Below are 133,300 nucleotides of genomic sequence, written 5' to 3'. Positions count from 1 at the left end.
TATATTTATATGTATAATTATTATTTTAGATAATATAATATATCAAATATATAGGATTAAATTGCTTGAATCAAAGAAAAAGTATTAAATCATAATTATAGCATTATTAAAATAGTTGTTTTGGAATTAAACATTTTGTATGTGAATATTAGTTATTATTAACTTCCATAAATAACTTATTGACTAAAATATACAATGAGTTATTAATTTAAAAAGGTAGCTGTTATATAAGACTTTAAGAGTATAACAAATTCTTAGTTATATTATATACTACCAGTTATTCATAATAATATAATATAATAGATAAAGAAAAGTAATAGAAGAATTTATGAGTGCATATTACGTAAAAATAAATAATATATTTACAACATATATAACTTTTGAAATTAATAGATTTGCAAAACATTTTTTTTTTATTTGCTCTGCCATTAAAAGAATGTAAGGCTAAGATGTTGTCAGTGAACAAATATCCCATGATTCTTTTGACCATGACTTTGATACTTTTTCCGCCAAGCCCAGCTAACTGTTTAGTCTAAAATGTAATAAACAAAAAAAAATAAAGTTTAATGTCATAAAATATTAAACCTTCCATATAGTACTATAAGTATGTATATTATTATAATACAGTAATTATATCTATAGTAAAAATATATTTACATGTTACCTAAGTTAAGGACCTACTAAAATAATGTAGAATAGGAATAATAAGATATTAATTACCATTTAATAATTTGAATTTGATAAAAAATATATAGATTTAATGTAATATGTATTTAATGTTACTAAGTCAAATCATTTTATTCTTTAGTAAAAACTTTTAATTTTAACCTTTAAAATCATTCAATAAATAAAAGCTATACATATTTCTGTAACACAGAAGTCAACTAACGCAAGTCCATTTTTTCAAATATTGAGTCAGTTCTATTGTTGGAATATTCTTTCTGTGATCTGTTTAATTGTATTTTAACGTAAGTCCAATTAACAATAAATTTATAGATAGTAAGAAGTATACTAACTTAAGTCCTAAACTATGATAGAAGTATAGAAACGTATGTCTAGAGTGATACATAAGAAACATAAAGCGAAATAATATTTTTGAAATATACAATTGTAAGTGCATTGCAATACAAACATTTTTGTATTGTCTCTCCAGTAAAAATGTCATTTTTGTGACTTGCGTTACATGACTTCTGTGGTACAGATTTATTTGACGAGTATTTAATTACATAAAAATGATTTATCATAATTAAAACTAGGCATGAATGCATAATGAAAATATGTTTCACAATAGGTATATAGTTGTTATACGTTTTGTTAACATTAAAATACATTTGTAATCGATTTAGTCTAAATAATTGAGCTTGAAACAATGTTTCAAAAACCATTAATTTAAGAAAAAAATTGTCTATATTTTATGAAGTCTAATTATAAATGAAATTACTTACCAATGATGCATGGTATTTCTTATCTTTTCTTCTATATTGTCTAATGTATCTTCTTCATCAATTGGTAATAAGCAGTCCAAATTAGAATATTATTCTAATGTAAGATCATTAGATTCTTCAACATTATAATTGTGTGAAATCTGCCTTTTGACAACCAATGTCAATTTTTCATTGATGTTTCTAATGCTGTGTTTCAATACTAAAAGATTGTATAAAATGAGTTCCTTAAATTGATCTTCTGAAATTATATATTATACATCATAATTAAAACATTTAAAAATAAAACATTAGAAGGTTAATATTTTTACATACCTGAAGAATTTTTTAATTTATTTGGTTTTGGAGGCGTTTTTTGTTTATTTTCTAATACTGCAACATAAGAAAATAGAATAAGTAAGTAACATAATCCTAGTAAATTGTAATCATTGAACAGTAATAAATTTTTATATTATATTTTTAGGTATATTTCTACTTTACGGGACACCTTTTTTTTTGCAATTTTTATTATTGAAACTTAAGTAGTTAAGTACGCTGAAAACGATGGTGAAGTCAGAATTTGGCGCTCAGACATAGTTACGAAGTTATAGCACTTCAAAGTTAGTAGATAGTATGTTAAATAACTTTATAAATTACCAAATTTTCATTGGACTATCTTGGCCGGGTCTTACTGTGTATACGTTGCCATGCTTTATAACTAGGGTTTGGTATCGGGTTCAATAAAATAATTTTTTGCATTTTTTCCCATTGTATAAATAGTACCTAATAATTAATAAATGTCATTATTTTATTATTTTTGGTTTTTAGGGCTGTACGATTATTATTTTATATTATTAGATTATTAGTACTGTGTTATTTTCATTATTATTATTATTATTATTAATTATCTACACTCCGGGCGGATTAGAACGTACCCGACAGGCGTACCAATCGATTATTTGCATAGGTGTTAAATTAATTAAAAAATTCAAACAAAGTTATCATAATATTTTATTTGACGAGTCTAAGTTGCCACAATGCCACCGAAGCTGCTTGTCGTTCCTGCCGTTGTCGTCAAATCGTTCCCGTCGTCATTACCATCGCTATCTTCACTCTCGTCATTCAATTCATCGTATTCCTCGTCCACGTGTTCGTCACCGCTGTCAATGCTGTCGCCGCTATTGTCACCGCCACCTTCATTGCTATCGTGACCAACGTGTTCGGTGTTATTTATGTTATAAACTAAACCTGTGTGTTTTAGAAATTCAGCTGTCGGGTCCAATTTATGCGCCCGACAGTGTTTCGTAAACATATACTTGGCCAAGTATCCCGCATAAAATGTTTTTTACGACAGTAATTTGACATGGAGGCTTTTGAATGCCTCCATGAACTCTCAATTGTATTAGAATGGACGCCTGTCTCCGGGTCTTTGAAATGGAGACTATGGTTAACCGTCATATGCACATAGCCTTCGTTATTTAAGGTATTGTAAGCCTAAATATTAATTATTTAATATTTTATTAATTATTTATCATTATTAAATTTATAATTAAAATTGTAGGTATAAAATATACTACTTTCCAACAATCTGAAATTATGGTTGTCCCAGGCTTTATCCATTCTTTTATAATGGCCAGTAGGGTTGTGGCGTTACGGTTTTCAACGGGTACCATAAAACAGTTGCCGGTCTTCCTCTCATAACCTCCAAAAACCCATTGCCCTTCAACCCTATGGCCCCGGTGGTGTTTTTCTGTCGTCCAAACTTCAATTCATCGATTTCTACCGTGTGCCCATACCCGCCTAGCTTCACCTTACGTACCACCATAGCATCGTATGTGACTTCACGGCAAAATGATGACCAATCAGTAAGTGTTTGGTGGGCAAGTCGTAATTGCAGTTTCATTAATGGGAATGAGGCATTCATCGTCCAAAAATTAACAAAACTACATATTTCCAAAAGGCTGAGATGGGACTTGTAGAAAAATGTATTTTGTCTGAGTAACATGCTATAAATATTAATAGTTTAAGTTTTATTTTTGTTTTTAATTGTAGTTGTTTATTTAGTTTGTATCATTAATTTTTAGTTATTATTTTTATATTTACCTATAGTTGCAATTTTTTTTCGCTTTTTTACTTCCTATTTTTTCCTGACAAATCCACTTGTAATTATAATTTTTCGACAGATCTTTGGTCAATTTTATGTCATGCCCTCGGATACATTTCATTTCGGTTGGCAATGTACCAAAACTTTGTAATTTGTTGATCAAATCTAACCCATCGTCTAATTTTGACCACTCTATCAAATCGAACAAATTTATTTGTTTTTCCATTGTAAATACTATATACAGGCCCGGATTAAGGCGTAAACAGTGTAGGCTTCAGCCTACACAACCACGGATTTAGAGGCACGGGCACTACATACTATCCTTATTTTTTTTTTTTTAAACTAGAAAAATTGTACAATCTGTAAAATAATTATTGACAATAAGCACAATACTATCCTGATGTTATTTTTATTTAAATAATATCGGAAATTTGAAATAGTAATAATCAATGCGTTTTGTCGTGCGGTCTTCTAAACCTCGTTTTATTTTTAGATTGTTATTTTTCCGTAGAACCGGTCGCACACCGATAACGTATGTAGAGCCGCAGACGGCAGACAATGCCAGTGCGTTTACTTATTTATATTCGTATACACGCGTCACGTGCATCGAAAATTTGTCCGTTTGATCGTACGTATGTTTTGTTAATACTATTGTAACTTGTAAATTTAAATTATAAAGGTTTTACTTTAGTGCGAGTAGTGCGTTATGTATGGTTTAGTGTTCAATATTTATGTAAAAATGGATCAGAAACGACATATTAGTGGAGCACAAGAGAGAAAGCGTGCAATTGATAAAAAAGAAAAAAAAGTGATTTTACTTAGTAAAATACCTAGGTTAAAAATTTAGAAATAGTTATGCGAATGTATCTTAGTACAGCAGTTTCAAACTGCTCCGGCGAAAGAGCTTTTTCTGTACTTAAAAGAGTAAAATCCTACTTGAGGTCAACCATGAAGGAGGAAAGACTGAATGCATTAGCAATATTTAGCATTGAAGCAGAATTGGTTGAAAAAATAGATTTTAATGATACTATTAACACATTTGCCCATCAAAAAGCAAGAAAAAGAAAAGTATAAAATAATGGTTTGTTACTTTTTGTAATATGATTATTTTAAATTTTTATATATCTAAAATATATTTTGTTTAATTTTAATTTTATGTTTTTACTTGTTTTCACATAGGTATTATATACATGTACATATTGATGTGGCTAATAAACCTAAAATAAAGTTTTATTATTTATTCAAGTATCGAGTAGAGAAATGTGTACAATATTTTTTTTTAATTGGGGGCACCAAATTTTTTACAGCCTATGGGCACTATAGATCTTAATCCGGGCCTGACTATATAATATATAATATTGTAATATTGACGCGTACGAATACAAAAACACAATGGATAATATTATTTAAGTAATATTTAAAGCTTGAATTTGTCATTTAATCTTATTGATGTTTATCTGTAACAATTAGAGTAGACCTCATAAAATGTATAATAATATATTTATTTGTAAATTTTTTTTTTTGGTTTCTGGATCTAATCAATTGTTTATGTTTCACCACTATTAATGTACCTGTTTATGAACCACTTGCTTTATTTTGTGTAATTGTACCTATTGACTATTGGGTATTTTAGATGGTGTAACTAATAGGTAAGTATACATCTGTTATATAGCACTACTATATATGTCAAACAATAGGTTAGGTCATCCGTTAGGGTACCCGTTAAGTTAGCTTAGGTCTACACTTATCTAACTCCTTCCCCCCAGACCCCGAAGGGGTCTCCCCCCTCCCACCTAGGCGGACTATTTTCTGCTCCGGGGGGTTTGGGGGCCGAGCCCCCAACCGAGAGGTCCGTAGGACCTCGAGTTCGGCGACCGGAGCCGGCAGGCGTAGGGAGCAATCACATGTTTTTATTTGCAAAAAATGCAAAAAAAGTTGGTCCTGGCCAAGGTTCAAACCGCTGATCCCTTGATAACTTTTGCTTCAAAGTTACCACTGCGCAACAGTTCAATACGAAAATTGTAACACAAAATGGGTATTTAAGGATTATAGTTAAACAGAAAACTACAATTAGCTATAACTTCAAAAGTAAGTACGAGCGCAAAATTCTGATTTCACCATCATTTTTTTCGTCAAAAATATGACTAAGTTCCCCCAAAAAATGACCAAAAAAAGGGGTGTCCCGTAAAGTTCCTCATATTATTTATATATACTAACAATGGTATTTAGTCATCTTAATAAGAGGTGCTGATTTAATTTTTTTCTCTGTGTTTTGAGTGTAATTTAAAATATTTTTAATTTTTTATATGATAGAAAAATTGCATTTTAATAGAACTAATTATTAGGTATACATACGTGATTGAAAAGTTTCAGGAGATGGATATACTTTTCTAGGAGATTCAGATAAATTTCTCTTTTTGTTTTTTTCTGCTCTTGCCAAATTATTAGGAGAAAGTACAAAATGTTTATTTCTTCTATAAGGTGACACATTTTTCACCATGCAGAAATTATCATCAACTGTAAACGAAAATATAATTAAAATTTTTTTTTGTGAAACAGTTTGGACAACTATAATGAAATTATTCAAGTAACTAATATTCTACAAGTATATTACATAATTCCCCCAAAAACATGATTAGAATAAAATAGTATTATATATATAATATATTATAGGTAGGTACATACTAGATTCAAAAACTGGAGTTTTTGATGGTGATTTGACTAATGTTTGTGTATTTTTTGATGGAGTAATGAGCATATCATCAACACAAGCTGTAAAAAAATATGAGTCATTAGAAATGAATATAGAGAACATAAAATTAAATATACTATATTAATAAATCATTGAAAACTTACATTTCTTAGACAGAGAATTAATGTTATTTGTACTGGAATTATTATCACCTACAATAAAGATTTTTATCAATTTTGAAGTACAATACATTTTAGGTAGGTATAGTTATTATAATTATATATATTTACTTACCAGAATCATAAGCTGGTAATTCATAATTATTGTCATCGCTATCAGTTTCAATGTCTACAAAAATAAAATAAAAATAATACACATTTTATAAACATAAGTTAATAATTGTATAAAGTACTATTAATAATAAATTTTTTTTCCAATATTAATTAAATTATTAAAGAAGGTATACTATACATAATATAATCATCTTACCTGATTTGTCAGCGCCATATCCCGTTTTTTTGTTATTACTGCAATTATTACCAGATTTTGATTTTTTTCCATTATTTGTATTTTTGATTTTAGAATAATTGTCATCTTCAGTAGATGATAAATCCGAAGTGATCAATTATTTTTTGCATTTCGTTCTAGCAACAAGAAACGATTCTAAAATGTATATCAAAATAATTATAGGTTATATTATTATACAATGTAGTTATTATTTTGTAAAAAAAATATAAGCTTACAAATATTTGTAGACAATGCCCTAGCTTTGAACCACTCGAACTCTCTAGTATTTGGTATACATTGGTTTTTAATAAAACGTTTCACATGGGTCTTAGGCCAAGCACATGTATCATCTTTAAACCATGTGCTAGGTGCTACCTCTACTCCATTATCTTTAAAGAAGTGAATAACCGACCACGTCATATTGAATATTGTAAACAAAAGTAAATGTCAATCAAACGATTATATTAAAATTAAATGCATTGAATTCCAAATTACCGACATCAGTACGCACTATTATAACAATTAACAATGTGAGTACACGAATAACAATTTATAGAGTAGGTACGTGATAATATTGAACCGTGATTCACTGGCGTCGATTATCGAAGCGAGTTAAGAAAACACGTTGAGCAATAAGCCGTTAAGGTTTAACAACAAAATGTTCTATGACGCCATGACACCCATGACAGAAAAGTGAAAACTATTAAAGTAAACAAGCCGAGTAGCCGACCTCGAGTCCCGTACCACGCCTATATGGCAGTACCGTTTACGAATACGGGTAAACAAGGTTATAACATCAAGTCGGTTACTAGCTCGTTTCCTAGGTTTAGACTTCAGATCATAGGTAAACGTTAACACAATCAGCAGCTGATCAGCGTCTTTGATGTTGTTTAACGTTCCGTTTCCCGGGTTCGGGTTTTCGTGATTAGATCAGTACCAGATACCTACAACTTATTAGGTACCTATAATATTATTTAATACAATAATATAAAATTTAATATTAATATTGTGTCGTTGTAATACGTTTACCAACACAGATAATATAATATATGTATATAATATTATATATATATATATTATGTGCTTACCAAAGTCCCAAATGGCAAATAGACGATATTAAATAATAACAACTCTTGAGATTGGTAAACTTGTAACTTTTAATGAAGTATACTCAATAGTCAGTATCTGCTTCAATATGAATGGTTTGAATAGGGAGTTAATTTATTTTTATGAATCAGACATAGAATAAGCTAACATTTATTCGTATATTTCATAGGTACATATTGAAATATAATTACTAATATCCCACATAACATGCCAACTTTTAATTAACTTTAAATTAATGTCGTTATTTAAATGTTTATAGTTAAATGAATGTTAAGTTTTGATTGAGTAGTGATAGTTTTAAGATGAAATAAAGCTCGCATAAATCTTATTTGGACCAAAAAAATAGATCGAATGAACACTTTATCTACAATGTTGGTTGAGTGTCATAAAATAAATATTTATTTAACCTGTTAAAACCATTTCTTCAAGATTTATTTGACCTCGATATGATTATTTCTTAATTGGTATTGGATATTAATTGAACTTTGTATAATTGAATAAATATTATGTTAATTGAACCTTAATATATTTTATATTCTAGCTTAACTCAACCATTAAATATAGATTAAATGACATACATTTAATGTTTGTTTACCTTTAATTGAATGGTATAAATAGTTCAATCAGAATTATTATTACAAGTTTTATTTATATAATGAGGTTATAGCCTTATAGGTAGATATAGAGAAGACTTAACTAGAGGTAAATAATGATAATTGCAAAATTAATTAAAATACTATATTTATCATATAACAAATGAAAAAGTGAATATTATCCACAGTTTATTAGAACAAGCAAAGTAAATAATAAAAAAATTGCCTATGATACAAATCATGTGATTATATTAAATATTATATTATATTATCGTATTATATTATATAATATTAAAAAAACTTGCAAAATATTAAAATGTAAAATAAACAAAATAAAAGTGTATCATATAACTTTATAACCATAAAAAAATATATGAAACCACATTATATTTAAACAAATATTATAAGTATAAAAATTAAATAGAATGTAATTCACTGGTTATGTAAATGATTATTAATACTATTAAATTATCATAATGTAACAAATGGAAAAGTGAATAACATCTACAATTGATTAAAACAATAGCAAAGTAAATAATAAAAAAATTGCAAGAAATACAAATCTTGTGATTATACAATATTAAAAAAATTTTATACTTAGCATAGTTATTAATATAAAAAAGATTTAACGTTTATGTTATACATTTGTTAAGTAATTAATCTTTCAAATAGGTATAGTGTATATTATGATTGTTATTTATAACGTTTACCTAATACCTATTGTTTTTAAAATTTCATTTAAAATTATAATATCAGTATTAATAAGTATACAGAAATTATTATTAAGAAATTCTGTACACTATAATAATATATTTAGGATTATTATAAAAATTATTTTCCTGCCTTATCTTTAATTTTAAAGGAGTTTGAATAAGAACGTACTTAATAACCTGTTCAATTTCATTAGCTGCGTTATCAGCATTGTCAAATTTTTTGATTGTAAGGACACAATCTAAAAAAGGTGGATAAGTGGATGTCGCTCTGCTGTACAGTAGGTTACAAGTGGGTCACTGTAATGGATGGTGTTAAATTTGAATTCAATGATATAATATCATTGTATAAGAAAAACGATTCTGAGCGAAAACGGTCAGTCAGCCTATGATTTTACCAAGTATATTTGATGATTTTATTGTGAATAAAGTAATTTATGTATAACCTATTTACGTGGAGCCTTGTTTTAAATTTTCAATCCTTAGCCATAAAAGTTAAAAATATATACATTTTTAACCACAAAATAATTAATAAATTATAAATTTGATAAATGTTGTCAAAATTTGAACTTAAAATGCTAATAAAAAAAAATTGTGCCTATGTATTTTTAATATTTATCAACTGCTATTAGAACGATATATCAGGAGCCTTATATTAAATTTTCACGCTTTTTTACCCAACAAATAAAAATTTATTGATATTTATAGAAAAAAAAACTAAAAAAATTGAAAACTGACAATGTCCGTAAACAGCTCAAAAAGAGTCAAAATATTTTCAAAATTGTATGGTGTATAGAAAATGCTAATATAAACCTTCAGTGAAATTTTCAATTATCTACAGTCATTCGTTTTTTAATTACAATAAAATAAGAAAATTGTTACATGAGAAATCGAGTAAATATCAAATGTTGTAAAAATATAAATTTCAGACGCTCATAAAAATTTAATTTAAGTTTCTTCTAGACATTTTTTTTTTTTGATAAAGGTAGACAAACTTATGAGTAATCTTATATTAAATTTTCAAATCTTAGATTTAAAAAGAAAAATTTTTATGAATTCTCATCAAAATAATTTGCTATTTTTCGTGATTTTTCCGTATTTTGTCAAAATATGAACTTTAAATGCTTATAATTAAAAACTGTGACTAAGGATTTTTAATTTTTTTCATCTGCCTTTGAAACAATAATCTAGGAGCCTTCTATTAAATTTTCAAGCTTTTTTAATCAACAGATAAAATTTTATTGATATTTATAGAAAAAAAAACTAAAAAAATTGAAAACTGACAATGGCCGTAAACAGCTCAAAAAGAGTCAAAATATTTTGTAAATTTTATGGTGTATAGAAAATGCTAATATAAACATTCAGTCAAAATTTCATGTCCCTACAGTCATTTGTTTTAGAGTTACACCAAAAACCAAAATCGATTTTCTCGAAAACAGATTTTGCATAAAAATTCCCGTTTTTCCTTAATTTTTCTTTTGTTTTTCACGTCGCTTGTGAAAACTACTGGGAAATTTTTACTTTTGACCACCCAAAGTACAAACTAGATTCACTTTCCTATCAGAAAAGTTACTATTGAAGAAAATCCAAGCACTTTTACTGTCCTAAAAGGTGATGACAGACACAAAAATAAGAAAATAAAATAAAAAAAAAAATAAAAAAAAAAACACACATCATTGTAGAATCAATACATTTATCGCTTCGCTCAGAATCTAAAATTAAAATTCTAAAAATTAATTAATTAATACAAAATCAAAATAACTATATTGTTATTTAAGTTTAACTTACCAAAAATAATTTTATTTAGAAGCAATTTCTCGTCGTTTTTTGTTACCACGACCACTATATATGAAAATTCACATAATATTTCTGGTATAAATAATATAGCCATTATTATTTTTGCCATATTTTTTATTGACTTTCCTCCCACAGATGATAAACGTTTAATCTATGACAATAAAAATATATAACTTATTTAATAACAGTTCATACACGTATGAAATTCAAAAAAAAAATTTGGAAAAAAATTTAGAAAAAACTATTCAAAATATTGAGTTCATTAAAGAATGATTATTCATGGGGCACCAAGTTATCAATTTTCAAGTCAATACAAAAAATTTAACGTTTGAATACACATTACATAGTACAAACTAAAATGCCCAGAAACTTAAACAGAAAAAACTATTCAAAATATTTAGTTCATTAAAGAATTATTCAAAGGGTAACAGACTGTCAATGTTTAAAAAATTTGGCTAGAGTTAAAATCATAAAAAAAAAATGAAGAGAGGTGTTGGCGCCCGCAGGCAAATCAATTTTAGAAAACAAAAAAAAATTTTTCAAAAAAATTTAGAAAAAACTATTCAAAATATTTAATTCATTAAAGAATGATTATTCATGGGGCACCAAGTTATCAATTTTCAAGTCAATACAAAATATTCAACTAGAGTTACAGTACTAAAAAAAAAAAAATTGAAGGGTGGTGTTGGCGCCCGCAGGCAAATCGATTTTAGAAAACAAAAAAAAAATATAGAAAAAACTATTCAAAATATTTAGTTCATTGAAGAATGATTATTCATGGGGCACCAAGTTATCAATTTTCAAGTCAATACAAAATATTCAACTAGAGTTACAGTACTAAAAAAAAAAAAATTGATGGGAGGGGTTGGCGCCCGAAGGCAAATAGAATTTACTGTATGAATCCTCATTACAAATTACAAACTAAAATGCCCAGACTCTTAAACAGAAAAAACTATTTAAAATATTTAGTTCATTATAGAATTCTTCAAAGGGTACCAGATTGACAATGTTTAAATAATTTGGCTAGAGTTGAAAACATAAAAAAAAAATTGAAGGGAGGTTTTGGCGCCCGCAGGCAAATAGATTTTACTGTATGAATACTCATTACAAAGTACAAACTAACATGCCCAGAGTCTTAAACAGAAAAAACTATTCAAAATATTTAGTTCATTAAAGAATGATTATTCATGGGGCACCAAGTTATCAATTTTCAAGTCAATACAAAATAATCAACTAGAGTTACAGTACTAAAAAAAAAAATTGAAGGGAGGGGTTGGCGCCCGCAGGCAAATAGATTTTAGAAAACAAAAAAAAATTTGGAAAAAAATTTAGAAAAAACTATTCAAAATATTAGGTTCATTAAAGAATGATTATTCACGGGGCACCAAGTTATCAATTCTCAAGTCAATACAAAATATTTAACTAGAGTTACAGTACTAAAAAAAAAAAATTGAAGGGAGGGGTTGGCGCCCGCAGGCAAATAGATTTTAGAAAACAAAAAAAAAATTTTGAAAAAAATTTACAGTAGAAATACACACATTACGAAGTTCAAACTAAATTGTCCTAACCAAATCTTAAACAGAAAAAACTATTCAAAATATTGAGTTCATTAAAGAATTATTCAAAGGGTACCAGATTGTCAATGTTTAAAAAATTTGGCTAGAGTTAAAATCATAAAAAAAAAATTGAAGGGAGGTGTTGGCGCCCGCAGGCAAATCGATTTTAGAAAACAAAAAAAAAATTTGCAAAAAAATTTAGAAAAAACTATTCCAAATATTAGGTTCATTAAAGAATGATTATTCATGGGGCACCAAGTTATCAATTCTCAAGTCAATACAAAATATTTAACTAGAGTTACAGTACTTAAAAAAAAAATTGAAGGGAGGGGTTGGCGCCCGCAGGCAAATAGATTTTAGAAAACAAAAAAAAAATTTTGAAAAAAATTTACAGTAGAAATACACACATTACGAAGTTCAAACTAAATTGTCCTAACCAAATCTTAAACAGAAAAAACTATTCAAAATATTGAGTTCATTAAAGAATTATTCAAAGGGTACCAGATTGTCAATGTTTAAAAAATTTGGCTAGAGTTAAAATCATAAAAAAAAAATTGAAGGGAGGTGTTGGCGCCCGCAGGCAAATCGATTTTAGAAAACAAAAAAAAAAATTGCAAAAAAATTTAACTAGGAATACACATTACAAAGTACAAACTAAAATGGCCAGAATCTTAAACAGAAAAACTATTCAAAATATTTAGTTCATTAAAGAATGATTCAAAGGGTAACAGACTGTCAATGTTTAAAAAATTTGGCTAGAGTTAAAATCATAAAAAAAAAATTGAAGGGAGGTGTTGGCGCCCGCAGGCAAATCGATTTTAGAAAACAAAAAAAAAATTTGCAAAAAAATTTAGAAAAAACTATTCCAAATATTAGGTTCATTAAAGAATGATTATTCATGGGGCATCAAGTTATCAATTCTCAAGTCAATACAAAATATTTAACTAGAGTTACAGTACTAAAAAAAAAAATTGAAGGGAGGGGTTGGCGCCCGCAGGCAAATAGATTTTAGAAAACAAAAAAAAAATTTTGAAAAAAATTTACAGTAGAAATACACACATTACGAAGTTCGAACTAAATTGTCCTAACCAAATCTTAAACAGAAAAAACTATTCAAAATATTGAGTTCATTAAAGAATTATTCAAAGGGTACCAGATTGTCAATGTTTAAAAAATTTGGCTAGAGTTAAAATCATAAAAAAAAAAATTGAAGGGAGGTGTTGGCGCCCGCAGGCAAATAGAATTTACTGTATGAATCCTCATTACAAATTACAAACTAAAATGCCCAGACTCTTAAACAGAAAAAACTATTTAAAATATTTAGTTCATTATAGAATTCTTCAAAGGGTACCAGATTGACAATGTTTAAATAATTTGGCTAGAGTTGAAAACATAAAAAAAAAATTGAAGGGAGGTTTTGGCGCCCGCAGGCAAATAGATTTTACTGTATGAATACTCATTACAAAGTACAAACTAACATGCCCAGAATCTTAAACAGAAAAAACTATTCAAAATATTTAGTTCATTAAAGAATGATTATTCATGGGGCACCAAGTTATCAATTTTCAAGTCAATACAAAATAATCAACTAGAGTTACAGTACTAAAAAAAAAAAATTGAAGGGAGGGGTTGGCGCCCGCAGGCAAATAGATTTTAGAAAACAAAAAAAAAATTTGGAAAAAAATTTAGAAAAAACTATTCAAAATATTAGGTTCATTAAAGAATGATTATTCACGGGGCACCAAGTTATCAATTCTCAAGTCAATACAAAATATTTAATTAGAGTTACAGTACTAAAAAAAAAAAATTGAAGGGAGGGGTCGGCGCCCGCAGGCAAATAGATTTTAGAAAACAAAAAAAAAATTTTGAAAAAAATTTACAGTAGAAATACACACATTACGAAGTTCAAACTAAATTGTCCTAACCAAATCTTAAACAGAAAAAAACTATTCAAAATATTGAGTTCATTAAAGAATTATTCAAAGTGTACCAGATTGTCAATGTTTAAAAAATTTGGCTAGAGTTAAAATCATAAAAAAAAAATTGAAGGGAGGTGTTGGCGCCCGCAGGCAAATCGATTTTAGAAAACAAAAAAAAAATTTGCAAAAAAATTTAGAAAAAACTATTCCAAATATTAGGTTCATTAAAGAATGATTATTCATGGGGCACCAAGTTATCAATTCTCAAGTCAATACAAAATATTTAACTAGAGTTACAGTACTAAAAAAAAAAATTGAAGGGAGGGGTTGGCGCCCGCAGGCAAATAGATTTTAGAAAACAAAAAAAAAATTTTGAAAAAAATTTACAGTAGAAATACACACATTACGAAGTTCAAACTAAATTGTCCTAACCAAATCTTAAACAGAAAAAACTATTCAAAATATTGAGTTCATTAAAGAATTATTCAAAGGGTACCAGATTGTCAATGTTTAAAAAATTTGGCTAGAGTTAAAATCATAAAAAAAAAATTGAAGGGAGGTGTTGGCGCCCGCAGGCAAATCGATTTTAGAAAACAAAAAAAAAAATTGCAAAAAAATTTAACTAGGAATACACATTACAAAGTACAAACTAAAATGGCCAGAATCTTAAACAGAAAAACTATTCAAAATATTTAGTTCATTAAAGAATGATTCAAAGGGTAACAGACTGTCAATGTTTAAAAAATTTGGCTAGAGTTAAAATCATAAAAAAAAAATTGAAGGGAGGTGTTGGCGCCCGCAGGCAAATCGATTTTAGAAAACAAAAAAAAAATTTGCAAAAAAATTTAGAAAAAACTATTCCAAATATTAGGTTCATTAAAGAATGATTATTCATGGGGCATCAAGTTATCAATTCTCAAGTCAATACAAAATATTTAACTAGAGTTACAGTACTAAAAAAAAAAATTGAAGGGAGGGGTTGGCGCCCGCAGGCAAATAGATTTTAGAAAACAAAAAAAAAATTTTGAAAAAAATTTACAGTAGAAATACACACATTACGAAGTTCGAACTAAATTGTCCTAACCAAATCTTAAACAGAAAAAACTATTCAAAATATTGAGTTCATTAAAGAATTATTCAAAGGGTACCAGATTGTCAATGTTTAAAAAATTTGGCTAGAGTTAAAATCATAAAAAAAAAAATTGAAGGGAGGTGTTGGCGCCCGCAGGCAAATAGAATTTACTGTATGAATCCTCATTACAAATTACAAACTAAAATGCCCAGACTCTTAAACAGAAAAAACTATTTAAAATATTTAGTTCATTATAGAATTCTTCAAAGGGTACCAGATTGACAATGTTTAAATAATTTGGCTAGAGTTGAAAACATAAAAAAAAAATTGAAGGGAGGTTTTGGCGCCCGCAGGCAAATAGATTTTACTGTATGAATACTCATTACAAAGTACAAACTAACATGCCCAGAATCTTAAACAGAAAAAACTATTCAAAATATTTAGTTCATTAAAGAATGATTATTCATGGGGCACCAAGTTATCAATTTTCAAGTCAATACAAAATAATCAACTAGAGTTACAGTACTAAAAAAAAAAAATTGAAGGGAGGGGTTGGCGCCCGCAGGCAAATAGATTTTAGAAAACAAAAAAAAAATTTGGAAAAAAATTTAGAAAAAACTATTCAAAATATTAGGTTCATTAAAGAATGATTATTCACGGGGCACCAAGTTATCAATTCTCAAGTCAATACAAAATATTTAATTAGAGTTACAGTACTAAAAAAAAAAAATTGAAGGGAGGGGTCGGCGCCCGCAGGCAAATAGATTTTAGAAAACAAAAAAAAAATTTTGAAAAAAATTTACAGTAGAAATACACACATTACGAAGTTCAAACTAAATTGTCCTAACCAAATCTTAAACAGAAAAAAACTATTCAAAATATTGAGTTCATTAAAGAATTATTCAAAGTGTACCAGATTGTCAATGTTTAAAAAATTTGGCTAGAGTTAAAATCATAAAAAAAAAATTGAAGGGAGGTGTTGGCGCCCGCAGGCAAATCGATTTTAGAAAACAAAAAAAAAATTTGCAAAAAAATTTAGAAAAAACTATTCCAAATATTAGGTTCATTAAAGAATGATTATTCATGGGGCACCAAGTTATCAATTCTCAAGTCAATACAAAATATTTAACTAGAGTTACAGTACTAAAAAAAAAAATTGAAGGGAGGGGTTGGCGCCCGCAGGCAAATAGATTTTAGAAAACAAAAAAAAAATTTTGAAAAAAATTTACAGTAGAAATACACACATTACGAAGTTCAAACTAAATTGTCCTAACCAAATCTTAAACAGAAAAAACTATTCAAAATATTGAGTTCATTAAAGAATTATTCAAAGGGTACCAGATTGTCAATGTTTAAAAAATTTGGCTAGAGTTAAAATCATAAAAAAAAAAATTGAAGGGAGGGGTTGGCGCCCGCAGGCAAATAGAATTTACTGTATGAATCCTCATTACAAATTACAAACTAAAATGCCCAGACTCTTAAACAGAAAAAACTATTTAAAATATTTAGTTCATTATAGAATTCTTCAAAGGGTACCAGATAGACAATGTTTAAATAATTTGGCTAGAGTTGAAAACATAAAAAAAAAATTGAAGGGAGGTTTTGGCGCCCGCAGGCTAATAGATTTTACTGTATGAATACTCATTACAAAGTACAAACTAACATGCCCAGAATCTTAAACAGAAAAAACTATTCAAAATATTTAGTTCATTAAAGAATGATTATTCATAGGGCACCAAGTTATCAATTTTCAAGTTAATACAAAATATTCAACTAGAGTTACATTACTAAAAAAAAAAATTGAAGGGAGGTGTTGGCGCCCGCAGGCAAATCGATTTTAGAAAACAAAAAAAAAATTTGCAAAAAAATTTAACTAGGAATACACATTACAAAGTACAAACTAAAATGGCCAGAATCTTAAACAGAAAAACTATTCAAAATATTTAGTTCATTAAAGAATGATTATTCATAGGGCACCAAGTTATCAATTTTCAAGTTAATACAAAATATTCAACTAGAGTTACATTACTAAAAAAAAAAATTGAAGGGAGGGGTTGGCGCCCGCAGGCAAATAGATTTTAGAAAACAAAAAAAAAATTTTGAAAAAAATTTACAGTTGAAATACACACATTACGAAGTTCAAACTAAATTGTCCTAACCAAATCTTAAACAGAAAAAACTATTCAAAATATTGAGTTCATTAAAGAATTATTCAAAGGGTACCAGATTGTCAATAATTAAAAAATTTGGCTAGAGTTAAAATCATAAAAAAAAAATTGAAGGGAGGTGTTGGCGCCCGCAGGCAAATCGATTTTAGAAAACAAAAAAAAAATTTGCAAAAAAATTTAGAAAAAACTATTCCAAATATTAGGTTCATTAAAAAATGATTATTCATGGGGCACCAAGTTATCAATTCTCAAGTCAATACAAAATATTTAACTAGAGTTACAGTACTAAAAAAAAAAAATTGAAGAGAGGGGTTGGCACCCGCAGGCAAATAGATTTTAGAAAACAAAAAAAAAATTTGGAAAAAAATTTACAGTAGAAACACACATTACGAAATTCAAACTAAATTGTCCTAACCAAATCTTAAACAGAAAAAACTATTCAAAATATTTAGTTCATTAAAGAATTATTCAAAGGGTACCAGATTGTCAATGTTTAAAAAATTTGGCTAGAGTTAAAATCATAAAAAAAAAATTGAAGGGAGGTGTTGGCGCCCGCAGGCAAATCAATTCTAGAAAACAGAAAAAAAATTTGGAAAAAATTTGACTGTAGGAACACGCTTTAGGAGTACATGGGTACTCAGCGTACTCCCAGGTATAGCCGGTTAATCTTGAAAAATATTTATACAAAAAAAATCTACTAAGAGTTCAATGAATTGAATAAAAAATTGTTTGAGAAATCTGTGTGAAATAACACTTAAACAAAAGAATACACTGGAAGCTAAATACTGCAATACATATTAACTACAATCCAAAAACTAGTTATTGTTTACATTATAATAATACGAACAGTTATTATGATCAGAGGTGTATCACCGTAATATATGTATTAGAAAATGTATAAAAACGAATGTAATTTATAAAGGATGCAAAAAAATTAATTCAGAAAAAGGTCCTGCACGAACTCTATTATGTGATTGTAATTTATGAAGGACACAAAATAATGTTTAATTTAAAATAATATTGTGTTTGGCTGGCCTGGATATCTGTTTTAGTCTTTGTAAATATGTGCGGAAAAAAATTAGATATAGTACAATGTAAAAAAATGTGGAAAGAAAACCCTGAGAATTCTTTGACAGTAGGATAATAAAACACAAAACTATATATTAAATTAAAACTATTGATTTTATACATTTTCTATTTACAAAAGCTCATAAGTATTGAAAACCTTCTAAAATCCTAAAAAAATTATATTTTGTGGGCAAATCGATTTTAGAAAACAAAAAATATTTTCAAAAAAATTTAGAAAAAACTATTCAAAATATTTAGTTTAATAAAGAAGGATTTTTCATAGAGCACCAGGTTGCCAATGTTTAAAAAATGTTACAATTTCATTACTTAAAGATAAACTCATAAAAAAAAATTGAAAAGAAGATGTGGTTGCCAGTAGACAAATGCATTTTAGAAAGCAAAAAAAAATTTAAAAAAAATATTATTGTAGGAATACACATTACAAAGTCTATACAAAAAATTCAACTAGTCACATAACAAAAAAAAATTGAAAGAGGGTGTTGGTGCCCGCAGGCAAAAGCATTTTAGAAAACGAAAAAAAAAATTGAAATTAAAAACTTCAAACTAAAATGTCCAGAATCATAAACAGAAAAAAACCATTCAAAATATTTAGTTCATTGATGATGGATTATTATTCAAAGTGCACCAGGTTATCAATGTTCAAAAAGTATATACAAAAAATTCAACTAGAGATACATAACAAAAATAAAAATTGAAAGAGGGTGTTGGCGCCCGCAGGCAAATGCGTTTTAGAAAACAAAAAAAAAATTTTTTTTAAATATTATTGTAGGAATACATATTACAAAGTCTATTCAAAAAATTCAACTAGTCACATGACTAAAAAAAAAAATTGAAGGAGGGTGTTGGCACCCGCAGGCAAAAGCATTTTAGAAAACAAAAAAAAATTTAAAAAAAAATATTATTGTAGGAATACACATTACAAAGCCTATACAAAAAATTCAACTAGTCACATAACTAAAAAAAAATTGAAGTAGGGTGTTTGCGCCCGCAGGCAAAAGCGGTTTAGAAAACAAAAAAAAATTTTAAAAAAAATATTATTGTAGGAATACATATTACAAAGTCTATACAAAAAATTCAACTAGTCACATAACAAAAAAAAAAATTGAAGGTGGGTGTAGGCGCCCGCAGGCAAAAGCATTTTAGAAAACAAAAAAAAAATTTGGAAAAAAATTTAGAAAAAACTATTCAAAATATTAAGTTCATTAAAGAATGATTATTCATGGGGCACCAAGTTATCAATTTTCAAGTCAATACAAAAAATTTAACGTATGAATACACATTACATAGTACAAACTAAAATGCCCAGAATCTTAAACAGAAAAAACTATTCAAAATATTTAGTTCATTAAAGAATTACTCAAAGGGTACCAGATTTTCAATGTTTAAAAAATTTGGCTAGAGTTAAAATCATAAAAAAAAAATTGAAGGGAGGTGTTGGCGCCCGCAGGCAAATCAATTTTGGAAAACAAAAAATAAATTTGAAAAAAATTTAGAAAAAACTATTCAAAATATTTAGTTCATTAAAGAATGATTATTCATGGGGCACCAAGTTATCAATTTTCAAGTCAACACAAAATATTCAACTAGAGTTACAGTACTAAAAAAAAAATTGAAGGGAGGTGTTGGCGCCCGCAAGCAAAACGATTTTAGAAAACAAAATTAAATTTGGAAAAAAAATTATATAAAACTATTCAAAATATTTAGTTCATTAAAGAATTATTATTCATGGGGCACCATGTTATCAATTTTCAAGTCAATACAAAATATTCAACTAGAGTTACAGCACTAAAAAAAAAATTCAATTCAAATTCAAATTAATCTTGAAAAATTTTTATACAAAAAAAATCTACTAGAGTTCAATGAATTGAATAAAAAATTGTTTGAGAAATCTGTGTGAAATAACACTTAAACAAAAGAATACACTGGAAGCTAAATACTGCAATACATATTAACTACAATCCAAAAACTAGTTATTGTTTACATTATAATAATACGAACAGTTATTATGATCAGAGGTGTATCACTGTAATATATGTATTAGAAAATGTATAAAAACGAATGTAATTTATTTATAAAGGATGCAAAAAAATTAATCAGAAAAAGGTCCTGCACGGACTCTATTATGTGATTGTAATTTATGAAGGACATAAAATAATGTTTAATTTAAAATAATATTGTGTTTGGCTGGGTCTACAGTCAATATTAAATAACAAACTCATAAGTATTGAAAACCTTATAAAATCCTAAAAAAATTATATTTTGTTATATTTTAAAATACATTTTATAATTTGTTGTGTTAAAAAAATCATTATTGAATGTTGGCTGTATTTAAGTTTTTAATAACTATACTGGTACAACTCTAGCTGACAGTCTTTAAGACCGTGTTAAAAACTATAATAATTAGTTAACGTCTAATTTACTGTCCTATCCTAACCTAACCTAACATAACCAAATTAATAATATTTAAATATTTTCTTTCATTGTTATGTTTACAATATCGAATACCTTTATAGTTAGTAGGAAAAGATCATCGCAAAGCTCTCGACTAGTGATTGTAGTCGTCTATCATCACCATAGCTTCAACTAATCTTAGGTTTACCAATCTAGCTTCTTATGACTAATTACATTAGGACTCTTTGAATAAAAAGTTCCTGAGTTGCAGGTTGCCGAACTTATAAGTGATTGACTATCAAGTTGATCCTTAGATTGTTGACACCTTAGTTCCCCTCGAAGACCGCTGGTAAGACTATTATGTCCTATCCATTATGTTATATCTATATTATCTATGATGGAGCCATACCCAGCTCACTCGTGTAAACAATTTGAAGCACATAAAAGCGATTAACGCGTCTCTATTAATGATAATATGAAATCCCAGACCTGTCCCCCATACTCTGATATTAAGAGCCCAGCCCACCTTCATATTCTCTATGCAAAAAGTAAATTTAAGACAAATTTGTAAATCAATGCACAGTCTCTCTATTGTACTAATATTTGTGATTTCATTAATTTTCAGTATTTTGTATAATTAGATTGGGAAAACATAAGACAATATCATTTACAAGACTGTGACTAACACAATCATACTTTGATAAAAGTATATGATATAAGTACCTTCTATATTTGAATTCTTCGTTTTTTTCCCGGTACTTTATTGGTGGACGGCACTTTAACAACGGTCCCTCGATCTACTAAGGCAACCTTGAGGCATTTCCTTTTAGGAAATTAATTAAATTCTCAAACATAACTCTTAATTCAAGAGTTTGTAACTAATATAATATATGTTATGATATTTATGGACGACACTTGCACCATGGCCCCTCGATATAGTAATGTGGCGACCCGGCACATCTCTTTTAGATAAATGATTAAATACTTAATCAAGTCTTCCAATTTACTAAACTATGTTTTGTAGATAATTTGAAGAAAAATTTAAAATTGAAGAGAGACTGTGTGAATTAACAAAATTTGTGGTATGAAATGTTTATTTGAACACCTGTTATAATGTATTATATTGAACTTAAGTTAATTTTTTATAATGTACTATAGTAAACATTTGAACGTTAATTACAATATACGTATATTATACATATATTTCAAGTATGATTTTTTTTAGTTTTTTTTTTTGATAGTTACCTACTTACTACAATTTATTTTATTACAGTTGGCTTTTATGATTTGTTTGAACTCTTAGTACGTATTTTTTTGGGGAGATCCCTATTATTACAACACCGTTACCAATATGCGTTTTTTTCTGGTTAGTTAATATAATTACATGTTTTCATGATTTCTTCGTATTTATGCTTATTTTCTTAAAATGTTTTTATATTTTCGGTTCATCCGTTACCTACCTACCAAGTGTGTAAATAAAGAATTTTTTTTGTAAACCAATTTGAATTATTATTTATTAATTTAAAAAAATTTTAATAAAAACGTTTTCATTCAGTATTTTTTTGAATATTTTATTATTTTTAATATTTTTGAATATTTCAGTGCATATATTTGCCTGTTTTTAGTGCATACATGCAGGCAAATATTTAACACTTAAGAGGATGTCAGATTTTTAGCGCACCATTTATTTCTCTCTCCGACCCACGCACAATCATTTTAGTGTTTTCTTAATCGTACATTTGGTATGCTACGCGTGGGTCAAAGATGGAAAACAAATAGTGCGCTGACATCCCCACCAGCAACACGAGTGAGCTGGGTATGGCTCCATCATAGATAATAGAGATATGGATAGGACATAATATCAGCGGTCTTCGTCCTTCGAGGGGAACAATTGAGGCCAAATAAAGTATACTCATATCGAGTATCGACTATCAATATAAAGGAGCCTCAATTGCCTTCCCCTCCGGGAACGCGGCCTCAAATGTATTTAACATAGGCGTGGACTATCCATGGTGTCAACAATTAGAGGATCAACTTGATAATCAAACACTTAAGTTCGGCAACCTCAGGATCTTTTTATTCAAAGTGTCCTAATGAGTCATAAGAAGGTTAGTTAGGTAAACCTATGGTTAGTTGCAAGCTAGTGGTCTTTGCAATTCAAGATCTTATCCTACGTATTCGGCATTGTTAACATAACTATAGTTATATTCTACCTTTACACTTTTTCTTCCCCCGTCTCTCACAGCTATATACAGGTTCAGCCACTCTCATTCCACACCTCCATATGATCGGTATTCTGTCTATCCATCTCTTCTTCAGTCTTCTCGCCCCTCATTTCCCACCTAAATTAACTAACTTCTATAGCCACTCTCACTATCTCTTATCATACAGTGGCCGAACCACCTAAACCTATTCTCTCTTGTTTTCACTACAATATGTACACTAACCTACACTACCCTTAATTATTTAATTTCTTATTCTATCCTCTTTTGTACCTTAACACCTTACTTATTATTCTCGTATCTGCTACCCTCACTCCACTTACCTACCCTAACCTTACATTTATTTTTCATCTTTCCCTTTCATACACCAAACATTCTGAAATCCTGTTGACCCATTTCCTTATCTTCGCCATATTACACACTACCTAATTCCTATTCACCCAGTCTCTAGTTACCTACAAGTCATCGTACTTGATTATCGGTGAAAATATTTAAATATCATTGAGCGAATTCCCTACTCGAAAGAATTGCTTAAAAAAATATCATACCTCACCAATTTTCTAATTTTGAACACGACTTTATTGATAGCCCGAATAGTGTTATACCAGTATGTTACAATACAAATATTGAAAATTTTCGGGCAATACATCCCCTGATCAATTAACTATAATAAAAAAAAAACCTACTGAGAAATATGAAAATACATACCCCGTGACGGAATCGAAATCTGCTACGAAACTTAGTCTTCAAAACACTGAAACGTTCACACATTTCAATCTGCTTATGATATATTATTCCCAGTTTGAAAATGTTCACTGACGAATACCATTTCTGAAATAACACGCATCTTATGCAGTAAAATGTTCTACAATATTCTAATGACCTAGTTACAGTCTACAGATATTATATAAACCTACCAATAAATACCTAATATTAATTTGTATTACACAGAGTTTGTATTTTTAAATGTTGTATTCAAGGATTTATTAGTTTTATTTTTATACCTAACAAAAATTACATTTATTCACAGGTCAGTTATCAACTAAAACTCGACTACGAGTAAGACAGCGTTTGGATTGTTTGGACTGGCGTATAATTTATTATTATTATACATTGCGCCTTTGGTAGGCAGTAGTAAACGTATATGCTTCTACGTTACTTAGTTAACAGAATTTCCGCGACAATAAATATTTAATTCAAGTCTAAGAAGTAAATGTAAGACCAAAATAATATAAAAACAAACTTATGCATAAACATCGACTCTTCCAGTGAACCTAGCTGTACTGCAGCACACGCTGTCGTCGAAGAAACAGCTATCTTCATCCGTCTACATATCGCTCCATCTCCATCTCTTTCTACATCTCGCTAATTGAAACTTATCTAGTATACAATACTAGTACCTTTATGATCTGTGATATATTCTGGTGTTCGATGAAAAAGATTGAAATAAGATAAAAATACATATTTTTTTGGTTTTGAATATGAAAGCTGTGAGATGATCGATATGAATTTTGTGAGAATTCTAGAGGTACTAGAAAACTGAGACGAGTGTGTTGAATGAAATAAATTAAAAAATTGATTAACACAACAATCGGTTAAAAATTAATTTAATTCAAATAATGAGATAACCTTATTAGATCATTTAAATTGTCCAGAACAAGCCCCCAGTTGTTGGTCGCATGCCAATTTTAACCATATACTAGACCACAAGTTTATAGACATTCTATAATGTATTCTCCTGCCGGTGACACTGTTGGGGAAAATATAATTTTAGTAATTAAATTACGATACGAATTATAAATTACGTAGGTACTTGTCCAATACTTGACTACCAGAATTAAAATTAAAGAATGTGATATACCTAGGTAACCTATCGATAGATTCTAAAACAGAAACTTAACCTAGGCACAAATAATATCACAATATCAAATAGTGAAATGTGAAAATTTGAAGAAAATTTCCTATAGGTATATCCTGTAAAACCCCCAAAATAAAACGTACGTTTGAGGTGTTCTCTATAGGTATGATCTGCTATGTACTTACAAATCATATTAAATAACATTAATCATTATGTATTTTCTTATTTTATTAGGTAGGTATAAAAACCTACCTTCCTACTTATAAAAGTATTGCCTGATCATTGATTTCAAATTTTAAAAAGGTGGATAAGTGGATGTCACTCTGCTGTACGGTAGGTTACAAGTGGGTCACTGTAATGGATGGTGTTAAATTTGAATTCAATGATATAATATCATTGTATAAGAAAAACGATTCTGAGCGAAAACGGTCAGTCACACAGAGTAGGAGGACAAAACTTACGTAATTATTTATTCTTCCGGCGAAACGCGTTCCCTTCGAGTGTATAATAATGTCTAGTGTCAGAGCTGTGCATCTCCGCCAAGGAAAATGCAGCGCGCGTCTTCATATCTCCGATCCAAAAGTTCAGTCTGGAAGTATTGAGATTAATGACATTTATAAAAATAGGCACCTAGTTTAATAACCAGAATGGAACGAAATATGTGAGTACGTATTGGAATCGCTGTTCGTCTCAGACGATTGTCATTTGCCATAGATTATTTATAATTATAACCTCACCGTTCTAATCATAGAAAATATATATATGGTCCTAACCGATGGATGATGGATATTTTTACATTATCTTCAAAAAAACATTTATTTGTTTCTACTAGACGCAAATGCGGTAAATTGAATTCAACTTTATAATATAGATAACGGTTTTTTTTACTTGGTAACCATTCATTTATTACTTGGTTTATTAAAAAATTCTAATTGATATAAAATAGTAATTGAATAAAAATAGTTTTATTGATCCCAATATTTAAAAATAATGTTTCGAATAAAATAATAAAAAAAATTTAAGAAATACCTATTAATTAATATGTATTACCTAAATAACAAAATAACTAAATAAATTCGTAGCTTAATAAAATGTCCAGAAAAATTAAAAGTCCAATTTAAACGAATATAAAATATAATTTAGATAGGTGTATAGGTAGTGAATAAGTTATATTTTGAGTTTCATTATAGGACATCAGTCAATCAGATGCTATTTAATATTTTAAAATAAAAAACTTCGACAGTAATTCCATATTGGCAAGTGTTGTTTCCTATAACTGAAGACCGAAGTTATAGTATCGAGCATAATCGGTACGTAAAAAAATATAAATATAATTTAAAAAAATTACCTTTATTTAATTGTATTTAATTTTTTTTTAATAAGTTTTTATAATATTGACTTCAACCCATATAAATGTTCTAATTTCATTTTTCAATTCGTTGATAATATATGAAACGAATTCTTTGCTTGGAAAGCAATGTTTAGAAAATTCAGAAAATGCAGTTTATATTTAAATCCGTGGCCTAATTATAAATAATAATTTCTGATGCATTGATGCTGAAGAGTGAGAGAGGTGCACTATCAGCCGAACCGAAATCTAACATCTTAAACACTTAATATAAACAATTTTTCACACACGCGTCATGGTATGAAAATAAAAAATATTTATAATTAATATTTATACCGATTTTCTACCGATTTATCCCGATCTTCTATATTAATAATAATTATAAATATATAGCAATAACAAATCATTTTTGAGTAGCGGCCAACCGGGAAAGTTCCCAGTATTCCGCCGGCCCAGTCCGCTCCTGGTTCATATTGTAACCGAAAAATCTAAATAATCTATTATAAACACAGTTACTTTTTACAGATATTATAAGTTAAAATTTGGACGAAATTACATATTAAAACCAAAAATAACGATTTTAGTTATTTTGTTGTAATTTAAAAATAGTAAGTATACGCGGATTTATGAAACTTTTAGAGTATATTATTACAATTTATAGACACGATGACACTTTCAAATGTTATTATTTGGGCAAAAATGACTTTAACCTACTATTGTAGGTGCTAATGTCTAATAGTAAAATAAATTACTTTAATCTCAATATTATTTATTAGTTAACGATGTCTTAGCTCAAAATCGTTTTTCGTTTGTTCGTTTTGTATTTTAATAATTTATACATAGATATATTATTATTACTAATAATTATAGTAGGTGTGTTTGTTTTATTTCATTAATTAATTTAATACTATACCAATAAATTATATATTAATTAATAATTTTTGAAACATTGTGTTCGAAAAAATAAAAATAAATGTGATTTTAATTAGTCTTGTAATGTACCTACCTATATGTAAAAAATAAATAAATATAATAATAACTATTGAACTTTTAGGGACATAATAGGTAACACATTCGTGTATGTAGTATTACACTATTTATATAGGTATATTTATATACCTATACAAGTATATGAGTAGGTATGTTATTCATAAGTGCGCACACGTCAGGTTAAGCAGTTGACCATTCCGTGAATATTACTTTTATGTGTGCATGGTTATACGGCCCTAATCCCTATGATATAGAATATAGATATTAGGTGAACAATAGAAGTTAAGTATGTGACACTAAATTAATAGTTACCTATAACTTATAATAACGTTTATTTGGAAAAAAAAATTACCAGTTATTAATTAAAATTGTATCTTATGACTATTATCAGTTATAAGCTATAACATATATTTCTATAAATTAAACCAGAACATATATATATATTTATATATATTGAGTACCCTATAAAGGTATGCACCTATTAATTATAATTATTCTACGAACAGGGACTGGAAAAACGACGACGACGTTTATATCTCGCGTATTTTATACATTTCTAGTCCGGAACTAAAATATGCGCCTACAACACTTGGATAGCACATTTTTCGTAACATTAAATATTTGTTTTAAGTCTTAAAAGTAAATTTAAGCCCCAAAAGAATATAAAAACAAACTTACTTTAATTATCGACTCCTTCGGCGGAATCCGTGACGTGTGTGAATTGCGACGCCCATGAGGAAACGCTCCAGAATACAGCCAGAACTTAGAATATCTTCTTTGCTTATTGAAATTTTAGAATTTTTAGTCGAATGTGTCTTCTGCAACGACTCTGAGATTTGCCATAGATAAATAAATAAATGATAGATAATATTATACTAGGTACCTACATCAATATGATGAATCCACGGATATAATATAATGCAACTTTTTGTATCAAAGAGTTCTGTGTTAAGGAACAATTTGTTCATTGAAATTTGATATGACAATAAACCAAAATAGTTTATAATTTTGATTATAATAATATGATATGGGTATTATTTAAATTATTATTTTCGTTTATCAATTTAATTATTGATTAAGGTGGTGAATAGATATCAGAAGCACAATAATATTTTTTTAAGAGCATATTGTATTTTATGAATTATTAAATAAAAATGTGATTACTGGATTTTAGAGGTACAGTAAATTCATCAAATACTATAATACCAACTAGATTTCTAAAACTCCGAGTCCATAATTCTAGATTCTGAGCGGATCGATGACTGTATTAATTTTACAATGATGTGTTCTTTATTTTTTAATATTTTTAATTATTTTTTCTTGGTGGTATGTGTAAACGATAAGTATTCGTAATAAAGATTCAATTTTCATATATAATATTATTTTATAGGCACTCAGTATATGTAATCATATGTTTATTTTTAGTTTAGTTTAGTTGTAGGTATTTAGTAAATAATAATAGGTATACGAAATTGTTTTTTCGAATAGCAATTTATTGTTTGTATTAGTACCTACACCATAATAGGGAACTAAAATTTTGTAAATGATGTACAAATGTATTTTTGGTGTTTTAAGGCTGCTGTAAGATCAATTTATGAGAATCCTTGCATTAAATTGTTAGGATTATTTGATATTATTTGATATGAATAATTATTTTATTACATATAGGTAAGTCGATCAGAAACCATATTTACACTGAATGTTAATAGTAAAAAGCTATTAAAATATCTATTATTTGTATTTATTTGTTAATAATAATTAAGACTTAAATATTAGCAGTAATCTTGTTCCTTTCACAAAATGTTTTTTAATTATTTTTAATTTAATTTACATTTATTTTATACGTTTGGCATTTATCCCAAAGTTATCTCTGAATAATAATTCAATGATTCAATTTAATAGTTACATTATAATATGGATTATAAAAACTACAGTTTCCTGCTTCTACTACAACATTGTTTTATGTTTTTAATTTTTTAAATTCAGTCTGCACCTTGTGTCGGTGATTTTACACGTAATATAATAAAATTGATACTAGTGATGAGTAGGTACCTGATTGTTTAATCAAATTATTTACACGATTTCAATAAAAAAATATCTATGAAGTATAAACATCCGCATTTCTATTAACTATAAATTCATAATTGTATGAGCTATACATGTTACATATATTTTTCGAAAAAATTATTTAAAAAAACAAGAATAATTCCTATTTTACGCCTAATTTAAGTCTAAAAAGTAAATGTAAAATAGTAGGTAATAATATGAAAACAAACTTACTCGTAAACATCTACTCTTCCGGTGAAACGTAGCTAGAGTGCCGCCATCGCCGAAGAAACAGCCATCTTCATCCATCTCCATCTAATCATCTCACTCCGATGAACTGAAACTTGAAATTATCGAAATACTTTATGAAAATAACCTGATCATAATGAAATTTGCGAGTTTTATTAAAACTTACATTATAATATGTACGGTTTAACAAACTGTCTGTTTATATTAGTGGCTTATTGTTTTTTTGTTCACTGAAATCAAAATATACAATATATTATATTTATAATACAATAGTATTTGCTGAAATTATTAGAATTGTTAACCGTCGCCGACGAATTTCGACAATTGACGATTGCCATAGATATTATAAAATATATTGTTTATTATGATAAATCCATAGAACTTATATATTATAGTATTATCTAATACTATTAGTATTATCAGTACCTATACGGTATATTGATAAATCGTATGTTCTTTTACAGAAATCTTTGTCATCTGCAATGCACCTATTCTGGTTTTCTATTTCAATTATAGTTCGCATGCCAAATTTAACTATACAAACTGGTCCAGGCGCGCGGACTGGCTGGGATGCTGGGATGCTACAGCATCCCTTGCCCTAAAATATATTTGCCTAATATTATTTATTATATATTTAAAGACTCTAGACACCTAATGAACAACAGATTGTTACCAACTTACGATTACTAGTAATCTATAATATTGTACAACTTTGATTGAAAGTTTTTTGTAACTTGGTACTTATTTACGTGTTTAACGTATATTCAATATTTTTTCAAAACAAAATAAAATATATTAATATTTTATAAATAATCTACATGTATTGAATTCGCCCCAACAATTTATGTTATTTGTCATTTAAATTGTGTAGTATCCCGTGCCCTATTTTACCAGTCCGCGCCTGAACTGGTCCGTTAGTTTATAGACATTCTAATACATTCTCCCGGCAGTGTCAATAGACACAGTGTTTGAGAAGTTATATTTTTTTGGTACCTAATTAATTTACAATATGAATTCAGAATTATTATAAGTTACCTATGTAGGTACTTGTCCAAAACTCTACTACCGGGAAGCCATTGGTATTTATGGTACAGCCTTACGAAGTTCACGATTTTCGGTGTTTTACGCACCCGTACAACGCTTAAAGTTTACCGAGCTTAAGTATAACAAATTAATTTTTTTTTTAATCTAGGTAAATCAACGTTTTAAAATTGATGATGCAAAAATAATTCTGACACCCACCCATGGTGGATTTACATAACAAGTCGAGGGATGTTTTTGATTTTAATTGTTCGAGCAAGCGCAGTGTGCGAGTGACTACACCGGATATTATATGAAAATACCAAAAAGTTCAATTAGCTATAATATAACTTAAAAATAAGATTGACCGCCAAATTCAGACTCTCTGTCGTTTTCAGTTAAGAACTAATGATTTTCGGCAATTAATTTTTGAAATATCGTTCATAATTCGTTGTAACTTGTAATTTATATACCTATTTTAAAAATATTATTCGTGGGTAATTGAAACGTCTAAAATGTATTATATTATATACAAATATGATAATAAACAAATAATAATAACTCAACTTAACCGGCTACGGTATTAATAATATTTAATAATATCAATATAAGTATAGTATACAATATCCTAGGCTGTCAAATCGTCCCCACTTGGAATCGTTTTTCGTATACAATGATATTATATCATTGAATTCAAATGTAACACTATCCATAACAGTCACCCACTTGTACCCTACTGTTCAGCAGAGTCACTTCCAAATTTTTTTTTTTTTTAATTGACCTCCCTTCTTATTTAAATTCTGACAAACGAGTTTTGGTTAAGTATATACGGCCCTGTCTACGGCCAGTAAAACAATTAGGATTCTCGGGACACGGACAAAGTCAATGTATTGGACCCTGAGGTATATGTATACAATATTTGTTTATAGGTTACCTATACAAAAATAAATAATGATGGTGATTTTTTTTTTAAAAACCTAAAAAATTGTATGTGAAGGCCCACTGACCAGTGTATTGTTATTAAAATATAACTACACTTTTAGTGTTCTTTTTTTTATTATAAATATTAATTAAAGCTTTCTACACATATAAGTAACTCAATAACAATAAAACAATAAAACACTATAAAAATATAATTTTAAAGATAAATATAGGTATTATTATGGATAAATAGGGGCCCCTTGTTCTTCGACAACAAATTAGATAGCATGATAAATTATAAAAATAGATATTTTTATTTAATATATTTTATTTGATTTAAACATTAGATTACAATGCAATTATTTAAAAATTTAAAGTAGATGCTGTGCGCCGTCGGGGCCCCTTGAGCCAACGATGAGCAGCCCTCTACAGGGGCATTGCCCCGGCTGCCCCTGCGGTTGTTGCGGCACTGTTATGACTGGTAATTCAGTTATTGATATTATAATATATATTTATACTATTTGAAGAAAAAGAGCATATAACTAGAGCAGTAAAGCAATATATTATATATTACTATAGTTTAAGGATTATTAAGAGAATATTTTTGGATTTTATAGAACATATTAGAATCATATTTTAAACCTAATAATCCATTATTTACTTATAATTAACTTATATTATTGTAATATAATATAAAAACATGAATAACATTTTGTTAGATAGTTTATTTAAATATTATAATTTTTCAACTTACATTCGCCAACGACCATACCACGTTGAATACACCAGTTCTCGTCCGATCACTGAAGTTAAGCAACGTCGGGCGTAGTTAGTACTTGGATGGGTGACCGCTTGGGAACACTACGTGCCGTTGACTTTTTTGCTTTTTTTATAAACTTTATTTCTTTATTTATTAAAAGAAAAAAATTTAAGTAAAATTTGTCGATTTCAGTTCATACAAATGATTTAAACTTACGTGCCATTCACTCCAAATTCCCTTAGTCCCTACATCCTTGTTTTGTCAATATAAATAATGTCCATCGCGTTTACAATCATTAACAATTCATAACTTTCTTAATTTAATTTTATTTAGTTCGCCAAAGCATTCTAGCCAATTAATATACCTACTTTCACTAATTATACCTACTTGTCTTATTCTGTACTGAAACGTAATCATATAGAATATAATATGCCTGTTATTATTGATTAATGTATTATGTATTAATTGTATACCTTACGCACCTTTACAAGTCATTATATTATTTTTTTGTTATCGCTATGAACGTTTTGTATGTCAAAATAAATGCCATTCGATTTTATGTATCAATACTCAATTTAGTCGTCGTTTGCCTTTGCTCTTTGCATATGCAGTGAAATCTCGATAACTCGAATCGATGACAGGCACAAAAAAAAATTTAAAAAATTAAAAAACACACATTGTAAAATCAATACATTCATCGCTTCGCTCAGAATCTAAAATAGAATCTATTTTAAATATATAGACAAAAATAATTTAACCACAAGTTAAATTAAACGCTTACTTTTGAATATTATTATTTTAATTTAACACCAATATTTAAATAAGTTTAAACACTGATAATTTTTATGAGGCATAAAAATTAATTTTAGACTGATTGGACTTTATTTTGTGGTCTGTCGTCATATTTCGGAGCAGTAAAAATACTAAGATTTTCAACTTTAATATCTTTTCTAGTTGGTAGTTTGTAGTGTCAAAAAGTAACATATTCTCCGTACATGTTTTAATAGTTTTAATTAATAAGTAACCAAGTTTTCGACAAAATCTATTCTCTTATTTTTTTTAAATTAAAAAACCAATAACCGTATATCTTGAACTGTTCACCAAAATATGTTTATATTAGCAATTTCTATGCATGGAATAATTTTCAAAATATTTTAACTCTTTTTGAGAACTTTAGAAATTTTAAATTTTCGAATTTTTTTGTTGTTTTTTCAATAATTGTTGATAAAAAACTTTTGCTTTGTTAAAAACATTGAACATTTAATACAAAGTGTAACATTAGTTCTTATTACTGGAAGAAAAAAAAGTTGAGGGTTCCTCATATGTTTTTTGTGAGTGTTTTAAGTTTTTTACAATTATTGTTCATATTTTTTAAAATTAAGTTCATAATTCATATTCAATGGTATTATTTAATTAATTGGTCATTACAATAAAACAAACATTGACACTGACTATTACAGACACCATGTCATGTTTTGAATTTATTAAAGCTATTATTTTTGTAAAATAGAAAAATAAGATAAAACAAACTGATAATTTAGTTTTTAGATTCTGAGTGGAACAATGAATGTACTTATTGATTTTAAAATGATGTGTTTTTTTTAAATTTTTTTTTGTCTATGTACACAATAAGTAGTCAAAATAATGCTTCGATTTTCAACTTCAGTATCTTGTTCGATTAGAAAGTGAATATTGTTGGTGGTTAAGCATTTAAAGTTCAAAAATATTGACAAAATAATGAAAAATCACGAAAATTAGCAAATTATTTTGAGTTAAGAAAAAACTTAGAATATTTTTTCGGTTATTTTGTTGAGATTGTATAATATTATTCGTGGGTACTTGAAACTTCTAAAGTATACTAATATATTAAATCTATGATAGTATCACGGTTTTTTGTTGATGTATAACGCGTTATAAGTACCTAATGGATATTGTGATATGATAAATTTGGAATTTATTACAGGTCAATTATTTTTTTTAATACTATAGATAAGTACCTATATAATATGTCTTAAACCTAGACTGACATACCGGCTCCGCTCAGAATCATTTTTCTTACACAATGATATTATATCATTGAATTCAAATTTAATCCCATCCATTATACAGTGATCCACTTGTAACCTACTGTACAGCAGAGCGACATCCACTAGCACACCTTTTTTATTATTAATACTTCAATGTTGTACTAAATGACAAAAAAAATGCATGTATAAATAATTTTTTTTGTTAGGTAATTTGTTCAAGGTTTATTCGGTAATTACCAATTACAAATGTAAAGACTATCTAAATGATCTTTAATCTTAATGATATCTTACAAAATAATAAATAACTACCTAAACATATTTGGCAGTATTTGTGTATTATTTATTATTTATGTAAAAGGTTCATAATAATAATAATAATAATACTGCTGTATGCATAATACATAATATTAGTATTGGAAACATTCATAAACACAACATATTTGGAAAAATAATAATATTTTATTTGGTTAGATACTAAGTGTAAAATGTTTAAGTATATATTATACATTTATACGTTTGTCTATTAGATTTAATAAAGATTTATAAAAATATAGAATAAATATATTGAGTATTAATGTACAAAACTACAAAAGTATATGAGAACATAAAAATTAATTGACACTATTGGCTTCAGCCAAATTACCAAAACACCAACTAATACTTCATATTCGACTTCATATTATAAATTAACACACAAAATTGTGTTTCTATAAAAAAAAATATCTATGCATAATTAATTTTAAGATAAAAAAAAATCCTTAAAATTACATAATATAAATAAAATCACAAAATTCGAACTAGGATCAGACATACTGTACTAAATAAAATCACATAAATAAAAAAAAAATTGAAGGCGGGTGTTGGCGCCCGCAGGCAAATGCAGTTTAGAAAACAAAAAAAAATTTTTTAAAAAATATTATTGTAGGAATACACATTACAAAGTCTATACAAAAAATTCAACTAGTCACATGACTAAAAAAAAAAACTGAAGGAGGGTGTTGGCACCCGCAGGCAAAAGCATTTTAGAAAACCAAAAAAAATTGAAATTAAAAACTTCAAACTAAAATGTCCAGAATCATAAGCAGAAAAAAACCATTCAAAATATTTAGTTTGATGATGGATTATTATTCAAAGTGCACCAGGTTATCAATGTTCAAAAAGTATATACGAAAAATTCAACTAGAGTTACATAACGAAAATAAAAATTGAAAGAGGGTGTTGGCGCCCGCAGGCAAATGCATTTTAGAAAACCAAAAAAAAATTTAAAAAAAGGTGGATAAGTGGATGTTGCTCTGCTGTACAGTAGGTTACAAGTGGGTCACTGTAATGGATGGTGTTAAATTTGAATTCAATGATATAATATCATTGTATAAGAAAAACGATTCTGAGCGAAAACGGTCAGTCACCCTATGATATTACCAAGTATATTTGATGATATTATTGTGAATAAAGTAATTTATATATAACCTATTAACGTAGAGCCTTGTTTTAAATTTTCAATCCCTAGCCATAAAAGTTAAACATTTTATAAATTTTTAACCACAAAATAATTAATAAATTATAAATTTGATAAATGTTGTCAAAATTTGAACTTTAAATGTTTATAAAAAAAAATTGTGCATATGTATTTTTAATATTTTTCAACTGCTTTTAAAACGATATATCAGGAGTCTAATATTAAATTTTCACGCTTTTTTACCCAACAAATAAAAATTTATTGATATTTATAGAAAAAAAAACTAAAAAAATTGAAAACTGACAATGTCCGTAAACAGTTCAAAAAGAGTCAAAATATTTTCAACATTTTATGGTGTATAGAAAATGCTAATATAAACATTCAGTGAAATTTTCAAGTATCTACAGTCATTCGTTTTTTAATTACAATAAAATAAGAAAATCGTTACATGAGAAATCGAGTAAATATTAAATGTTGTAAAAATATAAATTTCAGACGCTCATAAAAATTTAATTTAAGTTTCTTCTAGACATTTTTTTTTTGATAAAGGTAGACAAACTTATGAGTAATCTTATATTACATTTTCAAATCTTAGATTTAAAAAGTAAAATTTTTATGAATTCTCATCAAAATAATTTGGTATTTTTCGTGATTATTCCATATTTTGTCAAAATTTGAACTTTAAATGCTTATAATTAAAAACTGTGACTAAGGATTTTTAATTTTTTTCATCTGCCTTTAAAACAATAACCTAGGAGCCTTCTATTAAATTTTCAAGCTTTTTTACTCAACAGATAAAATTTTATTGATATTTATAGAAAAAAAAACTAAAAAAATTGAAAACTGACAATGGCCATAAACAGCTCAAAAAGAGTCAAAATATTTTGTAAATTTTATGGTGTATAGAAAATGCTAATATAAACATTCAGTCAAAATGTCATGTCCCTACGGTCATTTGTTTTAGAGTTACACCAAAAACCAAAATCGATTTTCTCGAAAACAGATTTTGCGTAAAAATTCCCGTTTTTCCTTAATTTTTCTTTTGTTTTTCACGTCGCTTGTGAAAACTACTGGGAAATTTTAACTTTTGACCCCCCAAAGTACCAACTAGATTCACTTTCCTATCAGAAAAGTTACTATTGAAGAAAATCCAAGCACTTTTACTGTCCTAAAAGGTGATGACAGACACAAAAATAAAAAAAAAAATAAAAAAAAAAATAAAAAAAAAAACACACATCATTGTAGAATCAATACATTCATCGCTTCGCTCAGAATCTAAAAAATATTATTGTAGGAATACATATTACAAAGTCTATACAAAAAATTCAACTAGTCACATAACAAAAAAAAAAATTGAAGGTGGGTGTGGGCGCCCGCAGGCAAATAGATTTTAGAAAACAAAAAAAAAATTTGCAAAAAAATTTAGAAAAAACTATTCAAAATATTAGGATCATTAAAGAATGATTATTCATGGGGCACCAAGTTATCAATTTCAAGTCAATACAAAAAATTTAACGTATGAATACACATTACATAGTACAAACTAAAATGCCCAGAATCTTAAACAGAAAAAACTATTCAAAATATTTAGTTCATTAAAGAATTATTCAAAAGGTAACAGACTGTCAATGTTTAAAAAATTTGGCTAGAGTTAAAATCATAAAAAAAAAATGAAGGGAGGTGTTGGTGCCCGCGGGCAAATCGATTTTAGAAAACAAAAAATATTTTCAAAAAAATTTAGAAAAAACTATTCAAAATATTAAGTTCAATAAAGAAGGATTTTTCATAGAGCACCAGGTTGCCAATGTTTAAAAAATGTATACAATTTCATTACTTAAAGATAAACTCATAAAAATAAATTGAAAAGAAGATGTGGTTGCCAGTAGACAAATGCATTTTAGAAAGCAAAAAAAAATTTAAAAAAAATATTTTTGTAGGAATACACATTACAAAGTCTATACAAAAAATTCAACTAGTCACATAACAAAAAAAAATTGAAAGAGGGTGTTGGTGCCCGCAGGCAAAAGCATTTTAGAAAACGAAAAAAAATTGAAATTAAAAACTTCAAACTAAAATGTCCAGAATCATAAACAGAAAAAAACCATTCAAAATATTTAGTTCATTGATGATGGATTATTATTCAAAGTGCACCAGGTTATCAATGTTCAAAAAGTATATACAAAAAATTCAACTAGAGATACATAACAAAAATAAAAATTGAAAGAGGGTGTTGGCGCCCGCAGGCAAATGCGTTTTAGAAAACAAAAAAAAAATTTTTTAAAAATATTATTGTAGGAATACATATTACAAAGTCTATTCAAAAAATTCAACTAGTCACATGACTAAAAAAAAAAATTGAAGGAGGGTGTTGGCACCCGCAGGCAAAAGCATTTTAGAAAACAAAAAAAAATTTAAAAAAAAATATTATTGTAGGAATACACATTACAAAGTCTATACAAAAAATTCAACTAGTCACATAACTAAAAAAAAATTGAAGGAGGGTGTTGGCGCCCGCAGGCAAAAGCGGTTTAGAAAACAAAAAAAAATTTAAAAAAAAATATTATTGTAGGAATACATATTACAAAGTCTATACAAAAAATTCAACTAGTCACATAACAAAAAAAAAAATTGAAGGTGGGTGTGGGCGCCCGCAGGCAAAAGCATTTTAGAAAACAAAAAAAAAATTTGGAAAAAAATTTAGAAAAAACTATTCAAAATATTAAGTTCATTAAAGAATGATTATTCATGGGGCACCAAGTTATCAATTTTCAAGTCAATACAAAAAATTTAACGTATGAATACACATTACATAGTACAAACTAAAATGCCCAGAATCTTAAACAGAAAAAACTATTCAAAATATTTAGTTCATTAAAGAATTACTCAAAGGGTACCAGATTTTCAATGTTTAAAAAATTTGGCTAGAGTTAAAATCATAAAAAAAAAATTGAAGGGAGGTGTTGGCGCCCGCAGGCAAATCAATTTTGGAAAACAAAAAATAAATTTGAAAAAAATTTAGAAAAAACTATTCAAAATATTTAGTTCATTAAAGAATGATTATTCATGGGGCACCAAGTTATCAATTTTCAAGTCAACACAAAATATTCAACTAGAGTTACAGTACTAAAAAAAAAATTGAAGGGAGGTGTTGGCGCCCGCAAGCAAAACGATTTTAGAAAACAAAATTAAATTAGGAAAAAAAATTAGAAAAAACTATTCAAAATATTTAGTTCATTAAAGAATGATTATTCATGGGGCACCAAGTTATCAATTTTCAAGTCAATACAAAATATTCAACTAGAGTTACGGTACTAAAAAAAAAATTCAATTCAAATTCAAATTAATCTTGAAAAATTTTTATACAAAAAAAATCTACTAGAGTTCAATGAATTGAATAAAAAATTGTTTGAGAAATCTGTGTGAAATAACACTTAAACAAAAGAATACACTGGAAGCTAAATACTGCAATACATGTTAACTACAATCCAAAAACTAGTTATTGTTTACATTATAATAATACGAACAGTTATTATGATCAGAGGTGTATCACCGTAATATATGTATTAGAAAATGTATAAAAACGAATGTAATTTATTTATAAAGGATGCAAAAAAATTAATCAGAAAAAGGTCCTGCACGGACTCTATTATGTGATTGTAATTTATGAAGGACATAAAATAATGTTTAATTTAAAATAATATTGTGTTTGGCTGGGTCTACAGTCAATATTAAATAACAAACTCATAAGTATTGAAAACCTTATAAAATCCTAAAAAAATTATATTTTGTTATATTTTAAAATACATTTTATAATTTGTTGTGTTAAAAAAATCATTATTGAATGTTGGCTGTATTTAAGAAAATCCAAGCACTTTTACTGTCCTAAAAGGTGATGACAGACACAAAAATAAGAAAATAAAATAAAAAAAAAAATAAAAAAAAAAACACACATCATTGTAGAATCAATACATTCATCGCTTCGCTCAGAATCTAAAATTAAAATTCTAAAAATTAATTAATTAATACAAAATCAAAATAACTATATTGTTATTTAAGTTTAACTTACCAAAAATAATTTTATTTAGAAGCAATTTCTCGTCGTTTTTTGTTACCACGACCACTATATATGAAAATTCACATAATATTTCTGGTATAAATAATATAGCCATTATTATTTTTGCCATATTTTTTATTGACTTTCCTCCCACAGATGATAAACGTTTAATCTATGACAATAAAAATATATAACTTATTTAATAACAGTTCATAGACGTATGAAATTCAAAAAAAAAATTTGGAAAAAAATTTAGAAAAAACTATTCAAAATATTGAGTTCATTAAAGAATGATTATTCATGGGGCACCAAGTTATCAATTTTCAAGTCAATACAAAAAATTTAACGTTTGAATACACATTACATAGTACAAACTAAAATGCCCAGAAACTTAAACAGAAAAAACTATTCAAAATATTTAGTTCATTAAAGAATTATTCAAAGGGTAACAGACTGTCAATGTTTAAAAAATTTGGCTAGAGTTAAAATCATAAAAAAAAAATGAAGAGAGGTGTTGGCGCCCGCAGGCAAATCAATTTTAGAAAACAAAAAAAAATTTAGAAAAAAAATTTAGAAAAAACTATTCAAAATATTTAATTCATTAAAGAATGATTATTCATGGGGCACCAAGTTATCAATTTTCAAGTCAATACAAAATATTCAACTAGAGTTACAGTACTAAAAAAAAAAAAATTGAAGGGTGGTGTTGGCGCCCGCAGGCAAATCGATTTTAGAAAACAAAAAAAAAATATAGAAAAAACTATTCAAAATATTTAGTTCATTGAAGAATGATTATTCATGGGGCACCAAGTTATCAATTTTCAAGTCAATACAAAATATTCAACTAGAGTTACAGTACTAAAAAAAAAAAATTGATGGGAGGGGTTGGCGCCCGCAGGCAAATAGAATTTACTGTATGAATCCTCATTACAAATTACAAACTAAAATGCCCAGACTCTTAAACAGAAAAAACTATTTAAAATATTTAGTTCATTATAGAATTCTTCAAAGGGTACCAGATTGACAATGTTTAAATAATTTGGCTAGAGTTGAAAACATAAAAAAAAAATTGAAGGGAGGTTTTGGCGCCCGCAGGCAAATAGATTTTACTGTATGAATACTCATTACAAAGTACAAACTAACATGCCCAGAATCTTAAACAGAAAAAACTATTCAAAATATTTAGTTCATTAAAGAATGATTATTCATGGGGCACCAAGTTATCAATTTTCAAGTCAATACAAAATAATCAACTAGAGTTACAGTACTAAAAAAAAAAAATTGAAGGGAGGGGTTGGCGCCCGCAGGCAAATAGATTTTAGAAAACAAAAAAAAAATTTGGAAAAAAATTTAGAAAAAACTATTCAAAATATTAGGTTCATTAAAGAATGATTATTCACGGGGCACCAAGTTATCAATTCTCAAGTCAATACAAAATATTTAATTAGAGTTACAGTACTAAAAAAAAAAAATTGAAGGGAGGGGTTTGCGCCCGCAGGCAAATAGATTTTAGAAAACAAAAAAAAAATTTTGAAAAAAATTTACAGTAGAAATACACACATTACGAAGTTCAAACTAAATTGTCCTAACCAAATCTTAAACAGAAAAAACTATTCAAAATATTGAGTTCATTAAAGAATTATTCAAAGGGTACCAGATTGTCAATGTTTAAAAAATTTGGTTAGAGTTAAAATCATAAAAAAAAAATTGAAGGGAGGTGTTGGCGCCCGCAGGCAAATCGATTTTAGAAAACAAAAAAAAAATTTGCAAAAAAATTTAACTAGGAATACACATTACAAAGTACAAACTAAAATGGCCAGAATCTTAAACAGAAAAACTATTCAAAATATTTAGTTCATTAAAGAATGATTTTTCATAGGGCACCAAGTTATCAATTTTCAAGTTAATACAAAATATTCAACTAGAGTTACATTACTAAAAAAAAAAATTGAAGGGAGGGGTTGGTGCCCGCAGGCAAATAGATTTTAGAAAACAAAAAAAAAATTTTGAAAAAAATTTACAGTAGAAATACACACATTACGAAGTTCAAACTAAATTGTCCTAACCAAATCTTAAACAGAAATAACTATTCAAAATATTGAGTTCATTAAAGAATTATTCAAAGGGTACCAGATTGTCAATAATTAAAAAATTTGGCTAGAGTTAAAATCATAAAAAAAAAATTGAAGGGAGGTGTTGGCGCCCGCAGGCAAATCGATTTTAGAAAACAAAAAAAAAATTTGCAAAAAAATTTAGAAAAAACTATTCAAAATATTAGGTTCATTAAAGAATGATTATTCATGGGGCACCAAGTTATCAATTCTCAAGTCAATACAAAATATTTAACTAGAGTTACAGTACTAAAAAAAAAAAATTGAAGGGAGGGGTTGGCGCCCGCAGGCAAATAGATTTTAGAAAACAAAAAAAAAATTTTGAAAAAAATTTACAGTAGAAACACACATTACGAAGTTCAAACTAAATTGTCCTAACCAAATCTTAAACAGAAAAAACTATTCAAAATATTTAGTTCATTAAAGAATTATTCAAAGGGTAACAGACTGTCAATGTTTAAAAAATTTGGCTAGAGTTAAAATCATAAAAAAAAAATTGAAGGGAGGTGTTGGCGCCCGCAGGCAAATCGATTTTAGAAAACAAAAAAAAAATTTGCAAAAAAATTTAGAAAAAACTATTCCAAATATTAGGTTCATTAAAGAATGATTATTCATGGGGCACCAAGTTATCAATTCTCAAGTCAATACAAAATATTTAACTAGAGTTACAGTACTAAAAAAAAAAATTGAAGGGAGGGGTTGGCGCCCGCAGGCAAATAGATTTTAGAAAACAAAAAAAAAATTTTGAAAAAAATTTACAGTAGAAATACACACATTACGAAGTTCAAACTAAATTGTCCTAACCAAATCTTAAACAGAAAAAACTATTCAAAATATTGAGTTCATTAAAGAATTATTCAAAGGGTACCAGATTGTCAATGTTTAAAAAATTTGGCTAGAGTTAAAATCATAAAAAAAAAATTGAAGGGAGGTGTTGGCGCCCGCAGGCAAATCGATTTTAGAAAACAAAAAAAAAAATTGCAAAAAAATTTAACTAGGAATACACATTACAAAGTACAAACTAAAATGGCCAGAATCTTAAACAGAAAAACTATTCAAAATATTTAGTTCATTAAAGAATGATTATTCATAGGGCACCAAGTTATCAATTTTCAAGTTAATACAAAATATTCAACTAGAGTTACATTACTAAAAAAAAAAATTGAAGGGAGGGGTTGGCGCCCGCAGGCAAATAGATTTTAGAAAACAAAAAAAAAATTTGCAAAAAAATTTAGAAAAAACTATTCAAAATATTAGGATCATTAAAGAATGATTATTCATGGGGCACCAAGTTATCAATTTCAAGTCAATACAAAAAATTTAACGTATGAATACACATTACATAGTACAAACTAAAATGCCCAGAATCTTAAACAGAAAAAACTATTCAAAATATTTAGTTCATTAAAGAATTATTCAAAAGGTAACAGACTGTCAATGTTTAAAAAATTTGGCTAGAGTTAAAATCATAAAAAAAAAATGAAGGGAGGTGTTGGTGCCCGCGGGCAAATCGATTTTAGAAAACAAAAAATATTTTCAAAAAAATTTAGAAAAAACTATTCAAAATATTAAGTTCAATAAAGAAGGATTTTTCATAGAGCACCAGGTTGCCAATGTTTAAAAAATGTATACAATTTCATTACTTAAAGATAAACTCATAAAAATAAATTGAAAAGAAGATGTGGTTGCCAGTAGACAAATGCATTTTAGAAAGCAAAAAAAAATTTAAAAAAAATATTATTGTAGGAATACACATTACAAAGTCTATACAAAAAATTCAACTAGTCACATAACAAAAAAAAATTGAAAGAGGGTGTTGGTGCCCGCAGGCAAAAGCATTTTAGAAAACGAAAAAAAATTGAAATTAAAAACTTCAAACTAAAATGTCCAGAATCATAAACAGAAAAAAACCATTCAAAATATTTAGTTCATTGATGATGGATTATTATTCAAAGTGCACCAGGTTATCAATGTTCAAAAAGTATATACAAAAAATTCAACTAGAGATACATAACAAAAATAAAAATTGAAAGAGGGTGTTGGCGCCCGCAGGCAAATGCGTTTTAGAAAACAAAAAAAAAATTTTTTAAAAATATTATTGTAGGAATACATATTACAAAGTCTATTCAAAAAATTCAACTAGTCACATGACTAAAAAAAAAAATTGAAGGAGGGTGTTGGCACCCGCAGGCAAAAGCATTTTAGAAAACAAAAAAAAATTTAAAAAAAAATATTATTGTAGGAATACACATTACAAAGTCTATACAAAAAATTCAACTAGTCACATAACAAAAAAAAAAATTGAAGGTGGGTGTGGGCGCCCGCAGGCAAAAGCATTTTAGAAAACAAAAAAAAAATTTGGAAAAAAATTTAGAAAAAACTATTCAAAATATTAAGTTCATTAAATAATGATTATTCATGGGGCACCAAGTTATCAATTTTCAAGTCAATACAAAAAATTTAACGTATGAATACACATTACATAGTACAAACTAAAATGCCCAGAATCTTAAACAGAAAAAACTATTCAAAATATTTAGTTCATTAAAGAATTACTCAAAGGGTACCAGATTTTCAATGTTTAAAAAATTTGGCTAGAGTTAAAATCATAAAAAAAAAATTGAAGAGAGGTGTTGGCGCCCGCAGGCAAATCAATTTTGGAAAACAAAAAATAAATTTGAAAAAAATTTAGAAAAAACTATTCAAAATATTTAGTTCATTAAAGAATGATTATTCATGGGGCACCAAGTTATCAATTCTCAAGTCAATACAAAATATTTAACTAGAGTTACAGTACTAAAAAAAAAAATTGAAGGGAGGGGTTGGCGCCCGCAGGCAAATAGATTTTAGAAAACAAAAAAAAAATTTTGAAAAAAATTTACAATAGAAACACACATTACGAAGTTCAAACTAAATTGTCCTAACCAAATCTTAAACAGAAAAAACTATTCAAAATATTGAGTTCATTAAAGAATTATTCAAAGGGTACCAGACCAGATTGTCAATGTTTAAAAAATTTGGCTAGAGTTAAAATCATAAAAAAAAAATTGAAGGGAGGTGTTGGCGCCCGCAGGCAAATCGATTTTAGAAAACAAAAAAAAAATTTGCAAAAAAATTTAGAAAAAACTATTCAAAATATTAGGTTCATTAAAGAATGATTATCCATGGGGCACCAAGTTATCAATTCTCAAGTCAATACAAAATATTTAACTAGAGTTACAGTACTAAAAAAAAAATTGAAGGGAGGGGTTGACGCCCGCAGGCAAATAGATTTTAGAAAACAAAAAAAAAATTTTGAAAAAAATTTACAGTAGAAACACACGTTACGAAGTTCAAACTAAATTGTCCTAACCAAATCTTAAACAGAAAAAACTATTCAAAATATTGAGTTCATTAAAGAATTTTTCAAAGGGTACCTGATTGTCAATGTTTAAAAAATTTGGCAAGAGTTAAAATCATAAAAAAAAAATTGAAGGGAGGTGTTGGCGCCCGCAGGCAAATCAATTCTAGAAAACAGAAAAAAAATTTGGAAAAAATTTGACTGTAGGAACACGCATTAGGAGTACACGGGTACTCAGCGTACTCCCAGGTATAGCCGGTTAATCTTGAAAAATATTTATACAAAAAAATCTACTAGAGTTCAATGAATTGAATAAAAAATTGTTTGAGAAATCTGTGTGAAATAACACTTAAACAAAAGAATACACTGGAAGCTAAATACTGCAATACATATTAACTACAATCCAAAAACTAGTTATTGTTTACATTATAATAATACGAACAGTTATTATGATCAGAGGTGTATCACCGTAATATATGTATTAGAAAATGTATAAAAACGAATGTAATTTATTTATAAAGGATGCAAAAAAATTAATCAGAAAAAGGTCCTGCACGGACTCTATTATGTGATTGTAATTTATGAAGGACATAAAATAATGTTTAATTTAAAATAATATTGTGTTTGGCTGGGTCTACAGTCAATATTAAATAACAAACTCATAAGTATTGAAAACCTTATAAAATCCTAAAAAAATTATATTTTGTTATATTTTAAAATACATTTTATAATTTGTTGTGTTAAAAAAATCATTATTTAATGTTGGCTGTATTTAAGTTTTTAATAACTATACTGGTACAACTCTAGCTGACAGTCTTTAAGACCGTGTTAAAAACTATAATAATTAGTTAACGTCTAATTTACTGTCCTATCCTAACCTAACCTAACATAACCAAATTAATAATATTTAAATATTTTCTTTCATTGTTATGTTTACAATATCGAATACCTTTATAGTTAGTAGGAAAAGATCATCGCAAAGCTCTCGACTAGTGATTGTAGTCGTCTATCATCACCATAGCTTCAACTAATCTTAGGTTTACCAATCTAGCTTCTTATGACTAATTACATTAGGACTCTTTGAATAAAAAGTTCCTGAGTTGCAGGTTGCCGAACTTATAAGTGATTGACTATCAAGTTGATCCTTAGATTGTTGACACCTTAGTTCCCCTCGAAGACCGCTGGTAAGACTATTATGTCCTATCCATTATGTTATATCTATATTATCTATGATGGAGCCATACCCAGCTCACTCGTGTAAACAATTTGAAGCACATAAAAGCGATTAACGCGTCTCTATTAATGATAATATGAAATCCCAGACCTGTCCCCCATACTCTGATATTAAGAGCCCAGCCCACCTTCATATTCTCTATGCAAAAAGTAAATTTAAGACAAATTTGTAAATCAATGCACAGTCTCTCTATTGTACTAATATTTGTGATTTCATTAATTTTCAGTATTTTGTATAATTAGATTGGGAAAACATAAGACAATATCATTTACAAGACTGTGACTAACACAATCATACTTTGATAAAAGTATATGATATAAGTACCTTCTATATTTGAATTCTTCGTTTTTTTCCCGGTACTTTATTGGTGGACGGCACTTTAACAACGGTCCCTCGATCTACTAAGGCAACCTTGAGGCATTTCCTTTTAGGAAATTAATTAAATTCTCAAACATAACTCTTAATTCAAGAGTTTGTAACTAATATAATATATGTTATGATATTTATGGACGACACTTGCACCATGGCCCCTCGATATAGTAATGTGGCGACCCGGCACATCTCTTTTAGATAAATGATTAAATACTTAATCAAGTCTTCCAATTTACTAAACTATGTTTTGTAGATAATTTGAAGAAAAATTTAAAATTGAAGAGAGACTGTGTGAATTAACAAAATTTGTGGTATGAAATGTTTATTTGAACACCTGTTATAATGTATTATATTGAACTTAAGTTAATTTTTTATAATGTACTATAGTAAACATTTGAACGTTAATTACAATATACGTATATTATACATATATTTCAAGTATGATTTTTTTTAGTTTTTTTTTTTGATAGTTACCTACTTACTACAATTTATTTTATTACAGTTGGCTTTTATGATTTGTTTGAACTCTTAGTACGTATTTTTTTGGGGAGATCCCTATTATTACAACACCGTTACCAATATGCGTTTTTTTCTGGTTAGTTAATATAATTACATGTTTTCATGATTTCTTCGTATTTATGCTTATTTTCTTAAAATGTTTTTATATTTTCGGTTCATCCGTTACCTACCTACCAAGTGTGTAAATAAAGAATTTTTTTTGTAAACCAATTTGAATTATTATTTATTAATTTAAAAAAATTTTAATAAAAACGTTTTCATTCAGTATTTTTTTGAATATTTTATTATTTTTAATATTTTTGAATATTTCAGTGCATATATTTGCCTGTTTTTAGTGCATACATGCAGGCAAATATTTAACACTTAAGAGGATGTCAGATTTTTAGCGCACCATTTATTTCTCTCTCCGACCCACGCACAATCATTTTAGTGTTTTCTTAATCGTACATTTGGTATGCTACGCGTGGGTCAAAGATGGAAAACAAATAGTGCGCTGACATCCCCACCAGCAACACGAGTGAGCTGGGTATGGCTCCATCATAGATAATAGAGATATGGATAGGACATAATATCAGCGGTCTTCGTCCTTCGAGGGGAACAATTGAGGCCAAATAAAGTATACTCATATCGAGTATCGACTATCAATATAAAGGAGCCTCAATTGCCTTCCCCTCCGGGAACGCGGCCTCAAATGTATTTAACATAGGCGTGGACTATCCATGGTGTCAACAATTAGAGGATCAACTTGATAATCAAACACTTAAGTTCGGCAACCTCAGGATCTTTTTATTCAAAGTGTCCTAATGAGTCATAAGAAGGTTAGTTAGGTAAACCTATGGTTAGTTGCAAGCTAGTGGTCTTTGCAATTCAAGATCTTATCCTACGTATTCGGCATTGTTAACATAACTATAGTTATATTCTACCTTTACACTTTTTCTTCCCCCGTCTCTCACAGCTATATACAGGTTCAGCCACTCTCATTCCACACCTCCATATGATCGGTATTCTGTCTATCCATCTCTTCTTCAGTCTTCTCGCCCCTCATTTCCCACCTAAATTAACTAACTTCTATAGCCACTCTCACTATCTCTTATCATACAGTGGCCGAACCACCTAAACCTATTCTCTCTTGTTTTCACTACAATATGTACACTAACCTACACTACCCTTAATTATTTAATTTCTTATTCTATCCTCTTTTGTACCTTAACACCTTACTTATTATTCTCGTATCTGCTACCCTCACTCCACTTACCTACCCTAACCTTACATTTCTTTTTCATCTTTCCCTTTCATACACCAAACATTCTGAAATCCTGTTGACCCATTTCCTTATCTTCGCCATATTACACACTACCTAATTCCTATTCACCCAGTCTCTAGTTACCTACAAGTCATCGTACTTGATTATCGGTGAAAATATTTAAATATCATTGAGCGAATTCCCTACTCGAAAGAATTGCTTAAAAAAATATCATACCTCACCAATTTTCTAATTTTGAACACGACTTTATTGATAGCCCGAATAGTGTTATACCAGTATGTTACAATACAAATATTGAAAATTTTCGGGCAATACATCCCCTGATCAATTAACTATAATAAAAAAAAAACCTACTGAGAAATATGAAAATACATACCCCGTGACGGAATCGAAATCTGCTACGAAACTTAGTCTTCAAAACACTGAAACGTTCACACATTTCAATCTGCTTATGATATATTATTCCCAGTTTGAAAATGTTCACTGACGAATACCATTTCTGAAATAACACGCATCTTATGCAGTAAAATGTTCTACAATATTCTAATGACCTAGTTACAGTCTACAGATATTATATAAACCTACCAATAAATACCTAATATTAATTTGTATTACACAGAGTTTGTATTTTTAAATGTTGTATTCAAGGATTTATTAGTTTTATTTTTATACCTAACAAAAATTACATTTATTCACAGGTCAGTTATCAACTAAAACTCGACTACGAGTAAGACAGCGTTTGGATTGTTTGGACTGGCGTATAATTTATTATTATTATACATTGCGCCTTTGGTAGGCAGTAGTAAACGTATATGCTTCTACGTTACTTAGTTAACAGATTTTCCGCGACAATAAATATTTAATTCAAGTCTAAGAAGTAAATGTAAGACCAAAATAATATAAAAACAAACTTATGCATAAACATCGACTCTTCCAGTGAACCTAGCTGTACTGCAGCACACGCTGTCGTCGAAGAAACAGCTATCTTCATCCGTCTACATATCGCTCCATCTCCATCTCTTTCTACATCTCGCTAATTGAAACTTATCTAGTATACAATACTAGTACCTTTATGATCTGTGATATATTCTGGTGTTCGATGAAAAAGATTGAAATAAGATAAAAATACATATTTTTTTGGTTTTGAATATGAAAGCTGTGAGATGATCGATATGAATTTTGTGAGAATTCTAGAGGTACTAGAAAACTGAGACGAGTGTGTTGAATGAAATAAATTAAAAAATTGATTAACACAACAATCGCTTAAAAATTATTTTAATTCAAATAATGAGATAACCTTATTCGATCATTTAAATTTTCCATAACAAGCCCCCAGTTGTTGGTCGCATGCCAATTTTAATCATATACTAGACCACAAGTTTATAGACATTCTATAATGTATTCTCCTGCCGGTGACACTGTTGGGGAAAATATATTTTTAGTAATTAAATTACGATACGAATTATAAATTACGTAGGTACTTGTCCAATACTCGACTACCAGAATTAAAATTAAAGAATGTGATATACCTAGGTAACCTATCGATCGATTCTAAAACAGAAACTTAACCTAGGCACAAATAATATCACAATATCAAATAGTGAAATGTGAAAATTTGAAGAAAATTTCCTATAGGTATATCCTGTAAAACCCCCAAAATAAAACGTATGTTTGAGGTGTTCTCTATAGGTATGATCTGCTATGTACTTACAAATCATATTAAATAACATTAATCATTATGTATTTTCTTATTTTATTAGGTAGGTATAAAAACCTACCTTCCTACTTATAAAAGTATTGCCTGATCATTGATTTCAAATTTTAAAAAGGTGGATAAGTGGATGTCACTCTGCTGTACGGTAGGTTACAAGTGGGTCACTGTAATGGATGGTGTTAAATTTGAATTCAATGATATAATATCATTGTATAAGAAAAACGATTCTGAGCGAAAACGGTCAGTCACCCTATGATATTACCAAGTATATTTGATGATATTATTGTGAATAAAGTAATTTATATATAACCTATTAACGTGGAGCCTTGTTTTAAATTTTCAATCCTTAGCCATAAAAGTTAAACATTTTATAAATTTTTAACCACAAAATAATTAATAAATTATAAATTTGATAAATGTTGTCAAAATTTGAACTTTAAATGCTTATAAAAAAAAATTGTGCAAATGTATTTTTAATATTTTTCAACTGCTATTAAAACGATATATCAGGAGTCTAATATTAAATTTTCACGCTTTTTTACCCAACAAATAAAAATTTATTGATATTTATAGAAAAAAAAACTAAAAAAATTGAAAACTGACAATGTCCGTAAACAGCTCAAATAGAGTCAAAATATTTTCAAAATTGTATGGTGTATAGAAAATGCTAATATAAACATTCAGTGAAATTTTCAAGTATCTACAGTCATTCGTTTTTTAATTACAATAAAATAAAAAAATCGTTACATGAGAAATCGAGTAAATATCAAATGTTGTAAAAATATAAATTTCAGACGCTCATAAAAATTTAATTTAAGTTTCTTCTAGACATTTTTTTTTTGATAAAGGTAGACAAACTTATGAGTAATCTTATATTACATTTTCAAATCTTAGATTTAAAAAGAAAAATTTTTATGAATTCTCATCAAAATAATTTGCTATTTTTCGTGATTTTTCCGTATTTTGTCAAAATTTGAACTTTAAATGCTTATAATTAAAAACTGTGACTAAGGATTTTTAATTTTTTTCATCTGCCTTTGAAACAATAACCTGGGAGCCTTCTATTAAATTTTCAAGCTTTTTTACTCAACAGATAAAATTTTATTGATATTTATAGAAAAAAAAACTAAAAAAATTGAAAACTGACAATGGCCGTAAACAGCTCAAAAAGAGTCAAAATATTTTGTAAATTTTATGGTGTATAGAAAATGCTAATATAAACAACCAGTGAAAATTTCATGCATCTACGGTCATTTGTTTTAGAGTTACACCAATAACCAAAATCGATTTTGTTAAAAATCGATTTTGCGTAAAAATTCCCGTTTTTCCTTAATTTTTCTTTTGTTTTTCACATCGCTTTTGAAAACTACTGGGAAACGCTTTTGACCTCCCCAATGCACCAACGATATTCACTTTCCCATCGAACAAGATACTGAAGTCGAAAATCGAAGCATTATTTCGACTACTTATCGTGTACACAGACACAAAAATAAAAAAATAAAAAAAAAATAAAAAAAAAAACACACATCATTGTAAAATCAATACATTCATCGTTTCACTCAGAATCTAAAATTATTCTACTACCTATAACAATAAATTAACAGTTGTAGGCAAAGTATTATAATTTAAGGTATTTTTCATAATATCCTAATTTTTGTACACCTATAACAACTGGATTTTAAAAACTACTCTACGTCTAGCGGGTATATAAGTTTGTCTGACAATAAATATTTACATTAGGTCTACCGCCTCAACATAATAGAAGGACAAGACTTACGTAATTATTTATTCTTCCGGCGAAACGCGTTCCCTTCGAGTGTATAATATTGTCTAGTGTCAGAGCTGTGCATCTCCGCCAAGGAAAATGCCGCGCGCGTCTTCATATCTCCGATCCAAAAGTTCAGTCTGGAAGTATTGAGATTAATGACATTTATAAAAATAGGCACCTAGTTTAATAACCAGAATGGAACGAAATATGTGAGTACGTATTGGAATCGCTGTTCGTCTCAGACGATTGTCATTTGTCATAGATTATTTATAATTATAACCTCACCGTCCTAATCATAGAAAATATATATATGGTCCTAACCGATGGATGATGGATATTTTTACATTATCTTCAAAAAAATATTTATTTGTTTCTACTAGACGCAAATGCGGTAAATTTAATTCAAATTTATAATATAGATAACGGTTTTTTTACTTGGTAACCATTTATTTATTACTTGGTTTATATTAATTCTAATTGATATAAAATAGTAATTATATAAAAATAGTATCCCAATATTTAAAAATAATGTTTCAAATAATATAATAAAAAAAATTTAAGAAATACCTATTAATTAATATTTATTACCTAAATAACAAAATAACTAAATAAATTCGTGTTTTTTTTTAAACATTTTCACGTCCGCTCCACTTACGAAATTGTGTCACTCCTCCTTAGAGTGGTCGCTCCTTAGGTTAAGAGCCCATGAAATAGTGCATGTTAAAAAATCTGCCATATCCTCCCCCCCACCCCTTGACATAATCATTTGACTCATTTAGCTACTTTATGAATTAAGAACGATACATTGAACGTACAAAACTGTACCTACCTACATAATAGTTATCAACCTATTAACCCATCAATAATATTATATTTTTTATTGTGTACACTAATCGATTGGTATATACAAAATAACGTTAAGTTATAAATAGGACGTGGATTTAAATGCATTAAAAATAAGAAAAATGCCTTAAAAATACGATTTAATGCACTTATATTACAAAGCTTAATAAAATGGCCAGAATAATTAAAAGTTCAATTTAAACGAATATAAAATAGAATTTAGATAAGTGTATATAACCTAACCTAACCTTTTTTTTTTTATAGGTAGTGTATTCGTTATATTTTGAGTTTCATTATAGCACATCAGTCAATCAGATGCTATTTAATATTTTAAAATAAAAAAAATTCGACAGTAATTCCATATTGGCAAAAGGTTGTTTTCTATAACTGAAGACTGAAGTTATAGTATCGAACATAATGGGTACGTAAAAAAATAGAAATATAACAAAAATAATTACCTTTATTTAATTGTATTTAATTTTTTTCTAATAAGTTTTTATAAAATTAACTTTATCCCATATAAATGTTCTAATTTCATTTTTCAATTCGTTGATAACATATGAAACGAATACTTTGCTTGGAAAGCAATGTTTTAGAAAATTCAGAAAATGCAGTTTATATTTAAATATAATAAATAATAATTTCTGATGCATTGATGCGGAAGAGTGAGGGGGTGGACAATCAGCCGAACCGAAATCTAACATTTTAAACACTTAATATAAACAATTTTTCACACACGCGTCATGGTATGAAAATAAAAAAATATTTACTACCGAAAAAATAAATTACTTTAATCTCAATATTATTTATTAGTTAACGATAACTTTGCTCAGAATCGTTTTTCGTTTGTTCGTTTTGTATTTTAATAATTTATACGTGGATATATTATTATTACTAATAATTATAGAAGTTGTGTTTGTTTTATTTCATTAATTTATTTAGTACTATGCCAATAAATTATATATTAATTAATAATTTTTAATACATTGTGTTCAAAAAAATAAAAAAAAAATGTGATTTTAATTAGTCTTGTAATGTACCTACCTATATTTAAAAAATAAATAAATATAATAATAACTATTGAACTTTTGGGACATAATAGGTAACACATTCGTGTATGTAGTATTACACTATTTATATACCTATACTAGTATATGAGTAGGTATGTTATTCATAAGTGCGCAAACGTCAGGTTAAGCAGTTGACCATTCCGTGAATATTACTTTTATGTGTGCATGGTTATACGGCCCTAATCCCTATGATATAGAATATAGATATTAGGTGAACAATAGAAGTTAAGTATGTGACACTAAATTAATAGTTACCTATAACTTATAATAACGTTTATTTGGAAAAAAAAATACCAGTTATTAATTAAAATTGTATCTTATGACTATTATAAGTTATAACTTATAACTAACGACCGGATTTATATTTTCTTAAAATACCTTAAATATGATGCTAATATTCTCGAAAAAACCTTAAAATATTATCATTATATTCTCTTAAAAATTTAAAAAATATGCTAAAATATGCAAAATATACAAAAAAAGCAAAAATATGCAAAAATAATCAATAAACATCATTATATTTACTTTTATATGCATTTAAAATTTTTTTTTTTTTCAATTTTATATTAATAGTGAGTTAATTATTAGTTATTTAAAGTTTCGTATTCTAATGGAATATTATTGCACTTTAGTAAGAGTTGGAAATGATAAAATAAAAAATTGTAAATGTTCAAAAAAATTTTTTCCGGGTACCGTAATATTAAAATTAAAAATAAATACAAATTTTTTCTCACAATTTACGAAATATTCCAAAATATGCTAAATGAGTTAAATATTCTCTAACCCATAAAATATTCTCAAATATGCAAAAAAAACTTTTTTTCTATGCATTCAGAATTGAACAAATCATCCACATTTATTACTCTCATAAGACTGCATAGACCCAGTAACGATATGTAAAAACATATAAATACGGTCTTTAGTTATAACTTTATAAGTCATAACATATATTTCTATAAATTAAACCAAAATATTTATATAATTATATTAAGTACCCTGTATAGGTATGCACCTATTAATTATAATTATTCTACGAACAGGGACTGGAAAAACGACGACGACGTTTATATCTCGCGTATTTTATACATTTCTAGTCCGGAACTAAAATATGCGCCTATAACACTTGGATAGCACATTTTTCGTGACATTAAATATTTGTTTTAAGTCTTAAAAGTAAATTTAAGCCCTAAAAGAATATAAAAACAAACTTACTTTAATTATCGACTCCTTCGGCGGAATCCGTGACGTGTGTGAATTGCGACGCCCATGAGGAAACGCTCCAGAATACAGCCAGAACTTAGAATATTGTGATTTATGAAAAATAAAACTACACGATACGCAGTAAGTTTTTTGCTCATATCTTCTTTGCTTATTGAAATTTTAGAATTTTTAATCGACTGTGTCTTCTGCAACGACTTTTAGATTTGCCATAGATTAAATAAATAAATGATAGATATTATACTAGGTACGTCAATATGATGAATCCACGGATATAATATAATGCAACTTTTTATATCAAAGAGTTCTGTGTTAAGGACCAATTTGTTCATTGAAATTTGATATGACAATAAACCAAAATAGTTTATAATTTTGAATTTGAATTATAATAATATGATATAGGTATTATTTAAATTATTATTTTCGTTTATCAATTTAATTATTGATAAGAATTATTAAATTCTTTTGTTATTTTTAAATACATATTTTTTAACCTGTTCATATTTTTATTTTATTTTTTGTTAAAACTGTACCAGTTTGGATATTTAACAATTTAATAATTTGCTTTTGAATTTGACTCAAGTAGTTCAGTTGATCAAAAATGTACATCTATAATTTATTATATTTATGATAATATTAAATAATAAGCAAAAATATAATTTCATTTAGAATGATAAAATAATATTAATAGAAAACTTTAAAAGAAAATGGGGAAAAATGTCTGCATCAAAAATATATAGGGGGGGGGGGAATGTTTTGCTATACAGAAAACAGTCTGGGGAAATGTCCAGGAGACAATGCACGTGGTTCCTATTTACTAACAAATTTTATTGGTAGGAAAAAATACAAGTATACATTATACAATCAATAAACAGTATGTATTATATTACTTTAAAAATAGGTAGGTTAGATATAGGTATATTAACATTGCTATATTATTATTTGTCCAAATAATATTTATTAGCATCACACAGTTTACCTGATTATGTACAAATTAAAATTACCAAGTTAATACATTTAAAATTTAAAATATTTAATTGATAGTATATTATACTAATAGACCTAACTACAAATACTATGTTATACATTCTTCATCTTATTATACTATAGTAAAGTACAATTAAAAACCAATCTAGTATAAGATAATATTATTAAACATTTAACATATAGTATACACTATACATAATAATATTTTAACAAACACCATTTAAATATTTCTTTTCAAATGTTATTTGAAGATTCTTCAATTAGAAATATTTAATTTTTATAAAACAAAATATTTAATAACTAATGAGCAATGTACAATTTGTATGATAAAAAACTTTTATTTAACAAAATGGTTAGTAACTGTAGTAAAAATATGTCATATTATATTTATATTAAAAAAAATAACTAATAAGCCAAATGGCAGTTCACAATTGTTCAAGATAAAAATCAAATTCCTAATTACAATTATTTTTTTAAAAATACATAATATTATGCCTTCATTACAGGTAAAAAAATTACTATTCAGTTAACATTTCCCAAGTTTTATCTGAAACTAACTTAATTTTATTCCATAAGCATACTGCAATTTCATTGTCTGTTTTTTCATCTGTATTAAACTCAAAGTAAGCTAATTTTTTTGTAATTCGGTTAAACGTATCTGTTGACATAAGTTAAAAAATTATTGCATGATAATCATTTTATATTACATACTATATTTAGTTTCATATAAGAGTAATCAAGGATGACAACCCTCCTTTGTCCCACCCCTCAAGAAATCAGTTTTCGTCAACTTTTGTTTCCAACAATTGGCGCAGTCAATTGACAAAAAAATTACTTTACTGTGTTAAGCATGTCATGTGTTTACGAAATAATAAAGTGATTCTTGTCACTCAATATTTCCAAGTTTGTTGGAACTATCCATATTGTGTTTTACAATAGTGATAAAAAAAACAAAATTTTATATTTATGTAGGTAGGTATGCCTTTATTTCTGAAACACGAATAAATACATTTCCGAAATATTTAAAACAAGTGTCAATTTATTCCAAATATTATGAAACATACTCAACTGTAAGTCAACTTTATGATATATAAACTACATACAAATCTGTTCTCAACTTGTCAGTTACCAGTTACTACCGTATACAATAAATATACAATAAAAAGATACTTACATCCTTTTTGTGTAGTTGCGTTTGCACCATTGGAATAATCAAAATATATCTTCAATATATTTTTATAAGTAATGAATGTTTTTCTAAAACAAAATAAAATTAATAAAAGTTTACTAAGTTTTATATAATAATGTAAACCTTCTCTACAAAAATATTGTATGCCCTTTAATTACACGAAAGGATTAATGTTATGACTAGGGAATGGATTTGAATGCAAATTAGACTTTTTTCTGAATGTCCGAAAACATTGCTTTTCAATCATTAAGTTTATGTTGGGGTTTAAAAAAAGGAAATAAATAATGTAACTTTAATTTTTTTGCATTTTTTGTGCATTTTTATATTTGTAAGTAGTTTTTTATATGAAAATAGATAAATTTTATAAAAAGTTATTTAAAATTCATTTTAAAAGAATAAAATAAAATATTTTTTATTTTGCCTTGTCATATTTCTATTTTTATTATGTGTCATGTTTTTACCGATCAGATAAATATGATGTTGTCGCCACCTATAATATGGTTTGAATTATTAATTTTTTGGAATCCATTTTCAGACTTAAAAGAAGATAGGAGAAAATGAATAATTAATAATAAGAAGAATTTATATAACTGAAAATAATTTTAAGAGCATTTTTAAAAAAAAAGTTTGTTATGAGTGCATTAAAATCGTATTTTTTTAAGGCAGTTGTCTTGGTTTTAGAGCATTTAAATGTATTCCCTACTTATGACCATTACTTTCTACCATAGCTCAAATAATCCATAATAATGAGTAATTATATTGAATGTAATAACTAATAAGGTAATGCAAGAAACAATGTTCATGATTCTAATTTTATTATAGACAAATTATTAGCATTCGCATTGTTTTGAAGAAGTTATAAATCATATCACTATAAAATGTATGGGAAATTAATGCTATATCACATAATTATTTAATAAAAATAAAAATAAACTTACTTAGTATGAGAGAAAATATCTAGATCAGCAGCACTTAACTTCATTTTGTTATATTTTTTTAAGTCAAACTCTGTTGATTGCAGTATATTATTCAGGCCCTCTACTTTATTCTTTAAGTCATGCTAAAACAAAATATTAGTAATGTTGATGTAATTTTATATATTTATCTTCAAAGAAACAATATTGTACTATTTAATTATGTATCTACAAAAACAGGACCTGGTACACTCTATAAACCAGTTACTTAATATATTACTCAGTATCCTATACACGTTTTTGAATTCTGTTTGCGGGACATGAGACTAAACTATTGGATCATAAATATTAAATTCCAATAACTAATATTTATTTAAACTCTTGTAGTTTGCACATGCAAAACATACTTCACTTTTCTTGTTTTAGTGGACACACCGTACATAAACAATGATGTGTGCATGATATTTTATGACACGAAAAACATTGTGAAATCAAAAATTAGGTTCATAAATACTTCAAAATATACTAATTCAAAACATATTGAGCTTACTTCACCTACATTTTGTATTGTAATCTTATGAACACATAATATAAAAGTAGTCCAAACTGTATCGCCAATTACAATTTAAGTAAATTCCCTATCAAAATTATAAACAAGAACATTTGCTAAGCATACAATATTTAATTTTACTTTGAAATAAAACAATGTGAACAAATATAGATGAAAACCTTCTTCTGAAAGCTCACACAGTCATGCCTATAACTTACATATCATAGTATTTACTTTGGCCAAGCTTAGAACATTTCTAAAGTAGTCAGTTGAAAATTTCAAAAAATTATATTCCTACAGATACTTTTCAATTTCACAATGTTTTGAGCATGGAATATGAATAAAAAAAGCAATAGGTAGTTTTAAATATAATAAAATCATATGAGTCTTATTTTTACTTTCATCTGCATTTGAAGAGCCAACTCAGACATGAGTTTAACACGTTCCCTTTCAATAATGTTCAACTGTTCATCGTAATGATTTATTTCCTTGTTGGTCTCCTCTAGCCTGGTCTTTGCATCTAAACATGGAACACGTATAATACACACAATGCACATAATAAATATTATTGAATATCTACTAGAGGATGAAATCAATTTCGTTTACCTTCATATTCTAAATGCGATTGCTCAGATAGTTTCAAGAGCTTAGCGAATTCGTCCGATGCATCCGTTGACGACTCGACATCAAGGTTCACACTGCGTATGATTTGTGAAAACATATTAAAATAATTATTAGTAAACAATAAAATAAACCTGGTCCGAAACCCGGTTCAAATATTTGTTTTAATATTAATCGTATACCCATTCATTAATTCATAATTCGTATTTACTAATTTTACTATTCCGTAATCCGTATTCCGTATACCTTTGTAAAAAACGGTTAACCGTCGAGGAAATCACCAATGTTGCCAACTTTGCAATACACGGAATGTTAATAGTTCTGTGATAGTGTCTTATCGCAATTATTTCGTAGATAATATAACATGATAGCATAGAACATGATAGGTACAGCGTATTATGTTTTTGAAGATCTGCGGGTCCCGTGCCCGTCTTCCATTGAACATTCTAAAATTGTGATTTGTGAAATGTGAATTCATCCCTCGGAGTCTCGTGTATACCAGCTGGAACGGCGTTGAGAATAAGTCATAATGTTTTTGACAAATGTGTTACTGAAAAAAGTAAAATCCAAGCACACTATGGTGCTAATGGAAAGCATGGTAAGCGGTCACAAGTACAACGTATTCAGAGAACGTTTAGCGGACAAACTAGAACTTGTGCATTTCGACCCTTGGATAGGCCAAATGTCCGTCTACAAGGAAAGGAAAAAGATAAGAAGTGCAAACGTTAAGAGGTTCACAGAGCCTACGTAACAGTCAAGCGATTTCTTGTATTAATAATTTTATAAAATGTAGAATATTTGTAAGTGTTTATATTTTTCCAACTGTAAAATATATAACTTTAACTTTACTAAAAGCCTTTTGATTTGAGTTCCATGGTTAAAAAAGCCTTCATGTTGGGATCCTGTATTTTGTCCAACACCATTTGTGAAACTTGTTTACTATCACTGTTTGCTAGTATACCTCTGACCTTGTCCGCATACTCGATCCACACACAATTGGCACACCCCGACATACAACATGTCGTCGGTTCTTCAGGTAGTTCTGGTGGTTGTTTTGAGCAGAATCTTCTAAGACATATTACACGGCTGCTATTCACTAACCACCGTTGAGATATAAGGAACATCTTTTAATTCTGGAAGCAAAAAACATACATTCATACAATTAAAGATATGCCTACATTACTAAACCACAGTTATGAGTGTAACATACAATTAATATTGTTTGAGGGCTTGTTTATATGACACATATGATATTGATACGTCTATTAAAAGCGTTAGAAAAATGTATTCATTAACCTCAGGGCATCTTATCAAATATTGGCCTCAACCACCAAAAAGAATGCGCTATACAGCAATTTTATTTTATACAGGGTGATTCACCCATCGACTTAATATATAATATTATATATAAGTCTATGTTTTCGCCGAGCATGCTCGCACATCCACCTTCCCATCCTTTTATCCTTCAATAATACAGTTATATAAATTTTGATTTTTTAGTACCTACCAATACTTTAAGACCATATTTTTAGATATTTGATTTTTATAAACTCCACCTATTGAGTGTTGATACAAACTTCTTTTTTTTTCAAAGGGTGTTTTTTTACAGTAAATAGTTATACAGATGATTTTTTTTCAAATAATAAGATGCACCTAAATCAAAGTTCAAACGACCTGCTTCTGAACTATTAAACCGTATTAAACTATTTACTGAGGTCTAGGCTCTAAGGATAATAATCCTTAATGTTTGGTTTTACATAAATTATAAAGTATATATAATATATTTTAGTCTATACTACTAATTACATATTATAAAATGTTAATACATTATTATTTATAATCAGTGTTGGGCAGTAACGTAACGCAAGTTACAAATCACTGTAACGAAAATACTTTTGCAGTAAAGCTGTTGTAATTTCATTATATTTTATTTAAACTAACGCAGTTGTAATGAAATTACATTTTAAAAGTAATTACTATGGAGTAACGTGTGTTATCTTCCACGTTATTAAAATAAATTATGAATGTAGAATGTATTACAAAAACTAGGGGTTAGGATATTTGAGAAAATTAAAAATCATTAAAATTTATTTACGATTCCAAATGTTTTTGTATAATAAATAATAATCAACAATATTGTTAAAGATCCCAGGAATTAATACTTTTATATATTTTTATTCATGTATTACATTAATTCATTGACAATGTATCTACTACTTATTATTTGTTATGGACTGATTTTGTAATTATTTTTAAAACACAGTACCTAACGTTATTTGTAACGGCCTACTTTTTGAATGAAAAGGTAAAGTAACGTGATAAAAATACTGTCAGGAAACTGGAATGTTATTTAAATAAAAGCATTTAATGTAACGAGTAACTTAATTTAATTACTTTTCAAAAGTAATTTACCCAACATTGTTTGTAATTTATAACTATATTCATATTTAAACCATCATAGTTCATAGACCCCAAACCATAAAATACAATTTAACCTAGACCAGGATCCTTAGTAGGTACATACATTTTAATAATCCAGAAACGTTTGTATTAAAAGAATCACCTTCTTCACAATTTCCAATAGAGGTAATTCTCATTAATAAAATAAAGAAAGTATGTTCACCACAGTATGCGGCATAAGAAATTTAAATATTTAAAAATATGGTCTTTAAGTATGCATACAAATTCCAAAAATCAGGTTTTAATTAACTTTATTATTAAAGAAAAATTAGTAGTGATAAAATGGAGTTTAATAATGTATTTGATAATTTCTATATACTCATAATAATATTCATAATTTTAATATATCAAACATCAATGCAACAAAAAAATGTTTATAATTGTTTGTGTACACACATATATTTTTTTTTTTTTTTATTGAACTTAAGCCCGGCGACTATGGCCATTAGCTGTTGTAAGGGTTATGAACTATGGTAGGGGTAAGGTTGGTACGGTAGGTTGGTTTTACGATTGTTTTTTAACGGCTGTTACGGTAGGTAGCAAACACGTGTATGTGTGGCAAGATTTTTAACTACTATGAACCGTGGTGGTCACCCATCCGGGAGCTAGTAGCTGTGGCCGATACTTACTCCCAGTCGCATTCCGCGACTGGTAGCAGCCAACGCGCCATGCCAAGCCACACACATATATTTATATCGATATTATATTGTATATTATAATATGTTTTAAATATTATGCCATACATATACTCTATTCAGTATAAGACGACACCAGGCAGCCACAGTAAAAACCGGTTTTGCTACGTAAGTCTGGTGTGCTCTTATTCTGAATAGACTATAGTATTTCAAAGAACTTAAAATATTGTCTTCGTTATATGTAAATATTATTTATTTATTCATTATACTGAGCAAATATATTTGATAAATAATAATAAACATGTTTTCATAATATACACAATATATATAAGCAAAAAAAAACCATTTTATTTTGATATTGTATTATTATACATCAAAAACTAATAAATAATAACTATGAAAAAAAAACAAATGGCAAACTATTTGTAAAGTACCTACTAAAATATTAAAAATAAAACAATATATCAGATATCAGGATAATATTTTTTATTATAAAATACAACCTTAAGACTCATTTAAGAAGTAACCTTGGCCATGGTAACAGTCAGTCAATATTCCAAGTTCATATCATACTTCTCAATTGTTATTAATGCTCTATGTACATCATTACAATTATTTAAAATTGTTAAACTGTAATTAATTTTACATTTTCATGTTATCGTATTATCTACAATCAGACTAGTGACTTTTCTATAAAATGTTTACTTGTTCAAATGTCAATCAAATAAAAATTATTTTTTTAATAAAATTGATTAAAATAATACAAGTTCTAACAATGATAAAAATAGAAATAATAATATCATCACATAACAAATTCATATAACATAATACATGTAATATTATTATATTCATTAGTTGACAAAACAACAAAAATCAAACAAAAAAAGTAACAAAGTACCTATTTGCTAATTAATTATTATATAATGGTTAATTCTGACTTGTTGTATTTTTGTATTCTAATATAATCATCTAAATTGATATTTGGGTACAAGGAAAAAGATACTGTATACAATATTTGGTAAACAATTTTTAATAATACATTCTACAAAATAATAATTGCTATTTACATTTACATAATAACAGCATAATATAGTATATATTTTATTAAGGCAAGTCACATGTTCTATTAAAATTCATCAAGATATTATTCTTTTTACATACAATTAATTATATCAGTGTACAAAAAATATAGTATAATATGAATATAATATAATATTATGTAACAATAAATACTGTTTCATCATAGATTAAATTGAAAATATCAATGCAAACACATTTATCATTGTTAAAATACATCTATCTGTTTTGACATGGTATAGTGTATACTTCATAAACAGTTACAATTTATTATATGCTTCGTATTATTTAAATAAGGTTATAGGTATACAGATAGATGTCAAGACTAATAACATTCTAGAAAAATGTTTATCGTAAAATATGTTATGTACAAAGACAACACAGTTTAGTAGGTCATATCCATTCATTAAAATAAAATACATGGGTAAAAAATAAATTAGTTCCCTATTAAAAAGGAAAAAAATGCTTAAAAAAAAATCACAGTAAGCTTTAGACAACGCTGAAAGCTTTGAGGTAATTTCATGTACTCCTGTACTATTTTCATTGTAATATTGTATGTCGGTATTTTTCAAATCACCTAAATTCATAGATCTGAGTACTGTGTTCTGGGACATGGGTCAAGCATAATGTTTGATACCTACGATTTAAATATTTATTAATTACAATAAAAATAAAATAATAATCGAAACAATGTCTCACCATTCAGAACTCCGGTGATAGTAATACCCTTCAATGGAAGAAGTTGATTTCTGAAAACATATGTAATAGAAACCAGCAAATGACGCACCACTGATGTCGCGTATTGTGTGATCGGGTACAAGAAAATGCTCCTTCCACCGCATGAATACATGATCGGCGTTTTTTAGTTTGTCATAGTCAAATGCATCCGAATTGAACGTCTTGGCGTACTGACAAAATGCAGCAAATTTATTCTGTAAAAATAAAGAATTATAATTATGTAAATATAACAATGTAATAGGCAGCAATGATTGGTGCAAACGCTACAAACCCAATGTTTCTTGTCGACTTCTTCGTCAGCGTCCCACTTTCTTGTCAAAAACGGACACTTTTTGTTAATAATTTCTCCGTCGAAATAAGTAGTCAAATTGGGAAACTCTTCAGTGAGACCTTTAATTTTTAGATAACCGCACAGATAACCGTTTTGCTCGTCGACATACTAGAAAATGCAACGCCGTGCGTATTGCGTTAACATCGATGACATTAATTGCACAAAGGGGAGTGCTATTTTACACATTAGGAGGGTACATCAAACGTCCGAGGTCGCGAACATAAGTGATAAGTGTCTACATACCTGCAGTACGACTTCCACCTCGTAGCTGTTGCCTTTGGACCTTTGGAACCCTTGAAATTTCGATCCGCTGTACAGTATAGACCCGGTGACCCCTAGTTGTTTCGAGTTTGCCGGAGGTCTGGGCGTTATGTCCACTTTGACGGGCATACCTAGCGCCGAGGGGGGATCCTGCACACACGAGTCGGACGGTAAGACGTTGTTATGGTGTGGCTGACCGTCGGGGCTTTGGTGGTGTCCGGTCGCTGTTTGTTTTTAATTTTTATCGTTGTCGCTATCGTTATTATTGTTATTATCGTTTTACGCGCGGTATCGTGTGGGCAAAATATTCGAAAATCCTTGTGCCGCGGCGTCGGCGGCGGTGATCTGGGGGCGATCGCGCGCGCGCGCGTCAAGACGGCCGCACGGAGGTGGGGCCCGGTGGCGGGAGAGCGCGGAAATTAAAAGTCGTGTGGGAAAACGACAAGGACGTTTGGCCCGATAACAGAGCATCGTAATCGCTAAACGGTAGCGAGTTTTGACTGGCGATCGTTCGGGGGTATTGTAATATATCGAATGTTATGAGTTATGACAATAATAACGAATAATAATAAGGTCATTCGAACAATCCGTACGACGACGAAGGCGACGATGTTAATAATAATAATAAAAATTAGATATTAATGTCGGTGATAGTTACGGACGAATGACGATCACGACACCACCGCGGGCACGTCGAGACGACGGACAAACTCTTAAAAGTGACATAAATAATAAAAACCCATATTATATTATTTTGTTATATAATATTGTTTAACTTTGTGAATTGTTTTTAATTTTTATTTTCCTTGAACGTAAACTACTATTGCCGGCGGCGAGTCAACTACGGTCCACAACTTCCAAACGCTATTACGCCGTCGCCGGTGTATTAGTGGTATTATTATTTTACACCCGTGATGAACATTTTTTGAGAAAATTATTTCTTTAATGTTTATGATTACTGTTTAGACCTAGAAAGCTTTGATATATAATACCAAGGCTTTCTAATATTTTACCTCTGTTTTAGACCTATCTTATTCGACCAACCCTGCCCATACTACCTACCAACATTAAGAGTCCGATTTTAATTCACAGGGCCGATGTATAAGCATATAAGCCTGGTCTTATATTTATAGCATGTGGTGCAAGTTTGATATTTATGCACCCCCCTACATTTTTTTCCAAAATCTTAAATCCTTACAAAATAAATGTTGTTGTTTCATAAAAAAATATATGAGGCGGAAAAAGTGCTTCGTTAGAAATATAATATAGAGATATATTTTTTTCATAAGATTTTAAGATGTAATATTACTATTAATCAATTTATAATTTAACAATATTAATTTTTTTTCTTTAACGTAATATACATAACAAGGACATTTTTTATTAAATATTAATTTGTCATCTAGTCGCCTAGACTGGAAAAAGATCGTCCATACTAAATGTCTCAAATACTGGTTTGAGAATGCCCATGACTATTGTAAAAACAGTGTCTTCAAGCAACGGCCTTATCTCCTTCATTAGATCCTTCCAATTATCGTTTATAAACCGGTTTGTTTGATCACCTAAAACACAAATTTAACGAAAAAATTAACTAGAATACTAATTTTCTAAGTGGATTATAGCTCAAAATTCTTACCTAATTGTTTGTTACCGTTGAACAAATTACTGAAATGTAATTTTACTGCACCTAGTTCCAAAGTTATTTTTTTTGGTTTAATCTCAATATAGGTTTTGTTATTCTTTTTTTTAACAATTTTTAGATCAAATTTAATCTTTGCTTCAGCATTAGCTAAAACATAAAAATAATTATACATTTAAAATTAATAATTAATAATGACAAGTGAATAATTTTATAGTTTTTAAATAAAAATATATTAATTATTTTTAAATGTAGTTACCTACTACCTAGTTAAGTCTTAAGTGTATATAGTACCTATATAAGATACATTAAAAATTACTTTGTATAGAATGCAAATATTAATTATTATTTATTATGTATTACGTACAGTAAGTTGTGGATTATTTTCTCCTAAAAGTAAGTAGCGTGTACGTGTATTATACATGTATTCATCTGCAAATGTTGTTGCTGACACCTCGGGCTATTTACAGTTTTATTCTGACAGTATATCTATACGGATAATTTGTAGGTATTATTTTATTCGTTTTATCAAGAGACAGGTTAAATCGAGAAATTGCCGTTGGGCAAGTTTGTAAAAATTGCAATACGTTTGGCGAATTATTTAAAAATACTTTAATGGGTTTAGACAATATTTTTCCAACGCATTTTCTTTTCACATATATTAAAAGATTTGGAACTGTCCGTGAATTCCTCGGACCGATGAGTTTTTAGGTTAGATAATTAGATTCGTAAAAATATTGCCAATAATAATATTCATATTTATTCCCAATCACGTAACGTATATAGAATCGCGAAAAAAAGTCCCGGAAAAAAATTCCGATAAAAAAGGTCCCACTAGGTCTAACTAGGAAAAAGTAAATTAATTAAAAAAGTCTACAATAACAAATACATAATATAGTACCTATATAATTATTATAATAATGTAATTAACAATATAATATTTTAATCGAACCTTTATATTATTATTATCTTTATTGACGGAAAAAACTCCATTTACAAAACAATATATATATTTATATATATATATAATTGTGTAGTGACACAGATACAATAGAATTAGATACGAATAATATAAAATTCACATTCAATTTTATAACAAAGAACATATTATGAGGTATATAATTTTACAGCCATAATTAATTATTAACCAAAATTAATATCCATAGTGTTTCCTATATAAAACAGTACCTATATTCGTAGGTAATGATTTTAAGTATCTTTTAGAAACATTATTGATTAAAAAACCTCTTGATTTCTGGTGAATTTGGTATTAATTCAAAAATTTAATCGTTCCAGTAAATAAGGGCAATCTATTGAGTATTATTTAATAGTTTTAATAAAAATGAACAATGAAGGATACTTCTTCTTGTATTTAGCGATTGTACATTAAAATATGATAATATTCCATTATAATCTGAATGTCGTGGACGTTCGACTTTAAATTTAAATGCTAAAAAACGAAGAAAACGATTCTGAACGGCTTCGAGATTATGAGTTACCCCTATGTTATTTGAAGACCAAATAAGGGATGCATAATTTATTCTAATTAAGATCTGAAAAACGCAAAATAAATACTTTTAAAGGCATTTAAATTATTAAAATTTGTACAAGTTCGTGTAATGAAACCAAGATTATGATCAAATATAGGATGAAAAGATATGGGTTACCATACCAAATATGTTAGATAACATATATATGTGTACAAGCATTTTATACATTACACACTAAAATACAAAGTACAATAATTATAGAAATGTACCGAAATACTCATTCTTGGTAATTCGGTACATTTTTCACTAAACTATTTTACAGGTACTTTTTTCCGACGTAGCTATACGTGTATAACGGATTTCACTTTTCTAATTGTCGAAGTTTCAAACACAACTGATATTTAAGATTCTAAGCAGAGCGATGAATGAATTGATTTTAAAATTATCTTTTTATTTGTGTGTCTGGAAACACTTTCTATAATAGAAAAAATGCTTCGATTTTCAACTTGAGTATTTTTGCTGGTGGGAAAGTGAATATTAATAAGTACCTACTTTAGGAAACCACAAGTAAAAAATTCATATTACCTAATTTTCTGAATAGGTAATTGTGAAAAATCAAAACAAAACTAGCAACCACAGGAATAATTTTAACGTAACACCAGTTTTCGAAAAAATCGTTTTTTTCTGCTAAAAAAAACCTATATTTTCATTCCAAGTTCAGACTAGTGACTATTCAATCCATCTAATTAAGTGATATGGATTATGAAAATAATTTTGGATATTCACTTAAATATCAAAATTTGACTTTATTTATTTAAAAACGTCATATACATTTTTATACATTCCAAAACTAACTATCTGTTCTTTTTAAATTACAGATAAATAGGTAAATGAAAAAAGCTATTCATAGGATCTGATATGTAAACATATTGAGACGTCAAATCAATATAAAAATTCATAAAATGTTTGATTTTAATACCTATAAGACTTGGAAATGTAATACAAGATTACTCATAAGTTGATGTAACTGAAATTGAAATAAAAGGTTAGATATCGTAAAGCCGCATGCACATCATCATAATATATTATTATATAATAAATATTATAAATATATTATAAATATATTATTAGTGGGAATTGTCTGCATATACAGGAGGCAATTATCCCTAAAAATCAACGGGTGGAAATTGACCTAGATTCCCTCCTTTCCCCCCATGACACATAACACACGTCCACGTAATGCCCATTAATTAGTTAACTTGACATTACATTTTCAAATTTTCTGACCAAGTGAACATTTATTTATCGATAATAATTTTTAAAAAAACTAATAAAACTCGCAAATTTCTTAAGATTATAAAATATTAAGGAAGATTAATATTTCAGAGATAAAAGAGGCATACATAATGAATAAAATCCAAAATAGTATAGTTATATAACTTAAATTTTAAAAGCCTAATTCTTTTCAACACTCTTATGTCTCTTAATATTCCCATCAATCTTTTTTCCATCTTAAACTCTAATTCTGAAACAGCTATCAAAACAATAATTGTCTTCATACAGGAGGCTGGCTTTATTATATAGTACCTATATATAAGTACTTAATTTTTTGTTAATCTCAATTTTATATTGTTTTATTCTTACTATGTAATTGTTAAGCTATCATAGTCTATACTAGCGGCTTTTAAATAAAAAAAAAAAAAAATAACTTAAATTATTTTGGTTTATGCTGTGAATAATGAATATATAAGTATCTCTAAATAAATTCTAATATAATTTACTTTCAATAACTTACTAACATTTCCAACGAATTTGCCATTCCCTTTAATAGGCAGTATTAATATTTTTCCATTGACTTCGTACCTGGATTCGATCCTGAACAAAGGCAAATTTAAGTCGATATCCAATGATTGGTTTTTGAAACTAGCTCTGTAGAAAATCATATTTTTGTATACAAATAATATTTTTTTTAACATGAAATGTTTAGAAATTTATAATTCCATATAGGTATATCTGTCTTCATAATATGAAGTATTGTAATTAACACTATATAGTATATCCACTTTCTATCAATTTGAGTTTGAGTAAGCAAATAGAGATTAGTGTGTGCAGCGAAAGTTCTTAAGTTTTGCTATTGTGTTGGTACATACTAAAATTTAAACCTTGTACCACACGATTACACTTCAGTAGGTATTTTAGTCTCTTGACTTGTCCTCTCTAGCCGACAGAAGGGTTAAAGCTAATGTAAAATGTCGTCGTAAGCTACTAACTATAAATGGTTATATTTTTCATTAATTGTCTTAACTTCAAAATTCCATAATTTTTCTTTCGGCTAACTATATCCTCTTCTGATCCTTATAAGCATCACTAACTGTGCCATGAACCAATCAGTTGTTAGAAAGATATGAATTGCTAACAAGAACCCATAATATTAGATGAAATCATGAATTATATTATAATCAAGCTAAATTTGGGCCCCACACGAACCTGTTCAGTGGGGCCCTTTCTCAGTCTTCCTGAGGCCTGAAGGGAAGATATTAGCGTATATGTATTATGTATAATGTTCATTTTTTTCAACTGAATATATAGTGATGCGTATTATAGTACTATACGTCCACACGTTAATAAATCTATAAAGGTATTTAAAAATTTGAACTATTAAATTTATCATTAAAATACTTACTTGATTGTCTGCATTTGAAAATTTTTTGCTCCATAACCTTTCAAATCTGTAAACAATGCAACAAAATTAACTGAACCGGCTGAATCTTGTTTCAAAGTCACTGATGGTACCATCACTGGGTCTAAAGGTAGTATGTGCATTTCAGGTATTCCTTTACTGATATATGGCCGAATGTTTTCCAATAAATTCATTAAACACTCATTAATATTCGGGTCATCTCGCTTGCATGGTTTGATGTATGAAGCTGAAAAAGAAATTTGAGGTTGATTTTTAATTCCAAAATCAGTAGTTACCAATAACTTTTAAATTTTAAATATACATACGTAATGATCGACCACTAATTTCACTAATCACGGTTATATACAAAACAAATCTTATTAGTTTAACTGCCATATTAAACTTAAATAAAGAGCTAGATAAAATCCAATCTCTTTCTATCAATGACTTATTAATTTGTGGGGTGTTCGCCAAACAGTAACCGGGTATATATATAATCAGGCGCTGGAAATAACCTTGTGTCAGGCCATACATTTGGTATATTCCTCTTGAGAATTGTTCGGTAAATGAGTGAACCCAATATAGAACTCACAGTGTGACTAGAATTTACAAGATATAGGTAACAATCGCAATTTATATAATACAAATACCTACGGCCATCGTCAAGGTTAAGTCAAAATCGTACGTGAATAAACACATTATGAGTGACTAAAAGGTACTTATAGGTCATTATCTATTCGACGCCCTAGGAGTTATTATAAAAATACGATAGCTAAAACCAATTGTCTGAAAAAATACGAAAACAATTTCTAACATTTTCTTCAAAATCGGCCAAGTAGTTATTGAATAAGTTATACGATATATATGCTACAAAAACGTATATATTCATTTTAGTATAAACGTCTCTTTTATTTCTGAAGCAAATGTCAATTGTCAACCCAGTATATAAAAAAAATAATATTCGATACAAAACGAAATTCCTATGTGATCCACCATCCATCCTATATAGGTTAAAAACTTAACTTTATAAACATTATAAACACTCTCCGAGTCTCAAAGAATATGTCCGAAATTTGGTGTTCCAATTATGGATAAGTGAGTAGATACTAACAAACGTACATAATATGTTTTAATGCAATTTTAAAAGGTATTTTATTTTCTAAAAAGAGTCATCAATTATATTTTATGGTAGATAATTACAAACCACGAAAAATGATTAGCTCTATCAATATTATGTATTTTTAATACATAAAGTTTTCATATTATAATTGAATAAGTCAAATTAGTAGTTACTACTTACTACATTTTCAAAACTTATAGCTAGAAAAAAGAAAAAAAAGGTGGATAAGTGGATGTCGCTCTGCTGTACAGTAGGTTACAAGTGGGTCACTGTAATGGATGGTGTTAAATTTGAATTCAATGATATAATATCATTGTATAAGAAAAACGATTCTGAGCGAAAACGGTCAGTCAGCCTATGATTTTACCAAGTATATTTGATGATATTATTGTGAATAAAGTAATTTATATATAACCTATTTACGTGGAGCCTTGTTTTAAATTTTCAATCCTTAGCCATAAAAGTTAAAAATTTATAAATTTTTAACCACAAAATAATTAATAAATTATAAATTTGATAAATGTTGTCAAAATTTGAACTTTAAATGCTTATAAAAAAAAATTTTGGCCATATATTTTTAATATTTTTCAACTGCTATTAGAACGATATATCAGGAGCCTTATATTAAATTTTCACGCTTTTTTACCCAACAAATAAAATTTTATTGATATTTATAGAAAAAAAAACTAAAAAAATTGAAAACTGACAATGTCCGTAAACAGCTCAAACTGTGAGATACTTAATTGTATTATTTGCGATCAATTTTTCTTTAGTAACTTAATAACTAAATTGTTTCTTTATTTGTTTTTATTTGAAGGTACTAATATTATTGTGTTGTTCATTTAGAAATTGTTGTATTGAAAATATGAAGTCGATTAAGAAAATTATTAATTATTTTATATTTATACCCACATTTAAAATAAATCTGTTGTCTGGATGTCTCACTATATAGTGATAAATTTTGAATATTTTTAACGGTTAAAACTGGCAATGCCCTCTTTGCCACCCCCCTGGATCTGCCACTGGATTATTACCACTGAGATTATTAATCTAGGCCCTATTATATTGTAGAAGAAATTTCGTGCAAAATTATAAAAATTTAAATACTTCCGTTAAAATTATACTATTGTATCATGTGTAATGTGGAAAACCAATAAGTAATAACAATCAACATAAGTAAAACGGATGACGATATAATGTCTCGTGCAGGTGTCGGTAGAAATTCTTCGCGGATTATATACGTGAACGTGAATAGTGAATACGTTTTACAAGTTTTGCAACACACATGTGAAAATATGATAAATCGTTATTTCAAACATTAATTATTAGAAATCATACGCTAAACACCTCATTACATTTTGAGAGCCCGAGGGCAAACTTGTAGGTATTAGGTAGGTATATAATTTCCCAGTATAAGCCTACCGTATTTTTCTTCCATTTTTCACACTTAAAATTATTTCACATTTTTTTTTAGACATTTATAATTTATTATTGTATTATACACTCTGTATTTTAAATACAATAAAATATGTAATATAGTGATGGTGATGTGTGATAGGAAGAGGCCGTCGTGATCGATTAAATTTTGGGCAGTGGGAAGTTGAAGTAATATATTTTAACATATATCCATAATAGGTATATTATTATTGCACTATTGCAGTGTACAGAAATATTCCATTATATTAGTTTAAATTCTGAACCAAGACAAATATAATACATTGGTACCTAACAACGTTTTAATGACATTACATTTAAGGAATCCGGTGCTGGTTTTTCAAATTGCCCGCAATTCTATGGAGTTACTTTCTATTAGTTAAATTGGTTGATTCTACAGAATAGGATCATTATTCCCGTTGAGCGTATTTTTTGAGTCCAAATTACATTTGAACAACATAAATGTTTCTCTTTGAAATTGTCATAAATTATTATTCATCACACCTATATAGGTAAATCATAGGTACTCGTGCAAGAGCGGACTAGGGTAGCGGATCCCCGACGAAAATTTGGGCTGCTTGAATACATTTAGACCGATAACTTCTAAATATTTTATTTTTAGCCCAAAATTGAGCCGAATTATCTGTTTCCTCATGTTTGTACTCCCAGTCCACCCCTGTACTCGTGTAGTTTACTTTCTACTTCTGCTACGTTGGTGTAGTATGCTACCTATCATAAAAAGCTACCTACCTACCTACCAAAAAAATGTACGTGTGTGTACCATTTTTAAATACTAATTACTTTCTGATTAATAACAATTTAAATAACTAAAATTTGTTTAATAGATTGCTGATGATCATAATAATTGCCAATTATTTTAATTCTTAATATTATATTATTATGCTGTATGTTTACGTCAACCCAGAAAACTTCGAATATATTGCAGTCGCGTTGTGTGTTAATGGACATCCACCATTCGTTTTTTAGTTGGCAGTCTAACAAATCTGTTGCTTAACACAGCAAGGTGGAAGGACACAACACAGACTAAAATAATTTAACATCTAAAAGTAAGTTATTGTGGGTCTTTGTGGAAATTTACAGGTAATTTATCAGATATTTCGCAGTTTAAATGTATAATAGCTATATTATAGTATTGCAGTATATGACCGTTATAGTATGTTGTTTATCTTAATAACTCAAGTCTCAGATATTTTCTTGTAATAAAATTAAATAAAAATATAAAATGTGTTGTAATAGTAGATATGTTATAGTTATGTATTGATTTCTCTCTATAAAAATCCTACATAAAAAAATGTTCAGTGCTTATTATAATTATTGTCATGGTGACAAAAAATAACAATAATTTAAAACCTAACATTTATGCCTTCATAAGAGTATTGAAATATAAAAAACATTTTACAAAATGTCCGGGGGTTAGCAAATTCAATTAAACGATTAAATGGTAGCTTATAGGTATTATATTTGTTTAAAAAATGTGTACCTATATTACTTGTAAAAAGCATAAGTATTATAATTTAAGTAGGTAGTTCTAAAGTAACTTACAAAAATACGGATGACTGAACATTTAAAAAAGAAAACAATCAATATTATTTAGATTTCTTTACACACTTCCTCACTACAGCCTTGGAATTTTAATGTATTTTAGGTAATTAAAATAAGCATTACTCTCATTAGTCTCATACATATTGTTTGAATGATTAAATGTAAATTGTCATACTTATTATATAAGTAGCGTTTACGGTAATTGTCGAGATGTTAGAATCTCAATAATAATAATAATAATAAAAATTAAAAACATAAACTTTTAGGTATCTACTTGACTACTTCCATATCTACAATAATATGAAATCGTTTTTGAATTACAATAAAATATTAAATATCGATTAATTTAGTGGTGAATAGAACATCCAATATTCTAATATCGTACACTTTTTAAATTCTAACGCTCATTAAAAATTATTGTGGATTTCCGCTCAACTTTTTTTTTAATTACATTATTACCAACTCATGTGGAAATATTCGTATTACATTTCAACGTTTTTTGATCGATCGAATAATTGTTTATGAAAAAAAATATTAAAAAAAATTTCAAAATAAAAAATGTCCAATGGCTTGATATTAATACCTCAAAAATAGTCAAAATATTTCAAAAATTATTTATTTATCTAAACCGTCGGTTTAATTAATATTATTTATTAATTCAACTAATGGAAAATTATCATATTAACATCCGGTGAAAATTAAAAATATCTACGAGCATTAGTTTATGAGTTACATTAAAATAAAATCGATTTTTTCCAAAAATTGGTTTTGCGTAAAAATTTACATTTTTCTGAAATTTTTTCTAGTTGTTTTTCCAACGCTTACGAAAACAATTTTTCAAATTTGACCTCTTGAATGCATCAACTAGATTCGCTTTCCTATCGACTATCAAAAAAGATAATGAAATCGAAAATCTATTAAAAACCCAGTGTTGCATGCATTATTTAAAATTAAGATTTTTTGATTTTCTTCTTCATCACTTAAATATAAACAAGGGCCCATTTTCCTAACTTAAATAATTTTTACTGATATTTTCATAGATAATCTTATATTTAATAGAACTTTAGAAGCTTTATTTATTGACAATAATTTGGAAGTTACATTGTTGGCCATTCTGAAATATTATTATTATAAATGTTATTATTTAACTGTATTTAATTCTGTTAAATATTTTTTATAAGTCCACACCTAAATATTGCTATCTAGTATTGGTAGAATATATGAATATTTATTACTATTAGGTAGGTATCTATGTAGGTAACTAAACACGATCAAATATACCTGTTCATTCACTGGATTCAATGATGTTAAAGCAATTCCAATAATTGAACTATAGTATTCAATTACTAGATTTTGTTAAATTTTAGTAACTAGTAATTGAATACTTACATAAGATTATTATGTAGTTGTAATAAGCATTTTTTTTAATTTTTAAACAAGAAATCATACGAAAGTTGTTATTCATAATAATAAAACAAATAGTTCCAAATTAATATTTAATAAGCGTTTCGGTTCCCATAAAAATTAATTCATTGTATTTCATTTTCCTTAGACAAATTTGTCCAAAAATATGGAAATTCGATCATCGTGATTTTGAATTGTTAATTGTATTCACATGTTAACTACCAAACTGTGGTTATACAGTATGATCATTATGTTTATTACTGAAAACAAAAAATAATTATTCAATTAGATACCTAGCTTTCTTAATTTTAAAGCATTTTTTTTTCGTGTTGTTCAATTACTGAACGGTGTTCACTAACTGGACGGTCCACCATATTCTATATTTAACTTCAAAAACTCGTAATAAATGTATATGATTTCCCGGAAAATTTTTTTTTTGTCAAATGTAGGAAAACTTATGGGGAATATTATTTATTAAATTTTAAAACCTTAGATATAAATAGAAAATTTTTTATAAATTTCTTAATCAAAATAGTTTGCAAATTTTCGTGAATTTGATGACTTTTGTCAACAATTTTAAATTCAAACGATTGAATAGTATAAATATTGTGGATTTACGACCAACTTTTTTTTTCATTTCCACTATAACAACAATTTTTGAGGAACCTATTGACTATTGTATTACATAAAATTGTATTATAAAAATCAATTTGGATTTCGTCCAGGCTTAAGCACAGAAAATGCATTATATAATGTATCTCAATTTTTATACGATTCTCTAGATAATGGTCTGAAAGCGATTGCTGTTTTCATAGACTTCGCGAAGGCCTTTGATACTATTCAACACGATACTCTATTACGTATTCTACCTAATTTTGGTATAAGTAACAAAAGTCTTCTCTGGTTTAAGAGCTACCTCTCGAATAGACAACAAATAATGAAATTAAATGATGTTAACAGCAATGCTAGTTTTATTAAATATGGTGTGCCTCAGGGTAGTGTATTAGGCCCCCTACTGTTCATATTATATGTTAATGCAGTTTGTGATTTAAAATTTGATGGTAAATTGGTTTCCTATGCTGATGAATGATGATACTTGTCTGTTATTTTCGGGTAAATCTTGGGAGGATGTTCACCTCAAAGCCTCGGAGGGACTAAATTTAACATACAAGAACATATGCGAACTGGGCTGAACGATGAATCTGGAGAAAACTACATTTATGAAGTTTTCAATAAATAAGATTATCTACCAAGATTCTCCTTTAGTAATTCATCATTGCAAAGATAAATTGAACTGCAACATGTTAAATTATTGTATAGCCATTAAACAAATATCAAAAATTCGTTATTTAGGTATCATTTTTGACGATAATTTAAGGTGGAACGTACATATTAAAAACTTAGTAGGCAAACTCAGATATTCATTATACAAATTTATTAAACTTAAAGGTATATTGCCTTTAAATATTTTACGTACCATTTATTTTGCATTGTATCAATCTATTTTTCAGTATGGCCTGATAGTTTGGGGTGGTGCCAAAGAAAACTATTTAAAATGTCTTCAATCGAATCAAAATAATGTACTAAGAATAATATTAAATAAACAATCATTAGTAGGTTCTTCAAGACTAAACTACTCAAATTTAGGAGTTCTTCCGATAAATTACTTATACAAAAAATTTGCAATATTATTTACTATAAAAAAATGTATTAACCCTTTAAATAATACAGATTTTTCTCAAATAAGAGAACATAGAGCTTAAAATCTACCAGTAAAGTACACGAAGAAAACCTTTGGGCAATCGTTTATAGATTATTTAGGTCCAACCTATTTCAACCAGTTGTCAACTATAACCAAAAAAAATATTCATGGTGGTATAATCAATGGGAAAAATGCAGTTTATAAGTGGCTTTTCGCTGATTTGTCTACTCATTTAGTATAATTGTCCGTATTTTGCTGATTTTATAGTCTTATTTTTGTTAATTTAAGTTTTTCTTTTTTAATATCTTTTATTTTTATTTTAAATACTACCCAGCGTTTTATTTTATAAAATTACATATTATATTTCAGGTTGAGAATTGGAAATGGATATTAGTTTGTTCCTTCGACTATTTACTTTATATATATTAATTTATATTTCTTTTTTGTTTTTCATTCTTTGTAACATCTCTTTTTTGAATTGTTTCGATTTTCTGTATTTGAAAAAGTTGTGTCTTTCATTTATTGTTAGATAATAAGTTGTTTCTTGTAATTTACTATTTACATTTTAAAATTTATATTATTCATATGTCAACTCTCTACTCTATCTCAAGCCTTGACTTAAAGGAGTAGATATATTTCTTTGTATATTACATTATAGAAAGAAAATTAAAAAAAAAAAGGTGGATAAGTGGATGTCGCTCTGCTGTACGGTAGGTTACAAGTGGGTCACTGTAATGGATGGTGTTAAATTTGAATTCAATGATATAATATCATTGTATAAGAAAAACGATTCTGAGCGAAAACGGTCAATCAGCCTATGATTTTACCAAGTATATTTGATGATATTATTGTGAATAAAGTAATTTATATATAACCTATTTACGTGGAGCCTTGTTTTAAATTTTCAATCCTTAGCCATAAAAGTTAAAAATTTATAAATTTTTAACTACAAAATAATTAATAAATTATAAATTTGATAAATGTTGTCAAAATTTGAACTTTAAATGCTTATAAAAAAAAATTGTGCCTATGTATTTTTAATATTTTTCAACTGCTATTAGAACGATATATCAGGAGCCTTATATTAAATTTTCACGCTTTTTTACCCAACAAATAAAAATTTATTGATATTTATAGAAAAAAAAACTAAAAAAATTGAAAACTGACAATGTCCGTAAACAGCTCAAAAAGAGTCAAAATATTTTCAACATTTTAAGGTGTATAGAAAATGCTAATATAAACATTCAGTGAAATTTTCAAGTATCTACAGTCATTCGTTTTTTAATTACAATAAAATAAGAAAATTGTTACATGAGAAATCGAGTAAATATCAAATGTTGTAAAAATATAAATTTCAGACGCTCATAAAAATTTAATTTAAGTTTCTTCTAGACATTTTTTTTTTTGATAAAGGTAGACAAACTTATGAGTAATCTTATATTACATTTTCAAATCTTAGATTTAAAAAGAAAAATTTTTATGAATTCTCAACTCAAAATAATTTGCTATTTTTCGTGATTTTTCCGTATTATGTAAAATTTGAACTTTAAATGTTTATAATTAAAAACTGTGACTAAGGATTTTTAATTTTTTTCATCTGCCTTTGAAACAATAACCTAGGAGCCTTCTATTAAATTTTCAAGCTTTTTTACTCAACAGATAAAATTTTATTGATATTTATAGAAAAAAAAAACTAAAAAAATTGAAAACTGTCAATGGCCGTAAACAGCTCAAAAAGAGTCAAAATATTTTATGGTGTATAGAAAATGCTAATATAAACATTCAGTCAAAATTTCATGTCCCTACGGTCATTTGTTTTAGAGTTACACCAAAAACCAAAATCGATTTTCTTGAAAACAGATTTTGCGTAAAAATTCCCGTTTTTCCTTAATTTTTCTTTTGTTTTTCACGTCACTTGTGAAAACTACTGGGAAATTTTTACTTTTGACCCCCCAAAGTACCAACTAGATTCACTTTCCTATCAGAAAAGTTACTATTGAAGAAAATCCAAGCACTTTTACTGTCCTAAAAGGTGATGACAGACACAAAAATAAAAAAAAAAATAAAAAAATAAAAAAAATAAAAAAAAAACACACATCACTGTAGAATCAATACATTCATCGCTTCGCTCAGAATCTAAAAAAAATAATTATAAAATATTGAACATATTATATAAACAATTAAGGAAATTAATGTATAAAATAATAATAATTTAAATCATGTTTTCAATTCTAGAAGTAAATCGTTTCTCTAATTAAAAATTAAGATTAATGATATTATAAAAATCTAGTTTATAATCCGTATTCACACACAAATCCTCTGCTCAAAGTCAATATTTTAATGGAATGATAAGGACAAAACTTTCTTTTACATGCCTAAATAGTTAAATAATATCTACGCCCCACTTAGGGCCCGTTTTACAACCATATATATAGTTTAAACCTCGGTTACGCTTAACCCACTGATTTTACCGGCCGAATTCCACGATTTAACCTTAGTTTAACTATTGTAAAACGGGCCCTTAGACTTATAGAGATTACAAACTTATATAAATTGTATTAATTTTTTTTTTAAATCCACAATTAACATGGATGACACCATTGAATATTGATGGATACTTACCTACCAAAAACTTTGTCCAAATTAAAACATCTAATTAGGAAAAATAGTTTTTATAAATATACATTGGTGTATAACATTATAACCTAGCATATAAGTCCCAATACAAAACTCAAATACTAACAACTATAATATTATGTAACAAAATATTTTTTTTTTTATTTTTAAATGAAATCAACAATCTATACCACTTGGCACAATAAGAAGATGTGAAACAGATTTTATACAAATTATTAAAAAAAAAATACAAGTATCCTTAATAACATTTATACATACATAGCGTGACAATTTTGAGAAAAGCAGCCACCCATTTGCTATTTTTTATATTTTCAGTTATTTTCTTTTTTTTTTTTTTTAATTTATAATTAATATTAATTAAAGTTAAAATTGGGTGCCAATAGATCACGACACCATTTCCGTTTTAACCGTCTCGGAGGGTCGCCAGGGATTGTAGGATTAGCCAGATTTCGGACAAGAGGATTGGGATGAGTTAAAGCACGGAGATTGAAACGTTTATAATATGCTTTAGCTTCTTCTGAAACTGAAGGCATTTTAAGGTCTGTATGAATAGTGAAGTTAGAGACATAGGGAGGGGCATTTAATATTTTGCGAAGTGCAATGTTTTGAAATGTTTGGATTTTGTTAATGTTGGTTTTTTTTGCGCTTCCTCAAAGCTGTAGGCCATATGTCCAAGCAGGCTTTAATAGTGATTTATAGATAAGTAATTTGGTATTGATGTGAGTATATTTATTATTGTTGATGAGGTTTTTAAGAAGGCGTAGGCGTAGGTTTAGATTAATTTTTTTGGACTTAATATGTTGGGCCCAGCTCAGCCTTTTATCAAGGGTTAAGCCAAGATATTTAACATTCAAAGCACTGGGAATTAGAGTGTTATAAATAAAGACATCCGGGCAAGGGATGAGTTTAAGGGTGAACGTCACATGAACCGATTTGGTTTGACATATTTTAAATCTCCTGTTGGTGTACCGTAACAAAATATAATTGATAAATAATTCTACGTAATATTATAATAATAATGTAAGATATGTAATATGTATTATTAGGTACATATTATACACAATATTACAATAAAATCAAATTAAACCTATACACATAGTTGGACAGATTGTTTTAGTAAAAAAAAAAATAATAACGAAGTTATCATATAAAATTTGTTATGCTACACAAATTTAAATGGTATATAATCAGGTGATTTATAATCATCATTATATTTCAAAAATAAATCATTATAATATATGATATGATGATACATAAACACATGATATGAAATACATGCATGTTTAAAACATTTTATAACTATTTCATTATTTTATTTAACTATAAAAATATATAATATATGTAATAAATGTAATATAATATTATTGATTCTTTTCTAGACTACGCTAAGTACTAGATTTGTTTTTTTATTATTTGTTTAATTCTTTATAACGGATAAAATGACACGTCTGTCGTGTGAACAACGCGGAACTTAACTAAACCAAAACCTCTAATAAAAGTAAACAACAATCATAAATCATACACATCATCTGCAATTATACCTTTGTAAACGCGGAAAACTTTAATTGTTTTGTATACAATAGTTTTTTTGCGTACAAAACAATTTAACCACACGTTTATGTTTAGTATATACCTACGGGTTTTCAGATCATTATTTTAGTGTCTGATCTCTTACTTAATGTTTGAAGAGTATAGACTACATTTTTAATTCCAAGAAAATGACGAGTAATAATTATAATTTGTGTTTCTTGGCACTTGTACTTTTTATGACAAACATACGTTCTGAAAATGATTTCATCGATCATACACGGTCAACAAAACTATGTAAGACTAATCCAAATAATATAATAAAAATAATATTAAGCTTAACAATATTTTTTCACAGCTAAAATATTACGACCATGTCATCGAAGTGATCCAAATTTGAACGACTGTATAAAATGCGCTATCGAAGACCTAAGGCCATACTTGGCAAGAGGTAAGATATTAATTTATTTTTATTTGTCGTACATCAATAATGATTTTGAAATGTGTTATTATATCACATATAATTAGCTTTAACATTATTTATGCTCATTATTAGCCATGAGCTGGAAATAGTTAAATCAAAAACGTATTCAAATTTATTTTAATTTTGACGATTTAAAATTTTATTGGGGCCATAATCCATAAATATATATAGTTACTTTATTATACCGAATTATAAATTATAATCACTCAAGACTAGTTATTACTTAAATTTGTTTATAATTTTAATTTCTTACACACATTTTACCGTCTTCATATTTTACATTATTTGAAAATCTCGTTTCAAATTAAAAAATTACATTATATTTTGAATGTTGAAAATGTTATGTCATCACATTTTCCTCTGATAATAATTAGTTTCCAGTATTAACTTTTAATGGTTCCTAACAAAAACAATTAGAGAACAAGTACAAGCCATACATAACTTCGATCACATTATCGAAGTGATGAACAGACAACATTGATATCAAAGTACCTATTAAAAATAAATATAGATAAATGTACCTACACGAATATTTGGAAAATTCTGAATTACCTATATTATATATATATAACCTATGGAATTAATAACAAAATATGACAATTTACTTCTTCGAAGATCTTTAATCGACGAATTTTACAAATATGTTGAGGAGTAAATTATGATTTTGGTGAAACAATAATATTATAAAGTATAAACTCTTTTCAATGATTTTCGTGTTGTAGTAATTCTTAAAGTATTATTACATTAATATTTTGATTCTATTTTATATGTTTATCAGGAATTCCGGAATTATTTATACCCTCGTGTGAACCACTTTACATACCTGAAATTGTGATGAACCAAGGCAACAAGGGAAGTGTCAGCGTACAATCAATTTATCGAAATATTAGTGTGTATGGGCCGAGTCAATTTATTTTAAAAAGTGTAAAGTAAGTTATAAAGTTAAAATAAAATATTTTAATTTACTTTTTATAATTCCTGATAACTTTCATTTTTTTAAACATTGTATTTTTCATAAATCTAATATTTTTTTAAGTTAACAATTAAAGTTATTATACTTTATAAGTACACACATTAATCTTTCAATTTTAAATATACAAAATTCAACTGTGGATATCAATAATTTATTATTATGATTATATTATTCAGAGTGGATATGGAAAAAGAGAGGATTCGAATTAAAGTATGGTTGCCTCATCTGCATATGACAGCCAATTATTCGATCGAAGGCAGAATTCTTATGTTACCCATTTCTGGGCATGGTCTAAGCGAGGGAAATTATAGTGAGCCATTTCAAGTCTATATCTTTTTATTTAATTTAATTTTGGTTTCCTCATGTTTTAGCAAATATTGAGGCTAATGTTCTCATCCAAGGTAATACTATTCAAATTGAAGGTAGAAATCATTTCAATGTCCAAGATGTAGCCATTGATTTTCAAATCGGTCATGCAAGTATTTACCTCAGTGACTTGTTTGAAGGCGACTTGGAACTTGGTAATATAATATATTTACTCATAACTGTAATCTACCTACTTAAGTTACCTATATGTAACATCAATATAACAATAAAATAAAAATACATTTTATCAAGTATACTGATGATTGAAAAATATTTTGAAAAACTCCATTAAAACATTTTAGATTATTAATTATATGATTTATATACGAATACCTAAGTTAATAGTTATAATCCAAGTATTGTATATTTTTCATATTTTACATAAAACTTATTATCTGAAAATTTCGTTTGCAATAAAAGTGTTAAGATTATTTTTGTGCTGTGTCATATGTGTCATGAACACATAATAATAAGACTTGGCAATAACAACCCAGTGCCTAACATTGAAAATGCAAAACAAATACATTAATTTAAAATACAATTTTTTTAAACGCATATTATTATTCTAAACAAATTAAATTTCTTTTTAATAATTTTGTTTACAGGTATATTAATATGTTTAGATAATACATGATATACTTGAACTTGATATAATAAATCATGTAATATTGTAATTATACTCAAATAAATTGTATTCCATATTAAAGTAGGTACAATAACAATAATGTATTAACATTATATTAGTACCTACCTATATTTACTTTTATCTCTAATGATATTATTTTACAGTCTTTATGGAACATGGATAGATATATAATGAGAAAATGTGTTAAAAGACATACAAGACTTCTTTTGTTGGATATTTACAACTTATACTTTTACCAACAGTATTTATTTAATAACATGGTTTTATTTTCTCATAGGTGAAGCGATGAATACATTTTTAAATGATAATTGGAGACATGTTGCTCAAGAATTCAAACCTATTCTCGAAGAAACGATTGGTGATCTCTTCAAAAAATTCGCCAACAAATTGTATCATAAATACCCGATAGAGGATTTTCTACTAATTTAAGTATTATTATGTGTTGAAAGTAATCCATAAATTATGTGTAAATATTTGATGTTCTTTTTTAATATTTTTTATTCATATTTGTATTATGATTATTATTATTATTTTTTATTATTAACGTCGTACCTATATATTATAAGGTTTTTCAATTACAACAAATAATACGTTTAACCACATTAAATACTTGTCGTGTTATTTTTTAAATAATTGTATCTTTCGTTACACTATGTTACAATGTTACATAGTAGGTACATATACTCGATAATTCGGTATTAAAAAATAATAATAAACATATATATATATATATGTATATACATTATATATATATATATATATACCGCATAGACCAATCAAACGTACCGAACGTACGGACAGCCGACGGATAAAAACTTTCTCTGTCGACCACATTCAAACTAGTCTTCTTCGGCGCTTGTAATATTACGCCGGTCGCAAGTATTACGCCAACAGTCTGTGTGTCCGCTGTCTAGTACGGATTTGGTCTGTTTTATTTCCTTCTCTCGCGGACGATTTCTGGAGGATAATTTGTACGGTTTTTTTTTTGTGTTTCAATCGGCGTTTGTCACTTTAACGCGCACACAACACCGCACATCCCCGTTAAGCCGCGATCACGAAACACCTGTGCGAGCGTACGACATACGACTACAACAACCTGTGCGAACGACCGACCAAAACAGGATGCTGCTTCTTACGGCTATAGTCGTGTGCGCTACAACCCTCGGTTGTATAGCGATGATTCAAGCCAGCGGCAGCCAAAAGCCGATTCAACAGGACCAGATACCGCCACTTCAAACCGCACGTAAGGATTTATAGTGGTTAATAATTATAACAATAATAATATATAGTTATTACGATTATGATACATAACATATTATATATATTGTTATATTCGTTATACAGTTTTCCGATGACGGATATTTTACGATTTTCTTCTGACTTCGTTAGTCAACGCTTTTTAATCGGCTGGGTGATGTAATTATTCGATTCTCAGACGTAAATCGATACCTATATAATCCTGACAAATCACTCGCGGTTACTTTGTACATAATTTTTGATTAAAAAATATTGTATCACAATATTATATCGAATGCGCGTTTGGTAATCAAAATCGTAAATCGTTTGTCGTTACACGGTGGACCATATTCGATCTTTCCGTAGGAATGCATTTTTTTTAATCTCGGGTAACCCCCTCACTAAACTTAATTCTAACGTACCTACGTTTTATATTTCTATACGTTCGATTTGCATATCCTCGGAACTGCTTCGTATAGGACTACCTTTATCACGTCGATTGACTATCTATATACATTTAGATATTATCACGCGACGTCGGATATATTTAGTGTCACACGTATGATGTAATAAAATGTAATAGCCGAATTACAAAAAAAAAAAAAAACGATCAACGATATAGTACACGGGGTGTACCTATGCCAAGCTTGATATTGTAATATTATATTGTTGCCGCTGCCGCCGACCCCGAGTGGCGTTTCGCAACAACCCCGCGCATTTCTTTAAGCATTCCGCGCACGAATTTACTTCCTAAACAGGTCAAAAACTATTGGCTTACACATAACGCACAAGGCGACAACCAATGAACCGGTGCACGACTAGGTCGTGAACATCATAATAATAATCATCATCTATTTTTCATCTGGCTCCCGGAATTCTGTAACATAGAACATATAACAATACGCCTATATAATATATTATTGTCATGTTCAATATCGTTTTATATAAGAAAACTATTAAGCCCAATGTTTTAAATGTTTCGTTTTTTTTACCGACTAAATAATAACGTACACCGATTACGTAACACACACCAATATGACGATATATAACCAGAACGCAAACGTTCCATAATAATATAATATATGTTATACACATAAAACTTACGCATTGTATTAATATATATATATATATATATAGGCACTGCAGAATATGTATATAGTATGTACATAGTACATAGATATAGATATTTAATATATGTATAGGTATAGGTGCCACTATACAATATATAATAATAATAAATAATAATATAATACGAGTAATAACCAATAAGTAATAAACCATTATAAGCCTATATGGCGAGTATTATAATATTATGTATATAATATATATAGGTAATAATATGGTAGTAGTTATAGTAGACGTCGACGTCACCGCATGTACAGTCGTCGCCACCGCACACGATCGAGTCCCTATCGAATTATGTAAGAACGAACGTTTTTTTTTTTTTTGCGCACAAGCGACGGATCGCTTCGGCTGTGTGTGTGTCTGTGTATAGGTAATAATAATAATAATAATAATAATATATTATGTGTACGTCGTCGTCGTCGTGCGCGTGTATAATAGTGTAGTTGTTACTTGTTTGTTTATTATTATAAAATATATCGCCTTGGAGCGGCGGACACATTATTATTATTATTAATATTATAACCTGCTGTTGCTGCGCTGGTCCGGCGACCGACCCATTAAGTAAGCGCCCTCATTAATGAAAGTGCGTTCGAAACGTCTGTAATAAAAAAAAATTTCCTATTTCTCTCTCACTCGTTTTTCTCCGTATATATTTTATGCGGTCCCACTCGGTCCCAGTGAAAGCAAACCACAAGTGTCCGGCGACGCGCGCGAGTTTGTAGCGATAATAATTTAAAGATTATTACCTATACCCATTATAACCGTAGGTACGTATATATGTATTATTACATACGTAATTATACGTTTATAATATACGTGTATATATATGTATACGGTCGATTATGCGGATGAAAACGAATTCGGAAGACGTATATATTATTATTATATGCTAGGTACCGCGAAGGGGATTAAATGCATATTATAATAATATTAACATTATACGCGGATAAGGTATTAGGAGCCGGTATAGCCATGTATATATACACAGAACAAACGATGTTTTCATATATTTTTATGTAACGCCTGAACTCGATGCAGGGCATCTCGTGATTCACGAAATAGGTAGGTAGTAGCTTTGAGTATATACATATATATATATATATACTCAATGGTAGTAAGTACCTACTTGGCTACTTACAATAATAGAGACGGTGTACGGACTGTGTATATACCGGAGTGTGTATTGTGTTATATAAAGCGTTGTACATGTATAATAATATAATATTATTATATGGGTACCTACATAACAAATCATTTGTGGTGTACCTATAGTATTAAAGTTTGAATTTATATGAAATTACTTGTTGGACACATAATACCTCTATAGCTATAAACTATAATGTACGCATTAGATATTTTCACTCACTCCTTAAATAATTAAATGCATTATAAAATAAATACATTTTAGTCAAACCATAAATACATTATGTCAATACAACTTCTTGAAAATCTACCTAAGGTTACATAATAATGTACTTACTTAAAATCGTAAACCGCAGATACCTATCAGAAATGAATAAATACAATGAGTCTAATAATTAATTTTAAACTGCACACCGTAAAGTTTTAAAGAACCTCAGGAAACATAATATTATTTACGGTCTATAGGTCTGTCGAACAATTTTCTGATATATTTTTTTTGAATAAAAATATTTTATACAAAAATTAAAAAGGTACCTATAGTTAGCCAGTTATTAGGTATTGCTTGAACGTTTGAAGAAGTTGATTCAATGATACTTGTATATAAATGCAAATGTTTCAATTTGTAATTTGTAGGTAGGTATTTTGCACAACCTACTTTACTCTTATAAATATTTAAATAAGCAACGATAAAAACCAAAATTCACCTTCATAGATCATCTCTTATATCACAATCAATTAAAAATGTAAATTCACTAATCTCCCTTCTTTCTTGCGATATAAATATATTTATTGCAAAAGGTATTGTTTCTCCCTAGTCAATTCTTGTTAAATATTTCCACACTTATAAAGATATAAATTATAATTATCATCATGATCAACTCCTACATAATTCCTTCATTAGTTTAAATGTCAATTATAATCTTTTGTATCGCAACAACTGTAATCATTCATAATGTTATAATATTGTTGTGTAATATATATTTGTATTAATATTGTCAAGCTATATTAAGTAATAAGTAATATCTAATAGACAGTACCTAATAAAAAAAAAAATGTATTGAGTATATAGAAAATTATAATTTAAGAGGATTCCAACCGTGCAGATTTCTATCTTTGTCCAACACACGTGAGACATAGTATTTTAGACGTGTTTTTGCCAAACATGGCAATTGATCTAATATATCGATGAATTGGTCGTCAAGTCTATTTGAAATCAAATTTCCCACATTTTTTTTCTTTATTTTAATTTCTCCAAAAATTTAAAAACCAAAATTTTTTAATTTCTCTTTTTTAGCATAACGTTTTTAAAAATTTGGGGGAAAATATCAAAAATGTGGGAAATTTTATTTCAAGTAGACTCGACGACAAATTCAAATCTATTTTCAGAATACGTATCGCTTCATTAGATCAATTAATATGTTTGACAAACAACACGTTTAAAATCCTATGTCGCGCTTGTGAGAGACAAAGAGAGACAATCACCGGGTGGAATCTCCTTAAGTAATAGCGGAATGTTTCAAGTATCAAGTGTATCTGCGTATACCTACAATAGAAAAATAAAATCATTTGATGAGAAATATTTATTTTACGCGTGAATATCTTAGTTCGTCATATTTTAACTAAAGAGTCAAGACACCCACAAAAAAACATTTGTGCAATTACAATCAAATATTTTTTATAGTTCTTACAAGAAAAACTTACATGGAACTTTATATTACATTTTCAAACCTTATGTATGAATACTAAAAATTATTTGAATTTTTAAATACAATGTTATGTGCGAATTTTCTCGATTCTTATTTCTTATGAATTTGTCGAAACTCTAATTTCAAACGTTCATAAAAAATTATTTTGGAGTGAGCTCAACTTTTTTTTTAATTCCAGTTTTAACAACTTATAAGGAAGAACCTTGTACCTATATATAATACAATATTTTCAAGCTTTTTGACCAAGCATACATTTCAATATTTCATTATTGACATATTTTATGGACAAAATACTAAAAAAAAATAGAAGAATATTTCAAATCTGTAATTAGCTTAAAAAGATTTTTAAATATTATACTATATATACAAAATTCTAATACAAACATTTGGTGGAAATTGCAAGATACCGCTACGGTTATTCTTATATAAATTCGTCAAAATTCTTTATGCGTTCATAAAAAAATATTGCGCATTTACACTCAATTTGTTTTTTAATTTAGGTAACTTATAATAAACCTTGTGTTAAATTTTTAAGTTTTTAGACTAAACCAAAATTTTTTATCAACTTTTATAGAAAATAAACTAAAAAAAGCTTTTAAGTGGGTGTCACTCTGCTGTACAGTAGGTTACAAGTGGCTCACTGTAATGGATGGTGTTAAATTTGAATTCAATGGTATAATATCATTGTATACGAAAAACGCGAATCTGAGCGGAGACGGTTTGTCAGCCAAGGAAATTTTATATTATTTATGTGTTATTATTATTATTATTATTATTATTATTATTATTATTAATAGGGTAAGCGGTTTGCTGAGTTAATATAATTTGTATACAACAATATACATTATACTTTATAAGTTTCAAGTATCAACGAATAATATTTTTTGATTAAAGCACAAAACTAAAATCGTTCTTTTTTGATAATATATCTAATTTTGTTCAAACTTGAACTTCAAAACTGTGTTTATATATTTTTTAGAATTTTGTACATTTACACTAGGATAAATTTGTCAGAATTTGAACTTTAAATGCTTATAAAAAAAAATGTTAATCTTGTTATTAAGACTATTATTGTTTGGTAACCAAAAAGTTAGATTGTCTTCGCTCAAAATCGTTTTTTCATCGTAAACTAAGATTAAACATTGAATTCAAATTTAACACATCCATTACACTGCCACCCTACTCGACTCCCATATAAAATACAACAGAGTTGTTACCTAATTTTTCCCATGGTTATTTTAAAAAGTAATGAGAGTTATAATTTTATATTTTATTTCAAAACATGTTTAGATATTTTTGGAATTTTACAATCAACTGAAATTAAGTTGTCTTCATAGATACCCAAAGTCCTGCTATAATCAAATAATTGATTAATTTTACGTGTCATAAATCTTTATCATTTTTACAATAAATACTTATAAATTATAATAACATAAACTATCAAATACATTATATATTTATATACCAATAATATTATGAATTCATATATTACATTATATATTACATTTCCTGACATCTTGTCATAACGATAACAATTAGAAATTAAGATATTTATTGTTTTATCAATGTATATGTTGAATTGTTTTAGCTATTTGGTTAAACGCCTGCAAAAAGAAAGACCCAAATTTGGATGAATGTATCTGTAACACTTTTCAAAACATGTTTCCTTACTTGGCAAAAGGTAATATACTTATGTACATATAAATATAATGTAATATGAAAATCAATTACCTATTAAGCTTTATTTTAAAATATTACTCTGGATTAGGTATACCGGAAATTGGAACCAGGCCGTTCGAACCAATGGATATTGACAAAGTGTCTTTAACTAAAGGCCAAGGTGCCATAACATTATCCGGAGCATTCACAAATCTTATTGTCCACGGACCAAGTAATACGACCGCTTTGTATACCAAGTATGTCAATTTAAATAATTTAAAAACTAAATTAAAAATTATAAAAATATATAATGACCAATGATTCAAATTATCTATTCCAAATTGCAATAGGTGCTCATAATATATTTATATAATAGAAGGCAGGTAATAACTAATATTTACCTACTATAATGTTGAGTAGGTACCTACTACCTACGCATAATAATATAAGTATAAGAATACAAAAAATCAAAATAATACATAATATGTATATTATACCTATATGTAATTATACATTTATACCTATTCAGCTTACCATAAATATGGTATATACAAATATAATTATGTACAGAAAATAGTCTATAGAAAAATTATTCTATTTATAAAAAAAATTACATACCAACTAAATTTCATTTGGTAGATATTTAAGTCCTAGTTGCTTTTAGACAAGGATAACTATTTTGGTTCATCCACAGTAGTATTTATTCAATGTAAAAAACGATAATTATTGATCGAACCATAATATTATTCTTAGTAAAATGAATAGGGACCTACAACCTACTATAATAATTGTTTAGAAATAATAATAACAAGAGCTATTTTATATCTACTAATTTATACTTTTTAAATTATTTAAAGGTACCTATAAGTATTCAAAATGTTTTATCCCGCGGCTTGCTTCTCTTCGCAACATTTTGGTTGTTCTCTACAATTATTAATGACAAAAGAAGTTAAGGTTTAAATGTGTTTATTTATTTATAACTAGCTGAATACCGTGAAAAAAAATATAACAGCGGCAACACTATGTTACAAAGCATTCTGTCGCATTCATATATGATTAGTTTACATGGCATGTAAGTAATCAACAAAAATACTATTTTTATAAAGTTTGTGCAGCGTCACCTGTTGGACGTAGATATTCTTGAAATCTTTCTGTCTTCTAGTATCTCTCAGAACAATCTATAAAAATATATTCGTCAAAATCGATCATATAGTTTTAGAATCTATAAAACACAACCACATTTCCTTGTATATAGATAGATATATTATAAAGTATATACTATATAAGTATATAATATACATAAATTATTACCAGACAACAAATGTAATCAAATATGAATATAAAGCCGAAATAAAAATGCTTTACGTTTAGAATAAAATAAGATATTAAATATTAATCGCCATCGTCATCATTAACATTATTATTATATTCAATATTTTCCCTCTTTCATGACGTGGCTCCTCAACACTCACAGCTCCAAGGGGCGTCACGATTGTTTGTCAAGGAAGCTGTGGCACAGAAGGAAAAACATATTATAATAATTCCATTGTGATGGTATGATAATGAAAACGATTAATAAATATAAACATAATAAATATACCTGATACATTTTGTCATACTTCTTTATTATCTCATTAATTTGGGATTCGTCAAATTATGTTGTAAATGGACAATGGAGCTATGGGATGAAAAAGTTTGAATACTTCTAATCTATTTTATAGATTTATATAGATTTTATATAATGTATTATACGTATAATCATATAATTAATACTCAGATGTTGAGGTAATCTACAGGAGAAACAAATAACAAATGTGTAATGCGTTAAATTATATTCCAACAATAATTTGCTTAAAAATTGTATTTTAAAAATATCATGATGAAATAATTGTGTACTTTTAGGATGGACTTGGTTAAAAATCGTCTAGATATTGGTCTATTCATACCAACAATCAAAGTAGAATCGAAATACGATCTGAAAGGAAATTTATTGTTGTTACCACTGGTCGGTGTAGGTGATGCTAAACTATTTCTGAGTGAGTATGAAACAAAACTTAAATCATAACATCTAGCAAACATTACATTTGTTTAATTTTCAGAGAATGTAACCACGCACGTACAGACAAATATATACTTCCCCAAATATATGAACGAAACTGTAATGGTAGCTAACAGTATGAAAGTTGACTTTAACTTGGCCGCAATGCGTGTCAACTTTGACAATTTGTTCAACGGCAACAAAGTATTGGGTAAGTAAAATCGTACAAAATTACTTGGCTTGGGTAAAAACATAATAATATTATGTACACGAATCAATATTAATATAAAAAGGACAATATGTCCACATTTTATAGTATTGTAAATTGTTAAACTGTCAAAATGTATTATATTTTCGATAATGTTTTCTACTGCTGTTTCACAGGACGAACTGTCAACACGTTTTTGAATCAAAACGCGTTGGAAGTGGTGAATGGTCTGAAGGAGAATATTGGTGAAAACCTATCGACCATATTCAAACAGATAATGAACGATGCATTTAGTCACATGCCAACAAAACTGTGGCTACAAGATGATTAGTTGACTTATGTAACTATATTATTATGTGAGCATTGTTGTACATATAGCCTATTTCGAATTATTTTAACGTATACCTATATTATTATTATATTCGTGATTCATGATTATAATTTAATCATTGTATTTTGTACTTATTATTTTCAAAACTATGTTACTATTTTCTATGTATTACTATTATTAAAAATGTATGAAAAGGAATAAAAATCATTGATATGCGTTCCTAAGTATTACTACGAACAAACTAAAATTCAACTAAAACAAATTAAATCCTTTCACTTTTCTACCAAGCTAATTTACATGAATAACTATATTCAATATTGTATAGTTCTAAAAATTGACCTTCACAGTCATAATACAAATTATATCTAACATGGTGTATGCAATCATAGGTTAGCACTTAGCATAGGTACAAGTATAAAATATTAATAATAAACCTAACTTCATACGTTAGCATTTTTAGTAAGGCGAGTCGCGAGTGACTTAAAATTAAAATTAAATTCATGTAATGCTTTTATAGGTACTCAATATTCATTAATCATTATATACCAAATCAGTGGCGTAATTAGGAATTAATTAGGATAATTATATGAACCCGGGCCTTCAGACCAACTAAGTAGTCGAAAAAATGCTTCGATTTTCAACTTCAGTATCTTGTTCGATGGGAAAGTGAATATTGTTGGTGCACTGGGGAGATCAAAATTTCCAGTAATTTTCAAAAAAGCCTTGAAAAACAAAAGAAAAATTAAGGAAAAACGGGAATTTTTACGCTAAATTGGTTTTTGACAAAATCGATTTTGGTTTTTGGTGTAACTTTAAAACAAATTACCGTAGATACAATTTTGACTGAATGTTTAAATTAGCATTTTCTATACACGAAAAAATTTTCAAAATATTTTGAACTGTTTAGGGACATTTTCAGTTTCCAATTTATTTAGTTTTTTTTTCTATGAATGTTAATGAATAATGAAACTTTATTTGTCGAGTAAAAATGCTTGAAAATTTAATACAAGGCTCCTACTATATTGTTACAATGATATTTGAAAAATATTAAAAATCCTTAGTCACAGTTTTTTTTTATAAACATATAAAGTTCAAATCTTGACAAAGTACGGAAAAATCACGAAAATTAGCAAATTATTTTGAGTTAAGAATTCATAAACATTTTTCTTTTTAAATCTAAGATTTAAAGATGTAATACAAGATTATTTATAAGTTAATCTACCTTTATCAAACAAAAAATGTCAACAAGCAAATCAAATCAAATTTTTTTGAGCGTTTGAAGTTCATATTTTTACAATATTGGATAATATTCACTTGATTTCTCATGTAGCGATTTTGTTATTTTGTTGTTATTCAAAAACGAAAAACTGTAGATACATGAAAATTTCACTAAATGTATAAATTCTCATTTTCTATACAACATCAAATTTTGAAAATATTTTGTCTCTTTTTGAGCTGTTTACGGGCATTGTCAGTTTTAAATTTTTTTGGTTTTTTTTCTACAATTGTCAATAAAATATTATTTGTTGGGTAAAAAAGAGTGAAAATTTAATACAAGGCTCCTGTATATTGCTTGGTATAATGGCAGTCGAAAAATATTAAAAATACATAGGCACAATTTTTTTATAAGCATTTAAAGTTGGAATTTTTTCAAAATTTATCAAATTTAAAATTTAATAATTATTTTATAGTTATAAAATGTTTAACTTTTATAGGCTTATAGCTTAGGATTGAAAATTTAAAACAAGGTTCCACGTAAATATGTTATAATATATAAATTACTTTATTCATAATAATATCATCAAATATACTAAGTGATATCATAGGCTGACTGACCGTTTTCGCTCAGAATCGTTTTTCTTATGCAATGATAATATGTATATCATTGAATTCAAATTTAACGCCATCCATTACAGTGACCCACCACTCACTTGTAACCTACTGTACAACAGAGCGACAACCACTAGTCCACCTTTTTTATTAGCTTTTTTGAATTTTATATTTAAATCTAGATTTATTTTATATCATTTTAATTTTTAGTATTCTTTAATAGCAATAGGTAAGTACACTAAACATTGTTTTTACTTTTCATTAGGTAGGTAATTATGTAATAAATTTATCTAATTGTATACAGGCGCGGACTGGTAAAAATAAGACATGGAATGCTACACAATTTAAAGGGCAAATAACAAAACCTTTGGGGCCAATTTAAAACATGTAAATTATTTATAAAATAAAAATATATTTTATTTTGTTTTAGTAAAATATTGAAATATTGAATATTCGACTTCACCTGAAAGTATAAGACGAGCACTGCACTGACTGCAGTATAATACAAATCGAAACATAATCCTTGTTAAAATATTATAACTACGTGTATATATCAATAATAATGGTTACATTTATTATTATAGTCAATTTACTCTAGTGGCGTACATAGAAATAATTTTTGGGGTGGGCTACAGTGCTATATACATATGATTGACTGTTAAATGATACTTTAATTTTACAGTAAAATCTAAACAAATTTGTTACTTATATAGTCGTCGAAATTACCTCCTACTAATTATAAATAATTGCGGTGTTATTACTTTTTTTCATCTATATAATGTTATTAGCAGGGCTTAAAATGGGGGGACAAGTACCTCCGATGGTGGTTAAAAAGCGCCCCCTTTAACAAATTAGGATTTTTTACATTAGACATTATACATAACATTATATATGGAACGCTTAAAACTATATGGATACATTAGTCTCCTCTGGAATTTTTTCCCACTTCAACCCCTGGTTATTAGTTATGAATTTTATTATAAAATTGATAATTGTAGTATATTACATATTAATACTTAAGTTAAAAAATCATTTAAGATTTTAAATTTGATGATTAATGATTAATTTTAAAAATATTAACTCATTTATAATATAATATTATTTAATTTCAGTATAATATTTGTCAAATTGATATTCAACTTACTGTACTTTTAATTTTTATTACCAAAGGGTGTGCCTTTTTTTTCTTTTCCGTTCAAAAACCCGGAAACGGGTGGGAACTGTTTAGCACAATACTGCCACCCTACCAAAGGATATACCTATCCATTTATAAATAAACAAATAAATAAATATTTATATAGCAATATCATATAATATAATATGTACCTATTTTATAATTGTCAATATTATAATAATATAATAATTATTATTCAAAATGTATATATTTTTATTATTTTTGATTGCTGTACCTAACAGTAAGGTTAGGTACCTATAGCTTTGGGGATTTTTTTTCCTAGATTCATTTTTGGTCAGGTGAATTTATAATAATTAATAGATAACATGGGCACTATAAGACTTTTACGTATATTATACATTTTACCATACGCACTGGCATTTGATTTTTATTTAATTAGTAATAACTACAACTAGTTCCTACCTTAGTGTAATACTCTATAGTTCCTACCAGAAAAGATGCTGATGAAATTTAGTTATCAAAGCATTTTTACTACTCCAAAAGGTGATGACAGACTCAACAAATAAAAAAGCGGGTAAGTGGATGTCGCTCTGTTTTTCAGTTTTGTTACAAGTGGATTAATGTAATGAATTTTAATTCAATGATATAAAACTGAAATTATTCTAAACTTCATCGGTTTAACCATATTTAACCATAGAACTGTGGTTTGACATACCAGGTAACATTTTTTTTTAGTTTTTATTTTAACCGTTATAAGCGCTATAAGCACAAACGGCAACAGATCACGTGACTTTTTGATAACGTTCCTCTCGTTTCTAACGGGCTGTTACCACGAATTACCATGATAATAAAAGATTAAAATTTAAAATTTGATAAGTATTATTTAGAATTAACTATTAAGATAACAAGACGTTTATACTATAGAACAATAGTTTATACTGATATGTTTATGCTAAATAGTAAATAGTAAAATATACTAAAAACTAAAGTTAAAACTACACTATTTAATAATATTTGTATTTTGAATTTTTATAATATACTAAATTTCTCAAGATGTGAATGAACTTAATTAAACTACAAGAGAAAAATTATATCATATTATTATGTTGAAAAATAAATAAAGGAAGTAAACTATTTTCCAAATCAAGGTATAGTTTATATGTTATTAAATATATATTAATTTTCAAAAATATATAGTACATAACTATTTTTCTGTAGTTTTAATTTAGAAAACTGTTGTACTACTGAGTGATCAATTCTAATTTATCTGTAAAGTAGAATTTGCTTATTACGATGCTGGATAATGGATATAACAATATTACATGTACGATTCCCAGCCATGTACTTGGTTGGTTTTAAATTTCATGTCCAGTATGTTTTTGTAGTTGGATATAATGAAGTTCGGATATAACGATCTGATTCACTAGGTCACTTAAAGATTGTTTTAAGTGGATTCTACTGTAATCAGGCCCAGCTCAAGGGGTAGGCGACATAGGCCCACGCCTAGGGCGGCACTTAAGCAGCACTTTAGTTAGAGGGCAGCATTTTAAAAATATTGATAATATTATATTGTTAGGGGCGGCAAAATTTGATTTTGCCTAGTTCACTATTTCCGCTTGAGCCGGTCCTGACTGTAATTATTAACTTCTGGTGGATCAATTTAGCTTGAAATAAAGTAAGATCGACACAAAAAATCACTGTCTAAATGCCTGACCATGGTTTTTATAAAATTTTATAACAATTTAATTAACATACAAAATATAATAATAATTTGTTCTATTAACACCTTAAATAATATGTAACTCAAACTTAAACAATGTATATACCATTGTATATCATCTATAGTATATACCTACATGATACTTTTTATTAGAAAATTAGACCGACAATTATAATTTACTTAATAAAAACTTTTGAATCAGGTTCAGTTGCATATATCTAAATAAACATGGATCCTGCTTTGCTGAGAGAAAGAGAATTATTCAAACTTAAAGCTTCAGCTATCCCTGTGTAAGCATATAATTATAATGCATTTATATTATTTTATTCAAATAATAATTTTACTATAATTATGTTATATAAAGTATAAACTGTTTATATTGTGCTATCATTGTAGAGTTGAAAAAAGGTTAAGAGAAGACAATAGCAACAAAGATGAGTTTAAAAGAAAATCAAAACCATTACCATCTATGCCAAGACCACCTTCGCCCCCAAACACTTCAAGTTCATTGAAGTATAAACTGTTTCGTATAGATGTATTGAACATAATTTTAACAATTAATATTTTTAATTAACACTTTAGTAGCTACAAGTCCTATGGGCAAAGTTCTCAGTATAAATTTGGTGTGCTAACCAAAATAGTTAAGTATATTAGAGCTCGGCATCAGGATGGAGATGATCATCCGTTGACATTAGATGAATTACTGGATGAAACTAATCAATTAGATGTGGGAACTAAAGTGAAAACGGTACTTATATTATTAACTTATTATAATATTATGTTCATATCAAAAATTAAAAATCAAATTTATATCATTATTTATATAATATTATTATTATTAAGTGGTTAGAAACTGAAGCACTACCAGGCAATCCTAAAATTGAACGTACACCTGATGGAAAATATATGTTCAAGCCTCCTTATAAACTTAAAGACAGAAAAGCTTTGTTAAAGTTATTGAAACAACAAGATTTGAAAGGTTTAGGAGGAATTATGATGGACGATATTCAAGAATCATTACCTAATTGTGAAAAAGCCCTCAAGGTAGAAAACTAAAATTAATTATAAAAGTTTTGTTTTACATTTTATTTATAAAAATTATGTAATTAGGTATTAATATATACTTATTTTTATAACAGCATCTACAAAATGAAATATTATATGTTTGTCGGCCTGGGGATAAAAAAAAAGTTATGTTTTACAACGACAAATCTGCAACTATTGATATTAATGAAGATTTTAAAAAAATGTGGAGGAGTATTGCAGTGGAAAATATGGACGATGAAAAGATTGAGGAACATTTGGAGAAACAGGTGTGTACACCAAAAATTCATATTTTTAAAACATACATACTGAAGTTATACATAAAATATTTTTTAGGGTATAAGTTCCATGCAAGATAATGGTATCAAAAAAGTAAATCATGTAAAACGGAAAAAACCAGTGACCAAGAAAAGATTATCAAAGAGACCAAGGGATAATGAACATTTAGCAAATGTGTTAGAAGATTATGATACATTGTAATTCTTTGTACAAGTATGATTAAATTTTTTTATTGTACATAAAATAAAAAAAAATTGTATACTAATTATTTGTTAAAAAGTGCTCAATTATATTATCAATATCTGAAACAGCTTTTAGTCGTATAGGTACTGTTCCTAAGCTCACTAGTTTATCTGGTCTTTCAGCTTCTTCAATTTTAGTAAGACTGAATAATTCCTAAAAAAATTTCAATAACATAAACTAAAGTTTAAGATTACAAATAAATCAAGTCACCTTGTGATGTTTATCTTCATTGGCTTTCAATAATTCATATTTTTTTTCATTAAAGATTAAAACAACACGCCCAGATCTATAATATTGAAGTTTTCCTATTGGTTTGGACTTAAAAACAGCTTCTGAATCATTCTGGAATTAAACATAAATGTGATTTGTGATATTCATGAGAGCCACTATTTGTATCGAAATAATTACTTCAGTTTTTAAATGGCCATTATATTCCATTTTTATAGGTACTTCTGGTATTACATGATTATCATTATTTTCTCTTAAATCAATATTTGCAATCTTTGGTTGAATACTAAATGAACTGTCGTAGAACTAATAAAAATCAAACAATTATACAATTTACACTAATTATAGTTAATAATAAGATGGCTAACTGCAAAGAATACATTCTGTACAATAAAAGATAAGTTCGATCAAAAAACATAGCTAATATTACATAATCCAGACACGGACTAAGAAAGAATGAACTGGAAACAAATTGACATGCAGGTGAAATCTGGTTGCCTCAAGTTTCGAAGCTTTGTACGTCTATTTTATATCGAGCTACATATATTCATCATATAAACTAGATGATGAATATAGGTACCGCTTGATACATACATCCTGCCCCCCTCAAATGTACAAGACTCTTCTAAATCTCAAGCGGCCAGGTAGTATGGCTCTGGTTTCCAGTTTATACTATTTTAGTCCATGCCTCCAGAGCATGAATAACCTTGCTTCAGAGGCAACTACTAGCGATTATATTATCAGGTTGCCTGATCGAACTAACTTTTAATTCTTAATCAATGTTTAAGTATAAATGTATTTTGATAAATCAAGTAGTAATAACCTGCAAAGTAATCAATAATTCAGGAGAAATTAATTCACTTAATGAAGGATATATATTCTTCTGGAATGGATATTCTAAACTCATTTCAGACTTAATTTGTGGTACCCTATCTAAAACAAATGCTATTAGATAATTTTCAAGTTAACATTAGTACATTTTTTAGAACCTTTTCTGAAATATGGTAATCGAACTGGTCCATGAGGCTCATCCATTGGGTCATCCACATCAAATTGAGTATTTTCTAACATTTGCATTTGTTGTATGCTTTGACAAGCTTCTTTTTTCAACTAAGTAAATTTTAACAGACACTCCAAAATCAAAACACTCAATACAAACCAAATATCACTTTAATACTCACAAAAGATCCTGAACTATTGAAACTACCGAGGTTTGAATAAGATCGAAAACCAGATGATAATCCCATGCGTGATGGACCTGATCTACCCTGGTTTGTAGAACTCATGTTAGAAAACACACTTTGTACCTAAAAATAGAACCTAATATTATAATTCTACATTAAAAATAATAAGTATTAATAAATAAATGTTATTTCTTAAAAAAAAAAAATGATTTTGTTTATTTATTGATCTATTGGCTATTTATGCCACTTGAAATTTGATTTTAAAATCATTTTATAAAATGTAATTTCTAAACACAAAATTAAAGATAATTCTTTTTAAATATTAAGTAATAACTAATAGGTAATGTTAATATTATTTAACAATATAGTTAATCACTAATAATACTTAATTATTGAGTCAAATATAAACCTGTGTTGTAGATCTTTCTTTAGTTTTTTTTTGTTTTTGTGCTGACGATAATTGAGCACTTGAATTAGCATCATGTTCAACTTTGACTTCTACTTTAGATAGTTGATCTGAATCCTTGGCTACAATTCTGTGGAAAATATTTTAATTTTAAATACATATATTTTATTACAAAATAGTCAATTTTTTTTTTTAAATATAATTTTTATTATATTTTTTAATATTAATGTTTAATAACTATTAGGCATAGTGATAGTTTGTAGGTGGTAGAATCCATTCCTAAATGCAAATTGGGAATGGGGTAAGATTTTTTGAATGGGTGGTAAAATGAGCTGGATACAGCAAGATTTTTTCAAATATTCAGAAAAGTATGAAAGTAGATTTATTGGCCTGTAATATTGAGGAAAATCTATGGGTTTGCCAGATTTAGAAATCAGTTATAGAAAATTTGTCAATGAAATAATTAATTAACCTTTTATATCCTAAATTTGGTGTAAATGAAAGTTTTGCAGCCCCAAATTTGGGTAAATTTTTTGAACGTTTATCCATTTCAATTCATTCAATGGTTCAGCAGTTGTTTAATTCTGTAACAGACAAATTACAGGCATATTTTATTAATAATTAATCAAAATATAATAATATGAACAAACTCCATAATCATAATAACATTTATTTTGTTGCATGCATTTGAATTAAGTATTACTTACTAAGTATCTCGTAACTTTCAGCTTTGTACTTAGTTTTAAACTAAAAACTGACAAGAGTCAAGAGGTATGATGTATGAAGTAATAACTAATAAGCATCATGGACTAAGCATTTATTATCTATATCCACGGTCTTCTATGAGAAATTGTGTTATCAAAATCATAACATGATAACATACGAATAACCTATAATATTTTATAATCATAGACCTATTAAGAAATAGAATTCTAAGAAATAGAATTATTAATAGGTCTATGCCTATAATCGTTAATTTCCATCATAGATATTAAGAATTAAGATATACCTTAAATATATCTTAAAGATACCTGAAGTATATCTTAAATCGTGATTTCCATAGATAATGCTAATTTCACAGATTTTGGACTTTGGAGGTTATGTTGACTGATATGGCCATTTTTTAAATTAGTAAATAAAATTTCCAAACATCTTTTTTTAATATAAATAATAAATAATGATATGAATTAGGTTTATTATTATTATGTTTAATGTTTATTATTTGGTGTCTCATATTATTTATGACACTAAGATCTAGGTCAGTAAATAATGTAATTTACCCAAAACAAACCGATAGATTTATAAATTGTGTACAATTATGTCAAAAGAACCCAGCACTAGCAAGGAGAAACGGAAGAATTTGCGCAAAGACGACGGTTCTAAAATACTGAAAGTCCTAACATTATACGAATACCTCATCAAACTTCCAGAAGCCGTTCAAGACCGGTTATACAGTCATCCGCCGACTTGCCTAACAGTGTTTAGAGTGTTACCTGACATAGCGCAGCAGTTCACTTTACGTATATTGTTCATCGAACAGCCGGTACCGCAATCAGTTCTTTCATCCTGGGTACCGGCCAATTATTCCCGTGAACTTGACGAATCTATAGAGGTAGCCACCAATTTACACATATGGAAATTAACCAGTGTATCTGGCGGCCTCAAGGGATGGATTCTGAATTCTACGTTCAAGAAGAAACTCAAAGTGGCCCTTATGGGCGGTGGCCGTTCTACGGTACCCAACAGCGATATGACAGCTGATCCAAAAGCAAGAGATATAGACTTTTTAGATTCATATGCGTATGAACGGTGGGAATGCATATTACATTATATGGTTGGTTCTAAACATGAAGGTATATCATCAGATGCAGTCAGAGTGTTACTAAATGCAGGTCTTATGGTAAGTGACAAGTGCCAATATTATGATGTAATTTTATTAGGTACTCAATGACATTATATTTTAGGTCAGAGACACGGATGATAGTCCAGTTATTACATCGACGGGATTTCAGTTTCTACTGCTGGACATGGCCACTCAAGTATGGTATTTCATGCTCCGCTATATGGAAACAGTTGAATCGAGAGGTCTTGATCTTGCTCAATGTCTGACATTCTTGTTCCAAATACATCTTGGTACTTTAGGATGGGATTATATAACAGATGAAATGTCTGAAAACCTTCAAGCGTTTTTACAACATCTTCGAGAATTTGGATTAGTTTACCAAAGGAAACGTAAAGCTGGACGTTTTTATCCTACTCGATTAGTAATTGAAATGGGGCAAGGAAATAGTCGTACTTCAGAACGAATGAAAAATAAAGAACGTTATATAGTTGTAGAAACTAATTTTCGGATTTATGCTATGACTGATTCTGATCTAAAAGTTGCCTTAGTTGCATTATTTACTCATATGCTATACAGGTAATAATTATTATAATGATAGTTTAAATATATATTATTATAACCTCTACTGTTTTAGATTTCCAAACATGTCTGCTGGTATACTAACAAGAGATTCAGTCCGAACAGCATTACGTAGTGGAATTACTGCTGCACAAATAGTGAGATTTCTTACTGTTCATACACATCCTCAAATGCAAGAAAGTGGGATGCCACAAACTGTAATTGATCAAATTTATCTATGGGAAAATGAAAGAAATCGATTAACATACACAGATGGTGTGTTATACAGCAATATAAATACACCTAATGATTATGAAACAATAAAAAATTATGCTGCTGATATTGGGGCATTGGTGTGGTGTGATGAAAGAAGAAGGAACATTGTTGTAAGTACTGATGGACACGATGACGTAAGAAAGTTTTGGAAAAAACAACCAAAATCTGATCCATTTTAAGTGTAATAAGTTCTGTACACAATGTTAAACTGTTGTGTATGATTTGAGTAATAATGTTATTAATTTAATAGCACTAACGATTCAACAGCCAAAGTTTGGTTAGTTATAAGTGCAACAGAGCAATAATAATTGTGTACATATAATTCATAGTTAAATTGTCATACTAAAAAAATATTATGTATTTATTTATTCTATTTATGTATTATGTATAATTTTTTAAATAAAAAATGAATTTTTTTTTATTTTGGTATGGTGTTGTTTTTAAAACTTAATCAATTTAATACATATTACATAAAAATATAAAATACATTCTTGAATAAATAAACAAGACAAAAAATAAAACATCATAATCTTATTTAATTTATTTAATTACAGATGTAACATGAACATAAATAAAAGAGAAAATGTGCACAATAAGTATGGTGTTACTAATAAATACACAAAAATAATTCAATATAAATGTATAACATTATATTATTGTATATAGTTTATAAAAAATAGTGGTACTTGTCTTTAGTATCTTTATATTATAATTCATTATGAAGTGATCATTTTTAATATACAAGGTGATTCACCTTGATGATCGCCCCCATTTGATGTCCTTAAATAATGAATTTATTCAAATTCAGATTTTTGGAATTTTCATTTGAAAAACAAAAGTTTGCAACTCCTAAGGACAATCCTTAAATAGCACAAAATATTTAAAAATTTGAAAATATGGTCTTTAGGTATATTTAATAATTCAAAAAATCAGATTTTAAATAACTGCAGTATTAAAGAAAAAAAAGAGAGTGAGTATATTTGGTGAATCAAACTATAAATAATACAATAAAAATTATTACTACAATATTAATATTGCATAAAATTACAGGTCGGTTACTTATCATTTAAGATAAATCTACATAACACGATAAATCTAATTAATAGATATACTATGATATAAAACTAAGTCTTGTTTTATTAAATTGTAAATAAAATAACAATAATAATTTCTAGAGATCATCAGAAAAAAATCAGTTATACATTTATAATATTGTTCTGTTTTCACATTAGTTAAAAACTTGCAATTATTGCAATATTATGAATTTGTAAATGTTTATAAAATAACCAATGTCCTATTTATTAAATGAAACATACTGATTCCTCATCAGTAGCTGAATCTTTATGTTATACGAGTTGTTAATTATTATACAATGATGTTGCCTTAAACGGCTAACAATACATAGTAAAGTATTCAGAGATATTACTGATGCTGTCTAATAAATGTTATTATATAGGTAAACAATAGTTACATCATTGTTCGATTCCAGAGCTTAAATGAGATACTTAATCGTAATACCTATTCTATCCACTATCAAAGTTATATTATATTTAATTTATTCATAAATTTAATGATTTGGATTGTCGTATGAGGGCAGTCCTTAATATATTATACCTATGGAAGACAATATGATTGTTTTATATGAAAAATAAACTATGATAATAAAATTAAGTTATAAATTGATAAAAAAAATTAAGATATTACAATAGATTATTGATTAAATATTGACAAATATTCAATTATATTTTCTGAAAATTGGAACCAAAATCTAAATTACTTTAAAAATCAACACTTGAGCGTCTATTAATATGTTTTAAATGGTAACAAATAATAATAATACATTTTTGTCATGCATAGAATCAATAATCATTTAAGAGGATAAAATAATATAGTTAAATGTAGTTCTTGAATTAGTTCATTTTGCTTCCAAGGCCTTACATCGTATCTTACCCTGTATTATTGCACATTATTATCATAACTATAACTTAGAACTATTACATATTTTAATAACAATTATTGAATTAATCTCAACATTATCTCACGAATAAAAAAAAAATATACATAAACATATAATAAGTTGCAGTTAACAAATGACTATAGGTACAATAAAAATTCTATAAACAAAAAATAATACAAATAAGTGACACTTAACATAATTTAAACAAATAATAATGTATGCAGTTAATAAACAATTAACAGATTACCTATTCAACAGTAAAACCACAAGTTTCTTCAACTGCTTGGCTGAGTTTGTCAAGTAATCTTTGTTTACTCTCGTATTTTGGCAAATCAAGACGGTTAAAGCAGGTGTGCGCTTTGGGGAGATTATCAGTAGGTACATCAGTCAAGTGTATTGTAAACAAACGAGGTCCAGCTGCTCCAGTTGACCCTTAATTATAATATATTATGTGTCAATAGATACACATTAATTGTTTCCATTAAATAAATCATTATTTACCTTGAAGTGCCTTAAAACCTTGAAGAGGAACTCTAGAACTCCCAGTGACAAATTGTAACAACCTGAGACGCATCTCTTGACTATAGTTTTGTTCAATTATTTCCCAAAACCATTTCACCACAGGCATATCTGATGCACAATGCTGAGTATAAAATATGAAATAATATTAATTTGAGAATATTGTTAACTGTTAGATTTTTAAAAAGTATAAAAAAATAATCACTTTGAGCCTAGTATTACGCTTCCAATCTTCAATATCAATGGTGCCAATACCACTGATAATTAATTCAATCTCACGTTCATCAAAAGGCTTTAGCAATGTTCCAGGAACTACTTCGGTTAAGCCTTTTTGCAATGCCAAAAACTGTTGTTCAATTCCTCTCATAAATCTATACGTCACGTATAATCTAAATACATTTAAATTGTAGTTTGTATTATACTATTTAATATTAACATAATATACAAAGGTCCACCCATTAACATACTTGACATATTCTTTTTTATTATCTTCTGTGAGCTGAATATTTTGCCCACCAGTTTTGAGCTCATGCAATTTTAATACACCAAAGCTACTTTGTTCGACCGCAAAAGTAGTATCAATTATATCTTTTTCAAGTTTATTTTCCCTACAAAAAAAAAAAACATAAAATAGAGTATTTATAGAGTTACTTGGCTAATTAGTAATTACAATATATATGTGAGACTACGATGTAATTCAGGATCTACTCCTTCTATATCTTCCAGAGTAATTGGTTTGTTTAGTAGCATTTTATAAAAAGGTGTTGTAAATCCTCCATCAATATAGTGTCCATGAAAAATAGCGATTCCAATTATACGACCAACAAAGTGGAAATAAGATAGGTGTTCCTAAAAATTAAATATCATTTTTAGTTGTATAATATAATATTATAGTTCCATTAAATCGTAAATAAAACATACTGGATTAATTGAACTATCCGGATTTATTTGTAAAGTATAATTATCTTCTCTGGAGTATTGAAATAATCCATATTGGGGATTAAGCATCTCATGGGACAATAAATACAACCACTCTCTTGCTACACCACCATAATCAAGACCTTCTTCACATCGGAACTTGACCATCAACCGTTTTCGTAGGTCCTTTGGTCGCATCTTCATCACTGCTCGATATGACTCCTATAAATTAATGATATTAGGAACAAAATAATGAAGTTCAAAATATTAATTCATACTTCAAATATTTCTGATCTCGAAACTTCTAATCTCATATGTCCTGTTTGAGGCTGTAATGCAGCCAGTTCCGTACGTAAAATCTTCTGTTTAGCTACTAAGTCACGTTTGTATTTAGGCAAACACTCTGAATCAGTCTCAATACTTTGGGGACCATCAAAAACAGGGCCAGGGCGAGGTTGAATCCTCTGTTGACTTGATGATGTTTCACTAGTATTGGGCACTCTAGTATTAATACTAGTGTTTTCTTTATTGTTCATTGAGTTTTGTTCGTTTGTTGATGAGCTTTGATCATTTTGTTTCCTATGATAAATTACAAACACATTAATCCAATAATAGCAGCAATATGCAATTGATTGATTTACTGTAATAAATTAGCTATCACTGCTGTTGAAAGTCTTGGATCCGAAAAAGTTGTAGTTCGATTATTATGATCTACATAATAATAGCGACCACTAGATGTTTGACGTACTTCCCAACCAGCAGGCAAAGGGCCAAGTTGTTGTCCAGAAGTTACACTAATATTCCTTGGAATTCTCGGATCATGCCATGTACTTAAACCAGTTGGGGTATGATAAAAATAAATTTGTCCTTGAGGTGTTGTTCTTATTTCTGTTAAGGTCAAAAATTATAGTGAAATATTTTTAGTTAGATTAAAGTTATTTGATACTAACCATAACCTGTTGGCAAGTCTTGCGGTTGTTGAATTGAGGAACTATGAGATGATGCATGTCTGGCAGAACCGAGGGATGCTCGATTGCTAGGATTCCTATTCCTAAATATATTAGTAAATAGTTATAGTTATTAATTGCCATACATTTTTATAAAAACATATAAGCAAAAGTAACTTACGTTTGTGAAGTCAAAGCAATGCTATTACCATCATTATTATTTATCACATCAGATTCATTTTGTGTATCTTCTGTAGGAGTTGGTGCTGGAGGGCGAGGACTACTACTACCTGTAGTAATTTTTGAATGAGATCTAAAAATTAAATTAAAAATTATTTTTATAAATAAAACTATATATTAATTATTTGCATGAATTGTACAACTTTTTTAAAGTTTATTAATTTGTACATATGTATACTCCATCCGGCATAAGAACGTAATTCATCGCGCAGATGGCGACCGGTTCTCCACTCGCAACCTTGTCATAGTTATAAACATATATATATATTTGTTATTATAGTCATAAGCCCGACCTGCCCAAACCTGTTTTGGTCTGCCATCCTGGGTATGTTCTTATTCCGGACGGAGTATATGTCTGTTTTAGGGGCGTATTTATAGGGGCGGATATGAGGATAAATCCGCCCTCATGGCTCTAAATATATGTGTGTATTATTATATTATAATTATTACATCGTAATCTGTAAGCAGAAATTCTCGTCATCCGCCCCCTACAAAAAATACTAAATACGCCACTGGTCTGTTTATAGAAATTGTAATTAAAGGGTATGGTAAGCAATTTTTTAATTTTCCCATATTTTAAAATTTTAATTTTATAACCTGGCATAACATTATGTAGATGTCAAATTTGAGTTTATTTAGATGGCTGATAAGATCAGGCCTAATAATTTTGTACTGCCAATGAAAAGTATTCTAACTTATTTATGCCGGTGGGTACCAACTAAATTTGTTATACATTTATAAATTAAAATTATTTCACTTACTTTGTCGGTTTAACCCATTGAGTAGTTTTGGTTTTATGATTTACATAATATAATCGTCCATTTTCTGTTTTCCTTTCCTCCCATCCATCTGGCAACGGAGATGATTGTTGAGATGATACTCCTGCTGTACCATCTTGAGATAATAAAGATAATACTAATTGACCTCTAATTGGTACTGGATCATCTGGATTTAATTTAATTAAATCTAATTTTTGATCTGTAAGTTAAGAATTATTCGCAAATAGAATGTTATTACTTATTTCAACAAACAATATGTAAGTCACTATATTATATACTTACAACCAGTGTCTTTGTATCGCTGAATTTGATTCCATGATAATCTTACACACCCAAGGAAACCACTAGTAGGTTTTTGAATATTTTTATGAATTTTTTTATGGTTCCACAAGGTAATTGTTACATGATCACCTTTACTTAAATATCTATAAGCAGTTTTAAATTATCATGATTTTCACAACTAGATATAAATATATATAGTAATATTATTTAACTAATTTCCTTACAAATCATAATGTTGATTCCACTGAGGGTCACAGGTTGGTTTACAGGTATCTGTTGTATAACATTGTCCAGACCCGTCCACACTTATCTTTGCAAATGCATCAGGTGGTAAACCTATTAAAACCCATCATTTAAACAATACAATATAATATGTTTAAAAGCAAAATATGTTAAATATATAAAATGTATATTTATAATTTATAAATAATTTTTAAGTAAATCAAAATAAAACTTACGAAATAAATCTTTTTTCAACAAATTCTGAGCGCAAAGTACTGAAACCAAATGTTAATCATTGCATGAATTATATTATTATTTAGGTATATAAATACATGTTTATACATACAAAACAAAATACATTAAACTTAAGCAGGCCAGAATTAGTTACTTCTGCGGTAGTAGATTATTAATATGGTGCATAAAATGTAATATTATGTATTCTATAATTTGTTGGTAGGTTCTTAAAAAACTAATTATGTCAACAAAAATACACTTAGTGTAAGGGAAGCTATGGCATCTACGTAAGGATAACTTTTAGTTAAGTACAACATTTTATATTATTATAGAAATAATAAGTATAGCCTGTATATATCTGTGACCTGGAGATAAAGGACACCATGTCCTTTTTTTATGATATTGAGTTAGCTCCATGTTATTATCGTAGGTTTTTCGCTCTAAGTAAAGGTATACAGCACTAGATCCAGTAATCATTAGTAACAGAAATATGACTATGAAAAATAAAACCATGTCCACTTTTTTTAGAGGTAAAGAACACCATTGGACCTATATCCTATAAAATTACTATTTTGTGACATGGCATTGTTTACCTCCGGGGTACAGATATTTAGAAATTAAAAATTCATGAACAAACAGACAAAAGTAGGTATTTCCAAAATAACAATAAAACATATTATGGAATGTTGTAGGTAAGATACCTACATGGCTACATAATGTATAATTGCAAACTGACATATTATCATAACAAATTTAAAATTAATATTATTCAAAACTTATTTGTGAAAATATTAGATCAAGTAAATCACCTAAAAATGTATAAAATAGATAAAATAATAAACTAAATTAATTAATAAAAATAATAATTTATAAGTTAATCAAATCAAGATGTTTAACTCACCTGTTAGACGGATCTTAGTTGTTCCTCCAGTTCGCCTGCTACCTGAAGATCCCGACATGTTTGACATATTTGATACTCATTAGTCATTAGTCATTAATTATTATGATAAATCTACGTTTGAAAAATTAAAAAGCATTTGGCATAATAAAAATGTTTTACTACACAAAAAATGAACACATAATGATTAGCAGCACTATTTAATTCTCCTCTCTGTTTTTTAAATTTTTTTATCACAGACAATAAATTAAACGTGAATATTACGCTCGAGTTTTGTAATTTCTACATAATTCGTCTAGTTTCGCGTAATTTCACTTATTTTATACGCTCCGAACTATTATACTACTATAATAGCAAAGGTACTATAGGTAGGGACGTAGGGTTGTAGTATGAATCATTTAAGACTAATTGAATGTTTTGTTATGAAATAATCACAGTGCAGTTATCTATAGTATGATCCTAACTTGAACATTTCCCCTCAAGTTGGCGCATGCATGGAAAATAAACAAACACTGTTTTTTTCCATGATTCGGTGACGCAATTTATATACCTATATATCAATAATAAATTCTATAGTTCTTGCACACTGACAACCGGCACTGCAGTACTGCACAACTGCAGCAGTGCAGCATTGCAGTGCACTAGTTGCATCATTTCAATTGATAACATTGTCAACAATTATCTTATTTTCCTATGAAATTTGATCTGCCCAAAAATGAGGTGGGAATAAACCATTTTCAACATTAGTCGGTGAATTGGCCATGAGACCTATATAAAACCATTATTCACGTCATGTCCTCTCACTGTCACTGTTCCTCATAATTTTTAACGCGACGAAATTTGGTGAAAAAGTGAAAACCACCTATTACTTGACAATTTTCAAAATTGCAATAGGTAGCCCATTGTAAACCGCTTTTCAAAGTCTAAACTCTAAATGTAACATTTTCAATTCCAATTGTTTTTCGTGAAATTTAAAATATTATAACTCTTGTTTCCAACCAAATACCAGTACCTATACGATTTTTGAGTTTTAAAGTCCATAAAAAGAAATATAATTGGCACCATTCAAATAAACATGTACCTATTGTATAGGTGAAAGAAAATATTTTGGTGCATACGAAAAATTCCATCAGCAAAAACATACTTTGAACTATTTAAAAAAGACTTATTAGTGGCATTTGTAAAAATATATTTACACTATTTTCTAATACCATGAAACAAAATGATTCATTATTGGAAACAAAATCTTTTTTTATAAAAAATCACTGCAGCTTTTGCTGCGAATAAAGATTTTGGTATTTCAGGAAATCTTTTTCGTCTATACATACTTTTCCTGAATAACCAGACATCAGAATGACTTAAATGCTCTGATTTTGGGTAGTCACGTAGGTAAACTTTATTTGGCTTCACGTTAAAATCAGTCGTAATTACTTTGCGCCGGGAACGGTCCGATACGCGACCTATGTCATAAATGTAAAATACTAATTAATTTTAATAACTTCTAAGTTGTAAAGCTGTAAATCTAGGTACTTTAATAGTACTGCCCGTACTTCGACCGGATGAGGGTCGATGACGATCTGTGCAGCTTGGTTGGGACGTCCACTGGAGGACCACGACATCCCAGCCATAATATGCGGTCTTAGAGTCTTACGTTCGAGGACCTGCCGCTAGACCTGGTCTCGAGGGCCACGGCCTAAGCTGATGCTGGAGAAAGCTACAGGTCACTAATCAGTAATCACTATTTATAGAGTAGATTCTTTCCCTGAAGGAAGAAGAAGAAAGGGTCAGACAGCGTGCGCGTGACTCGTGGCCGGCGGGCTAAAAGGAGCTTTTAGGAGAATATAACTTTTTTTTGTGATGGCCCTACCAATCCTCATGTAGGCATGTAGGATGCCAGTTGTTGCAAGTCAGTAAACAACTGCACATTCTCAGGTCGACCGGAACCTACACATACATACTACTATACTAGCGATCGCTAAGGAAGTATAGACTAATGTAAAAAAAAATGTCGTTGATGGTGTTAGTTATCAAAAAATGACAACACAATAACTAAAAACAGAAAAGTAAAAAATAAATTTTAAGTTGACATGTTTATAGAAAAGTAAAGAATTGTTTTTTTAGAATATTAAATAAATAAATAATAAATAAATTATGTTGTATTTTGCAAATGTATGGGTTTTTTTTTATTTAAATTAATTAAATATTTTTGAAAATATCTATATTTTCCGAAGTCAACCATTGTATTAGTGGTGGATCCAGGGTTTAATTTTGGGGGGAGGCCTCTTAAAAAAATTACTTCTAATCCATAATTACAATATACATTATAATGTTCTAGTTTACGGTCCTAAAAATATGAAAGAAATGGTTATTAAAGGAATGTTATTAATTTTACTATGGTTGATAGATAAATAGATTGATAATGCATTACATTACACACTTTAAAATATTTCTGTAAGTAAAAAGAGGAGTCGGTTGAAGAGGTCTGGGGCAGTGGCGTCATTTGGGGGGGGGGGCAAGGTGGGCATTTGCCCCTGTCTGATTTTAAAAGCAGCCCTATGGGCCGGTGTCCAGTTGTTGCCGTTTTACCATTATTATATTTTATTAGTGCAAAAACGTGCCTATAATAATGTTATAATAATATTTTTAGTCAAACATTTGCTGTCTGGGAATTTTATAATATTTTCAGAAAATATTATAGTATGTACTAAGAAATTATTGTCACAATGATACATTTTTACTAATTGATAGTTCGAATATATTTAGACGTATGCGGGGACGTACACATTGTATGTATGTATTTATGTATGTTTGTTTGTGTGAGTGTGTTTTGTGAAGGAAAATGAACAGTTAGTATCATAATCTCGTATAGTTTAATTTCTAAAATCTAAAATGATTACAAATTCTAAAAACAACAACCGATTGACGCTCTTATTATTTATCATTGATCACGGACTTCATAACTTGCGACAGTCGTGTATGATTCAACTATTCTGCGTATTGTGTTAATTTAGTTGAGTACCTAAATTAAAATTAATTTTTTTCGTGACGCATGTTTACATTAATCTTTTAATTTGGGAAAAATATGATCTAAAAAAAATAGATGGGTGGTTAAGGGGTGCGACTAAAAATATAAAATTACCGCAAACTGCTCGAAAAGTATCGAAAATAATTTCTAGCATGTTAATAAACAGACAAAACTTGAGCCGGTAAGCAAGCAATAAAAAAAAAAATATATTATAATTTAAGATAATATTAATTTGTAAATATATCATATACTTATATAAGATATATATATATTATATAATATATACTTATATACTTATAATGAATCAGGTAAAATTGATTTATAGATAATGCTGTTAATAGATTTTCAAAAATAAAAAAAAGAAGATATCTTAATAAACTATTAATATTTTTGCGGTTTTTTTTTACCCATTCGGGCCGGTCTAAACCTTTGCCCCCCTCTATTGAAAACTGAAATGACGCCACTGGTCTGGGGGTGGAGGCCCCTGCCCCCCCTGGATCCGCCACCAATGTAATTATAACATCGGTTTTTAATGAAATCTAATAGGTACGTATCCGAAGTCTCCCCATTTTAGATACCATACTCCGGACAATACTCAACTTTCAAAAAAAATGTGATCTTTAAAGATTATTCTTCTGCCAGGCGCGGACTGGTTGGGATACTGGGATGCTACAGCATCCTTTGCCTTAAAATATATTTGCCTAATATTATTTATTATATATTTAAAGACTCTAGACACCTAATGAACAGCAGATTGTTACCAACTTACGATTACTAGTAATCTATAATATTGTACAACTTTGATTGAAAGTTGGTTGTAACTTGGTACTTATTTACGTTTTTAACGTATATTTAATATTTTTTCAAAGCAAAATAAAATATATTAATATTTAATAAATAATCTACATGTATTAAATTCGCCCCAACAATTTTTGTTATTTGCCCTTTAAATTGTGTAGCACCCCGTGACCTATTTTACCAGTCCACGCCTGTCTTCTGTTATAATGTGATCTTCTTCTCACTCATTATAACAGTATTTCATTTACTAGTTAGGTATAATATGTAAAAGTTTAATGTAGCTTATAATAATATTCTGTTTTCTTAGGTCTAAAATATTCGTTATTTGTAATTACTATTTTAACTAGCCCGTATAGACTATGTGGTATATAATATTATCTATAAGTTACAAACGTGAAATAACGTAAATATATAAATAAAGTAGTTGATAGATACACTGTGATAAAAAAAATAGTCCACTAGCAAGTATAGTGGGTAGTAGAGTATTCTGTGATAATAGTAAATCATTTGGTCGATGATAACTGATTAATTAATAACTTTATTACATTTATTCAGTCTCACAGATATCTATACTATGTGATTAAAACTGGTTTCACTTTTTTCATGTAAAATGTAAAAATTTTCGCTATCTAGTATTGTATAGATATCTATGTATTAATTAAAGAAAAGGCCAGGGGCCGCCCCCCGTGCGCACGCTCCTGCTACTAATATACCTACGGAAAATGATATACAGTGTACATAATTTAGAGAGAGTGGAGTACGGTTACGATGTAGAATATTTTTAAATTCTTGCACTAATATTATATATAATAAATTATAAATGATTTTGTAAATCAACTGTAATTGCTTCCATAATGTGGCAAGATTCAATGTATATTTTAAAAATAATACTAAAATGTTCAAATACTTAGTTATAACTTTAATTAGTATAATATTAATATTGTAGTGTCATTTTTAATTTAATTTTAGTTTTAATTATTACATTTAACTAGGCAGGTATACCTACAACATTCATAAGCGAGCGCACGGGGTAATCATGGTAGGTACTTCGTACTGGACTACTCTGCAACTCCCCCCCCCCCCCCCAATATTATCATGATAGTCAATCATTTTATTTTTATTTAAGAAATACTTTTTTACTACGGTAAATTTAGTTAATTGCATCCAAATTAGTTTGAATTAGTTTAATTAGGCGTTAATATGATTATAATATTGGTGGTATACGTATGTTGGTGTGGTAATGTTAAATTTCGGACGCTTATGCCTACGTTTGTACCTGTATGATGATGAAGAAAAAATTTGTTTTGAATGCATTGAATATGAAAAATGTGAATGATATAAATAATGTGTATAATGTTTACATATTTAATGATAAAGTATAATGCTAGTAAGAATTTAACTTTTACTTTAAAAAAACAAATAAACTACGATATAATCTATATGTATACCCACGTGTTTAAAATGTATATTATATTATGTAAGCTATAGTAAATAAACAAATAAACCATAAAACATTAGTAATACCGCGTGCTGGCTTATACGGAGAATACTATATTATTGTTTTGTATATACACTGCATAAATGTTTGATCGTATAGATTTAATTTGTTTATTTATACCGTAATAATATTATGTCAGTGAATTTTATTGTTTTCAGTATTCAATAAGTTTTGGCTTTTTTGAATTTAAGTTTAAATATCAAGTGTTTAAACTTTAAAGTAATATTATAAATTAATTTAATTTCCTCTACTTAAAAGTTAAAATAATCAACACTGCCGGTCGTATACTATAAGTAAGTCCATATTTTACTGCTCTCTCACATCTCGCTGGTTATGATTAAAAGTTAGAACATGCATGAGTTCTCAACTAAAATCGGTTATTCTTGGTTATTAGGTTGGTTTGTATTTCGCCCAAATTAGAACATAAAATAACTATAAAAAAAAAACTATTTTTATGGTTACAGAATAACCTGTTTACGTGGAACTTTGCTTTAAATTTTCAATCCTTAGTTACAAATGTTGAACATTTTACAAATTGTTATCTAGAAATAATTATTAAATTTTAAATTTGATACAATTTGTGAAAATTTGACTTATAATGCTTATTAAAAAAAAAAAATTGTGCCTATGTACATTTAATATTTTTCAGCTACTATAATAACAATATATCACTTTATCAGGAGCCTAAGCTTGTATTAAATGTTCACAATTTTTGACCCAACAAAAACAATTTATTGTTATTTATAAAAAAAAAAATTTAAAAATTAAAAACTAAAAATTTCATATAAAATATCATGACATAAATGTCAAGTGTCTAAAACAAGTCAAAAAGATTTTGCATAAATATTCCCGTTTTTTTTCCCGGTGCTTTTGAACTACTGGATAAAATACGAACTAGATTCACTTTCCCATCAATCAAGATACTGATGTTGAAAATCAAAGCATTATTTCGACTACTTATCTAATAATGCTTCGATTTTCAACTTCACTATCTTGTTCAATGGGAAAGTGAATCTAATTGCTACATTGGGACGTCAAAATCCCATATTCCTAGTAGTGTTCAAAAGCGCCGAGTAAAAAAGAACAAAGATAAGGATAACCGGGAATTTTTACGCTAAATTGATTTTGGTTTTTGGTGTAACTCTAAAACAAATTACCGTAGATACATGACATAATCACTGGTCGTTTACATTAGCATTTTCTATACACCATAACATTTTCAAAATATTTTGACTTATTTTGAGCTGTTTACGGACATTTTCAGTTTTCAATTTTTTTAGTTTTCTATATTGGGTAAAAAAGCTTGAAAATTTAATACAAGACTCATAATATATTGTTACAATTACAAATTAAAAAAATTAAAAATACACACAAATATTTTTGAGCGTTTAAAGTTTGAATTTTGACAAAAGGCGTAAAAATCACGAAAATGTACAAATTATTTTGAGTTTATCTATCTTAATCAATAAAAAAAATGTCTATAAGAAAGTCAAATTAAATTATTATGAGAGTTTGAACTTTTAAAGTTTAAATTTTTTCAACATTGGATATTCACTTGATTTCTTAAGTAACGATTTTCTAGTTGTAATTCAAAAACGAATAACTGTAGACACTTGAAATTTATATCATATGTATATTTTATCAATTCCTAAACTATCAAGTATCAAAATATTTTTCAACCTGTTTACGGACATTTTAAATTTTTTCTTTGAATGTCATAAAATATCAATAAAATTGTATTTGTTGGGTCAAAAAGCTTTAAAAATTAATATAAATCTGATATATTATTAGTAATAATTATATAAATATAATATAAAATATCCACACTGACAAATCGTCTCCGCTCAAAATCGTTTTTCGTATACAATGATATTATATCATTGAATTCAAATTTAATACATTTAGTACCATCCATTATAAAGTGACCCACTTGTAACCTACTGTTTCAGAGCAACAACATCCACTTTCCCACTTTTTTTGTTTTTTTTTCCAGACGCTTTTGAAAACTATTGGAAATATTTTACTTTTGATCCCCAATAAAGTACCAACTAGATTCACTTTCTTACTAGAAAAGACCCTGAAGTAAAAAATCTTAGAAAATATACAAATTATACATGTCCTCTGAAAAAAAATTACTAAAACAACTAAAACAAAAATATATATTGAAATTATCTTTTTGATTTTTCAATAGTTTACTTGGATTGAAAATAGCTTTTTTAAGTATTTATTACTATCATTGATAATGGTTGATAATTAAATGTACTTCTTACTTTAACTCAATATCCAACAGATAAGGAAGGTATTACTGAAAAAGAAAATTATTTATATAGGTAAAATTATATATGAATTATTCAGTGTAACTATTTACAATATAAAATAATATAATATTGATCGTGGCACAAAAATATTTTTAATTTAATATATGTATAAGATAAGGAAAAAGACACTTATTTAGTTATTTAATACATGTACGTATTTATATATGTAATTATATATAATAGATTAATAGACTAATAGACTTTATGGACATTATTTCTCTATTTCAAACTATTAGAGTCTTTAATCACTATGACTAACATATAAATTATTTCACAATTTATTTTACTTAAATAAATAATAAAAAATAAAATATCTATAAGTACCTAGTACAAAAAAAAAAAAAATTAAATCATAGTATGCGATGAAAATATTCATGTGTAGGCAATTAACAATAGAGTCTTACCTTTTATGAATATGTCAGGAAGAATTTATACTTAAATATAGACAAATTAGTAAAAAAAACAAATAATCTCAATCTACAACAAAGAAATATATAAGATAGGTAAAGTAAGGAGTTTTAATATTATTTTATATCACAAATTGACATTGTATTGTTTAATTTAAAATCAAAACTAAAATTATTGTTCGATATGACTGAAAATTTGTTAAGCACAATATATAATAATTGATCCAAGTACAAGTCAAGTTCAACAAATAAACAACTAAACAGATATTTGTTTGAAATATTTCAAATATTAAAAAACAATTATTAGGTACAGATAAAGGAATTGAGCGATTTTCATAAATTGTAAGAAAAAAAACATAAAAGTTCTGTGTTTCTAAATGTCGTTATACTTGTGTATTCAACTTAAAAATAAAAAATAAAACATTAACATGGAAATACATTTGACAAAAAATATTTCCTTATTTAAATGCAATCATTAAAAAATATAGTTTACATCATATTATATTTATAAATTTAATTCCATTAAGAACTGATAGTATAAACGGTAAAAAAAAAAAACACAGAACAAATCATCAACTTGTACTAAATTTAATATTCCTAATTTAAATATAATAGTATACACAAATGATTTAAGTGAAATCTATCTAAAATTAAATGATAAATACAAATTTATTTGATTAACAAATACAATGTTAATTGAGATAAAGAACCAATTTCATAACAATTTGTTAATAACATACATTTTAGACAGATTTCACTAAATTGAACTTTCATACAAATTTAAGAATTATAATAAATAATAATAATATTGATGTTTGGAAGAAAAAAAGGATACTGTTTTATTGCAACTTTAATTTTTATGAAAAATTAACCTATATTTCTGCTTATTGACTTATTATTTTAATGTATTAGCTATTAACCATGATATTCAGAACTATTATCATATATTATAAATAATAGCGGGTTATCAAAGCAATGTTTATGGTTTAAATGCATGAATATACACTATAAGCATGTGAGCAAAAACGTCATACATATAAATCAAAATTATAAATTCCAAAAAAATCTATAAATGAATGAACATTTTGTCGTCTTCATGCAAAAAATGATCAAGTGAAAATTTAAATTATTAAGGAGACGCTACCCATGCGTTTGTTGTCTCCATCTTACAAGCGTACAACATACTAACTTCGCTCACTACTTTCAATATTGTGGTATTAGTTTTGATATTATGCGGGATTCTCACAGGGGTGATTCGGGGTGTACCACACCACACTACCTTCGTTTGTATCTCACGACAGAAAATCAAACATGTTTGATTCTATCACGCTTGGATCTTGCGGCCAAAGCGTGTTTCACTCATGTAATTCATAGCCCACATTAGAGTGAATTGACCTAATATCAAACTTATAGATAAGAATATACATACACCCGCATGTGTTGTCTCCGTCTTACAAACGCGTAACATACCAAATTTACGCTCAGAAATTCAAGTTTTATGCCGTTAGCTTAAAAATTAGAGTGAATCGAACCTATTATGAAACTTGATGGTAAGAATATTATCTGTGTTTTGTTGGAAGGTTTTTAAGATAATTCAGTTTTTATGTGAGTTATAGCGTGTATAATAAATGTAAATTAAAAATGCTCATAACTAACTTGAAAACTAAAATATCGAAAAAAAAGCTTCCAACAAATACAGATAATGTTCTTAGCATCAAGTTTTATAATAGGTCAATTCACTTTAATTTTTAAGCTAGCAGCATAAAACTTGAATTTCTAAGTGTAAAATTGGTATGTTGCACGTTTGTAAGACGGAGACAACACATGCGGGTGTGGTGTCGTCCTTTTAAGTGTTGGTAATAATTTTCCATAATATGGGTATGCGAAGTATCACAAATTAAAAAGGTCATATATCGCTTGAAAATTAAAATATTGAATAAAAGCCGACGCTGAAGCACAGAATATATACAATGTTCTTACCTAAATTTTGGTAATAAGTCAATTCAGTACAACATCAAAATTAACAATAGCACACTATTAACACTAATGAATGAACATTTTCTGTCATACATGTGTAAGACAGAGACAATGGATGGGTAGCGTCCACCTAAGATTTTTTTTTGTATTTTATATTTTTATTACTTCATAATTATTAAATTATTTCACTTGGTGAATGTTTGCATGTTTAAACCACAACATAGTTTCCACATGCTAACATTTATCAAATGAAAAAAACCATAAATTATGTTATATAAAATTTTAATTTTAATTTAAAAAAAATTTAATTTACACTATCACTTTTTGAGCAACAACGATTTATCAAACATGAAAACTAATGGTTCTTACTCAATGGTTATCACATATCTAAATGGTTTTTATGTATATTCTAAATAGTAAAAAATACCTTTTTAAAACAATTGTTAAGTCTGAATGGTAGGTAACATTTTATTATTTTGATTCATAGTGTATTAACCTTGTACATATTAACAAACAAAAATTAATGGATAAGCAAAAAAAATTAAGTTAATATATCATTGAATTAATTAATAACAAAACTTGGAAAACCTAAACAGATTTAAGTATTTAAATAATTATTGACTTCCTTTTATTGCAATAAATATTTGATCCCGAGGGAAAAATCTAGAATTGTTAAGTCTATTTTGTGGTCACATGTTCTCTACCGCAGTAAATATACGTTCCATATAGTAGTAAATACATCCAACATAATGAAGAACACTGTAGATTAAGGGGCATGATAAGGAGAAACATACGCAGCTGGAAACAGTCCTTCTCTGGTGCCAATTTCACCTCGCCACCAATTTACATCAGTGCGATTTGTCACAGTTATAACATCTCCTCGTTTAAATGCTAATTCTCCATCTTCTTGAGGTGTAAAGTCATACATTCCAATTACCAGCGTCTGTAAAACCGCAAAACGCATATTTATTATTTATTAATAATATGTAGCTACAATTGACCTGATTGATATATAATAGGAATAAATAATAAATACCGGTTTTTGGTTAAATCCATTTTGAGTTGCTGCTGGCATGTCCCTAAGCCTAACATCTTGTGAACGAGACACAGATGATTCTCGATGATAATCAACTAGTTCATTTAAACTATCAAATTTAACCACCCACAGAAAGAATTTTGCCTGTGCATCTCGTAAAACTTTGAAATGTTGAACACCATCACCACATCTATTACATTATTAAAAATTAAACACTTTTACAAAAAATACAAATTATTATTGATGAGTTTCAAGGACACATACAGAAAAGTTTGAAAATACTATAGGTAGTTATTATTATTATATCATGGAATAACTTTGCTCACTTGACGGATAGTGAAAAATCTCCAGGTGAACTCTCACTTATTCGTACCAGAAAACAACCCTCAGGCTGTTGGTCTAATAATTTCTCGGCGTCTGCTCGAGTGATTTTTCCATAGTACCAACTACAACAAACAAGGAATGGCAAACATTAGTAACACCTAGGCATGAATGATATTATTATAAAGACACAGGAATCCAAATTGGCGTCACTCACTCATGATTTTTCATTTCTATATAATTGCTAGGTATCAGTCCCTCTTTGCCCTCAAACTCAGCCCGAAACCAATTGACGTCGTCTTCCATGTTGATCACCTGAAAAAACAATTTAAATCGGTCAGGTGCCTTGTAGTGGCAAGTACCTGGCGGCGGCACAAAGGCAGTCCCCGATCATCCAAACTGGTCACATTCATCCACCATTCAGACCCCCTCGCACCCCGAAGGCCGAGCACACCAAACACACTCACCCTGAGCAAGCTACCCTTTTTGAAGCTCAGTTCATCGGGCGCCGTGGCTTTGAAGTCGTGCTTGGCCGTGGCTTCCATCGTTGGTTCGGGGCGTCCGTTCCGGTCCGTTCAAAACATATATGTTATCGGCGCACGGAAATCGCCGGATACACGGGTGTTTGTAAAAAAAAATAAACGGCGGACCGACTGCACCGGAACTCGGACTGCGATTATTTTTTATGTCGTACGTGGTTCCCGTTGACGGACGAAACGGACAGAACAACAACCTTTGACGAGATAAGCGCGGACGGCCTCGCACGAGACACTTCGCGTACATACGCGCGCACACACACTCACACGTACACGTACCCACACATACACACACACACGCGTACCCACACACACACACACATCGACGCACACGCACTCGCTCTCTCGGTCTTTCGGTTGCGCACACACGGTCGAAGTGTCGAACGCGCGTGCGCCCCACTGGTTCTCGAGGCGAGATGGCGGGGGACAAAATTACAAAAACACCGCTCGGTCGCTCAATCACTGAAATATGAATCACCGCAGCTGATAGCGGCACTGACGACACGGTGATTTTTTTTTTTGATAATAATTCGCGTGGACCGCTCCGCGAGTGACGATGTAGACGCGGGTTGCGCCCTGTCATTTCGCATTCCTCGTACTACGTAAGCACTTAATTCTAGGGTGGATACGGATAACAGGGGGCAGGAGCAGTGGTGCAGCTAGGGCACGGGCTTGACGACCAGGACTCCATGACTAGGATTTAGCCCCCTCAAAAATAATTGACAATAAGTATTATTTATTTTTTATGTTATTCCGGCGCAACCGGTAAATAAATTGATTAAAAAAAACAACTGTAAGATGATAATACAGTGGTGGCGTGGTGTGGGTGTATAGAATTTTAGGTAGACCATTTCTATGATTGCTTTTGGCTTACTTGGCTCACGAATGTCACAATAGTGCCACGAGCATATTAATATTGCGTTGCCCAGAATATAAAATGACTGTTGCCTGATGGTAATAACGCATAGTATGGTATATATTATATATATATATGTGGTGGGGTGTGGTTTCTGTAAGTTCAGTATTGGTGCGAGGTCTGCAGTACTGCCTGTAACCCTCCCCAAGAATTTTAACCTTATAAAAAAACACCCATGACTAGGAGAGTATTTGGACGTCCCCCCCTGAATCAATATATATTTTTTACACATAATAATAGGTTAGAAAATAGGTTCTTTAGTTTAACCAACGGTTATCTACATAAGGTGTAGATATTAGATAACCGTGGTTTTACGTTTAATATAAGATCATCATATCAGCATATGTCGACTATCATCATTCACGTTATGGATTTATTAGTTATTACCTAAATTAAATGTTTAATGATTGGTAAACCAAAGTTGTATGTGAAAGTATTACCTAGGTATTGAATTATATTTATATACTAATTTAACAATTATTTAATAAAAAATCTCGTGAACAGTACATTTATTAATTTGCATTTGTAATTTGTATAAACAATATTGTTTAATATTTTTTTAACATTTATATTAGTGATTTTTTTTATTGGCAATAGTGTTATTATGACGTATTATTGAATTATATTTATATATTAATTAGGGTATTCATTTAATCTTTTGTACATATTTTATTGATTTGCATTGTATATTATTGTTTAATAAACAATAATAATAATTTAATAATTAAACTTTAATTTTCTGTCCGGGGGAAAACGTTGATCGAATGGGTGGGGTGGGGGGGGCGGGGGGGGAGAACCGTGAGGGAATCATCCTAGAATCGTCGAGGAGAACTCCTGTATGACTTTCAAAGATGCCCATCTCGTTTATTTGTTTTTTATTTGTTTATTTTTTTTTTAAACTATAAATATTTAATTTTTATATTTACGGAATGTAAATCGCCGCGATACACGGACGTTTCTATCAAGCTTTAATAAGTTTGAACTGTGAAGTGTCGTATAACATGTACGTCTGTAGGGGACACGGTTCGGCGACGGCTATAATATGCCTATATGGCTATATCAAAATATATTCAAATTTTATCTCTTTTATCATATTTTTATTATTGTTATTATCATCACCGTAGATAGGTATGTGTTATGTATTCGTTCGGGGCCGGCCATCATCGCAGCCGCCGTACACAAAAGCGGCATTGCCAAATCTCGTCGGGATTGTATAGTCGAAACGACCTTGAAACCGTTTTGAACAATGCCCCCCAACAGGTCTCTCGGCGACCGGTGCACCACACACACACGCACAGACTGGCCGCGTCGCAACCACCACCACCACCACCACCACCACCGGCGTTTTATTATTTATTTATTGTGGACGGCGACAGACACCAGACACGACGACCATTATTTTAATAATAATACATATTATTATTATTATTATTATAAATCTACGCGGATGCGTGCGCTTAACGTAACTGCACAGGTAAAACGTACGACTGCAACAGTGGCGTCATTTCGGTATATATTATTTCATTATTATGTATTCCGGCATTCGCCAGACTGAGCAAAACTCATCGATGTCAGTGGCGTATCCCGGAGACCAAATTGTGTACAAAATACAACATGAATATAATAAACGTGTATATATGTATATTGTATAATGAATATCTATTAAAAATTGTATATCCCCCTTGAAAAAATCCTAGATACGCTACTGAACGATCTACTACACTATAATAGCCGACTATAATATTTGTGTGCGGCATTTTCGTCATTTTAACCATCACACGCTCATTCATAATCATAATCATAATATTATTTTAAGTCAGTGGATTCATGAAATAAGGGCTAAATATAAATATGGATAGAGTCCGTGTAATTTTCACCCCTTACCACGGCGGATGACGCCAATGACGCGTATATACGGTAAACATGCGTTATATATAGCCACATGATAAATATCGCCTGTCGGGTTCTGCAGCCGGTTCAAACTTCATGCGTTCAGGTCCAGCAGTATAGGTACTCCTGCAGTCCAAAAGGGTGCACAATCTGCACTTATGACAGTAGCCTACTGTCTTGAATACTCATATTGTCCATATTATACATGCATCGGTGGTGCAATTAATAAAATATCATCAAATGGGAGACTTCTACCCCGAAGGTGAAAACTATTTTAGTCCTTATCTATAGCCTACCGTTATATATAACTATAATTGTTTTCAATCAACCAGTGAATCGGGCCGGACTGGGATAATATTTCAGACTGCGAAATTGTATAGGCTGGCCAGGAAAATGTAACAATGTAACCAAAAGAATGGATTTTTATAAGTAGTCAGACCATGAACATGAATGATGCCAAGCCACCAGGAATCTCCTGTCGTCCTCCCACCCACAACTTCCCCTGCCAGTGAACGATCTTTTTTGTATATTAGAAAGATACAACTTTTATATAAGGACTTCTATAATGATAGGTTACCTATAGCTTATAGGTAAATATCTACTAAAGTACATCATGACATATTTGGCGACTTTTTTAATATCGGAAGAGATTTATCATGCACAGTTAAAGGCTTAGATCATATTAAACAATAGTAAATAATGATCTAAGATTAAAACTGACTTAGCTACAATAACATAGATTATGGTTGATAATTATAGAAATCTATGTAAAATGTTTTCTGTCAAAGGCGGTTTCATATTAATTTGCAAATCGCAACTATAAAAAGTATTGTATTTAATTATAGCTAACATGGAGTAAGTATCAATATTGATATATATCACACATGTGTAATGTTTATATTAAATAAACATAACCTAATTATATAAACTGTATTAGGTATAGGTACTATTTTTATTTGCATAATTTGAGGTAAGAAAATTGTAATAATAATCATAAGGGAGTGTGGAGTAAAAGCCGAAAAGCCCTCTATGTGATTTTCTTAAAACCCAGTTGTATAGGCAATATCCTAATTACGCCTATAATTACAAATTACAATATTTAAGATTGTTTGACGCACAGCTATAATGATAATATTTATTATCTACGTCATGGCGCACAGAGCATGTAATTTTATTTTTCATCCGATAACTATCGTATTTTATTCACTTCCCCCTTTCCAATGCGTCATTACACAACTAATAGCCGCTCGAAGGAAGATGCGCAATTCGTGTGTACCTATTGTAATTTGTAAAATATTTTTTTAAGCTAAGTTTTTGAACTAAGAAATTAGTTCACTTTAAATATATACCTTTATATTCAACTCCACGTGCGCAGTACACCGTATGTCCGTATACATAGTACGTGTAATAAGTAATAACCAGAGGTATATAAATGTATATAATATGATATATTACAACTTTATAATAGGTTTATGGTAATATTTGGAATGACATAATATATATATTTTATATCATAGTATACTTATTGTCAAGTTGGCTATTCGAAAATAATTTGATTCATAAATTCATTATTTCAGTAACCATGAACTGTGTGTCTGTATACATGCTTTAATTTATTATATTAGTTAGGTATCTTCTTTACAAAATTGGTAAGTTACATGGGTGGTTTAAGCTCGATGTATGATTCTCTTCAAAATTATAATTGTTTAGACGTTGCACTTCTAACTTTAAAAAGTAGGTTATACCTACGACCTACCTAATAAATATTATATTGGTGTTTATCATTAAATTTACATAATTTATTTAATATAAATAAGTTACATAATACATTAGCAAATGTCAATCCACTATCGAGCATCTGCGAAAAAATATTCTTATAAAGAAAGGAAGTTTGTATTGACACATTTACATGTAAATCAGTAAATAGCAAGATATACATCGTACATGCATTGTATAGAAATATGTACTTACCTAAGTGGCTAAGTATATATTATATATATAATTAATAATTATATACTGTATGATAGTTAATTATATTTGTATTTACTAATTATTTGTTATACTTTTACATAATATAGTCTTTACTCTTTGATTTGATTTACAGGTACAACCTATATAGGTATACAGGACTTAGATACAGACTTATAGGTATATAGGTACACCTTATACAGGACTTGAGTTTTTCTCTTGACTAAATAATTTTAAAAATAAAATGGTCAAAATGTTTTAATTTTACCTAATTTGTATGTATATTAAAAAAATAAATGTTTTTCATTGACGCTCTATATTTATGTTGTCTATATTTAATTAAAAACTATCGTATATTATCACTTTTTTCACACTAAATATAATAAGTTGTTTGTTGGTTATAATTTACAATTTACCTTTTGCTATAAATGTACCAGAGCCCTACAAATTACAATCATTATTCAGTAGATAATAAAAACAAATAATACTAACCATAAAATTGACATGTATAAACGCTCAGGGCCGTAACAGAATAAAAAATTTGGGGTCTCAAAATTTTTTTAATATAGATACTGCAGGACATTCATTTTTACGTTCAAAATATAAAAACTATTTATTCTCGTTATTAGGTACTGCTTTAACTAAAATATAAAATTATTCTTAGTACAATAGTCAACAAACAATATTCAATCCTTTAATTTTATACTATATTTTAAAAATTTCGAGGGGTGTCTAGACCTATATACCCCTCCCTACCACCAGTAACGGCCTTAAAAACGGCGCTAATTTTAATTAATATTTATCATGAATAGTACCTAAGTAAAGTTTATAGCTATTAACTAACTGTACATTCTATATTAGTCTATATTCTATTATACACGTCTAAATATAGTGAGCATAATATTGTAGTACCTAAATACCTATACATGTAAACTACTAAGTACTTAGACACTTCGTTAAAATACATGATTTAAGTAGATTAATATTATGGAAATGCGTCTAAACTCTAAGTTGGTAAGTACCTAAGCATCAGTGGCGGATCCAGGGTTTAATTTTTTTTTTGGGGGGGGGGCTCCCAAAAAAATTACTTCTAAGCCATAAATACATTACACACTTTAAAATATTTCTGTAAGTAAAAAGATGAGTCGGTTGTCTGTTGAATAGGTCTGGGGGGGGGGGTCCGAGGCCCCTGGACCCCCTGGATCCGCCACTGCTAAGCATAGGTGGAGATTGGGGGGCTTATGGGGGCTTATCCCCTCCTTTATCGAAAGCCTTTTGATCGAAGCCTCCCCACTCAAATTTATGTTAATAATGTTAGCCCCCCATGAAATGTTAATAGATTTCCGCCTATGTACCTAAGTTATCACTGGGATTACATTGCATGAAAAATATTTAATTTAATTAGGTACTAGTATTATACTATTATACATAGAATATAGTATCTAGGTACCTAACTAAATGGCTTAATGGCTAACTCTATTAAACTTTAAAGACATTATTAATTACTAAACAATACTGATATCACATTTGTCCTTAACAATTAAGTGTGAATCATCCTTAATCATCCTCAACGGACACTCACAGACCGGTACCGGACCACAGAATAAATGAAATTTAATTTATTCTGTGACCAGACCGTACACAAACCAGATTTTACTTATCTGATGTTTCGGGGAATATTCACATTGTACCATTTTGCTCAGGCATACACAGACCGCCGTAATTTACAATACCAATGTACAGTTAATAGTTATAACTTATAACTACGACTTACAAGTATAGTTTCTCCTGCAACGTGTATTTAATCTTTAATATTTAGACATTAGACGCTTCCATAATGCTAACTTATAATAATTAGTAATTAGTAAAAATTACTACACTATTTTGCTTCTATAATAAACTAGACTTAAAAAGTTAACAGTAGGCAGATGACTAGATTTTATACATAATAATTATAAACTTAATTATGCATAATATATTTAGGTGTTAATGTATTATAGGCTTATACAGCAAGTATTTCCTGGCCCTGGCACCGTTGGTTATCGTAAATTCATAACCTAGTTATGTTAGTAATCGTTATAAAAATATACACTTGCATTGAATATTCAAATTTAATATGGACTAATGGAATGCAAAGCGACTTAAAGCCTAAAATACATTTTCGTTTACCAAAGAACTATAATAATATCGAGTCTATCTTAGTAAATTATAATTTATAAATATAAGCAAATTAAATCAAAACATTAAACAAACATTTATATACGTAAAAACTAAATGTACCTACTTATAAATTATAGCAGGTACCTTTGTTTATAACTTTATAAGTATATTTGTTATCATTATAGGTAGCTTATATAAATAATAAATATTTATCAACATTAAACAAATCAAAATTAAAACCACGTATCCGGGTTCCAAAATGGCAAAATGAAATCGAGTTTTCTGAGTTCTAGAACTTGATATACCTAAGTATTATTATTATCATAAATTATATATATATGAGTCATATATTGTAATTATATATTATGTACTATAGTAGATATAGTGATAAATAAATTACTGTACAGCGTCATAAGAATAACTCAATAATATTCATTACTCACGTTGTGTATAGCCGTATAGGACATAGGTACCTATATATGCTATATTACATTATTACATAAAACTTTTTAAAAGTAAAATAACAACTATCTTGTATCTCATATTAAATAATTATGTTTTAAACTATGAAACATAGAATTACCTATTTATACGATTTGAAAGTCCATTGTCCAAGGACTGCACTGTTTGATATTGTTCATTTTCAAACAAATAATTTTTATTAGTTTATAGTTCTACTAAAATAATTAATTAATTATTGAAGTATATTCAAATTCTGTATTAGGCTACGACAAGTCATCGGAGAAAATGAAAATACTTAGGTATATTGTGTTACGTACCTAAATATACTATATTTGGCTATAAGCAATAGAGTAGGTATAGGTATAGATATTAGATAGGCAGATAGTCTATTGGTAATAAATGTATCAGACATCAGTATACATCATTTACATAGGTAACAATATTATTATTCCTTGCTTTTTGATTAACTTTTAGTTAAAAATGTATGCAAATTTATACAGAGATAAAATCATAGTTATCGTTGGTGGTCTTTCCCGAATATACAAACTACAATGTAAATATACAAACCAGATACCTATATACCTACGACTATACTTAAAAGTTAACACGGTTGGCTGTTGCTATTTAGGTACATGATATTATATTCCGTATACTTTTTTTTCGTGAATTGGTTGCTAATATTATATAAATAAATAACAATTAATATTTTGTCATCGCATTATTATGACGTATATAATGTATATAATTATTATGTTTCCGTGCAATAATAGTTAATAATAATAGTGTTCGGATTTAATAATACGTCACTAAAATATTAAACTATTTTTTAATCAAAATATACTACCTATATATCTATATAAGTGGAGTTATTTTATAATTCACTGTAGGTATTGCGAGACAAAATTAACTTGAACAATATGATTTGCTATTTTGCTATAACTTTGACTGCGAAATTATACTTGAGGACTGATAGGTTCTCCGTTATTTTAATACCTACCTAATAGGTAATACTGTAATAGACAATAGTAGTTGTATGTATTGAGAATAATTATTTACCCAACCAATGGCCATTATTTTATCGTGCATTCGTGTTCAATGTATGTTATTATGTAAGAATTCAAATAAAGAAATTGTATCATTGTATGTGTTAGAACTGCACAAAACCATAATGATCAGAGTGAGTTGATGAGATTCGTTTAACGGCAGTCACGAAAATAGCAATGTGTTCTACTTTCAAGTTCAGCAACATACTACATACATAATATTTTCCAGAAATATAAAATCCTAGCGGCATTTAATTAAAATCTATTTTTGTATGCAACTATAGTATGACAAATCTCGGTCATATTCCATTTTTATAATGAATAATAAATTAATAACTACTAACTATAGGTACCTATAGGGCATAGGTCATAAACTGAATGGCGAATGGATATAAATAAATACGAAATCATTAATTACAATTAGACTTAAATTTCGTAGATTATATTTCTTTTTACAATCAGATACTGAATTATTTTTAATTATATCGATTTTAAACAGGTTAGTAAAATAATTAATTTAAGGCGGAAAAATCATAATTATCCTGGAATATTTTCACTATTTATTAAAATGAGAAATCTATTGTAAATTAAAAATATCAATATTATAGTTGTTAAAAGTTAGGGAATAAAATAGTAATTGTAAAAAAATTGTATTCCATGTAATGTGCATAATATTAATTAATACTCTACTTACTTTTTTTTACACTGAGTAGTGAGTTTGATGAACTTGGGGATTTTATTGTTTTAATTTAACAACCAAATATAATTTTATACCTACCTATACCTATACGTACACGAA

At 28.2% G+C, this 133,300-nt stretch overlaps 11 protein-coding genes, 1 long non-coding RNA gene, 1 other non-coding gene and 1 pseudogene across 16 annotated transcripts; 6 read left to right on the top strand and 8 right to left on the bottom strand.

Moving 5' to 3' along the window:
• Nucleotides 1-1,607: 1,607 nt before the first annotated feature.
• LOC132938685 (uncharacterized) lies at nucleotides 1,608-7,410 on the bottom strand (annotated as a pseudogene).
• A 1,854-nt stretch (nucleotides 7,411-9,264) lies between these two features.
• On the bottom strand, nucleotides 9,265-28,367 carry LOC132938213 (uncharacterized). The gene is made up of 4 exons (XR_009663885.1): nucleotides 28,223-28,367; nucleotides 25,668-25,795; nucleotides 10,923-11,082; nucleotides 9,265-9,376 (listed from the first exon to the last, which is right to left on the bottom strand). It is a non-coding gene; the product is annotated as an uncharacterized LOC132938213 (long non-coding RNA).
• A 4,171-nt stretch (nucleotides 28,368-32,538) lies between these two features.
• LOC132940001 (5S ribosomal RNA) lies at nucleotides 32,539-32,657 on the top strand. Its single transcript, XR_009664053.1, has one exon. It is a non-coding gene; the product is annotated as a 5S ribosomal RNA (ribosomal RNA).
• Nucleotides 32,658-56,468: 23,811 nt separating this feature from the next.
• Nucleotides 56,469-60,320, bottom strand: LOC132938764 (uncharacterized). 2 transcript variants are annotated; one of them, XM_061005781.1, is made up of 6 exons: nucleotides 60,038-60,320; nucleotides 59,777-59,868; nucleotides 59,569-59,690; nucleotides 58,645-58,766; nucleotides 57,692-57,774; nucleotides 56,469-57,175 (listed from the first exon to the last, which is right to left on the bottom strand). In XM_061005781.1, the coding sequence occupies exons 1-6, from the start codon at nucleotides 60,163-60,165 to the stop codon at nucleotides 57,036-57,038; spliced, it is 687 nt and encodes a 228-aa protein (XP_060861764.1). In that variant the 5' UTR covers nucleotides 60,166-60,320; the 3' UTR covers nucleotides 56,469-57,035. The 2 variants fall into 2 exon arrangements, with proteins under 2 accessions (XP_060861764.1, XP_060861765.1); XM_061005782.1 differs by lacking the exon at nucleotides 60,038-60,320 and having other exon boundaries at nucleotides 56,471-57,175; nucleotides 59,777-60,026.
• On the top strand, nucleotides 60,321-60,645 carry LOC132938767 (large ribosomal subunit protein bL33m). Its single transcript, XM_061005784.1, has one exon. It carries the CDS (start codon nucleotides 60,321-60,323, stop codon nucleotides 60,540-60,542), a length of 222 nt encoding a protein of 73 aa, XP_060861767.1. The 3' UTR covers nucleotides 60,543-60,645.
• Nucleotides 60,646-63,212: 2,567 nt separating this feature from the next.
• LOC132938765 (glucose-induced degradation protein 4 homolog) lies at nucleotides 63,213-66,005 on the bottom strand. Its single transcript, XM_061005783.1, has 4 exons — nucleotides 65,276-66,005; nucleotides 64,973-65,140; nucleotides 64,663-64,895; nucleotides 63,213-64,600 (listed from the first exon to the last, which is right to left on the bottom strand). The coding sequence occupies exons 1-4, from the start codon at nucleotides 65,420-65,422 to the stop codon at nucleotides 64,537-64,539; spliced, it is 612 nt and encodes a 203-aa protein (XP_060861766.1). The 5' UTR covers nucleotides 65,423-66,005; the 3' UTR covers nucleotides 63,213-64,536.
• Nucleotides 66,006-66,537: 532 nt separating this feature from the next.
• Nucleotides 66,538-85,853, bottom strand: LOC132939678 (protein takeout-like). Of its 2 annotated transcripts, none has more exons than XM_061006980.1 (5): nucleotides 85,745-85,853; nucleotides 71,106-71,349; nucleotides 70,218-70,351; nucleotides 66,930-67,082; nucleotides 66,538-66,855 (listed from the first exon to the last, which is right to left on the bottom strand). In XM_061006980.1, exons 2-5 carry the CDS (start codon nucleotides 71,294-71,296, stop codon nucleotides 66,704-66,706), a joined length of 630 nt encoding a protein of 209 aa, XP_060862963.1. In that variant the 5' UTR covers nucleotides 71,297-71,349; nucleotides 85,745-85,853; the 3' UTR covers nucleotides 66,538-66,703. The 2 variants fall into 2 exon arrangements, with proteins under 2 accessions (XP_060862963.1, XP_060862961.1); XM_061006978.1 differs by lacking the exon at nucleotides 85,745-85,853 and adding an exon at nucleotides 71,429-71,542.
• On the top strand, nucleotides 74,671-85,553 carry LOC132939680 (protein takeout-like). Its single transcript, XM_061006982.1, has 6 exons — nucleotides 74,671-74,757; nucleotides 82,848-82,940; nucleotides 83,752-83,902; nucleotides 84,123-84,256; nucleotides 84,318-84,467; nucleotides 85,236-85,553. The coding sequence occupies exons 3-6, from the start codon at nucleotides 83,808-83,810 to the stop codon at nucleotides 85,385-85,387; spliced, it is 531 nt and encodes a 176-aa protein (XP_060862965.1). The 5' UTR covers nucleotides 74,671-74,757; nucleotides 82,848-82,940; nucleotides 83,752-83,807; the 3' UTR covers nucleotides 85,388-85,553.
• On the top strand, nucleotides 85,831-94,628 carry LOC132939677 (protein takeout-like). The gene is made up of 6 exons (XM_061006977.1): nucleotides 85,831-86,201; nucleotides 91,757-91,849; nucleotides 91,937-92,084; nucleotides 93,730-93,863; nucleotides 93,927-94,076; nucleotides 94,250-94,628. The coding sequence occupies exons 1-6, from the start codon at nucleotides 86,081-86,083 to the stop codon at nucleotides 94,402-94,404; spliced, it is 801 nt and encodes a 266-aa protein (XP_060862960.1). The 5' UTR covers nucleotides 85,831-86,080; the 3' UTR covers nucleotides 94,405-94,628.
• A 3,645-nt stretch (nucleotides 94,629-98,273) lies between these two features.
• On the top strand, nucleotides 98,274-102,144 carry LOC132938131 (transcription initiation factor IIE subunit beta). Of its 2 annotated transcripts, XM_061004812.1 has the most exons (8): nucleotides 98,274-98,517; nucleotides 99,292-99,379; nucleotides 99,486-99,602; nucleotides 99,672-99,837; nucleotides 99,933-100,133; nucleotides 100,229-100,402; nucleotides 100,470-100,625; nucleotides 102,012-102,144. In XM_061004812.1, the coding sequence occupies exons 2-7, from the start codon at nucleotides 99,318-99,320 to the stop codon at nucleotides 100,611-100,613; spliced, it is 864 nt and encodes a 287-aa protein (XP_060860795.1). In that variant the 5' UTR covers nucleotides 98,274-98,517; nucleotides 99,292-99,317; the 3' UTR covers nucleotides 100,614-100,625; nucleotides 102,012-102,144. The 2 variants fall into 2 exon arrangements, with proteins under 2 accessions (XP_060860795.1, XP_060860794.1); XM_061004811.1 differs by lacking the exon at nucleotides 102,012-102,144 and having other exon boundaries at nucleotides 100,470-100,720.
• On the bottom strand, nucleotides 100,590-103,327 carry LOC132938129 (uncharacterized). The gene is made up of 9 exons (XM_061004810.1): nucleotides 103,181-103,327; nucleotides 102,946-103,057; nucleotides 102,477-102,603; nucleotides 102,065-102,190; nucleotides 101,873-101,993; nucleotides 101,707-101,816; nucleotides 101,064-101,189; nucleotides 100,866-100,997; nucleotides 100,590-100,808 (listed from the first exon to the last, which is right to left on the bottom strand). The coding sequence occupies exons 2-9, from the start codon at nucleotides 103,020-103,022 to the stop codon at nucleotides 100,674-100,676; spliced, it is 954 nt and encodes a 317-aa protein (XP_060860793.1). The 5' UTR covers nucleotides 103,023-103,057; nucleotides 103,181-103,327; the 3' UTR covers nucleotides 100,590-100,673.
• A 197-nt stretch (nucleotides 103,328-103,524) lies between these two features.
• LOC132938128 (general transcription factor IIH subunit 4) lies at nucleotides 103,525-105,571 on the top strand. Its single transcript, XM_061004809.1, has 3 exons — nucleotides 103,525-104,373; nucleotides 104,438-104,892; nucleotides 104,951-105,571. The coding sequence occupies exons 1-3, from the start codon at nucleotides 103,792-103,794 to the stop codon at nucleotides 105,327-105,329; spliced, it is 1,416 nt and encodes a 471-aa protein (XP_060860792.1). The 5' UTR covers nucleotides 103,525-103,791; the 3' UTR covers nucleotides 105,330-105,571.
• Nucleotides 105,572-105,666: 95 nt separating this feature from the next.
• On the bottom strand, nucleotides 105,667-112,528 carry LOC132938127 (E3 ubiquitin-protein ligase SMURF2). The gene is made up of 15 exons (XM_061004808.1): nucleotides 112,150-112,528; nucleotides 111,251-111,289; nucleotides 111,017-111,128; nucleotides 110,793-110,935; nucleotides 110,493-110,709; nucleotides 109,673-109,804; nucleotides 109,495-109,595; nucleotides 109,186-109,432; nucleotides 108,823-109,123; nucleotides 108,548-108,766; nucleotides 108,297-108,475; nucleotides 108,094-108,234; nucleotides 107,832-108,015; nucleotides 107,609-107,750; nucleotides 105,667-107,539 (listed from the first exon to the last, which is right to left on the bottom strand). Exons 1-15 carry the CDS (start codon nucleotides 112,214-112,216, stop codon nucleotides 107,355-107,357), a joined length of 2,409 nt encoding a protein of 802 aa, XP_060860791.1. The 5' UTR covers nucleotides 112,217-112,528; the 3' UTR covers nucleotides 105,667-107,354.
• A 9,777-nt stretch (nucleotides 112,529-122,305) lies between these two features.
• Nucleotides 122,306-124,387, bottom strand: LOC132939149 (growth factor receptor-bound protein 2). The gene is made up of 5 exons (XM_061006175.1): nucleotides 123,994-124,387; nucleotides 123,744-123,841; nucleotides 123,532-123,651; nucleotides 123,206-123,395; nucleotides 122,306-123,112 (listed from the first exon to the last, which is right to left on the bottom strand). Exons 1-5 carry the CDS (start codon nucleotides 124,069-124,071, stop codon nucleotides 122,936-122,938), a joined length of 663 nt encoding a protein of 220 aa, XP_060862158.1. The 5' UTR covers nucleotides 124,072-124,387; the 3' UTR covers nucleotides 122,306-122,935.
• Nucleotides 124,388-133,300: the final 8,913 nt, after the last annotated feature.

This window comes from Metopolophium dirhodum, chromosome 2, assembly GCF_019925205.1.
Source record: "Metopolophium dirhodum isolate CAU chromosome 2, ASM1992520v1, whole genome shotgun sequence".
In the NCBI taxonomy this organism is placed as follows: Eukaryota; Metazoa; Arthropoda; class Insecta; order Hemiptera; family Aphididae; genus Metopolophium; species Metopolophium dirhodum.
This window is presented reverse-complemented; position numbering and strand designations above follow the sequence as displayed.

What these genes read in the sequence shown, in the direction of transcription:
- LOC132938127 (XM_061004808.1), bottom strand. Translation starts at nt 112,216, where the DNA reads ATGTCAAACATGTCGGGATCTTCAGGTAGCAGGCGAACTGGAGGAACA. An exon ending in CGAGATCAGAAATATTTGAA is followed by an intron (nt 108,767 to 108,822) that starts GTATGAATTAAT and finishes ATTAATTTATAG; the next exon opens with GAGTCATATCGAGCAGTGAT. An exon ending in AATAAAAAAGAATATGTCAA is followed by an intron (nt 108,016 to 108,093) that starts GTATGTTAATGG and finishes AAATGTATTTAG; the next exon opens with ATTATACGTGACGTATAGAT.
- LOC132938128 (XM_061004809.1), top strand. Translation starts at nt 103,792, where the DNA reads ATGTCAAAAGAACCCAGCACTAGCAAGGAGAAACGGAAGAATTTGCGC. An exon ending in TACTAAATGCAGGTCTTATG is followed by an intron (nt 104,374 to 104,437) that starts GTAAGTGACAAG and finishes ATTATATTTTAG; the next exon opens with GTCAGAGACACGGATGATAG. An exon ending in TTTACTCATATGCTATACAG is followed by an intron (nt 104,893 to 104,950) that starts GTAATAATTATT and finishes CTACTGTTTTAG; the next exon opens with ATTTCCAAACATGTCTGCTG.
- LOC132938765 (XM_061005783.1), bottom strand. Translation starts at nt 65,422, where the DNA reads ATGCCCGTCAAAGTGGACATAACGCCCAGACCTCCGGCAAACTCGAAA. An exon ending in AGGTGGAAGTCGTACTGCAG is followed by an intron (nt 65,141 to 65,275) that starts GTATGTAGACAC and finishes TGCATTTTCTAG; the next exon opens with TATGTCGACGAGCAAAACGG. An exon ending in TATCACCGGAGTTCTGAATG is followed by an intron (nt 64,601 to 64,662) that starts GTGAGACATTGT and finishes TTTAAATCGTAG; the next exon opens with GTATCAAACATTATGCTTGA.
- LOC132939677 (XM_061006977.1), top strand. Translation starts at nt 86,081, where the DNA reads ATGCTGCTTCTTACGGCTATAGTCGTGTGCGCTACAACCCTCGGTTGT. An exon ending in ACGACCGCTTTGTATACCAA is followed by an intron (nt 92,085 to 93,729) that starts GTATGTCAATTT and finishes GTGTACTTTTAG; the next exon opens with GATGGACTTGGTTAAAAATC. An exon ending in TGATGCTAAACTATTTCTGA is followed by an intron (nt 93,864 to 93,926) that starts GTGAGTATGAAA and finishes TTTAATTTTCAG; the next exon opens with AGAATGTAACCACGCACGTA.
- LOC132939678 (XM_061006978.1), bottom strand. Translation starts at nt 71,498, where the DNA reads ATGGCAGTTAAACTAATAAGATTTGTTTTGTATATAACCGTGATTAGT. An exon ending in TTTCAAATGCAGACAATCAA is followed by an intron (nt 70,352 to 71,105) that starts GTAAGTATTTTA and finishes GATTTTCTACAG; the next exon opens with AGCTAGTTTCAAAAACCAAT. An exon ending in CAAATTCGTTGGAAATGTTA is followed by an intron (nt 67,083 to 70,217) that starts GTAAGTTATTGA and finishes TTTATGTTTTAG; the next exon opens with CTAATGCTGAAGCAAAGATT.
- LOC132939149 (XM_061006175.1), bottom strand. Translation starts at nt 124,071, where the DNA reads ATGGAAGCCACGGCCAAGCACGACTTCAAAGCCACGGCGCCCGATGAA. An exon ending in AAAAGGGTAGCTTGCTCAGG is followed by an intron (nt 123,842 to 123,993) that starts GTGAGTGTGTTT and finishes TTGTTTTTTCAG; the next exon opens with GTGATCAACATGGAAGACGA. An exon ending in ATGGATTTAACCAAAAACCG is followed by an intron (nt 123,113 to 123,205) that starts GTATTTATTATT and finishes GCGGTTTTACAG; the next exon opens with ACGCTGGTAATTGGAATGTA.
- LOC132938131 (XM_061004812.1), top strand. Translation starts at nt 99,318, where the DNA reads ATGGATCCTGCTTTGCTGAGAGAAAGAGAATTATTCAAACTTAAAGCT. An exon ending in AAAGCTTCAGCTATCCCTGT is followed by an intron (nt 99,380 to 99,485) that starts GTAAGCATATAA and finishes CTATCATTGTAG; the next exon opens with AGTTGAAAAAAGGTTAAGAG. An exon ending in AACACTTCAAGTTCATTGAA is followed by an intron (nt 99,603 to 99,671) that starts GTATAAACTGTT and finishes TTAACACTTTAG; the next exon opens with TAGCTACAAGTCCTATGGGC.
- LOC132938129 (XM_061004810.1), bottom strand. Translation starts at nt 103,022, where the DNA reads ATGGATAAACGTTCAAAAAATTTACCCAAATTTGGGGCTGCAAAACTT. An exon ending in CCAAATTTAGGATATAAAAG is followed by an intron (nt 102,604 to 102,945) that starts GTTAATTAATTA and finishes TATTTTCCACAG; the next exon opens with AATTGTAGCCAAGGATTCAG. An exon ending in ATGGCCATTTAAAAACTGAA is followed by an intron (nt 100,998 to 101,063) that starts GTAATTATTTCG and finishes GTTTAATTCCAG; the next exon opens with AATGATTCAGAAGCTGTTTT.
- LOC132938767 (XM_061005784.1), top strand. Translation starts at nt 60,321, where the DNA reads ATGTTTTTGACAAATGTGTTACTGAAAAAAGTAAAATCCAAGCACACT.
- LOC132938764 (XM_061005781.1), bottom strand. Translation starts at nt 60,165, where the DNA reads ATGCTATCATGTTATATTATCTACGAAATAATTGCGATAAGACACTAT. An exon ending in CTCTTCAAATGCAGATGAAA is followed by an intron (nt 58,767 to 59,568) that starts GTAAAAATAAGA and finishes ATTTTGTTTTAG; the next exon opens with CATGACTTAAAGAATAAAGT. An exon ending in CGCAACTACACAAAAAGGAT is followed by an intron (nt 57,176 to 57,691) that starts GTAAGTATCTTT and finishes TTATGTCAACAG; the next exon opens with ATACGTTTAACCGAATTACA.
- LOC132939680 (XM_061006982.1), top strand. Translation starts at nt 83,808, where the DNA reads ATGAACCAAGGCAACAAGGGAAGTGTCAGCGTACAATCAATTTATCGA. An exon ending in TTTATTTTAAAAAGTGTAAA is followed by an intron (nt 83,903 to 84,122) that starts GTAAGTTATAAA and finishes TATATTATTCAG; the next exon opens with AGTGGATATGGAAAAAGAGA. An exon ending in TCTAAGCGAGGGAAATTATA is followed by an intron (nt 84,257 to 84,317) that starts GTGAGCCATTTC and finishes CTCATGTTTTAG; the next exon opens with CAAATATTGAGGCTAATGTT.